The 122,916-nt window shown below is 35.0% G+C and overlaps 8 protein-coding genes, 1 long non-coding RNA gene and 2 other non-coding genes across 18 annotated transcripts in view; 8 read left to right on the forward strand and 3 right to left on the reverse strand.

Moving 5' to 3' along the window:
* The window catches only part of LOC115988607, a 1,822-nt gene extending 889 nt beyond the window's left edge, over positions 1 to 933 (forward strand). The window contains exon 4 of the mRNA XM_031112208.1: positions 490 to 933. Coding sequence (XP_030968068.1) covers positions 490 to 729 — 240 coding nt within the window. The 3' untranslated portion in view covers positions 730 to 933. The remainder of the gene's footprint in view (positions 1 to 489) is intronic.
* Positions 934 to 1,037: 104 nt separating this feature from the next.
* Positions 1,038 to 1,109, reverse strand: TRNAP-AGG. Its single transcript has one exon. It is a non-coding gene; the product is annotated as a tRNA-Pro (tRNA).
* A 12,629-nt stretch (positions 1,110 to 13,738) lies between these two features.
* Positions 13,739 to 23,249, forward strand: LOC115988676 (MLO-like protein 3). Its single transcript, XM_031112309.1, has 15 exons — positions 13,739 to 13,956; positions 14,116 to 14,173; positions 14,266 to 14,555; positions 14,753 to 14,869; positions 17,133 to 17,193; positions 18,980 to 19,068; positions 19,185 to 19,259; positions 20,209 to 20,297; positions 21,552 to 21,601; positions 21,704 to 21,744; positions 21,830 to 22,003; positions 22,117 to 22,152; positions 22,253 to 22,320; positions 22,626 to 22,686; positions 22,776 to 23,249. The coding sequence occupies exons 1-15, from the start codon at positions 13,828 to 13,830 to the stop codon at positions 23,121 to 23,123; spliced, it is 1,686 nt and encodes a 561-aa protein (XP_030968169.1). The 5' UTR covers positions 13,739 to 13,827; the 3' UTR covers positions 23,124 to 23,249.
* A 14,891-nt stretch (positions 23,250 to 38,140) lies between these two features.
* Positions 38,141 to 45,702, forward strand: LOC115983785 (auxin response factor 4). 2 transcript variants are annotated; one of them, XM_031106564.1, is made up of 12 exons: positions 38,141 to 39,155; positions 39,297 to 39,353; positions 39,600 to 39,785; positions 39,893 to 39,977; positions 40,052 to 40,142; positions 40,543 to 40,707; positions 42,713 to 42,832; positions 42,932 to 43,007; positions 43,477 to 43,639; positions 43,755 to 44,497; positions 44,582 to 44,772; positions 45,359 to 45,702. In XM_031106564.1, the coding sequence occupies exons 1-12, from the start codon at positions 38,811 to 38,813 to the stop codon at positions 45,540 to 45,542; spliced, it is 2,406 nt and encodes an 801-aa protein (XP_030962424.1). In that variant the 5' UTR covers positions 38,141 to 38,810; the 3' UTR covers positions 45,543 to 45,702. The 2 variants fall into 2 exon arrangements, with proteins under 2 accessions (XP_030962424.1, XP_030962430.1); XM_031106570.1 differs by having other exon boundaries at positions 38,218 to 39,155; positions 43,758 to 44,497.
* Positions 45,703 to 47,361: 1,659 nt separating this feature from the next.
* LOC115983801 (isovaleryl-CoA dehydrogenase, mitochondrial) lies at positions 47,362 to 55,807 on the reverse strand. The gene is made up of 15 exons (XM_031106589.1): positions 55,517 to 55,807; positions 54,218 to 54,301; positions 54,071 to 54,128; positions 53,475 to 53,599; positions 53,348 to 53,392; positions 52,611 to 52,659; positions 52,389 to 52,498; positions 51,205 to 51,281; positions 50,499 to 50,549; positions 50,337 to 50,401; positions 49,672 to 49,826; positions 49,530 to 49,570; positions 49,387 to 49,441; positions 48,410 to 48,466; positions 47,362 to 47,833 (listed from the first exon to the last, which is right to left on the reverse strand). The coding sequence occupies exons 1-15, from the start codon at positions 55,613 to 55,615 to the stop codon at positions 47,687 to 47,689; spliced, it is 1,218 nt and encodes a 405-aa protein (XP_030962449.1). The 5' UTR covers positions 55,616 to 55,807; the 3' UTR covers positions 47,362 to 47,686.
* A 3,037-nt stretch (positions 55,808 to 58,844) lies between these two features.
* On the forward strand, positions 58,845 to 64,570 carry LOC115983797 (transmembrane protein 209). Its single transcript, XM_031106576.1, has 7 exons — positions 58,845 to 59,225; positions 60,668 to 60,723; positions 60,820 to 61,733; positions 62,541 to 62,739; positions 62,829 to 63,014; positions 63,170 to 63,546; positions 64,128 to 64,570. Exons 1-7 carry the CDS (start codon positions 59,044 to 59,046, stop codon positions 64,266 to 64,268), a joined length of 2,055 nt encoding a protein of 684 aa, XP_030962436.1. The 5' UTR covers positions 58,845 to 59,043; the 3' UTR covers positions 64,269 to 64,570.
* Positions 64,571 to 65,436: 866 nt separating this feature from the next.
* Positions 65,437 to 65,509, forward strand: TRNAK-CUU. Its single transcript has one exon. It is a non-coding gene; the product is annotated as a tRNA-Lys (tRNA).
* Positions 65,510 to 67,880: 2,371 nt separating this feature from the next.
* On the forward strand, positions 67,881 to 72,977 carry LOC115983802 (general transcription factor IIH subunit 2). 2 transcript variants are annotated; one of them, XM_031106604.1, is made up of 5 exons: positions 67,881 to 68,180; positions 69,598 to 69,942; positions 70,485 to 70,946; positions 71,244 to 71,619; positions 72,230 to 72,977. In XM_031106604.1, exons 2-5 carry the CDS (start codon positions 69,658 to 69,660, stop codon positions 72,376 to 72,378), a joined length of 1,272 nt encoding a protein of 423 aa, XP_030962464.1. In that variant the 5' UTR covers positions 67,881 to 68,180; positions 69,598 to 69,657; the 3' UTR covers positions 72,379 to 72,977. The 2 variants fall into 2 exon arrangements, with proteins under 2 accessions (XP_030962464.1, XP_030962475.1); XM_031106615.1 differs by having other exon boundaries at positions 69,612 to 69,942.
* Positions 72,978 to 77,352: 4,375 nt separating this feature from the next.
* LOC115983805 (E3 SUMO-protein ligase SIZ1) lies at positions 77,353 to 96,595 on the reverse strand. 5 transcript variants are annotated; one of them, XM_031106647.1, is made up of 18 exons: positions 96,461 to 96,595; positions 96,126 to 96,253; positions 94,358 to 94,438; positions 92,869 to 92,911; positions 91,811 to 91,886; positions 88,152 to 88,314; positions 87,850 to 87,980; positions 85,210 to 85,278; positions 84,918 to 85,005; positions 84,738 to 84,813; positions 84,568 to 84,641; positions 84,221 to 84,328; positions 81,682 to 81,843; positions 79,995 to 80,099; positions 79,828 to 79,908; positions 78,561 to 79,734; positions 77,703 to 78,092; positions 77,353 to 77,622 (listed from the first exon to the last, which is right to left on the reverse strand). In XM_031106647.1, exons 2-17 carry the CDS (start codon positions 96,147 to 96,149, stop codon positions 77,953 to 77,955), a joined length of 2,595 nt encoding a protein of 864 aa, XP_030962507.1. In that variant the 5' UTR covers positions 96,150 to 96,253; positions 96,461 to 96,595; the 3' UTR covers positions 77,353 to 77,622; positions 77,703 to 77,952. The 5 variants fall into 5 exon arrangements, with proteins under 5 accessions (XP_030962507.1, XP_030962504.1, XP_030962498.1 ...); XM_031106644.1 differs by having other exon boundaries at positions 96,416 to 96,595; XM_031106638.1 differs by having other exon boundaries at positions 96,126 to 96,175; positions 96,461 to 96,541.
* A 4,388-nt stretch (positions 96,596 to 100,983) lies between these two features.
* Positions 100,984 to 102,754, forward strand: LOC115988766. 2 transcript variants are annotated; one of them, XR_004091653.1, is made up of 3 exons: positions 100,984 to 101,181; positions 101,798 to 101,849; positions 102,342 to 102,754. It is a non-coding gene; the product is annotated as an uncharacterized LOC115988766 (long non-coding RNA). The 2 variants fall into 2 exon arrangements; XR_004091662.1 differs by having other exon boundaries at positions 102,345 to 102,754.
* Positions 102,755 to 109,039: 6,285 nt separating this feature from the next.
* LOC115951036 lies at positions 109,040 to 110,046 on the forward strand. The gene is made up of 2 exons (XM_031068352.1): positions 109,040 to 109,525; positions 109,603 to 110,046. The coding sequence occupies exons 1-2, from the start codon at positions 109,040 to 109,042 to the stop codon at positions 110,044 to 110,046; spliced, it is 930 nt and encodes a 309-aa protein (XP_030924212.1).
* The last annotated feature ends 12,870 nt before the right edge of the window (positions 110,047 to 122,916 follow it).

Raw genomic sequence — 122,916 nt, forward strand, 5'->3', positions numbered from 1 at the left:
GTTTGGTGTTTCACTTTTTCTTTTAAAATTTTGTTTTGTCTTTGCAAGCTTATGCTTTTTTATAATTTTAGTTGCCAATTTTCCATGTTATATTGTAAGAAAACAATAAATCTGGAATGTAAGAATGTTCAGGTAATCAACCGTTTAAAAAGTCCGAAAATTTAAAATTTAAAACTAAGAATGTAATGTAAGCCTAATTAGAATATTTTCAGTCCCATTTGGATAGTTTTGATAGTATTGAATAGGCCTATTTCAGGATCTCACGTACTTGATACATTATCATTTCTCTTAGTGTGAGATACACAGTAAGAAATAATAGAGGATACATATATCCGATACATGAAACAATTAATTATTATTTGCAAACTGATTGAACATTGCAATAATCAATTTGTTATCATTGCGCAATAATCAATTTGTTATCATTGCTTGACAAGAAGTACTTGTATATATATGTATAGCTGTTAATTTTTGGCTTGTAAATGATAGCCTATTAGGAGCCTCCGTGTTGAGCTGAAGCGGTATTTGGTACGACACGGGTATCTATCTGAGCAGACAGAGTGGAGAGAAGTCTCTGTTAGCTATGGATTATTGAAGGATAGAAGCAACACAGGAGAGGTGGATTCAGGTGTTGAACAATCTGGTACATGGGAACCCACTGGTAATGAGCTCGATCAAGAACAGACCAAGGAACATTTTGTTGAGGAGACTGAAAGTAAAACAAATTGACTGGTAATGTTTATAGAATCTGGAAATTTAAGGTTTTGGCATGTGTAATAGTAAATGCTTTTGGACTGACCTGTCTCGGTTCAGTTTCTGTATTGTATTTGTATCAAATATTTTATCAGGCAATTTGCATTTGGATTGGTATTCCAACCTTTTTTAATTAGACAGCAATATGACAACAATAAGTAGCAAGATAGAAATTTTCCTCGTGTATGATCTTCATTTATCTTCTTTTCTTGGTTAACAATTAGCAGCAAATTTATAGCCATAACAGATTAAGGAAAAAATAAAAAAAAAAAAGGTAAAATTTGGGGGCATTCCGAGAATTGAACTCGGGACCTCTCGCACCCTAAGCGAGAATCATACCACTAGACCAAATGCCCGTTACGTTTACTATTCAAAAATTGTTAAATAATGATACATTTGTATTTCGGGGAGTTGGAACCTCCTTGCGAACCCTTTCTCTCTTCAGGTGAACAACTTGCCGTGGTTTAGAGATGGTAACAGGGAAGAGTAAAAAATGAAGGTGTTTCAAACCTGCAGTCACTTCTTTAGGCACATCCTAACCATCATTTAGAAATCAAAGTTGCTGTAAAAGAAAAAAGAATACACAAAGAACTGTATCATGGAGATTAATGCAACTATGTATATAAGAGCATCTTCAATGACATTTAACTTTTATATATTTACTTTTTCAAATATACTTTCCAATAGATTCTCTATATTTTTCTCCATTTCATTTAAATATTATTTCTTTATTTTTTTATTTTTTTTTAACAATTACACATCTTCCAACATTTTTTTATTTAATATTGATTATTATAATAGGAAAAAAAAATTTTGAAGAATGAATAGTAAAAGCTATAGTGTTCTTTATTTGTAGAAAAGCATTGTAGCAAAATTAATCTAAAAAATGGAGATGGAGAATCTGTTGGAGTGTGAACAGTAGTATTTTTGCTCCAAAAAATAGATATAGAGCATCTATTGGAGATGCCCTAAGCATTTTGTTTGGAGTCTTGGTTGAGGGAAGAAACGATGGCCCTTGGCTATGAAAGGCTAATCGTGGTGGATGGTGGTCATTGGAGTATCAACAAAAAGGTGTTGAATCATTATTTGGATTTTGTAAAAAATAAAATTAAAAAAAAAAAAAAAAAAAAAAAAAAAACCTTTTTACTCTATTGGAGATGCTCTAAGCACTTTGTTTGGAGTCTTGGTTGAGGGAAGAAACAATGGCCCTTGGCTATGAAAGGCTTTAAATCGTGGTGGATGGTGATCATTGGAGTATCAACAAAAAGGTTTTGAATCATTATTTGGATTTTGTAAAAAATAAAATTTTAAAAAAAAAACTTTTTAAAAATAATTAAAAATTGTTAAGGATTATGGGGTAAAACAATGGAATAAACACAAAATTGAAAGGTTTAGAGGCACAAATTAATTGTTGTCTTCTTTTTCTTTTTCTTTTTCTTTTTCTTTTTTTATATAGGATAATTGTTGTCTTTAAAACAATATTAGCAATTTGACACCACAAAAAGTTATGCTGTCTATTTTACCACCCTACTTTACAAAACACCCAACATCAGTGGTTTTATTTTAGCATTCAACACAATAAAATAATATATCTATTACAATAAACAACCACCACAACCACCACCACCAACACAATAAAATAATAAGCAATGTAGTTCAAGAACAAAAAAATATGACTTTTGCTCCACGGATGCATAAGCCTTTTGTTCCACTTTTGTTATATTTAGTTGCTAAATTTAGCATTTTACCTATTTGCCTCTACCAATACTAATGCGTAAGATACAACTAAGTTAGAATTCTACTTGAATAATTCTGTGACCAGGCAATAATGGGGGAAAATGCCTCTTTTCCATTGTTTTTGGGGCAAAATCCGGCAGAAACAACACTTAAGGTAATTGTCTCACTCAAGCGGTTATCAAGTGAACATCAAACAAACACTCACCCAAGCTCGCTTGTACTCTCACTTGTCCTTGCTCAAGCAAGCTCATTGAAGTCCCAATACTTCAATTTTGCATGCCAATTATTGTATTCGATTTCCAGAATACATTTTGTGTTGCATGCTCAAGTGAGTCTATTCTTGCTCAAGCGAGCCACTGAAACTAGCATTGGCAGTATAAGAATTTTTGTTGAAATTTGGAGTGAGGCGGAGAAGAGAGAGAAATAAATGGTAGAAACATAATTATCGTAGTTTGATTTTAGAGATAAACATCTAGAACAAAAATGTTGGCGTGAGTGTGTGTGTTTCAACTTTCAAACACTTAAGCATTTTGCTTTGTGTCCCACATTGGTTAGGAGTGAGCTACCCTTGATGTTTATAACCAATCTTCCTTAAGTGACATCATAAGTAAGCAGACCAGATGATGGACTTGGGTTGTTACTATCACTCTTAGGCTTTATTATTTTTCCTTCCCTTTCCAAGCCATTTAGGTTTAGCCCATTGGCATTTAATGAGCTGTCCGTTAGGCACCAAATATGCACAATGACTGTCGGAGGTCTAGCCTATTAGAGCACTTCATTTTACACATTTTGACCAAAAAACATCCATATCAATGGGTGTAAAATTATGCATAAATGCACAAGAGTTACAATAACCATGTACATTTTGACCAAAAAAACACCCACATCAGTGGGTGTAAAATTGTTCATAAATGCACAAGAGCTACAGTAATCATGCACATTTTGACCAAAAAAACACCCACATCAGTGGGTGTAAAATTGTTCATAAATGCACAAGAGTTACAGTAACTGTGCAAATATTTTACTAATTTTTTCTCTCTCCTTCATCTCACTCTCTCATTTTCAGCTTCTCACTCTCACCTCTCTCTCTTTTTATCTCTGGTCCCTTACACTCACTTACCGATCAGTCCAGCAAGCCGCCACCAATGAATGATCAGTGCAGCAAGCCACCACCGACTAGTTTTGGATTTTCTGTTTGATCTTTTGTTTGATCAGTTTTGGATCACTCACCGTATGAATCACTCACCGATACGACCTTTTGTGTGATCACCTCTCTTTGTTTAATTTTTTGTTTGATCTTTTTAATTCTTTGTTTGATCAGTGGGTTTTAGGGTGATGGTGGCTGATGTTGATGCATGATGATGGTGGCTAGGTGGGTTGATGATGGTGGCTGGTTGAGTTGATGGTGGGTGTGGATTGATCGTTGATGATGGGTGTAGATGAATATTTTATTTGAATAAGAAATGTGTCATAAGTAAGTCAACCCGCATAACCTGTAATAGACACGTTTAATACACTAATTTATTTGTGTTAACCCGAAATGACCCACTTAACACAACCCATTTAACTCGTATAACAAATAAATATTTATTTCATTTTAGATTTGTCAAATACCATTTATATTCGACATATATTTTAAATTTAAAAAGAAAAGTGAGTAATTACAAAAACTTACAAGGGATATAATTAGAAATTGAAACTTTACAAACCCTAGATCTCTAAACCCTACAAACCCTAGATCTCTAAACCCTACAAACTCTAAATCTCTAAACCTTCTTATAAATATCTTCTTCTTTTTCTTTTTTCTTTTTTAATTTCAGTCGTACTACTCACTCTATTATCTTATAGTTTCACGCCCAATTCTCAAACTCAAAGTCTCAAACCAGTTATTACTCTCTCTCTCTCTCTCTCTCTCTCTCTCTCATGTTTATTTTTTCTACATAATACTTTTGTTCTATAAACTTTGAACCCATGTGCCGTTATTAATATATGAGATATATTAATTATTGATTTAGGTTGCGTTTGTTTTGTCTGAAAATGATTTCAGGAAATCATTTTACACCAGCTTATGTGTTTGGTAAGCACTGAAAACTGGGTCAAACGGAAATCAATTTCCGCGTTGACCGTAAAATAACCCTCCCAAGCCGGAAATGGATTTCAATTTCTATTTTACCTTCAAATGAATTCCAAGACTCAGAGACGAAAAGAAAGAGAGGGAGAGAGCAAGAAGAGAGAGCACAAGTGGATCGCCTAGCCAAGCTTCGACACCAATCACCGATCCCTCATCACCGCCCAGCCAAGATCCGGGATAAACACCCATCACCGATCCCTCATCTCAGCCCACCCCTCCCTCATCACCGATCCACAAACACCCAAAACCCACCTCTCCGATCGCTAGCCATGCACCGACGAGTACAGGTTGAGCTTCGCTCTTGACAATCGATCGCAGGCTGTGCTCCAACGTCACCACCATCTAGATCGGAGCCTTGCATCTCGTTCTCGTTGTCACCACCCAAGACTGATCTCGTCGCCACCGCTAAAGACCAATCTCTCTTTCCCAATCTATCTCTCTTTCCCTCAATCTTTCAATCTTTCTCTCTTTGATCTTTGATTTTTTTGTTGTTGTTGTGGTGGTGTGGGTGGTGGTGTTTTGGTGGTTTTTGTGTTGTGTGGTGGTGGATTTTCTGTGGGTGTTGATGTGTGGGTGGTGGTGGATTTTCTGATATAAAATTTGTTTGGAAGCTGAGAAAATAGCTAAGAAAATATGAAAAATTTGTAGGAAAATAGCATTTTCAGAATATTACCAAACACTGGAAATCGTTTTTCGGACTATTTTCCATTGCACACCCAAACGCCTGGATTTTAATTTCCTTATGGGAATTCATTTTCCCCTACATTCATTTTACACTCGGAATTCGATTTACATCGAACCAAACGCAGCCTAAGGCCACGGTTGTTGCTTTTTTCTTGTGCCATGTGTTTTTTTTTTTTTTTTGGTGTTTGTATTAGTGTTGGACACTATTTGCATATCTTGCAAGTGGATTTATTAAGTGGGTTTATAAACTAGATCTAATAGGAAATGCTTTTAAAGATTACAACAATGTGGATTGAATACTTGAAGTATATGCATTGCTTTTGGGATGTAAAAAAAATTATTTCTAGATGGATGTTGATGGGATAGCAAAAATTACCATCTCTAGTTCGTCCATAGGGGTTGTCCGTGAGCCAAAGGCCAAACATTCAGGAAGGTTGTCTATGGACAAAGGAGTCGTCCATAGGCAAAGCGCATGGACTACCACCTAACAATTAGGAAATTCTCAAGAATGGATTTACTCACATGTCTTGAGGATTCAAACCACGGTTCATCGTCACAAATTCCTCACAAATGCTTAACTTCCCTCAGCAGTTGTAACTTCTATAGCCGTTGAGGAAGTTATGTCAGAATTCACTAATTTCCACAAATCTTGGGGAAGTTAGTGAATCAATAACTACTCCAAGGTTCTCTATATAAAGACCGGTCAGTATCAAATCAAGGCAAGTTTTTTCCTAACATTACTCCCCAAAAGTTGGAACTTGATTTTCGAGAGAGAAACTTAGTCATCTCAGAGGACTTGGCCGGTTCACCCCGGTCGCCTTTTTGATAGTGTATTCATCCTTGCAGGCCTTCGCAACAACCATTAGCCCATCGAAGCCGAAGCATTCAGCCTACTAATTCTATGCAACATCAGATGTTATATTTAATATTATACAGGTTAAAATGGGTTGTGTTACATTCATGTTAACCCAACACGACTCGTTTATTAAGCATGTCAAATGGGTTGGGTCAGGTCAACCTGCCTTATTAACAGGTTGGGTTAGGGTTGAAGGATCATGGTACGATTATTAAATAGGTCGGGTTAGGGTTGAACCATTTAGTCAAATACCTCTACCTCGACACAACACAAACCCGATACGCTAACCCGAATTGACACCCCTAGCCATGATGAGTACTCCTCAATAATTTTGAATTCACGACAAGTAAAACGTCAACAAAGTCCGATCTTATGGTTTAATTACTTTGAATAACTTGATTAAGACATCTAAACCTCCACAAGAGGTTTTGTCGTTTTAAAATACGCTATCTCTCAGCTTTCCACTTATGGTAGATTCTTGAAAAATTGCTATAGAAATTTAGCATAAATGTTTTGTAGGGAATTAACCCGAAATTCCCAAACTTGTGAGAAAAAAAAAATAGAGAAAACACACGCCAAAAAAAAAAAATCACACACACAAGACAGTATTTACGTAATTCAGCAATTTACCTACGTCTACGAAGTTGTAAGGATTTCACTATTATCAAGGAAAAATACAAGTGCGGCAGTACAATTTTTTCTCTCTCAAAAACTACAACAACAAACTCTAATCACCAAAACAACGTTTTCTACATCCTGCGCATAGGATTCACAATGTGCTACAAAACGGATCAAAAAAATTTCGAGGACTAAGCCTCAAAAAATCTCCCATTAAAAACCACGCAACATTATTTCGGGTCATCAACCGGATCAAACACAACTAGGCTCCACAAAACCCAATATGTTGGCTGCATATATAATATAGAAAAAGTGGAAAACCATCACATATCCTTTCTACCCTAGATAAAGCTTAACCCAGTTGTGTATTGGGAATTTGGAAATGTTTTCCTCACATATGCTACTACAATTCAATATTGGATGGCTAAGCTATGTACACACGAAATGGGGTCAAGATCAAATTGTCCTTCGTAACTTCGTTTTATAAACCAACTATAGAACTATTGTATATAAGACCAAAAGTTTACTGCCTCCAAACCTTGAATAAGTTTCCCAGGTATTTGGATTTGTGGACAATAATTTAGTTATCATCTTGTCTTTCCCCAACTCTTCTAGTCCATCACGTATCGTTTTTCTAGTAAAAAATTACAATATACAAACCTTTTTCCAACACTTCTATCACAATTCACGACCAACGTTTACAGTCTGGCAGAATCACAAGAAATTAGAGTAATGCAATTTGAAAATGGAAGCCATAATAGAATATGTCAATTTGATGCATGGCTACGATGACCCAAGTTAAATCTGGTGGCTAATAATTTTTTTACTCCCATGCATTTTTAGAAACTTCGTTTGGGATTTAAGACGTGCGCTAATGACATCAACTCAGATTAATGGAATTGAATAAACGGAAATTAACCAAGTCAAGAATATCTTTGGGAGATGTGTCATGCATGCAAAATTGAGATACAGAAATATATTTCTTTTTTTCCAATTGGGCATACAAGAAACACATTGACGTGTCTCCAGAATTATAATTATAGTAATAACAACAACCAATAATAATGATGATAATAACTCCCTTAAATGTCTAAGATTATCGTATGGGATAATCTTAGAACAGTGTAGGAGGCAGTAACTTGCATATGTGGTACCAAATAAAAATTTTGATGATTAAGTGTCATATTTCTATGTATTGACATATTAAAAATTAAAACGTATTTTACATTTATTTGAGTCTTAGTTTAGCGTGTTCAAGAAGTACAACTGATGAAGAATAAAAATGAGTCATCATCCAAGCTGCTCATCTAAAGGGATCGTCTACATAATGTCATCGTCCATAGTAATCCATGTTCAACACGTTATTTTAGCTTCCTTTATCATATTTGGAGTTTATCTCCCCAAGTCCACTACTTCCGAATGTGGGAGTGAATTTTCTAAAAATCGCTCTCACTCACCCCACTGAGACAACACGTCTCCTATGAGAAAAGTGGCACAAAACAAGGAGATCCACTCAAGTTCTCCTATATAATAGTGAGACTTCATCAAATCAAATGTTTAAAATTCTAGGACAATTGATGTATATAAACATTATCTATTAAAACATTTAAAAAAAGGGGGGTAATTTTTTTATAATTTAAGGAAATTAATCATAACCTGGGTAAACCCAAAGAGTAAAGAAGTTTATCACAATCTTTTTGAAAGCGAGTTTATCACAATCTTAAACATTGATTTATATAGTAAAAAGTACCAGAAAATTGGAATCAAATTGAATAAAGATGGAGAAAACAATAAAATTGAAAAACTGTGGTCAAAACTCAAAAGTGCTTATCGATCGGTACTCTAACGAATTGGCATCAGCACTCTAGGACAAGTGCATAAGATTTTTCTTTTCTTTTTTCTCTAATCCTTTTTATGTGATTTTTCTAATTTCCCTTAGAGATAAGGTTTAATCATCTAAAAGTCACGTCCTTTAAAAGAAACTCTTAGAAATTTTATCTGGAACTTCAATAGAGGAAGAGACCTCTCTTCCATTACGTCTACTGAAAATTTTGTCAAAGTAACACTCAAAAACATTTTTCAAACCCGTGAAATTCTCAAGAAAAAAACATTCATATCACTGTGATTATATACAAATAATAATTTTAATGGTTAGAAAAATCAAAATATTGTTACATATACTAGCTGTTACAAGGCTCCACCGTAGGTGTTTGGAGCGGTGGTTGACAACGTTTTAGGAGTATCGAAGACAGCCAGTGTAGCAAGCGGTTGCTATTTTTGCACTCCAACAAAAAATCACACCAGTTAATATGTGTGTAGGTTTCAATTTAAAAACTATTTATGAAAAAATGATGCCATCCCTTTTTCTTTTTTCTTTTTTTTTTTAAATCTGATATTAAAACGATGCCATTTTGGACTTGAAAAAAACAAACCTCGAACAACGTCATTTTAACTTGTAAGTCACTAAGCTTTATACGACGTCGTTTCAATTTGAACCATTAATTTAGATTTATATATATAGATCAAACATTCACCGTCTCTTTCTCCATTCAGCCTCCCTGAAACAAGTCTCTCTTTCCATCACTTGCTATCAACTTCCTCTGCCATTCGATGCCATTGTTCTCAGAGTTACCCTCTTTCCTCTCTTCTCTTTGTCACAGCTATTCTTAGGTAGTTTCTAAAGAAGGTTTTTAGGCTCAATACCTACTATGCTCCTCCTTGCAATGCTTTCTACTAGGTTTGCTTGTGTATTCTCCTTGCAATACTTTCTACTAGGTTTGCTTGTGTATTCTGTTTTCAATGGTTTTATTTTATCTTTTAAGGGTTGGATTTTGTTTTTTATTTATTTATTATTATTTGTGATTTGAAATGGGATCTTTTTTAGAGAAATACTGTGAATTTGTTTTTCTTGTTTGGAATAATTGAGTTTTTTAATGATTATGACATGGTTGGGGGGTGTTAATTGCATTGTGTTTAGTTCTTGAGAAAATAAAGAAATAACCGATCTAATTGCACCAAACCAGTACGGTACACCACACCTTGTGTTAACCGATTCTCACCCCTCCACAAGTAAGGTGCGCAATCAAGCATGACGAATAATTGCTCCTATAACTGCAACGTAGAACCCCCTCTACCAAAACCAGCCCCATCGCAAGCCCTAATTAAAAAAAAGTAAAAGGTTAGGGAGTAAAAAAATTATGCAAATATTTTAAACATTAAAAGTCAAAGAAGGTTTTTATGCTCAATACCTACTATGCTCCTCCTGGCAATGCTTTCTACTAGGCTTGCTTGTGTATTCTGTTTTCAATGGTTTTATTTTATCTTTTAAAGGTTGGATTTATTTATTTATTTATTATTATTTGTGATTTGAAATGGGATCTTTTTTAGAGAAATATTGTGATTTTTTTTTTGTGTGTGTGTGTGGAATATTTGAGACTTTTAATGATTATGACATGGTTTGGGGGTGTTAATTGCATTGTGTTTAGTTCTTGAGAAAAAAGAGAAATAACCGATCTAATTGCACCAAACCAGTACGGTACACCATACCTTGTGTTGCCTGATTCTCACCTATCCACAAGTAAGGTGCGTGAACAAGCATGAAGAATAATTGCTCCTATAACTGCAGTGTAGAACCCCTCTACCAAAACCAGCCCCATCACAAGCCCTAATTAAAATAAGGGAAATGCTAACGAGTGCCCTTAGGGCACTAATTAATAATCCATTTAAAGAAAGTTTCTTACGCTAAATAAAAAAAAAAAAAAAGTAATTAATATTTTGACAGTTTTTTTCATTTTCCATAAAAGTGGTATCAAAATTTTCCTAAAATTGATTATTAACTAGTGCCCTAAGGGTACTCGTTAGCATTTTCCTTAAAACAAAGTAAAAGGTTAGGGAGTAAAAAAATTATGAAAATATTTTAAACATTAAAAGTCAAAGTTCACTTTAAAAAAATTAAAATCAAAATACTGACCCAACCATCATTTAATTTATTTTAGTCTTTTATAAAATACTAGTTAGGGCAGCACGTGCTAGCCATGAAAAAAAAAAGTAGTGATTAAGATCAATTCTAAATTTTATTTGTATCACAAAATAAAGATATAAATCATTTGATTTTTAAAATACATAGAGATTTACATTAATCAAAATAGACATTAATTTTAAGAATTTTGATAATTATGTCATAAAAAGTTAATCTCATTCGTATAAGACCGTGACGGATCCCAGTCCAATATTTTATTATTTTATTTTAACCTATAACTTACATCTCAATAGTCGTGAATATATTGTAATAACAACAATATGTCACGACATTTTTTGTTGTGCTAGATCTCGGTATGATATTTTATTATTTTATTTTATTGTATTTTGACTCATAAGGAATTGACACATGCGTCACAACATTTTCACAATATCTCTATGTATACATTGTACTTAATTACAATGTAAATTTATATTGTAGACATAATAAAATTGGCAAATTTTGTACACATTTACAAAATTTGTACAATATTTACCATTTTTTGTGCAAATGTGTATAACATTAACCACTTTTGTGTATTTAATTACAATGTAAAATTGCATTGTAAGTACAATGTGAACTTACATTATAAGTACAAAGTAAACATATAAAGATCTTTAAAAAAAAAAAAAACAAAAACAAAAACAAAAACAAAAAGTGCACCTCACTAATTGAATAAACCCAAAAAAGTCTAATGTTTTTATATATTTAATAGAAATAGATATGCCAACTTACATATATATTTAAAAGGGGAAAAAAAACACAAACCGATAACGGGGAAAAAAAAAAAAACTTTAGGCATAGTAGAAATTAATGTTAAAATATTACAGACTTAGCATTTTTTTTATTTGATCTATAAAAAACTAAGATCTCAATAATTGTGAAAATATTGTGATAACAATACGTGTTGTAACATTTTCTCAAAACATTTATTTTTAGTTGTGGTTGGTCACAATCTCATATTTTATTATTTTATTTCGACTTGTAAAAAATTGACACGTCAATAATTGTAAAAATATTGTGAAATTTATTGTGTCAGTATAACAATATATATATATATATATATATATATACCAGCTTACATAAATATTTAAAAGAAAAAAAAAAAAACACTTTAGGCACTGTATCTACCGTGCCAATTGAATAAACCAAAAGCACTGCACAATAAGTGCTGTAACATTTTCTCAAAACATTTATTTTTAGTTGTGGTTGGTCACAGCCTCATATTTTATTATTTTATTTCGACTCGTAAGAAATTGACACGTCAATAATTGTGAAAATATTGTGAAATTTTTTATGTTAGTATAACAATATATATATATATATATCAGCTTACATAAATATCTAAAAAATAAAAATAAAAATAAAAAAACCAATTACTAAAAAAAAAAGAAAAAAAAAAAACTCAGTTGAATAAAGTAAAAGCACTGCACAATAAGTGTTGTAACATTTTTTCAAAATATTTATTTTTAATTGTGGTTGGTTACAATATATATACCAGGTTACATAAATATTTAAAAGAAAAAGAAAAAGAGAAGAAAAGAAGGAAAAAAAAAAAAAAAAAAAGGCACTGTAGCTACAGTGCTAGTTAACTAAACCAAAAGCATTGTAAATACAGTGCATACACGCATTGGCGATAAAACAAAAGCACTGCACAATAAGTATTGTAACATTTTCTCAAAACATTTATTTTTAGTTGTAGTTCGTCACAGTCTCATATTTCATTATTTTATTTTGACTTGTAAAAAATTCACATGTCAATAATTGTGAAATTTATTGTGTCAGTATAACAATATATATATATATCAACTTACATAAATATTTAAAAGAAAAAAAAAACACACACACACACCGATTAATGTAGCTTTTACACATTTATCTAACAAGTGTCACAACATTTTCACAAAACATTTACTTTCAATTGGGGTTGGTCACAGTTTCATATTTTATTATTTTATTTTAACTTATAAGAAATTGACACCTCAATAATTATAAAAATATTGTGAAATTTGTTATGTTAGAATAACAATATATATAAAAAAAAAATAAAAAATAAAAAAAAATAAAAAAACAAACAAACAAACAAACGGAAGACCAAAAAAAAAAAAGTGGCTCGCCAAAACTGCACTGTAAATGAACAGTGCAATACGTTATGTGAACAGTGGCTAAACACTGTCGCGATATAGCGGCTTTTTATATGGTTAATAGATGGGCGTGAAGAATCAGCTCGACAGATGTCATGTATGTGGCCAAATACTACTCTACTTTCTCTGTCTGCCACCCTTTCCCAAAGGAGAGGAAAACTTCTTGTACACCCCTATAGTAACGTGTATGGGCGGAGCTTTTTCTGTGAAATTTTTATTAAGATTTTGGTTGAAGTGATGTTGGGATACTAGTATAAAAAATTTTATTATGTATTAATACGTTATTAATCACAAAAAATAATTTAATCATTTATTATGTTATTTAAGTGATATTAACCAAATTCTTGACACATTAATTTATAAATTGTGAAATAAATTTTATAGTAGCTCTAATATTTTCTTTTGTATGATAAATTTATAACTATTAAGAGTTTTGTAGTTAATCTTATGTTTCTAATGGAAACATTGAGTAATCAAATTTTGGTCATCGCAGCATGGCCTTGGCCGCCCCACGTACACGCTGACATGCCCAAATAACCTTATTTTGAGCATGTTGGCATAGCCGTCCGTTACTATCTATGAGCTATATTTAAAATTAAAAATAAAATATATAGTCCCCAACTGCTAACCTCAGTTGATTCAAACTTCTATAGAAGGTAAGACCTCCCCCTAAGGCAGGTTGTACATCAAGATGGCCAAAGTCAAAGCAGCATTGAAGGGTTAAACGCTAAACACCTCTTCAAACTTTCATTCTAGACTTCTTTGGTCTTTGGTAGTGTTATATATTTTCATTCACAAATTCCAGTGTCTAGTCTTTATTGATTTCTCATCCCAGCTGATACTCATCAACAAGCTCTCACGAAGAAACGTAGAGAAGAAATTAAACATGGCTTCCGAGGGAGAAAGCACTTCTCCATCTCTACAAGACACACCTGTTTGGGCTTTGGCAATCGTTTGCTTTATCTTCATCTACCTCTCGATCTTTATCGAGTACTTGATCCATCTTCTTTCCAATGTAAGTAAACCAAAATTAACTATTGATTTACACAAGGGAATAGTACATAACATGGTCTGCAATTTGATTGATGAACTTTCTTGCTTTTAAGTTCATAAATGCTAAGTCAAAGGTTGTTGATTACTTGATTATTAACTATGGTTTAATTTATTGGTGCAGTTGCTCAAAAGACACCGAAAGACTTCTTTGTTTGAAGCTGTGGAGAAGCTTAAATCAGGTAGGTTTCTAAATTATACAATTTAATCAGTCTGTGTATAAGTGTCCGATTGATTTATTTATATACTTGGTTTTATTTTGGTGTTGTTGCAGTGTTGATGTTCTTGGGGTTCATGTCTCTTATATTAGCCGTAACTCAAAGATACATTGCCAAAATCTGCATACCCATCAATCTTGCAAACTCAATGCTTCCTTGCCGTAAAAGTGCATCAATAGAAACTACTAAAGCAGTGGGATTTTCTCACATAGGGATTGGCACATTTGAACATTCATTGCAGGCAAAAGATGCTTTTGGGGATATTCCATGGCTAGAAAGAAGATTGGCAGAAGCTGATACTACTACTAGTACTAGCACTAGCAATTCTGATTATTGTGGTTCTCAAGTATGTTCTATCAATCTTAATTATTTATGACATTTTTCATAATTATTGAAATAATTTTATTCTGATTCGTGCATAATAAAATTGGTGTCACCTATGATATTTTTCTAATGGCAATATATCATGTTAGTAATTATGAAAATATGGTGTGTAACATTACTTTTTTTTTTTTTTCATTATTAATTGTGATTGGTTTGCAGGGAAAGACATCTTTTATATCCCAAGAAGGGATCCTTCAGCTCAATAATTTCATCTTTGTGTTAGCGATCATGCAGATTGTCTATAGTTTTCTGACCATGGCTTTAGGAAGGGCCAAGGTATGCCTACTCTTTTGCAATTTAATTTTGAGGCAAATTGCATGTTTACTTTTGAATATTTTAGTGAAAGTTGTTATCAATTATAAGCAATCCTTTATTAGAAATAAGAAATTAGTTTTATTTGGTCATTATCTTTGTAGAAAAGATGTATGCACAAGAAATACAATTAGTATTTTTTTTCATTAGGAATAACAATCCTTTAAATTTTTGCTATTAATTTCCTTTTTGAGCAATCTTTGGTGGAAATCTCAACCTCAAACCCAGTTAATTTGAATACAAGATCTTAGAGTTTTTTTAAATAAAAAAATAATTAAGTGTAAAACAGCTGCCCCCCTCGTTGGCTCTAATTATATGCAAGTCAATGCACGCAATACATAATGGACTACGGTAAATTTGCAAAGGCAAAATATTAGGTATAAAATATTAAATTTGTTCTTGTACTCAGGTCACAGATAAAATAAAGATCAGTTGAAACAATTGAAGGAGAGAATAGTTGAAATCGTACTGGCCGTTTTTGTGAGCATTAGATGAATTTGGACAAAATATTCAAGGATGGCATCCTTATTTGTTATTCTAATTAAGATTTCAGTAGTGCATCATAATATATGCTACATTTCAGAGATTTAAGAAGAGTTTGTAAACATCATTATAATCTATACAAAACTGAAGTTGTTTTACTTTATAAAATTGTGCCACGTCAACTTTTGAGAGTTTATCATTTTAGTTTACACATCATTATACCATTATTTTTTTAATTAAATTTATATTATATTCTATCTATATTCAAACCTCCCATTAGAATTTTTAATATATATAATTCTATATAAAAACACAATCATAATGAATGCATAATACTAAAATATAAAATTCCATATACAAACTTAATTGTAAAAAATCTCTATTTAAAAATAAACACGTATGATCAAATTTCATATTTAGACTAAGGGTGGTAATCTGTGTTCGCGGATCGAGTTCGTATTGTGTTAACCCATGAGTATTTAGCTATATAGGTTGATATGAACCCGACCTATTTAGTGAACGTGTCAAGAATTTTCAATTCTAAAACAACCTATTTATTAGAAAAGTTGACCCAACACGACACGTTTAACCTGTTTAATAATTTGTTTGATTAATAAGTCATACCTGACCTGAATAACTTGTTATCAATTATCATATATCTAAAATTAAAATGCAATTATAACCATATATATATATATATATAGTAATAAACACATAATTACAACCATAAATTAAGCAATAATAACAAAAGCTAATACTTTTATAAGCTAAATGAGTCAAACAGGTTCATATGTTAAACATAAACACAACCTGTTTATTAAACAGGTTAGTCGTGTTGACCCGAATGAAAAATATAGGGCACAATTTTGTTGAGTTAAAGTCAATTTATGAAATAATTTTTTTTTCTTAAGAACTTTATTGTATTTACTCTTTAGCTTGGCCCCCTTGGAAAATATTGATGGCTTTGCCACTGAACGTCACTTATCTTTTCAGGTATAAAATTCCATTGAAGGTTGAAAAATGACATAATTTCTTAGACTATCACACAAAAAAGTCATAAAAAATTAATATAATATTATTAAAGTCCCACACTCAATAACTTTCCTATACATAGTATAAGTTAGCGACTAGTTATGAATTGTAATACACTTTAATAATGGGAGAAAATGATTTGTATTCGGACCACAAATTTAAAGTAGTTGCATACTTGCTATATTCAAAATGCATACTTGCATGTGTTTTTCACTTTTTCTTTATATATAATTGGACTTTTTCTTCACATACCTAAACTTTCTTTTAATTTAAAAATAAATAAAAAATTGTGAGTAAACTCTTTAAAGCACTATGCACAGTTGCCTACAAAAAGGCTACACAACAACTTTTAGCCACAGTTAATGGTGTACGTTTGGTCATAAATTCATTTGTCAAAACAAAATAACCAAGGTGACACCATTTTTTTCCTCAAAAAAAAAGGTGACACCATTTCCATTTTTTAATTTATAAGTTTATTCTAAAATAAAGTTATCTTTATTATCTCACTAAGAAAAATAACATTATATAACTCATTGATATAAATATTTTTTACCAGCAATACACACTCTCTCTCTCAAAATTAACTTCAATAATTAAGAAGCTTGATATAAAACCTAGATGTAAATAGTTTTTTGTTTTCCTTTTCTTTTTTTTTCTTTTTTTTCTTTTTGGTCCTCTAATTTGGCCATTGGAATTGGAGGAATGTTAATAGATGAGGCGCTGGGAAGCTTGGGAGAAAGAAACTCAGACAGTTGAATACCGAGTAGCAAATGGTGAGATTATGTTACAGTATTCTACCCATTTTGAGAGAATTTTTTCCTTTTAGCCACTTTGATTTTCTAGCACATCAATGAAAAAGGACTTAAAAATATATTAAATTTCTTTTTAATCGAAAATTGAGAAAGAAAGAATATCATCCACAAATATTAAAAAAAAATCATAATTACAACGTGTCTTCTACTTCTTACTTCTTAGCTTCCTCTTTAACTTGGTTCATACTTTCGCTGGTCTGCTCCATTTTCATAATTGTAGACTTGTACGTAGTCTTTAATTCGTAAAAAAAAGTTTAATGTGTTAGGCAGTTAGCTACTACGTAGAATGGTTTCTCAAAAAAAAAAAAACTACTACGTAGAATACTAAAAATATAAATAAAATTGTAGTCAATGAATTTTAAATAATGCAACTTGGAAATGCTCAGATTATTTTTTGTTGCTGAAACGGTTGGGTTTTCTTCCATTTCCCATTGTTTTTTTCTTCTAGGTAGAATACTCTGAGTATGTAATTAATCAAACATGACTTTTGTTTATAAACGTACAAGCTTTCAATTATATATGCTTTGTGGACAACAGGAAAATCCTTCATATATAAAAATAAAAATTAATGATAATATAAAAAAAAATCCTAATATTTTAATTTTATATATATATATATATATATAATTTAAAAAAAAAAATAAACACTCACCTCTTTGATATAAGTCAAATTCACTTGTGCTGATATATTAATAAATATACTAGAATTACACTACCCAATTATAAGTCAATAACTATCTTCTTAATAGAACATTTTCTTCTGCTGCAGCCATGTTCTATTGTGCAGAAATCTACAAAAATTTGACATAGAAAATTAGAAACGTTTTGCATACGCACCTAAAAAAAGGTCAGGAAACTAATAACCTTGTGGACCAACAGGTCCTGCATTAGTTCTCAGCATAAACATTTTGCATACGCACATTAAGTCAAATTTTTAAGTCCTAACATTTTGCTAAGTCAAATTTTTAAGTCCTAACATATCAAAGACCTCGAAAACTCCAACTTCTGAAAGACCTAAAAAGACAAAAATTATTTTTATCTAGAAATGGAGATCTATATTAATATTAAAATATAATGAAATATATACTTATATACACAAAAATAGTTCAGCACATTATAAAAATAAAAATAAAAAACAAAGAGTATAGTCATTTTTGTCCCAAAGTAGATCAAAATACATTGAGTCTAGACGAGGCCATTGCTATAACCCAGAATCCTTTCAGGACAGATTTCCATGTTTTTGAAGAGTCATGTTGTTTGGTCAAATGAAGAAAATAATTCGTGTAAAAATTAAGATAAATAGCATGATTGCCCAACCCTAGCCCATAAAGAATGTGGATATTGCCACAAATTCTGCCATGCTAATTAAATCGATGGCAATGATGGTCGCAAATGCCATCACAGTCATTGTGAGATTTTTTTGTGGTCATAAAAGAACCTCAATGAAAAATAAAATGTTTGAAAAAAATTTACTAGGTTAGTAAAAATGTCAGATCTTATTTGCAATTTTTATTTTCTGATGACATATTTTTAAACTCAGCATATGCTTGGTATTCTCCTTTTTTTTTGCTTTTATCCCATGCCAGTATAAGAATATGAATCATCATGCATGTCCACTATTTATCATTATTTCAATATGGCTAAATAAAGATTATTTGAGGGTTCACATTCTTTTACTATATACATGCAAGCTGATTCCACCATTTTTATTTATTTTATTTTTTTCACATCATGACTCTTTATTTAGATCCCGATCGATTTAGATTTACAAGACAAACAACCTTTGGGCGCCGACATATGAGTTCTTTTACAAGAATATCATTCCTTCTTTGGATTGTGAGTTCATTTTCTTTTCATAATTGTGATATACTTCCATTGTTGTCCTTCCCTCATGAATTTACACACGTAGCTCTAACAGTGTAATTTTTGTATATAAATTTGAATTGAACCAGAAATGCTTCTTCCGTCAATTCTTCAATTCAGTAGCCAGAGTTGACTACCTCACTCTACGCCATGGTTTTATCTCGGTTAGTTTCTCCTTCTATCTTTCTGAATTACAGTTTTCATCCTAGATACTCATTATTTAGGACTATAAATTAACTAAGTCGTTCATAAACAGTTTGTAATTTGTTCGATAAAAAACTCATTCATGTTTATTTGTTAATAAACAAGCCAAGTTTAATTGAACCTTGATTTTAGACTTGTTTGATAAATGACTCAAGCTCAAGCTAAAAAAATTATTTATGAACAAAGGGTCCAATAAAAAACAAGTCAGGTTTAGGTTCGTGGACATAGTAATAACTAATAAGCTTGATATGAACTTGGTAATAAGTTTATCATAGACTTGAAAAATAAACTCATATCTTACTAATCATTTAATTAATTGGAAGCTAGGACCACTCATTCAAAACAAAAGAACTTGATAATGTATTTGTGTTAGATCTCGAGTTCAAAAACTCAATATAAATCTTGAATTTGAGTTCAAGCTAGGCTTGACTAATGAATTAAGCCAAGCCAAGTTTAGTGTTTTGTACCTTTTGACGAGCTCAAGCTTAAGCATTGATTATATAGACTTGGTTTAAGCTTAAGTCAAATTTGAACATTCAATACTTAACAAAACTCGGCTCATTTATAGCCCTAATTATTATATTATATAATTCACAATTCTCAAAATCATGTTAAGATTATTTAGAATTGTGTAATTTCTTTACCAAGCTGCAATAAACAAAAGTGTCTTCAAGATGTTAGAATTTATAATAATAAAAAATTAGTAAACACAATATTTTAAACTACCTAGAAATTGGAATGTACTATTTTCAATTTCTGCCTTTTTCTTTCTTTATTTTTGGATGAATGAGATTCAATGTGTACACAATATACAAGAGCTTAGCTGCTTATGTCATTATTTTTATTTATTTATTTTTGGATAAAAAGCTAAGATGACACTAATATGGCTCTCTTCCACTGATTTTGTAGGCCCATTTGGCAGCAAATAACAACTACAATTTCCAAAAGTATATACAACGATCGCTGGAGGATGATTTCAAAGTTGTAGTGGGCATCAGGTTTTGAATTTATACACCCACTATAAAATTCGTTTGCCCAATTGATGATTGATATTCATCTTCCACTTTATATCAATAACTTTTTTTTTCCCTGCTTGCCAAGTCTAACAAATTTTTGTGAGTTTTAGCTAGTTGAATTAGTTATAAGGTGTTTTGTCATCAAATAAGAAATCTCGGATTCAAAACTCTGTTTATACCAAAACCAATTAATATTTTTATCCTGCTGATAAAAAAAAAAACCAAACGTATCTAAAAAATATAATAATAATAAGAATAAAAAAGTCCAGCAAACTTTGATATGCATGCTCAATAGACCCATCAAACCCCATTTAGTCCAAATCCAAAATAATGGGGCGATCCGCAGTAGGTAAATAAATTGTAGTTAGTTTGGGCTACTTTTCCATCCTAAATGGGATCCGTGGGCCTTGCTAGTTCACATCAAAATGAAGGATGGCCTGAAAGGGCCAACATGTAAGCATTGCTATGATATAAATCAGTTTGTATAATAGAAAAAGGAAATAAGACTATAGATATTTTATTTAATATAAATCAGTTTGTATAATAATAAAAAGAAATGAAGGGTATTCTTCAAACCATGACTTAGAGCATTCACATCTAATTATACATAATTTTTATATTTTGGACTAACAAAAAGTTTTCGTGTCTACTTTAGATAACAACTTTCACAACACACCTTACATTCCGTGTCTCATTTGCAATTATTTTAAAAAAATTTAGGTAAAATGTAGAACGAGTATGGATCAGTTGCAAACTGATCCCCTTGTATTATCAATTTTGTATTATTCCTCCTAAGATTTAAGAATTGTTCAAATTGACTCCTCTATCTCTAATTATTCATTCCATGTTATCCTTTTTGTATTTTTATTTATGCATTTTCATTTCGGTTGTTTAAGCTGAATTTTTATTTGTTTTTCGAATCAAACAAAACTTATATTTATTTTGTACTAAATAAATTTCATCTCCTATATTATTAGAGTAATACTACATACACAAAAAATTTAATAACATTTTTCATACATGTTGAGTTGGCACGTTTTTATTGGTTCCCATTCAAACCTACTATTGATTTCATTTTTTTACCGACCGCTCACAATCTGCCACATCAACCAAGTGTCAAATTTTTTGTCAAAATATTTATGTTTCTAGACTTTCTCATACTATTAACTATGCTTTTACTTTTCGATATCTATATTATCAAACTTAATTAACATATTTTTTAAACTATGTGAACAGCCCTGTAATGTGGTTTATCGTCGTCATTTTCATACTTGTGGATGTGTACGGTGAGCAAAGAGTTCTTGATTACTTTATATTTCTTTTTATCATATTATGTTCCATCTTTATAGTCAAATAACTTAATAAATTATATTCATAAATTAAAACAGGTTCGCATTTCTACCTCTGGGTATCATTTATCCCATTAATTGTAAGTATATTCAAAACTTGTAATGCAGTTTCTTATAGTTGTGACATCTTACAATGTTTTAACAGCCGATTTTCATGCATTGTAGACAGTGCTAACTCTTGGAACCAAACTCGAAGTAATTGTAGCGAAAATGGCTATTGAACTCAAAAATCAGACTCATGTAATCAAAGGAGCACCTATGGTGCAACCCAATGACAATCTCTTCTGGTTCAATCACCCAAAATTTGTCCTAACCCTTTTACATTTTACTTTGTTTATGGTAATATATTCCTCCTCATACTTAAATCAAAAAATGATAATTAATCTTCTTACTCTAGGTAAAATTGCTAAAATGAACTGACTGACTGTTATAATTTATCCTTCTTTTTCCAGAATGCATTTGAGATGTCTTTCTTTGCTTGGGTCACGGTACGGCTTCCTTTTGATCTTATTCTATTTGCATTGTATAAATATATAGTCAAGTAATTGTGCACTCATTTAACAAGTTCATCTTTCTTTTACTTTTCAGTTACAATATGGAATAAAGTCTTGCTACCATGAAAGCCTTGAAATTCTCATTATCCGGATGGTATTAGCGTACGTGAATTTCTTTCCCTCTTCTTTATTTTCCCATCACCACCATCCAAGAAATTTCTAAATACCATATTTCCAATTTTTCAATATCTTGTCCATATATTAACGAAGTAATAATTTCTTTATTTTCTTATCACCACCATCTAAGAAATTTCTAAGTACCATATTTCCAACGTAAAAATGATATTGCTCTAATTATAATGTGTCATGCCAACAATTTTAGTGTAAGATTTGTTGCGTGCCTAGCCTTATTGATTTAAATTTGTTCACTGAAATTAAGTTGTTTATTTTTTGAATTCTATCTCTAGGGTGATAGTTCAGGTCTTGTGCGGCTACATTATTCTTCCCCTCTATGCTCTTGTAACCCAGGTATTTATATGTGCATCTACATGTATGAATTCATGCATGCACATTCTTATTAGCTTATATATAAACTGGGCTATATATTGTTTGCACAGATGGGATCACAATTCAAAAGCGCGGCGCTAGAAGATCAAACAGTGCATGTTATAAAGAAATGGTATGCTGAATCGAGGGACAAGAAGAAACGAAAACAAGATCTTTCACAATATGGTCCAGATTATTTGTCTACTCCATCAAGCAGCAACAGAACCTTTGGTTCCCCCGATTTGTCTTCTCATCATCACATTCACCGGGTGCTAACATTCTCTGAGAATGTCACCCATGTTTCTAGCGAACTTGAAATTGTTGAAGAACATCAAGAAATTCACCAAGCCACAGACATGGATAGTTCAAATAATATGGCGCAAATAGAACTGACAGAGGTCACTAAAACTCAAAATTAGAGTTTAAAGAATGAAAGCCAACAAGATCAAGATGATTGCCTATTTAGAGGGTTGGGAGCGGGCTTTTTTGACCAAGTTCAGTTTATGTATGTACTAGCTCATCTGTTAATTATAAATATCCATAAAATAGCGTTGTATACTTAAAAATTTGAAAGTTGGTTACTGTTGTGCAAGAGGGCCTTCCATACAAGATTAATTGTGAAAAGTATTATTAGCTTTTATAAAAATAAAAAATAAAAAAATCTTTAACCAAATGAACAAGAGAATCTGATTAAAAAATTAAAAAACCTGTGTGGGACTGGGATTCCACACAAGTTAAGTTGTAAAAATTACTGCAAATTTTAGAAAGATCACTAAATAAATAATAGGAATGAAGAAAATCTAAATGAAACTCTTTTATGAGATAAAAATGAAAAATCGTTGGCTTTATTGCTCCATATATTCAACCTCAGTGGTTGACAATGCTACAATGGAGTGTAGAGTTTACCTCCAATGGCTCCAACTCACTAATGCTTTTGCAAATGTAAACAAGTAGCCTATAATATAACGACACTTATCTTGATCATTAACATAGTCTAAGTCAACATAATTAACCAACTGTGTATCTTCAATCTTCTCTCAAGTCTTAAACCCAATTCATCAATTCCCAAAATGTATCTCAAGATTCATTTACCAAATTGCCAATGATCTTTCCCTGGATCATGTGTATATCGACTAATCATGCTGATAGCATGTGAAATGTCAGGTCAAGTACTTTTCATGAGTAATTTTTAAGTACTCTCAGAGTATAGAGAATAGTGCTCTTTCCTCTCACATTCATGGTGAGATCCGCTCGTTAAATTCATGATGGGGTCCATCATGAATGTGAGAGGAAGGAGCACCATTTCTCCATACTCCGGGAGTACCTAAGAATTTTCCCAAATATATATAAATCTACCGATCAAACTCGCATGGGGGACATGAGTCATGCGCTTTTGCTCCTCATTAGTGCACGAGAATAACAAATAATTAAGCTTAAATTTAGGGGTACAAATATAGGCTTAGTCTTCCATACAAAAAACCACTCCTTCATGTGTGCTTTGATAGAGGGGATTAAAAAAGTAAGGAGAATAGAGAATTGTATCTTTCCTTTATTTTGGGAGGAGAAGATAAATGAAAGAAACATCATACCACTATTATATAAGAAACTACTTTTATTTTTATTTTTATAGTACTTAAGTTTTATTACAATAATATATTGTATTAACAAATGAATATTAGAATTACATCGGGGAGAATATTGAAATTGTGCTTCCTTTCTCTATTTTCCTTCCTCTTTTCTCTCTAACTTAGGTGGATTAAATTTCCTAGGCCCAGATGGAAAATGTTGCTCATCCTTACTTTCCATTCTAGTTTTCATCCGTACCAAATGGATGAAAATCTCAATCTGCCCCACCCCCACTTTTTTTTTAAGAAAAATATTATGTCCACAATATTTTCATAACAATAAATCATAAGTAGCAAGTTTTTACAAGTTATTATTGGTGGCAAAAATGTAATTTCAATTGTAGCCATGTAGGTTTAAATTAAAACTAATAACAACTTACCACTTATAATTTGTTGTAAAAAAGTTGTGGACATAAAAAAAAATTTTAATCCTCTCCAAAATCCCAAACTAAACTCATGGAGTCGAGCTAGCCTAAGCACTGCATCTATCAATCATATATGGTAGCATCAGCCAATTAACTAAAGCACGGCTATAGACATTAAAAAAACTCATAATTTAATTTCACAACTTTCAAAGGTGATAAGTTGTAGTTGGTTTTACACACACACACACAAAAAAATTGTAGTCGGTTCAAAATTACTTTTACATAATTCTGTCATTTACACAAATTTTTATGGATCATGCTAACGAGTACCTTTAAAGTATTGGTTAATAATCCAGTTAAAAAAAGTTTTTATGAGAAAAGAAAAAAAAAATAATTAATATTTGACAATTTTTTTCATTTTCCATAAAAGTGATGTCAAAACTTTCCTAAAATGGATTGTTAACTAATACCCTAAGAATACTTGTTAGCATTTCCCAATTTTTATTAGGGTGGTACTTATTATACATGCTCAAATTATACATAAATCATGACTTGAAGTCACAATTTTCAAGTTGGTAACTGATTTTAAATCACGATTGATGTGCAATTTAAATGTGTATGAAAGTGTATATAATAAGGTATGTGAACTAATTTTTACCCTTTTTATTTTATATATATATATATATATATCAATCATAACATACCTCCTTAACATTTTTTTTTTTTTAAATTATAGAGTTTATTGCGTTTTTAGACTTGCTGCATTATCTCTCAAAAAAAAAAAAAAAAGACTTGCCGCATTATCTATCAGTCAATTTGGGCCGCGTAATCATTCAAATGAGTGGTGCTCCCTATAGACTAACTAACACTTTTTTTTTTACACTTTTTTCCGTAGACTAATCCAAGATTCCATTTGTCGCTTCTGTCTAACTTTAAATCAAAATCAGTGATAGACATGCGCACAAAAAAAAAAAAAATTGCAAAAGAGATGTAGACGTAACGTTTTTCATATAAATTAAACCCAAATTTAAATTAACCAAGACAAGTTGCAAGACAATTTGGGGGAACACTCACACACAATGTGCTCCCTAACTTACATACCACGTGTACATCAAAAAAATATGGTAAACACAAAACGACATGACCATTGAATGACGATGCCATATGCAAACATCATGTTGCCCAAACTTGATCACCATATTATGCATATATCCGATCGATGAAATCAAGGTTTTAGTTCTCGAAAGAAACATGTTAACATCTTTAAAAATCGATTCTAAAAAAAAAAAAAAAAAAAAAAATCTGCATATATCTCGATGTCAGTAGTAATAAAATTTGTGGATTCCAGTTAACTCAATTGGTAAATTTCTAATGGTTGAAGAAAAGATCTCGGGTTCAATTTCCATTTACTAAAATTGTTGAAAATTTTTAAAATTTACTGATTGATTGAAAAAATTCGGAAAAAAAATAAAGGAAAATATCAGATTGAGTTATGAGGAGAATCAAGGTTTCTATACTATCTCCCCTCCTCGCTTATTGTAATAAAAATAAAATTAAAAAAAAATATAAAGCAAAACAAAACAAACTTGCATGTTAGAATTTTGGAAAGTTTAACCTTAGACATAAGACACAATTTGATGAGGCCACGTTTTTCAAACCAGGCCCAGTTTATATCAAACACCAATAATTCGTGAATGGATCTTATCATGTCCAAGTTCGACAAAACAAAAATTAAAGCTGGAGCCCACTTCTTAACAAGTATCACAAACATATTGGCCCAGTATTGCAAGAGCATAGCTAAATCCTGCTGCCAAACTTGACAAAAAACCGAAAGTCTTCAACTCAGTGCACTTGTTGGCCCACTACAGCCCAAAAACTGTGGATATGGATATACAGAATCATTTTCAAATTTTCCATTTTTTTTATTAAAAAAAAAAAAATTTGCCTCAAACGACATGAAAGAAAAGGAAATATATATAGGAATTATATATTTCCACCAAATAAATAATAAGTATTTTTTTTATTTTTGGCATTAACTATGTTTTTTTTTTAAATCACTTGCTTCCTTTTGCCAAGTTCATGGGATTTAGAACATCAGTTTCATAATGGGTTCCGGCTAACTCAACTGATAAAATTTCTGATGGTTGAATAAGAGATCTTAGATTCAATCTCCACTTACACCAAAAACTGATTGGTGTCTTGGTCTGATGATAAAGAACTATCATCAAAAAAGGACGTCATAGGTTAAAACTCTCTTCCAAAAAAAAAAAAAAATTCTGCTTTATAAGACAAAAACATATATTGTTATCACAAGCCCCTTAGATCTTGGTTCGAGTGGGTGCGAAGTTATGCCTTGTTAGGTTTCCCTTTTACATAAAAACAAAAATCATTTTGAGACCCTACCAAATTGTTGTTATAAGATTATTACGAGTTTATGATTATGACCCTATTGACATACCACGATGAAATTTAGTATTTATCAATTGTCAGATATCCCAAAAGTGTTATTATTATTATGGGTCTAATAGTTGAGGTTGATATTACAACTGCCCCTTTGGCAAGTTGCTAAGAGATGTAATTTATATAAAATTATCACTCTCAAATTATCTATAAAAAAACATAGCCACATGATAGGGTTCAGAGTTTCCTGTGTGTTAGGAATTCAGGGCATCAATTTTTTGGACTTGTAAGTTTTAAGGGGGCAGGCACATTTATTTTGGAGCTTCTAGGTTCCATGTAAGGGAAACAAAAGAATGGTTGGGAATAACCATGATTGAAATTGGTTTCCTGCAACGCAATATTCATTCCAACAATGACTTTGCTAGTTTTTCCTCGCTAGAATGCAAACTGGCCCTCAAAAACAACACCCCCACCAAAAAAAAAATCCTTAAGAGCCTTTTAGAGCTTCCGCATCAATAGATGCAAAGTCTTGCAAAATATAAAAAACACTTCATTTTATATATTTTGACCCAAAAAATACCCACATCAATGAGTGTAAAATTGTGCATAAATGCACAAGTGTTAGGGTTTAAGAGCTACAATAACCATGCATATATGCACGGTTACTGTAACTTTTATATTTAATATTTTACTATTTTTTTCTCTCTCCACCTAACTCCTCTTTTTCTCTTTGGTCTAACTCTCACCTCACGCTCTCTTTTCCTCCACTGATCTTTGTTGCTCTCTCAAGTCTCGCCACAGCAGTGCCACCACCAATCACTTCACTCGCCATTGCTCACGCCGATCGCCACTGCTTTTGCCGATCGCCATTGCTATCTTTTTTCTTTGTTTGATGGTTTTGGGATTTTGATTAATGGGTTTTGATGGTCCGCTGCTCTCTTGAGTCTCGCCACAGTCGTACCACCGTCGATCACCTCACTCGCCGTTGCTCACGCCAATTACCGCTGCCTCGCCGATCGCCGCTACTCTCACCAATCGTTGTTGCTGTCTTTTTTCTTTGTTTGATGGTTTTGATCTGTGGTTTTGATGATTTTGATTAGTAGGTTTTAATGATTTTGATTAGTGGTTTTGGGATTTGATGGGTGGGTTAATGATGGAGGCTGGCTTGATGATGGTGGTTAGATGGGTTGATGATCGTCGTTGCTCTCTTTTTTCTTTGTTTGATCATTGATGGTGGCTGGGTATTGAGTTAAGAATTAATATTTTATTGAATAAATGTGTAGAATAAACAAATTGATGTGGGTGTTTTGTAAAAGTGGGTGTGTAAAAAAAATAAAAATAAAAATAAAAACTTTTTTTTTTTGGCAAAATTGACAAAAATTAGGCAACTACTAATGCAGATGCTCTTAGAGTGGTTTCTCTGGAGTATGGAATTAAGTTGCATAATTAATTATACACAGGGTTTGATTGGATTATTAACATGTGTATATCCTTTCGGCTTAAAGCCCACTTTTCTTGTTTTATGCAATACACATACTTGTACTGCATTTATATGTCTTTTATATAAATACGCTCTTGTACAATTTAATTCTTGATAAATACAATTCAATCAGTATTTCTAACATGAACTAACAATTTGGATTACACCCCAGCCTAATAAACTACTTGAATCCACCGTAAAAAATTAACAAAATTATACCCAAAAAAAAAAATGAGAGAAACTATTTAGAGGCCGAAGGCCAAAAAAATGTAAAATAGAGTATATTGTTTACAAAAATGCTCTTACCATACGCGTGTTTCGGTTAGTGCTCGAGACCCTCAAGACTCAGGAGGCTTGAATCAGTTGGGCCGAAATTGGGCTTTAAGATTTGTATCCCCAAAAAAAAAAAAAAAAAAAAAATTGAAAACAAAATGCAAAAATAAAACAGTTCTCTACCACCAAGTTATTGCTCCAAATTTATTTTTACTTAAATGTTACCGAAAGCAGTTGAACCTCTTTTCATCTCCAAAATTGGACCTCAGTTAACCCCTTATATTTTCCCCCTTTTTTATAATGGTGTTGTACAATTTTTGAGAAGAGAATATATGAGTTTTGAGTTAATTAAGGAATATTTTGAGCCGTGAGACATGGATCGGGTATGGGTCCCTCTCACTCAACCCTTTCCTTATCATAATTTAGCGATAATGAAAGCACTAGAAGCATATCTTAGCCCCAAACCACAAGATCTTTTATCTATAATAATGTTTCTGAGTAAAGTATTGTCCTTAAAAAAAAAAATAATGAAATGAATGTGTGTGACCCTCATTCTCATTTTTTTTATTTGGTTGTTGTCAAATTAAAACTTTGTTAAAAGCACTTTGTTATGCCTAAGATACTCCAATTGCAAGTTGGTAATCATGGGGATACCATTTGTCCCAAAAATAGGACCCACGGGGTCTATTTTCGGAATTACAGTGGGTATATAGGCTCCTTTTTTAGGCACATAAGCCAAACGAGTTTAGCTTTATTAAGCTAAGCTACTCCAAGCCTAGTTATATGGGATCGTACATGCAACCTTTAGGGTTAATTTTATATGCACATATAATACAACAAGTTAACAACTAATAGTAATAAACTTTGGTGTCACATTATCTAAACCAAAATGAATGGAGTATATTATAAGATTAGTAAATTTACTAAAAGATTTGCAACAAAAGCACACACATTATTATTATTATTATTATTAGAAAAGAATATTATCTCTCACCAACTTTGGACAAGTGTGTGCCAACCAACACTTTTGTGCATGCATGAGTAGCTAGTAGGCTAGTAGGGTCATCGTCGTATAAAGCCTTGGGCTTAGGGAGACATGGACATATGAGAAAGGGTACGATGAATGCGGGCGATTAGAAATTAAAGAAGAAAGATAAACAAACAAAAACAACGTACCAGACAAACACAAATTTTGATTAAAGAAAAACAAAGAATTAGAGAAAGAGAAAGAGAGAGAGAGAGTAAAATTGAGTTGTGTTTGTCGAGCAGTGATTGGGAGCTGCAGAAAGTAGCCGGCATGAGTCTCGAGGGACTTCTCTTTTTTATCTCTCTGTCTTTCTCTCTGCTTCACACGCTGTGACTATAGCAGTGGCTTTTTTTAATGGATACACAGAAAGAAACACACAGTTTCTCTCTCTCTCTCTCTCTCTCTTTCTTTTTCTTTTTTATTTTTATTTTTTTGGGGTGAGAAGTAGTAAACACATTTTTCATTTTTTTTGGGATAAACCCTGTGAGAGAAGACACTTGTATTGGCCTTTAATAAAAGTGAGGTTAATTATATTCAGCGACAAATGTTGGTGTGACATTTCAGTATCTGTGTCATAATGTTAACTAGCTTTCCTTTTGAAAAAAGAAAAGAAGAACTCAATCCCCACGTGCACTCAGCAAAGCGTGGACGCTCACTTATTCCCTCACTCCTCATCAGTATGGTGAAAAATAAGCAACTTTACGTATCCACCATTCTCTTGTAAGTTTCTCACCAAAGAAAGAAATGATTCTCTTAGACAAGTGACTAATATCTAGGTAATGAAACTATTATTCATTTAATTTTTTTTTTTTTTTTAAGTGAGTGTCTAAATGGATTGATTAGGTTGAGTTTTTCATTACAATCAATCAGCTATTGTTTGTTTGTTTTTGTTAATTCTCAATATAGTGGAACTTGCTTGAATCTTTCTTAACGAGTGCATTCGAATGCCCGTTAGCATATTTTATTAAAAATATTAGACTTTTATTAACGCATGTCAAAGTACACCATAGAATGGGCAAAAATTGAGTTCAGTGCACTAGATCCATTAATGATGAACGAAACTCAAGATTGTTTAACAAGAAAATGTACAAATCTTGAACATATAATCTTTTTTTGGTGATAACCTTGAACTCAATTTGTGTTTGAAATAAAATTTAATAAATTAGTCTAAATTTTTAATACTCAACGCAGCTCAACTCATTTACAACCTTAATTTTAAGTTAAGATTCAAATATGTGACATTCCAATAGAAGCCAAGGTAAACTAAAGTTAAAGGTTAGGAAAAAGTGATAAAAAGTAAGGGTAATCTTTTTCCCACTAACCCTCCCTCTTTTTAAGCTGAAATTAAACTGGGAAACCAAAATGTGAAGCTTGAAAATTTTCCCATCATTTTTTCAAAAGCAATACTAAAAAAAAATTATTTAAATGTTTTATTAGAAAAATTAATGTCAATAATAATAAGAATATTGATAATTTTAGGTTCACTATATTTTAATTAGTTTCATTAATCTTTGTGAATTAGAGGTTAAAATTAAAAATGGAGAACACATTAATTGATTAATTTTTTTTTAAGGAATTACTTCCTTAAGAAATTGCTTTCAAACACAATTTATTCTCAAACTTATATTTTCACTTTTTCTTTCATATTTTAGTCTCTCCTTAAAAATTTCAAGAGTCTTATATCTTAATGATATTTCCTATTTTTCTTTATAAAAAAAATTCAAAATTCAAGTATTCCACCTCCATTATTAATTTATTATAACTATAAAATTATTATTTTTTAGATATTCCTAGAAATAGGAAAATAATTTCTATTAAACAATAATATTCACAAGAGTATATTATCAATAAAAACTACCACCTTTAGCAATTATAAAAATTGTTGTCACTCTAGAATTATGGTTGTTAGTTGTTGCTGATAACAAGAGCAATCAGACACCGAATGTCAATATGTGTAACCCAATTTTCCGAACTAGATACTTCAACAATCATTTTCAAAGTCATATTCATTTACACTACTTCCAAACACAAAGAGCAAGAGGATGTATAGCAAAATATCAAAATTCCATGTGGCCATGTTGGGAGGGTGACTATCGATTATTGTAAATACGATTGCACGGTAACAAAGTGAGACAAGTATATTAAAAAAAAAAAAAAAAAAGGTGATATAAGAGGGAAGAATAATATGACATATAGGAAGTGGATTTTTAAACTTCAATACCAATACTCCTTATCAGAAATTTTTTTTAAAAAAAATTAAGGTTAAAAAAAAGTATAATAAAAACTAAAAATTAGTTATAGGTTCCAGTTAACTCAACTGATAAAATTTCTGATGGTTGAATAAATGATCTAGAGTTCAATTCTCATCTATATCAAAAACCAATTGATGTCTTACTTAGTATGCTGATAAAGAGTGTAATCATCATAAACGAACGTTATAAAATATGAATATCTTTCGTTCCAAAAGGTCATCCAACTTACACTTAAAAAAACTCATTTATGTTCACCTAGAAATCTTCTTCACTCCCCATGTAAGATGATTTTTTGTGTCAAAAGCAATAACTTTTTCCAATAATGCCTATTTAGAGGCTCCAAATTTTTTTTTTTTAACATTTTCTTCTTTTGGCCGGGAATTCCAATTCCCAAGTTTGAAATAGACCAGAATAAAATGGGATTTTTTGTTAATAGAATACACTATACTCTACCCTTTTTTAAAGCAAGTATACTCCACTTTATGTATAACAAAATTATAAATTGGTATATCAAGAAAATGAAGTAACCATGACAACTCCATTCATCTCTTATATGTTATGATTTCGACTTTTTTAGTAATATATATATATATATATATATATAATTCTTAGTAATGAAGCTGTGGCTGCCATTTTTTTGTCCATTGCATTTGTCGCCGAATTAAGGGTGTCATGTTGCCATCAATATGTATTTGCCACTCATGGCCATGGGCTAAAATTATCCTTTCACTGTAGGCTCTTATTATGAGTTTGTTATATGATAATGGCGTACCAATCCATCATCGAACATGAAAGAAAGGGCCATTTCAGCTGTTAATTAAACTTATAACATCTTGAAAAGAAAAAAAATGATAATGACTTATCATCTTAATTATATTAATTAAAACGGAGCTACTTGTAGATTTTGACTTCCAATACTCTCTACATTTAGTCCATGCCAAAATGGTTCAAAAAGAGGTCACTAATCACAATTACAATATCTTTATGGTAATTTGATAGTTAAGAGAGAAATGATTTAAGCCCTAATTGTCTTTATTGGAAACACCAAGAAATATTAATTGAACTACAATGCTCTTAGTGCAACAATATTAGTACAAGAGCCCGAAAAGACACAAATATTAGAATTCATAAAATAGATAAATTATTGCAGCACTATAGTTTACAGTTCATAGTTCACTAGTCCAATGATTTCACAAAATAAAACAAAATTGAAAGAAATAGTTTTGACAATAATAGAATAATAACTAGCATCTCAAATTTTATCTTGAAAGACATAATCATAGTAGGATTACTACATAGGCAGATAGTGTTTGTTTTTTTCTTAATTTTTTAAAAATAGTTTTGAAAAATATGAGAATGTGTTACAGGAAACAATTAACACTACAAGCATATTACATAAATTTTATACAAAAAATTATCTTGACTAAAAACAAATAAAATAAATGAGTTACTATAATTTATTTAACTGTTTTACATAAATTTTATTTCCTGAAAACAAGAAGAAAAAGGTTATTAATAACAAGAACACAAATTATGGGTTTTGAATAAAGAATGTTACCCTCAAGGTCATTGTCAAATACAATGATAGATAGATTGTTAGTAGGTGATGGACCTAGTGGAGGGAGCGAAGAGATTGACATATCAATTATTGGTGTTACGTATATATCAATTATTGGTGTTACGTATTTGCATTTTACTGTAGGACGCTGTATAAATCACACTAGGCATTAACTATTAAGAAATTTATATTATACAAAATCTAATAAAAAGATAACTTGAATTTATCAATGTCGTAAAAAAATATACCCCAATACATGAAGTGCTACAATTTATTTCTATTAACAAAGGCAAAAAGAATAGAAAAGTATCACGCATGATAATATTTAAGCATTTAGGTGAACATCGTTATGCCTTTTACATATTTTTTGGGGGAGATTTGCATCACTGCTCTAAAGAGAGATAACATTTGATATTCTAAAAATGTGAAGAATGAGAATAACCAACCCAAACAAGAAAGTGAAATTTGAAAAAAGGTTGTATTTATTATACACACATTATTTTACAAAGTTTTACACACAATCCAAAAAAACTGAATTCACAGTTTTTGGTGGTGTGTAAAACTTTGTAAAATGCTAACGTCACAAAAAGTTATATAATTTTTATCATAACTAGCTACGTGATAAGTTGTGAATAGTGGATACGTGAACCCTATGAACTCACAAATTTTTATTCACCACTCACAACTCGGCACGACAAGTTGTAACAAAAATTGAAAAACTTTTTGCGATAGTAATCTTTCTCAAAACAGTTTGCACATAACAAGTATTTCTCTTAAACAAAAAAACAAAAAACAAAAACAAGAACAAAAGTTGACCTGCGGATCAACCCAACCCAAAAGACCTTAGCAATTGCCAGCAATTGCCAATTGACAAGTAACAACAAAGAATAAATAGACTGCCCATATTTTCCTTGCTCCCCCGCTATAACAGTTGATTGAGGTAAAAGCCTTGTTTTTTAATGAAGGACTGCCCGTGCATAGCAAATGTCAGTACGAAACATACATTTCAGAATTCATGTAGAGAAAAAGAGGCAAGGATTGTTTAGTAAATTAGAGGATACTACAGAGAGAGAGAGAGAGAGAGAGAGGAGAGTAATCTGTGATGTGGTGGGGGGGCCTGGGGGCTATGCAGTGCAGCAGCGCCAAAGGTGCAGGTTACTGTTGTATTGTCGAGCGATGTTACAGACACAACAGTTTTCTCAACAAATTTTACAAAATGTTGAATTGGAACTTTGTATGTTTTTATTAATGTCCACCATTGATACTACTTTAGTATTCATCGTCAACAACTTGCAGCCTCACGTTACTGTAAAATTTGTCATGAGTGAATTTTGTTGTACCTCTAGGCTTATTTCTGTAATGTCACTATTGCATGTCTCTCTCTCCCACAGTTTGCGTTTGTCACCCATAAACTTTTCCAATCCACTCGCCCATCCTTCTTTCATGGAGACCCAGGGCCCCAGCAACAGGATGGTTTCGGCTTTTTCTATGTATCCTTCTTTTTGGGTACAATTATAACACTCAAAACAGGAAAATGTTGACACCACAAAATTTTATACAATTTTAGCCATAACTCGTCGCGTGGAGATCAATTGTGAGTAAGTCCATGTGACTCCACACGTTTACCATTCACAACTCGTCACATGGTGAGTTGTGACCAAATTTTTGTAAAATTATGTGATCCTAGCATTGCCCCTCAAAACAGCTACATAATTCTTTGTTTTTTTTTTTTTTTTTGGTAAAATAATAATCCTCAACCTAGCCCATAAATTGGCTGCTTTGTTATGCTTTACTATTTATGTCATATGAAGAACCTTAACTTTTCCTTTTCAAGAGCTATAAGGAAGTAGCAATAAATCTATATGTTATTGTGTTTAGTTGTGCTGTGCTCATTAGTCATTATAATTAATTAGTCGGGCTCTATATGTAGTCTTTTTGGATACAATTATAACCCCTCAATCCAGCTGCATATTTTTTTCCTAGGACAATAATAAACCTTAAACTAGCCCATAAGCTATTCATATAATGTTTTCATGTAAAGTTTGAAAACTTATAGATAATTGTTTTCACGTAAATACCAATCAAAAGCATAATTCACGTTACCAACAGTTTCGCAAGACCACACACTGACACAAAATCATGAATCATCCTTTTCTGTTCATAATTAAAACTTTAAAATGTATTATTGAAGCAAAAGGTTGTGTAGACTAAGACCCTGCCTTCTACCACTTTTTGCATGCGAGAGCATATACTGTAAAATTGATGAATCTCATTTTATACATGTTGCATACTGTAAATTATTAAACACTTTTTTTAATAAAAAATTATTAAATACTTTTAGAGTAATATTTCTTCCTCTCTTGTCATAAATTTAATTAAGAGAATCCATTATTATGTCACCGTAGTACTAGCGAGTGAGCATTACTCATGGAGTATTGAATAATTAGTTGATATTTATTATAGTTGCAACTCGAACAATTATAATATTTTTTTTGAGAAATATAAAAAATTATTTAATATACTTTTAAAGCAATACTTACTCCTCTTACATAAATAGTGAATCTCATCATAAATTTAATTAGTAAAACCTATTACATAAGATGAATGAGTATTACTCCAAAGCACTAAACAATTCAAACCATTACAATAACCATTGGTTATTCATTAAAATGTTTATAATTTAAGGAAAGAAAATTTTTCTCTTTAACCAAAATCTGAATTTTATTTTTTTTATAGGAAAATGCTAGAATTACAAACATTTTTTATTTTTTTTTACAATTGCTGATGTGGTGAGTAATTATTGGTTTTATATATACAATAGGATTTGGTTTTTTTTGGTAAAACACATGTATTTATTTATGTAATGTATTATAAACCCGATTTAAAACACTAGTATAACTATTACTGTTTACTAAAAAAAAAATTAAATAAATTTTTCTACCTTCTTGTTACCTATTACTCCCTCCGTCCCCAATTGTTTGACCTGTAATCCATTTTAGGATGTCCAAAAATTATGTCCTGTTTGAAAAGTCAAATACCATTAATTTATTAACATTCCCTTTATGCCCTTAATTTATTTGTGGGAGCTTTTTTTTAATTTTAAAAAAATTTAAAACCGAAATTTTGAAATCCACTATACATGTCATCTTTGTTCAAATTATAAAAAAAAAAAATTAATAATTTTTTGATAAATTTGTTTAAGGGTAATTTAGGAAATTTTTAACTTTTTTTAAAGAGATAAGACATTTAATGATATTTCCCTAAATAATTGAATTTTTCTAACTAGGTCAAACAATTTGAGACAAAGAGAATATTAATTTTTTAAAATAAAAAACTAGTGTCTCATCATAAAGTAATCCAACATTCATAAGTGTTTGAAATTTGTTTTATCATAAGGTACTTTATGATAAAACAAATTTCAAACATTTATGAATGTTGGATTACTTTTGAATTTTGTATTTATGTAAAACAAAAAATAAAGGGGAACAAAAGTTTCTTTTTTAATCTATATTTAAAAATTCTACTAACTTTTGTAAAATTAATTGATGAATCATAGTATACATCTTTAAATTTCTTCTGCATAGACATAGCAATGAAGCATTGCTGAAGGATTAATATATTTATATATATTTTTTCTGTTGGCTGAACAAAAACACAATTTAAAAAGGCGCTTGAGTTGCACTCCCTTATTACGTCGAGTAGAAACAGTATCTCCAGAAAAATATAAAGAACAAAGAGTGATGAGACTTGAGATATAGGAAGGGTGGGACTGCTGAGAGCTCTGTGAGTCACTGAGTCCTAACAACTAACAACACGCCCACGATAGTTGCTGCCAAAAAGTCTCCAGGGTCCCAACTTTCACATTGACAACTCTCTCCATTTCTCTTTTGTATTCGTATTGATGAACCACTGTGGCACTGTCTGGTCTGATATTTCAATTCTCAAGCCTCCAGTGAATACAACACAACTGAAAAAAGATTACCCATTAACAACAGGACCATTTTCTGCTGGACCATTTACAACTTTTTCCTCATTACCTTATATGCACCCTTTCATATATGTTAAGCGAATAAAAACATGGATGTCCGTCGAAAACATCAGAAATTGTCAGTTGACTTAAAAGGGTTTTTATTTTTTTGTAAAACGATGCCCCATAATATAGATTAAACACGAATCATTCTGTTACAAAAATAGCTTGAATTTATTGATTTTATTGTTGCTAAATGCAAAAATATTACCCTTTCTAAAAAAAAAAATGTCAAGGCAATAAATAATGTGATTTTTTTATATAGGTAAACAAAAGAGGTTATAAATGTGCTTAGCTTTAAAAGAGTTGCTTTATTTTCTTTTCATGAGGATGGCTAGCCTAATGGTAGCTTGTTATTATTATAATTGGGGAAATATCTTTTTTGTGTTGTACACTTTGAAGTATTGAATGAAAACCCCCCTTTTGTCTGGGTGGAGGGCCTCACCAACACAGTGATAGAAATTATGAATAAATAAAATAAAATAAAAAGAGAGAGAGAAAAAGATAAAGCAAAGGAGAGAGAGGGGTGGGGGGAGAGTGTGGGTTCTGTACTGTCTTAGCCTGTCCCCCCCACCCAACACAGTCTCTCTCTCTTGAAACAGTCTCAAGTCCAAAAGCCACTACTCTCACATTGGCTTTTTTTGCCTTTTGCTTCTGTGCTTCCTATGCAATTGTCTATGTCTGCTGCTTCTGCTCCCTCTTCTCAGTACCTGCAAATGGGGGAGGAATCATACTTTGAATTTCTTGTTATTATTTGATACCCACTTCTTTTCTTATCATCTTTTAGCTCTTTGGCTTGGTATCCTTCCAAACATGACTTTCTTGTTGTTTTCTGTTCATATGCTTCCACTCCTCTCCTGTTTTAGCATTGTGGGTACCCCTTAAAAATAAAATTAAAAATATGAATTCCTTGTTTTGATTTGACCCCATTTCCCAATTTCTTATTAGTTTTGGTTTTGTGCTATGACCACTTGACTACTCTCATCCCCTCCTTTTTTTTCCTTATTTTTTATTTTTTATTTTTCATATTCTGGTGGTGTTGGGTTGGCTATTTGGTTTTACTTGTATTGAGCCACACAAGAACCAACTCTGGGTATTCATGGAAATTGATCTGAACCATGCAGTGAGTGAGGTGGAGAAGAATGCATATTGTAATGGGAATTGTGGCAAGGTTGGCTGTGTCTGTTGTCTGTCCTCTTCTACTTCTTCATGTTCTTCAAATTCATCTTCACCTCCCAATGTGTCTTCTTCCATTTATTTGGAGCTCTGGCATGCTTGTGCTGGCCCTCTCACCTCTCTGCCCAAGAAAGGAAATGTGGTTGTCTACTTCCCTCAAGGTCACTTAGAACAAGCTGCCTCAGCCTCTCCTTTCTCACCCATGGAGATGCCAACCTTTGATCTCCAACCACAGATCTTCTGCAGTGTTGTAAATGTCCAACTCTTAGTGAGTTCTGAATTTTTTTGCCTTTTTAAGTTTTGATTGAATTGTGTGTGCTTTCTTCTTTGTAAAGTTCCTCCAATTTAGCTCACACACAATTTCATATTCTTTTTACTTAGTTATAATGTTTGTTCTCTCTTGAAACAGGCAAACAAGGAGAATGATGAGGTCTACACACAGGTTACTTTGCTTCCCCGTCCAGAGGTATGATTCTATTGCTGCTTGGTTTTTAGCAAATATTAGTATTTTATGTCAATAGAAGAAAAAAAATATCAATGTTCTAGTGACTTCTTAGATTCTGGTCGCTTTGAAATTAAATTCTCTGTTACAGTACTCCTTTGTTCTAGGAGGGTAAAAAAAATGTCACATACAGTGCACAAAGCTCCCACTTTTATGGGGTTTGGGATTGGTGATATTTTGATGATGATGCCAATTTTGTTTGTTTTGTAGTTGGTGGGAAAGAATTCAGAGGGAAAAGAGGTTGAGGAGTTAGGGGTGGATGAGGAAGGGGGTGGAGGATCACCCACAAAGTCTACTCCCCACATGTTCTGCAAAACACTCACTGCTTCTGATACCAGCACTCATGGAGGCTTCTCTGTTCCTCGTAGAGCTGCTGAAGACTGTTTCCCTCCTTTGGTGTGACTTTGAAGATATTATATTCTCTCCTTTTCTAAATAGATAATTTAACTGAGTCACTCTGATTAAATTGATTTGTAAAATTGATTGGATTTCCTTTATTGTAGGATTATAAGCAGCAGAGGCCCTCTCAAGAGCTTGTTGCAAAAGACCTGCATGGCGTGGGATGGACGTTTCGACATATTTATAGAGGTAATGCTGATAGAACTCTGTTGAGGTTTAATTGACAGAAACATTGATTGAGTGTGATTTTTATTTCTTTTCAGGTCAGCCAAGGCGGCATCTGCTCACTACAGGATGGAGTCTTTTCGTAAGCCAAAAGAATCTTGTTTCAGGGGATGCTGTGCTCTTTCTAAGGTATATATGCTTATCAAAATTCTAGTGGCATTTGGTCACCACATGGTTCTCAGTACATTTCCTTTCTCATAGGAATGAAGGCATATTTTATTTCACCTTTTCTTAATGAAGAGTATCTATTATACCATAAAATAAAATAAAATAAATCTACATATCTCAAAATGTCAGAATTTTTTTTTTAAGGACATATCAGAATTTTTCTATTCATGTAGAGAAATAGACAAATTTCATTTGCTACCTAATTGAACTAAACAAGTAACAGACATTTAGGGGGCAAAATTTTCAATGCCATGCCTTCAAAGTAACATGTTCCATTTGGTGTCCACGTGTGCCCCAATGTGTCCACCATCTAGTTATATTAATGTCTTCAAAGTTCAAACATTTATGATGATCTTTCTAGGGGTGAAAATGGAGAGCTAAGGTTAGGAATTAGAAGAGCTGTTCGACCAAGAAATGGTCTTCCTGATTCAATTATTGGCAATGAGAATTCTTATCCGAAAGTGCTTTCACTAGTGGCCAATGCAATATCCACGAAGAGCAAATTCCATGTTTTCTACAGTCCAAGGTATTACCTACTGGCCATCATCTGCTTATTTTATCTAAGAAAACGTACCTTATAAACTATTGTTAAAATTGTTGTGTCTTCCATAATATGTTTCCTATCAACTTAATTGACAGTCTTGTTTCTCAGGTAACTTTGGTAGTTGATATCAATAGTAAATATGATTGCAGTGGATTTTTTTTCTTACTTAAATCTTCTCTAGCTAAGAATTTAATCTGTTAATTTAGGTCATGTATGTTTTATGTTTCATTGAAGCTTTTGAATTAAGGCCTGAGTTAAGGCTTGTGTGGTTACTAAGATGATGATAGCCAGTAGAGGAAGTCTTAACAAACCAGATGACTGAATTCTTGAGTATGCTAGTGTATTTTATATTCACCTCATGATCTAAAGGGCAAGATTTAACAAGGGCAATGAAACATAAGTGCGGATTATAAGCGAGGCCAATTTGAAAATATGTGCTAGAAAGAAATAAAGAAACTGAGAAAGAAAAGGGAAACTGAAGCATGTTCTTTGTTCCTTGTTAAAGCAAAATAACACAAGCACTAGCAACAGAGTGCTGCCAAGAGAATATAACTTATCTTAGTAGGGTGAGAGACACTTAATGCTTTGAATGAAAGCAACTTAATTGAGATTGTAGAATATGGCTACAAATCACACGTCTTGCCTCCATGAATGTGCGGGCAATTCGTTTATACATTGGTAGTTCATGGATGTTCGACATTTATGATAAGATGTATGAGTGTACATGAATTGTGGGTGGAATTATAAGAAACTATACAAATGTGAGTAGTCCTATATGTTTTTTGCAAAGTCTGCTGATGGGTTTGGGAGCTTCCATCTTTGTTCTATGGATCCAACCATGTCAGTTTTCTAGGAATCCTCCAATAACACCTCTCAGGGGCTTCTCTCTATATTACGTTAAATGTGCACAATGATCAAAGGATGACTTGCATTCTCCCACCCTAAACTATAAGGTCAATTACAATGTCCTCTTTAAACTTCAAATCTCGGCAACCAACCTTCTAGATTATGGGGTCAAGTTGCAATGTCCCTCTGCCTTTAAAGTTTCTCTAATTTCCATTTACCTTCAAATTCACACACTTATCACATTTCACATGATCATGTGGTTTTTTTAAAAATATTTTTATCAAATGATAAGCATGTTAAAATTTAGGTTAATATGACTCAAATTGAAAGGACTCTACTAGTGGGGGCATTACAACTAATCGCATAGTTTAGGGGTTGATTGTTCGAATTTAACTTTTTGAGGGAACATTGCAAATGATCCTATTGTTTAGGATGTGAAAGAGCTTAACCACAATAGTATGATAACCAGGCCCTCAGCATTGGGCAGGTTGCCCCTTGGTTGTGTTATCAAACAGCTCCAAAAGAGTCGAATATGCTGTTTGTTGTAGACCATGACGTTGATGTGAGGGCGGAAGAGCATTTGAGTGTGGAATCATGGAAATGCTCAACTTTAGGAGGTTTAAAAGGTTTCAATCATGTAGGAAGCTGGAAAGATCTGTGCTTCCAAAAATTTTATATAATTTTTAATATATATAACACATTGAGAATAGAAATCTAGAATTTGTATTACAATATATAAAATTTAAAATATTAGTATATCTAATTTACATATATTAGAGATAAAGAATGAGAAATTAGTCATTGAATAGGAATTCTAAATACCTCTCCATGTGACCTTTATATCAAGCTATAGTTTCCCCTTTTTTCCCTCTCTTTCCCTCCCACTCCCCCCCCCCCCCCCCAACACTTGAACTCATTATGATAACTCTTGTTTTATTTTCTATTTGGGCATTTTGAAGTCTTCCCAAATTGAAAAGCTTTAATCATGTGATGTGAAGTAATAGCACTTACTTGCATATATATTGAAAAGGTGTCTGTTTGTTGTCTTACTGATTTTTAGAAACTTTTAAGCATACTTGGTAAAGCATATGCTTGGAGAGAAATAACTTTGTAACATGTTCTGTTCAATGCTGAACTGCAGGGCAAGTCATGCAGATTTTGTCATACCCTACCAAAAATATGTCAAAAGCATCACCAATCCAGTGACAATTGGGACAAGATTCAAAATGAGATTTGAAATGGATGATTCACCAGAAAGAAGGTCTTCTTTGATTTCATTTGATTACATGACATGAACAATATTTTTGCCTCATGATGATTCTCTTCTCAGGATATAACATCCGATTCTGCTTCCTCACAGGTGTAGTGGTGTAGTCACTGGAATAAGTGACATGGATCCCTACAGGTGGCCTAACTCAAAATGGAGATGTTTGATGGTGAGCTTTGTTGTTTCTCTTCAAATATTATCAACTATAGTGAATGTACTTAAGTTTGAGATACCATTGAATTTTACTCAGATGATCTTTTATAGTTCATTTTCTTGATGTAAGTTAGCAGAAAGTCCCCCACCCCCAAACAAACAAAAAAGTGCTAATAAACACCTTCACATAGAAATTTGACATCATGATTTAATCACCATTCTGGAATCTAGTAATTACCTAGGGAACCACTCTTTACGTGCAGATTATTGTGTCCATCCAAATGAATTTTTGGTCTAAAATTGAATTAAATATGGCTATGGCAGGCCCTTCAATGAATACTGTCTTAATGACATTTAAACGCATATGATGAATACACTACACATGTATCTTTTTTGTGTCACGAAATTCATATTAAAAAACAGGAGTTCTCTAATGAACATGACATGTCCATTTTAGCATTAATGTCTTCTATAACACACAATAGGTAAGGTGGGACGAGGATATAGCAAGTGATCATCGTGATCGAGTTTCACCATGGGAGATTGATCCTTCTGTTTCCCTCCCACCCTTGAGCATTCAGTCTTCCCCAAGGCTTAAAAAACTGAGGACAGGTCTGCAGCCAGCCCCACCTGACAACCCTGTAACTGGTACAAATCTTTCCAATGAGCTAGTAAAATTAGCACTTAGTTATTTGAATTTTCCTTCAGAAAAAAAAAAAAGTTATTTGTATTTTCCATTGAGATAGTCTGATTTTTCTTGCAGCAGGAGGGGGTGGGTTTTTGGACTTTGAGGAGTCTGTAAGATCCTCTAAGGTCTTGCAAGGTCAAGAAAATATAGGTTTCATATCACCCTTCTATGGATGTGATACTGTAAACCGTCCACTGGATTTTGAGATGCGATCCCCTGCACGTCAAAATCGAGCATCAACTGGGATAGAAAAGTCTAATATTAGTGAGTTTTTGACGGCTCATCCCACCACCTACACAGGCTTTGTGGAATCTGATAGATTTCCAAAGGTCTTGCAAGGTCAAGAAATATGCCCACTGAGATCACTGACAAGAAAATCTGAATTTAATTTAGATGCTTGGAGAAAACCCAGTCCTGGTTGCAATTCTTTCAACATGTATCAAGCATCCAAACCCAGTTTCTATCCACTGGAATCAGAGAGCCTTCAAAGCATGTATTTTCATTATAAAGACATTTATAAAGCTGGCTCAGATCCCAGAATGCACTCTTATGCAAATAACTTAACAAGAGAGAATGTCTCATTCAACCCATCTTCTATTCAGACAGGGGTTATAACAAATGAATTTGGAAAGCCAAATCTACCAAATGAGCATAGGCCAGCAACACACGTGCCTGCTCCTCCCACTTTAGGGACAAATATAAGAAATCCAAAAGATGAAAATTTTAATGGAATTGTGACTGGCTGTAAACTTTTTGGGTTTTCTTTGACTGGGGAAACTCCAAATTCACAAGTTTCTGGTAAGAGGAGTTGCACTAAGGTAAGCTACAATACAAGCAACTTTGGATAGTTACTAGCCTTTTTTACTTCCTTTGCCCACTTATGTTACGTAATATGAGTGAAGGTTCACAAGCAAGGCAGCTTAGTAGGAAGGGCCATTGATCTCTCAAGGCTAAATGGATACGGTGACCTCCTGAGTGAACTAGAACGGCTGTTTAGCATGGAAGGCCTTCTACAAGATCCTGATAAAGGATGGCGGATTTTGTACACTGACAGTGAGAATGATGTAATGGTCGTTGGGGATGACCCATGGCAGTAAGTGTCTCTTGTTAGAAATAACTTTCTGCTATTTGTTATACCTAATAACCAGTTTATTGTGTGATGGTAATCAAATTAAACAGATTTATACACCTGGGCACATTTTTGTTGTAAGAAAAAAAAAATGTGAGAGAGAGAGAGAGAGGTTTGATCTCTCCTCTTACCCCTGAAAATAATTGTAGTAGTAGTAATAAATGAAAATGAATACTATTATTATTATTGGTAATAACAACAGTGTTCAATGGCCGTGGCTGAATAAGTTGAGATTAATAAGTTCTCACATTATGGTAGAGTACATTTCAGAGAGACGCATATAGGGAAAAAAATTTTAAATACAAGAAAGATGGCATCCGGTGAAGCTATTTTGTTTTTCAGTTGATTCATATAGTAGTAAAATTATATGATTAAAACATGTAAAAATAAAAACGAAAGAAGCAGTGGAAGGAAACTGGAGATAATGAACTTTACAACGCAAACTGATGGCACTATGAACCTTGTTTATTGTGGTTCTTTTGGAAAATCTAAGGTATAGATTGTGACTCATTCATGATTTTTGTGGTTGGTTTTTATTTTCTGGTGGCAGCGAGTTCTGTAATGTAGTGTCCAAGATTCATATATATACCCAAGAAGAAGTGGAGAAGATGACCATTGGAATGATCAGCGACGATACTCAGAGCTGTTTGGAACAAGCACCAGTTGTAATGGAAGCCTCAAAGTCTTCATCCGTAGGCCAGCCAGATTCTTCTCCCACAGTAATTAGGGTTTAAGGATTATTGTTGTATTAATAAGTATTATTATATGTTTGATCTGTTTGTGTGTGCTACTTATAAACACCTGCTTCTGGCTACCTATCTCCTTTCTGGTGAATTCTAAGTTCAGTGGTTGCTATTATTAATGAAGATATTGAACAATAAATTTGCATGCCTATGCCACAGGGAAGTCCTAAGTTCATTGAACTCTTTCAAACGTTTGGTTTATTCTCATACATACAGAATGTTAGGCAGCCCCGTGGCTGATGCTTTGTTACATATATTAAGGCAGATTGATGTATTTTACCAACAATTTCTTTAACTTTCTAACCACCTCCTTTGGTACTCTTAAATAAAGAGCCTTTTTTTATTGGTCAAAATTGTTGGTGATTCATTGATGGCTTTACTCTTTTGAACTCTTCTGATAAATTCTCCCTGTAAAAATTTTCATATTTTCTTCTTTATTTTTTCTTTGGGTTTTTTATTGTCAATTTTTTGCTTAGTCCGTCCTTTTGACCTAATGTGTTCTTTCTCTTTTTTTTTTTTTTTTTTTTTTTTTTGGTTTATGTTTCTGTTTTTGTTTTATTAATGGATGGTTCAATGTAAACCCAAAAATGACACTTTTCCCTGGGGGAGGCTTCAGGGTTAAAAGAAGAGTCAAGGTCAAACTAATGTGCTCGAATGTGGAAGATTTGAAGCTTCACAGATATGGTCCAAACGCATTATTTTCACAAAGACGCCGAGGAATTTTCTATATAATGACAAAAAGATTGGGAACCAAATGTCTAAATCCAACAAAAAGACCAAGTACAAATGTCTCATAAGTTTTCAGGGACATATGTTCCTTGATTGCCGTTACGATCCATTCTTTAGGGTTGGAGGCAATGTGTAAAGATCTCTTCATCAAGAGACTGAAATCAATTCAGTAGGGATACAATTTGATTTTTTTTTTTTTTAAGGATACAATTTGATTGGAACAGTTTTAGCTTGCCACCAACCAAAGGAAGTCAATACGGTACTAACATTGGCAATATTTTTTAAACACATACAAAATATGTTTTACACCACACAATATTTTTTTATTAAATGCTAATTTTAACCAAGTCCGCCATTGAATTACATTGTTTTCATATATTCTCTAATTTTGCAAAATTTTAAGATGATTAAAGATCAATAACTGTGTCAATCAAATATTTAAAATTCAAGATTTTGTGGTTTAAAATTATGCATCAAAAATAGGTTTAAGGATCCAATGGTAAACAAAGTTTGATTGGCGTGAAATTTGATATGCATGTTAAAAATATTAAGAACATATAATACAATAGTGAGATTTTCAGATTATTATTCCAATAAAAAGTTATTAGATGGTGTAACATTACTATATATATATATATATATATGGTGTTACTTAACCCCAAAACTATACATTAGTATCAACCAGTATTAAAATATTTTGTTCCCCTAGACAAACCAAAATAGCCTCCAATACAAAATTGACTCCCTTGCCACCAACTACAAGCTTACTTATGTTTCTCCCAGACCTTGATAAAAAATAAAAATAAGGTCAAATAACAAATTATATCCTTTAACTTAAACATATTTTTAATTCAATTCTTTAAATTTCATTTTTTAAATTCCATTCCTTTAACTATATCTTTTTTCTCTCTTTTTTTTGTCCTTCCATCTAGTTCCGTCCAATCTCACAACAAGTTTTATAATATTATTTACTTTCCCAAATCAACGCCATTTTGGTTGACGCCAGTTTGTTTGACATAAAGGTACAAATTAGACAGCCACAAAGGATTACATTGTAAACGACTGCAAGTTGAAGGACTGCTAAATTGAAACTTAACATACTAAATTGAAATCATATCTAAGTTAAAGATAATGAATATAAATTAGTTTCAACTCCAGCATCTTTGTTTTTAATGAGACATGGCAAAGCTAGTTTGAAGTTCATGCCTTAAATTTATCTTATTCAACCAGTGAACCAGAGAATATTCATCTTCATCTAGACTTTTCTTTTCTTGACGCAAAATTTTATATTTACTGTAAAGAATCTCAAACTGCTTGGGCTGCATGTATGATTCTCCTGGAAGGAACAAGTGACACTGGAGGATGCTTCAGTCCAGCAACTTAAAAAAGAACGCACAACTTCTCTCCTACTGTTCCTTAAAGAGTTCACGACCTATAATCATTCGTCTGATCTCACTAGTCCCTGCCCCAATTTCATACAATTTGGCATCTCGAAGCAGACGACCAGTTATATACTCGTTTACATATCCATTACCACCTAAACATTGTATAGCCTGCAATATTGAATATAAGCAAACTTTTTTTTTTAATTGGTAACACACCCAGTGGGTCTTAAACCCACAACTTCAATCTCTATCCCATTATTATGAAAGAAGTGTCATTTAAGCTATAACTCATTGGCAATATAAGCATACTATTTTGCAGGAATTGTACTTGTATGCATGTAGTCTATTCAATGAATGAAATCTCTATTGCTGCTGTAATGCTACTGGTCACAGGTCAAGATAAGGAGGGGCTCTGTTGGATTGGTTGTACAGATTTCTTAGTGGGGGAAAAATAATAAATTTGCATGAATTCTTATGTGTTACAGGCTTCAGCTAGGGCATTCAAGCAATATGGCCCTACACGAATCAAAGGGGTAGAACAGGACCAACTACAGATCTTCAGTATTTGTTGAGTTTATTTTACTGAGGATCCCTGCTCATGTTAGCATAGACAAATTCTTCTTTGGGAAGGAAGAAAAATCCCCAAGGATCAAGGATTAAGATATGCATCAAGTGAATAAATGCAACCATTATATAAGCATAACAAGAATAAATAAGAACAGAAGTTGTGCAATGAACTTTCACCTGTAAAGCAACTTGGGTGGCTCTTTCAGCTGCACAAAGTATTACTCCAGCACAATCCTGAAAATTTGTGTTCCGGTTAGTTTATGATTCAGTTTGCATCTTATGCTGCCATATGAGAACCTTATAATTTTTCTCTTTCATGAATGAAAAAAAATATATGTGACAGCATTGCCATTGCTCCATAATCATTCATAGAAGCAATAGAAAACAGCAAAACAGAAATTATAACAATATCAAATTGGAGGCAATTCCAAGGGGTGGAGCAGGGGGGGCATCATTCCATGGCAACTTTGCAGTGTTTCTTCAAACTTGATCAAAATCCATTTACAACAAACATATGAATGGAAAATCAATAGATGACAATATGCAACCATATCAATATATAGACACACTTCAATAGCCTCCCTCACATGCTAGCCTGCCCAATAACTTTGAAATGAATGTGGGCTTTGCAAGTACAAAAGAACACAAGGGTTGAGCTTAAAAGAAAAAGGAGTACTAATACAATCCTGGAGAACAGATTATTCTTCATGATTAAGCTTTTAGAAAATGGGCCAATAATGTATAACATCACCACACACTAGCTTTCATATTGATGTAGACTAATAGAAATCATAAGTAAAACAAAGAACAGCCAGTATTTGCAGTCAAAACTTGTCTGCCTTCTTTAATTGTCAATCCAAGGTTAATCCTAAAAGCATTTTTTTTTTTTTTTTTTTTTTTTTTGTGGGTGGCTAATAGCCAAAAAAAAAAATGAGACATTTATTATAGCTTTGATGATTGGAGTGGATTTCAAAAGCTCCAACATTCACCAGCAAAATTCATTTCATTATGGACCCAACTTTACAATATGAATTTGCAATGAACAGGAACATGCTGGCTAGAAATTCAAATATTGTTAGATGCATTAAAATCTGAAGAATTATACTTGGACCCAAGAAAGTAAAGAGAAGGAAATATCAAAATTTAAAAGGCACCTTAGGATTAGTTTTTCCACTGTCACAGTCTCTTGCAACAGAATACACATAGGACCTGAAAAAAAAATGATATAGTTAATTTCTGCCACATGAAAGATTAATGACTGTAAATAACAGTGCATCATAAAATCAGAATCCCATGCCTGGAGGACTGTAAAGAAGTATACATGTCGGCAATTTTACCCTGCAATTGTAGGCCAATAATCAACATAAGGGTTAGGATTCACGCACTGAAACAACTACACAACATCAGAATAATCAGTTGTGTCAATAATAATCATGAACCTGTATAAATTGAAATTCCCCAATTGGACGACCAAACTGCTCACGCTGTCGAACATAAGGTAGAACAACATCAAGACATGCCTGCATGATACCTAGAGGCCCAGCTGCCAGTACAAGCCGCTCCAAATCAAGCCCTGACATCATGACATAGACTCCTGAAATCAAAGGCAAACATCTTATTAGAGATAAGACTTGGGTAAAGTAAGATAGACTGTCATCATAAATTGCTACAACAAGAACTAGAAACATTTCGGTTACACTATTAACGTGACATAATAACAAGACCATTGGCGATTATAATTCACTTTAACAAGAAATTATGATTTTTGGGGGGGAGGGGGGACTATACTTTTTCGGTAAAACTATTAATGTGACATAATAACAAGACTATTGGTGATAGTAATTCACTTTAACAAGAAGTTCTGATTTTCCCACGGGGGGGGGGGGGGGTGTGGAGTTTAGACAACTGCAACTTTGATTAGCAGTTCCAAATCAAACCAAAATTACGAGTAATTAGGTTCCCAAAGTTTCAAGAGCAATTGGGTTCCTAAATTTATAAGAGTATCCTAAGCATGTGCAACTTGTTGGAACTCACATTAGGCATCCAACATAATTAAAGAGATTTCCTTCCAGTAACAAAATTATGAGATTATGGAATGCAAGACCTTTTCCTTCCTGTCCAAGAACATTTTCTTCAGGAACAAAGCAATTTTCAAAGACAAGCTCACATCTGCTCAGACCATTCCATTGTTAGTAGAAGATAGGGAAAGCAGAGTCAGAATTGGACTTCAACAAAGATATTACATTTAAAGAAAAGTAGAACGTACGTATCACTTCCGCGCATCCCAAGTTTGTCTAATTTCTGGGCAGTACTGAATCTGCAGTCACCAAAAGAACTAACATTTACAAAAACATCATGGATTCAAGATGTTCCTGTTTCAACCTCCTAAGGTAATTTTAATTTTAATTTTTTTTAAATATTCCTATTGTTACTTTATTTTGCTTTTAATCATTTCAAGCAATCTTCATTTTTATTCACATTGGGTGTCAATGAAAAGAAACCATTCCCCCTTGTTCAGTAGTATCTATTTAAGAAAATTAACATATTCTCAAGATGAATGCCTACCTCCAGAAAACATGTTTATTCTCAATATATATATGTGTGTGTGTGTGTGTGTGTGGTATCTTTCCAGAACCCTCCTTACTTCCTTTATCAATCAAATCATCATGCAGTTGGCGTAGCCACAGTGCATTGCTCATCTAAACTTGAGGTGGGAGTCACAATCATGTTTTAAACAGTTTTGATCATGTGTATAAAAGTCCCAACGTTTGAATTATTGTCTGGCTCATACTAATGCTATTTGTAACCAGTGCACATGCCATCTATGAAGCCCCATTACCAAAGTTCCCCTCTTGGACTGGCTATAGCCTAACATTAGATAATTGCTCAATTATATTTCCCAATGACATCTAATAAAAATTTTGACTTGCACATGTGAAAAGATAACACTAAATCAACTCTAGTGCAAGTACCCGGGCATTCCCTTTTCGATGATGAATGCTGTGATTCCTTTTGAGCCGGCTGTTGTGTCTGTTTTTGCATAAACAACCTGTCCCAGTTCTACAAATCAGTTGTAAGAAACACATGAATATAAGAAAAGTAATACAGTCTAAAAAGCCAAATTGATAGTTGTATAAGCTATTAAATTCTGTTATCATCCACAATTTTGACCATGCAATAAGGCAAAACAAAATGCCTTTTGAGGACAAGAGTTGACTCTTTTCCCTTCAATTTTAATTCAAATAGATTCAAGAAAATTGTAGTTAGAACCTAGATGATGTATGATTATCTATCCACAAACGAAGACAGGTGATTCACTTGCATGCATAAGAATATGGCCCAGAAGCAAATATAATTGGTTAACACTAAAAAACAGGAAAATTTTCTAGCTTTTTTTTTTTGGGTTAACATTCAAGGGGTGCCTTTATCTGTTCAATTGATTAAACCATCTATTTTCAACCTTGGAGTCATTCTCACTGAAAGAAGGGGATTTTGTCCCTACTGTCAATTATTTAGAGAAGATGATCATACAATCATACAAATAGAATGCAGTCAATAGAACCCAAAGAAAAATTTAAAAATAAAATAGGAAGCCAACTTCATATTAATTATTGATACACTGTACGCTAAAGAAGCTTCTTAGCATTGAGTTCTGAACATTGAAACATTAACCTCACAAGATGGTGGACCTAACATGAACATTACCAGAGAGAAACTAATCACAAGTCACAACACTACAGCGTATCTATCATGGAGCAAAAGGTTGCATCTATTTGAATCTCAAATATTAACGCCAAGCCTAAACTTGTATGCCACTAAGTGGCATCCCTCAGTATATGCTACAGTCCACTGGTGAGGACGTAGAGAGTTGACCACTAGACACAGAAAGTAATGGCTATTCTGTGGCAGAATACTCTCTACAGAGAACTATAGAAAATCTGAAATCCTCTCATGTTCATGAGAAAAGAAATTGAAAGTATAAATTTCAAGATCACACTGTATGTTGGCAAACATGTACCTCATACATAGTAAACTGACATTTATTTTGCCAACATATAGTGAATGGTTTTGCCACTAGATACATTATACAATTAACTAATAATGTGCGATGATAATAACATGCATAACCAGAGGAAAACAATTATAACAAGAATACCAATGTTTGAGCAGCTGGGCCATTGGTGCACCACATCTTGTTCCCATTTATAATATAACCCCCATCTACCCGATCAGCCTTGCATTTCATACTAACAACATCAGATCCAGCTGAGAAAAAAAAAAAGACAAATCAGTCAAACTATGAAAAGAAAAGTTACATAGGCCTCAACAACATCTATAAACATAAGACAAAAATGGAGTAATAGTGTAAATAAGTTACCATTAGGTTCACTCATTGCAAGAGCTCCTACATGCTCCCCACTGATAAGCTTCAAAAAAAGAGATTCACAAGGTTAGCAAAAAGAAGTAAACGACAACAGAGCAAATTCATCTAAATATACGAAGTTGAAGATGGAAGGGGGGGAAAGTGGTGTCGTGCATTAGAAGAGAGCAAGTAACATTCAATTCAATTCAATTTACCTGGAGGTTCTTCCCCTTTTTTCATCACAGTTTAATTCACTCAAATTACCATGATTGGTCAAATTATGACCTTATTATGGATTATATGAGGCATGGAAAGTTTTCATATAAAAAGCCGTTGGCGTTGGCAAACCGGTGGAGATCAATTTATTTAGTTCATTAAAGTATTCGACCATCTCTTTCAACAGATTCATCAAAAACTTTTTTTTTTTATGAGCCATTATTTTTTATTGGCAAGTTGCACAAGTACCCCATGGGTTCTAAACCCACAAGCTCACCTGAGACCTCCATCCATTCTTGTGGGAGAAAGAAGTGACATTTGAGGTAAAACTCATTTGCTTGATGAGCCATACTTGAACCAACATAATTTGCTATACTATCCATTGCTATGTTATCATAGATCTTCTTATACTTTACTTGCTAGAGCCGTTATCTGAATAAGTAGTATTAGTAACCTAGACCAAGTATTTGTCATATGAATAAGCCATGGCTGTAAATAATGGGAATAAATAATTTGGAAATAGATCAATAAAGAACCTTTGGCAAGTATTTCTGTTTCTGGGCAGTGTTTCCATTCCTCACCTACAAAAAGGAAGGAAAAGGGCGTTAAGAATAAGTAATATCTAAATATTATTACAAACTGAAAAATAGTTCTCTTTATTACCAATTGATTAATGCAAAGGTTAGAATGGGCACCATAGGAGAGGCCAACAGACCCAGAAGCACGACTTATTTCTTCCATCGCTATACAGTGATACAAGTAACCTAGACCTAGTCCTCCATATTCCTCTACAAGAGAACCAAGAGTTAACTACTGCAAATTCTGGAAACAGGGTGGAACATGATGACAATACATAAAAAATCAACTAAATTGCGGAACCAATTCTTTGTAGTGGGACCAGACTTAGTTCAAGTAACTTAATGAAGAAAACTTATTTTGGAAATAGAACCACTTGGTTCAATTAATCCATATTTTGGAAATAGCGACACTTAGTTTAATTAACTTAATGAAGAAAACTTATTTTGGAAATAGAACCACTTGGTTCAATTAATCCATATTTTGAAAATAGAAATGCTTAGTTCAATTAATCCATAATCTTAAACAATAAGAAATAACACAGCCCAAGAGGAGGAAAAAAATTGGTTGCAGATGAATATGGAGATCTTCCATCAAAACATACCACAAACCATAACACAAGGCAGTGAAAACACTTATAGAAGGTGGATTAACCAAATTCTTCTATACATTTAAAACTCTACCTGGTGCTGTAATTCCATGGAGATTGAATTCACCCATGAGTTTCCATAAGTTAATCCCCTGAAATAAGAAAACGAAATACATTCATACCTTAACTACAGGATAAGTAGAGTTTATAAAAACACGAAAAAAGTATAACTTGTACATACCTGTGGGAAAGAATTCGTTTGATCTATTTTTGATGCATGAGGGGCAATGTTCCCTTGAGCAAATTGAGCGACACTTTCTTTGAACTATAAAAATTGCATAGAAATATGTCAAAATGCTATAGGCATTATAGAACCTACTTAGCAAGTAACATATGCTCTTTTTTTCTTTTTTGTTTCTTATAGGTAGAAGCATATGCTCTTTGAAGAAAGCTTTTCTAAAAAATAGCTAAAAAAAGATTCTTAAGTTAGATCAAATTCTTCAACAGCTTCTTGTGTTACAAGGAGAAGCTTAGCAAAAACAAACACATAAGTGCCTCTTCTTTCATATCAACATGAAACTAAGTCAAAATGTTTTTTACAATTTTTATTGACAGTTAATCGAAAACCAAAACAGAAGTTTGAGGAGCTCACTGACAAAAACAAAATCAGTCCCTACTTTCTTCTTTTGCAAAAAAAGCATCTCTTTTGCAGTTATTCAATCTTTTACCTAAAATAGAATATGTAAAGTAAAGTGAAGTAAAGCGCAGAGCGCAAGCACACACCTAATTGAAGTAAAGTGCATATTTGAATCAAATATAGTAGTATCTTATAACCCCTAATAGAAATATTCATGACATATAATAAAAATAAAAACTTTTTAAAAAAAAAATCGATATCTTTCCTATTTGCAATTGTATAATGTTTGTAAGTTCAAATTTTACTTTTAAGTTATTTCAATTTCTTAAAAATTTTATATAGTAAACTGAAAACGATTATCAATGAACAGTATTCTAATAAACTAGTCATAGAAAGTTTAAACATAACATTTTATATTATTCTCTTGTACTTTACAAAAATACACAACCATTATAGTTATTATCAAAACATCAAATTAAATCAACATATATCTAAAAGGCTTTTGACATGTGAACAAAGAAACTGCTTTTGTAAATTGTAATACAACACCTCGAGATTAGCGTATGTATAATAAATCAACGGTCCATGTCATTTCCTTCAAAGATTAATCAATTTGTTAGATTAACAACACACTGATTTGAAATCAACAAAACGTAGCACTATCATTATTACCTAATACTAATCAAACAAATTAGATTCATAACACAATTTCCCAAACAAATCACAAACACGCACGCACGCACACACAAAAATAAACCAGAAATAGACCTTATATTCACCAAGAATTTCAAAGGCAATCCCATCCTTTTATGAGCTGAAACTTTGGAACGCACAAACATAAACAAAAACACACATACATACATACATACATGCATACATAGATTGAGAGAGTGAGAGAGAGACCTGTATCTGAGTATCATCGAAGAGTAGGGCGGTAGAAAAGTGTCTCTTCCTTGTGAAAATACTGGCACATACAGACCTCGCTGCAATAAACCTTTGCATCGCTACGCTATCTAATTTTTGGTTTTGGAGTTCAAAAGAGAAAGAAAATTACAAGGAAAAGCAAATAGATTAATTGAAAGAAGCGGAAGAAGAAAGAAGAAAGATACAGAGTAAGGAATCGCTATAGCAGTATAATTTCTTTTCTTTTTTCTTTTTTTTGATAGAACAGTATAATTTTTTTTTTTTTTTTGATAAGACACAAACATACATAAAACACGCCAGCTGGTAGCGAGTATAAATTTAAATATAGCTTGTCCGTACTCTGTCGTCCAAATATGGTAGTTTAGATTATCTAAGGGTGTCTATAAAGTACAGCCGAGCTCATATGAAACCTCTGAGATCGTTTCAATTTCAAAGCCTTTATATGGTTATATTATTGGTTAAAACTTAAAGCTAATGATGTGATTTATATAGGCGGTCTAGATTTTTTATTTTATGTGACAAGTTGCTATAATTTGAGAGATGTTTCTTTAAGTTCACTGGACTTGGCACAGGTGATAATTACTAAAGAGGAGTGGAGTAAGTGACTAAACTAGTGTATAGCGTATACGAGTGAAACTCACCGGTTTTTCCTGGTTCATGCCTGCGTCGGTCCTTGATTAGGCTTACATGTGCTAGTGAGTCAATAATCCTATCCTATCTAATTCCTATCCTAGTCTTCCTTTTTTTTATTTTAAATACCGTACAACTTTTTTAATGAATAAATTATTCAATTCTAAACTATAGGATCCACTTTGTGATGATTTTCAATTTTCATTACTCCAACTCAGTTTTTTGAGTTTTAAGTTATGAAAACTGAAAATAAAAATTTAACCAAACAATAAAACTAGGTATGGAACTCACGAAAAGTGAGTAATAAGTTATGAAAACCAAGTGATAAGTAGTGAAAACTCCTTAAACCAAACATGGCCTTGTTGTTTATATCATATGATTCATATCCTCCTCTCTATCACAAGAATAAAAGAGAATACAATTTGCATAATTAGCCCCAAAAAAAATTACAATTTGCATAACGCATCCCACTCTAGTGATTGTAGCAATTTTTTTTTTTTTTTTACTTCTTTCTTAAGATTTTTATTTATATCATAATGTGTGAGTCAGATTTTCTGAGGTTGATAAATTCATAAAAATTATGACCATCACAATTAATTTTGTTATATACGAGTGCTGAATTTACAATGGGAGAGATAAAAGAATAAAATCAAAATGCGAAATAATTTTATAAGAGCGAAGGATAGGACCATCGATATGTATTAAAAAATTTTGAATTGGCGAGGATACACAATATCATGGATAAATCAAGATTTTCAGACCCGGACCGTTCATTGAACCGTAAAAGGGAGAGGTTCAAGGTTTTTGAGGTCGAACCGAGGTTGAACTAGAGTCGAACCGTGATGACATCATAATGAATTTAATAATTAATTAAAGCCTAAATATAGATATTAAATTTATAAAACTAGCAAAATTGACAATATATCTATATATGTGAGGGAAATTTAATGATTTTCAAGCATATATTTAATAATTAAATAAGAAAGTTAATAAAATAAAATAATAACTATGAAAACATTAAAATTTATGAATAAATTTTGAATATCTTTAAAGGAATTTAATTATAAATTTTTTTTATTCCTGGTAAGAGATGGATAATTTAATTAAGTAGAATAAAATTGTAAAAAAAAAAAAAAAAATTGCTAAGGGTTGGACCGCACGGTTCTCACCGGTTCGTGCGGTCCAACCCCGGTTTTCACGGTTCACAGAATTAACAAAAAACCCGGTTCTTTAGGCTTAAAAAACCGGTTTTCATCCCGATTCTCGGTTTTCACGGTCCGACCTCCCGGTCCAATCCGGTTCTGAAAACTATGGGATAAATGAATATAATGTTGCTCTCTCTCTCTCTTTCTCTCTCTCTCTCTCTCTCTCTCTCTCTCTCAAAAACAAAAAATTATATAATAATAGAATATTGTATGGGGTAAAAATTCGAGGCCCAAAAGATGATTGGGCTTGGATCGAGGCCCACTACAATTAATTTGTAAATATGAGTTTACAGACCAACACTTGGACTCTTAAATGATAGATTATGTTCAAAAAGAAAGTAAAGATAGAAAGATTGGGTTTAAATAGGTTTATTAAGGGTAAAAAGTTAAATTTATCTTCCTCGGAATGGCTGATGAGCCTTTTACACTTAATGAATTACAAAGATAAGTATTATTTTTTTTTTCTAATATTGGGGATTATGTTCAAAAAGAAAGTAAAGACGGAAAGATTGGGTTTAAACAGGTTTATTAAGGGTAAAAAGTTAAATTTATCTTCCTTGGAATGATTGATGAGCCTTTTACACTTGAAGGATTACAAAGATAAGTATTATTATTTTTTCTAATATTGGGGATCTCTTCTCTTTTATAGGGCTCATGCTCTGATCCTAACCTTCAACATGGAGGGTAGTTGATTCTCTTTAAGGATATTTTTCTCATCCTTTCTTTTGAGGCCATGTTGAGTAGATTACAGGCCGTGTTGGCATTGTTTAAGTGTTATTCAGCTACTAATGTGGTTGACATGGTTGGTGCAGTGTATTCAATGCGGAGGTAATAGATACTTTTTTGGGAAGTTTCCCTCCATCCTTATCCACTATGGCCACTGTTATCTTCCTCGAATTGTATGCCCCAGCCATATGTAGTTTTCATCTTGATTTGCTTGTTGGAGCACCTTCCTCAAACCAAGTCTCTTTGGCAAGAAGCCTCTTTCTAAGTCCATTTGGGCCTATATGGGTTATATAGAACTATTTAGGCTTTCTAAAGGTTATAACTTTTTGAATTATTACTTATATTTTTTAACTTATTCGGTCATTATTCAGCCTTTATAAGTGAACAATCGTTTCACACGGGGTGTAACTTGATGATAGGAGTTTTATCCTAGCACCCAAAGAGAAACGGTTCGAGCGATAATCTTAATAAGGCCCATGTGGTACACATAGTATTATCCATTGTCGTCAGGTGGCGTAAGCTCAATAAGCCCACACCGGAAACCCTCTTTTTTTTTCTTTTTCTTTTTTATACAGCCAAAAAAAAAAAGTGAACAGTCGTCCCTTCAAAATTTTGGTAAAAAAAGAAAAGAAAAAAGAAGTGACGAGTACCCGTTGGTCCAAAAAGTCGCCTTAATATCTCGAAATACCGCCTTAGAAAAGTTGTTAGGCATTCGTTAGTTAGCGACAATTTATTATATTTATCGATTTGAGCTACTCCTCATCACTCCCACCAAGTTTGAAACTTTTGAATTGAAACACACACTCCGAACTCCCAGCGGAGACGGTGACTGAAAACCATGATTCCATAAAACACACAGAGTCTCAGTGAGACCACTCTCTGTCTCTTTCTCTAATTGTCTCCGCCTCTCTCTTTTCTGTTCCAAACAAACCCTAGAATCAGACCATGGAATCTAGAGAGAAAAAGGGGTCGGCTCCACCGAAGCCTTCCAAATTCTCGGTGTACCAGAACGCAGCCCTCTCCGCTGCCCTCACCGCCAAAAGCTTAGAGCCTCCCAAATACACCCTCCTCTGCATCTTCTGTCTCTCCTCCGCCTCCGCTTTCGCTCTTCTCACCGTTCTTTCTCGGTACTATTTCTTCTTTCTCTAATTTCACTTTCAATTTAGTTTGTTTTTCAAATTTTTTTAAGCTTCCCCTAGTTTGAAACTTGTTTTTTTTAGTTTAAAATTAGCGCTTGTAATTTTGGAAGTACTTTTTATTTTTCCTGCTTTTCTGAGCTAGTTAATGTTGTGTTTTTAGTTGTGAGAACTATAAGGGGTTTTGGTTTTAAGTTTCTCTATGGTTTTAATCTTGCATTGTCAAGATGAATTGATGGGATAATTTTTGTAAATTTTGGAACTTGATTTGGTTGCTTTTTGGTGTTATTTACTTTTGGAGCTAAAATTTAGTAATTTACATGAATTGTTGTTGCTTTGAGGAGCAAGAAAGTGTTTCAAAGGGTCAATGCTATAGGGTTTTTGTGACTTTGTTTCCAAACCCTTTGAATGTGCTCCATATGGTTAATGATAGAATGTGGGAAAAGGAGAGGAAAGGAAAGTAAAAGTTTTGAGTCATGAGTATCTCACTACCTCGTTATTTGGGACCTAGCGAAACAAAAACCTCTGCTCAATTGAGTCAAAATTTAACCTTGGACAAAAGCCAAAGAGGGAAAGAAAACAAAATAAACCTAGGAATCAACATCTAGGCTTGATTGGAATCTGCACCAAGCTATCGGAGTAAAAATTCCAACAAAAATTATCGTTGCCCAACGAAACTGTAAAACACTACTGAACCCTGAATTCTTAGATTTCCAAAATTATTATGCTAGTAGGAGAAGGAAACAATTATAAGCAAGAAAAGGACTCAAGTCCTAAACAAAGTAGGAAAAGAAAACAAGACATTAATTAACTAGACCTTAGGCCCAACTGGTAGCAGCTCCATCCATGAGGCTACTGATTGGGCCATCTTCTTATTGCATCTACATTCATAAGTTTGCATAATTGAAGGTATGTATCTTGTGTCCGCACTAACTAGGCTTGGCACAGTTGAGTTATTCACTTTTAAGGAACAAAAAAAATGGTAAAGAATGAGTCTGAATTCCATATCTTGTTGTTCTCTTCAATTTCTTAAAACTCATGATACAAGGGTAGAGGGTGAGATCATAGGTTCAATCCAATGTGGTTGCGTGAGTTATTTACTTTTTTTTTTTTTTTTTTAAAGAAACGAAAAGAAAGCTTTGGTTTTTTTATTGGAAGAAAAGAAAGCTTAGCACCCAATAGAAGGCTTCCTTTTGTTTGGTCTCTAGAGTAAATTAAAGGATAAGCTATTTGAACTTGGCTAACTATGTGCTGAAATTATTTGAGATTTTCTTTTATAAGCAACATAGATTCAAGGGTTTATTATATTTTATTTTCTCATCAACCAAACAAAAATTCCATACTAGAATAATGTATTTTAAGATCTTAATTATGTCCATGGGTTTTGCTTTTGAAATTCATGTCGCTAATTATCTTCAATTGACTTTTTGAAGGGAAAATGGGTTCATTGATGATTTGAAGTTCATAAGTCTTCCCCAAGAAACAGCATGTAAGTTTTAAAAAAGAAAAAAAAAAAATTCCTTAGATTAGTATACTGACTGCTCTAATTGCTATATCTATATTGAAAATCTTGTTTTTGTCTCAGATTTGTTTGCCAAGGCAATACAGACTATAGTGGGCTTAGTCTTTTTTGGAACCATCTTTGCCCTCTTTAAAGCCATCTCTCTGTGTAGAGAAAGAAATATTGCTGCTGTGCCTGTTTTATCTTCCAATAAAGGAAATAAGGATCAAACATCTCTTTCAAACCGTCAACTAGAACTTTTGGGAATAAAACCAAAGGTTAAACAAGTTGCTTCTGATTCTTCGAAGAAACCTCCCAAGTCTAGATCTCACTTGACACCTTCTTCAGATGTCCTTGTTCCACTTCATCAGCCAATTACCAGCCCAAATCGTTCATCGAGAACCAGTGCAGATAGATCAAACTCCAGTGGGGGAAATAGGATCCGTGCTGTCAGCACCCCATCCAAATCACCAAGTTCCTCCTCTTCTTTATATCTTGTCCCCGGTTCTGTTTCACAATTGCCTTCAGTTCAAAATTCGCCTGGGGTGGATTCAGTGGTCTCATCTCCTTGGTCAAATAAGCGAACTTCCTCTGGAAAAGAGATAACATCAGAAGAACAGCTTGAACAGTTTTTGGCAGAAGTAGATGAGAAAATAACAGAATCAGCAGGGCAACTGGCTACTCCACCCCCAACCATTAGTGGTTTTGGCATAGCCAGTCCGAATACAGTTGCCAGTTCAGCTAATACCTCTGGAACTACGAGGAGTACTCCGTTAAGGTCTGTGAGGATGTCTCCAGGTTCCCAGAAGTTTAGCACTCCCCCCAAGAAAGGAGAGGGTGACCTTCCTGCTCCTATGTCCATGGAAGAGTCCATTGAAGCTTTTGAACATTTGGGCATCTATCCTCAAATTGAGCAATGGCGTGACCACATCAGACAATGGTTTTCTTCGGTTTTGCTTAATCCTCTACTTAAAAAGATCGAAATGAGTCATATTCAGGTCAATCATCACCTCCTTCTCTCATCCTTTTATTTTTATTTCTTTGGCTACTTTGTATTCTGTAAAAAAGTATGATGATCTCAATATATACTCATGGCATGTTGTGTTTAATTAATTTTTAACTTGATTACAGTTTGTTTATGGTAAAAATGTGGGATTTGGGATTTATTCTTCCCAAATTGAAATTCTAGACTTTCTTAAGTGATTTAATTGAAAGGTGGAAGTATTAATTGCTGGGCTTTTATTGGGGATTCCTACTCAAGTTTAGAGAAAAATGAAAAAGCATATGTTTATCAATATAATACTACAGTACATAATTTGGAAAACCCACATTATATTCAGAAATAAATCAGCATGATATGAATACTTTTCAACTTTGCTTGGTAATGGTTTCTCATATAAGTTTAAAACTTGACGTAATTTGGAATTGACTTGAAAAAACTGAGAAAAATTAGAAAAGAGTTTGATCCTTTGAATGATAGTGATGCAATTTCCTAAAACCTAACACTCCTCTCCCCTGGGCTCACATCCCTTCCTCTTCTTATTGGGTTATGGTAAAACAGAGGGAAACAGATTGCAAGCATATGTTTAGTTAAAAGTTTGCTAGCATCAAGCATCTTAAAGATTAATGTTCCTTTTTTAATAATATTAACACATGCTTAAGGACATATGAAGGTCCCTAGTCATGTTGCATGAAAGATTTTTCTGGATACTGCAAAGAGCTGAAATCAAATGAGATAATCAGTAGAATAAATTCCTCTTCAATGTCTTTCTATTGATACTTGTCTAAAATTCTTGTATTTGTAGGTAATGCAAGCAGCTGCTAGACTAGGTATTTCAATTACAATCAGTCAAGTCGGAAGTGATTTACCAACTACTGGAACTCCAACTACTGTTTCTCCAATTGATAGGTCCAAGGAGTGGCAACCAGCATTTACTCTAGATGAAGATGGAATTCTTCATCAGTTACGTGCTACTCTTGTGCAGGCTATTGATTCTTCCACATGTAAGCTGCCCCACCATCAATTATTTGATATAGGTTTATTTTGAAATTACTGGATTTGTTTTGTTTACAGTCCTTTTCATCATATGCAGCCAAGTTGCCTCTAGCCAACCTGCAACAATCCCCACAACAGAATCCCTTGATCCCTATTATGCAGGAGTGCGTTGATGCTATTACTGAACACCAGAGGCTTCATGCTTTGGTGAAAGGAGAGTGGGTTAAAGGTTTGCTACCTCAAAGCAGTGTTCGAGCAGATTATACTGTACAACGGATCCGAGGTAATTGGAATCTTGATTTTTTCACCATATGCTTATTGCCTTTCTCAGGTCAACCATAGACTTCTGAATTAGAGTATGCTAATCTAGATTATCTTATCACAACTGTTTTGTCTATGTAATCTAACCTTAGATTACCTGCATGTGAAATTTCTCAGAGCTCGCTGAAGGAACCTGCTTGAAAAATTATGAGTATCTTGGAAGTGGGGAGGTATACGACAAAAAGAACAAGAAGTGGACTCTTGAGCTTCCAACTGATTCTCACTTGCTTTTGTATTTATTCTGTGCTTTCCTAGAGCACCCAAAGTGGATGCTACATGTGGATCCTACATCTTATGTTGGAGCCCAGTCTATCAAGAATCCATTGTTCTTGGGAGTTCTGCCTCCAAAAGAAAGGTTTCCTGACAAATATGTTGCAGTTGTATCTGGTGTACCTTCTTTTTTTCATCCAGGAGCTTCTATACTGATTATTGGAAGGCAAAGCCCCCCAATCTTTGCCTTATACTGGGATAAAAAGCTTCAATTTTCACTTCAGGTTGGTATTCAATAAGATCTATTTTCTGATTACATTGAATATGTCTTGCACTGTTATTTTGTAATGAAGAGGTCTCATTGTGCTAGCCTAAAAATTTGTAGGGTTCAGGGCAAGTACATTACATATCTAATAAGATTTGTTTTCCCATTACATTGAATACTTATTGTTGGGGCACGATTGAATTTTTTTCCCCCCATATAAGCCATGTTTGACATCTTGTGTGTGTTTTACCTGTTTGGTCCAGTCTTGATAGCTTTATTGGATGGGTCAAGCTTCTAAAGTTACTAGGCGCCTTTAGTGTGGTAGATCTAGGCATTGGCATCCATCCATGCAAGAAACATTCTTATTAGCTATTTTTTTTTCTTAGTCATTCATTAGAGCAAAGCAGTGTCTGTCTTGACATTTCTCTGTCCCCTATGTTTGTCAGTGTGCACACGTTTGCACGTGTGAATATACTTAACGTGTTGGTGCTAGTTAGTCATTTACGCATAGTAGTGTCTACGTCTTAATAAACTTTGACATTTCACTGTCCTCTCATAATGTATTAGTTGAATAACAACAATTATGTTATTTATTTTCAGGGAAGAACAGCACTTTGGGATTCCATCTTGCTTTTGTGCCACAGGATTAAGGTTGGATATGGAGGGATAGTTCGAGGTATGCATCTTGGTTCTTCAGCCCTGAGCATCCTTCCAGTTCTGACTTTGGAGACTGAAGACTGAGTACTTGTTAGGGCTGCTGCATCTTGCTCGTAATAGGCTTATTGCTGCTGACATCAGCTGCAAAGGACTCGTGAATATGAGCTCAGACTGCACTTTTCCATTGCTAACTTACTTGACTGACTGAAGCCTATCTGGGATGAGACCGCTGTTTGACACACCCTATTCAAGTCCATTGATGATTGATTCTGGGTTCCAGGGTTTCTGGCCATTTTGTATTCTTTAGATGAGAGAGCTTTTGGCAAAAATGTAGGGATAATTTATAATTTATTGGCTTGTACTGTTCTGCAGAAATCTTCACTTAATTTCCCATTGTCCAGACTTGTTACATGCAATCATACAACAAAGTCCCTGATCATATGCTAAACACCCTGTTTGAATAACTCACAATAGCTAGGGTGCCTTTCATCATAACTTCAACGAAGAATGACTTAATGGGAAACAAACCCGAATTTCTGTACGTATGATTCAATCGTTGGTTGCTCGTTAGTCATTATCAGGGTAATTCTGAAAGCAGTCAAAAAGAAAATACCTTCCCCTCTAAAACCAAAAATATATTGATCTGAGATTTAGTTTGAAGGGATTTAGTCGGGGTTTAGTGACTCCAAAGGTGCAAATTTGTTAAAGAGTTTTAAAGCTATCTGACACCATAGGTAACTTCATTTTTTTTTTCATTGCTATCTGTAGGGTTTCTTAGGAGTGTAGGAACCTAAGGAACTTTAAAATTTTCGATTACCACCTCAAATATACTCATGATTTTGGACTAAGACTGCGAAAGAGGGACATCTAGGTGATGAGGCCCAAGCTGGAACAAAACATGTGCTCTCTCATGGAAGATGAAATTCACCATAATGCTACAAAAACTAGAAAGTAGAAACCTCCAAAAATTAAAATTTTGAAGTTGCATCTGTTGATATGTTTAAAAAAATAAAAAATTACAACCACGCACCTTTAACGCGATGGTTACTTTACAAGTATTAACTACTTGTGGGGTGTAGGAGGTAAGAACTGGGATTTAAGTCTTTATGAGAGAGTTTTACATACATATACACTTAGATTAGGTTAGAGTACAATTTCTACCTTGTATAAAAAAAAAAATGCAGTTTGGAAGATTCTGCATTTTCTGTAACAAATTAGAATAAGTTTTATAATTACAATCAGCTAACAAGTAGCCCGTCTAGCTCAGTTGGTAGAGCGCAAGGCTCTTAACCTTGTGGTCGTGGGTTCGAGCCCCACGGTGGGCGCGAAAAAATCATTTTTATTACATGTCCCATCCACGGTTCACCTAAGTTCTAGCATTTTCCTTAGCTTGAAATATGTTGTTCCCCTTGGGAGCATATCACCTGCGGGATGCGGCTATAGACCTTTTGTATCAGACAATGACCAAGTTTATAAAAATTTTCATAATTTGTAAAAAGAGTACTCAATACAATAGATTTATGTTGCTAAGGAAACCACAAATGATAACCAAAAATTACAATCTTAAAATTAGAGTACTCAATACAATAGATTTATGTTGCTAAGGAAACCACAAATGATAACCAAAAATTACAATCTTAAAATTGACATTGTCCCCAGCAGGATCTGGATAAAACTTCTATGTTATTCTCTTGTTTTGGGTTCAACTCCTAGTTTCTTTGATGTAATTCTCTTGGAGCAAACCATTGTTTATGGCACTCCCTTGTAACCCGTTGGGGTTTTTTGTTTGCAATAAAAGTTTTATTGATATCATTAATATATATATATATATATGTGTGTGTGTGTTATATTTTGCCTTGTTCTCCTCTTTTTGAAGAGAATGAGGTATTTATAGGCAAAACAAACTTGTTCCCTAAGAAGGGTGAGATGGTGGTGATGACCATTGTCAAATCGTTCATGTTGTCGTTAGATTAGTGGAGGGGTTTTAGGCCTGATCTTATTTCCCCCATTGTTCAGGTAGGTTTTGCATTTTAATGCTAGGTAGTTGTCAGTAGTTGGTAGTAATAAATGCAATGGCGACAACTTCCTTCCCTTTTAAGTTATCATTTCTCGACTCAAATGGTTTACTACTCGACATGGCAACTTTCTTCATCAAAAGGTATTAAGGCCAATTGAGGAACCTCAAGACTTGAGGGTTGTAAGAGATCATGAGCCTTAATTTTTCCGAGACATGTTGTTGGAAGCTTGGTTTGGTTTATCCCTAGAGATCCCAAGGGAAGAAACTCACCAAGGATCACCCCCTCGAGCACCCTCAAAATGGGCTTGTTCAAGGCCATCGACAATGGGTCTAATTAGGGGAAAATTAATTACGATTAATTTTACATTGTTATTATTCATAAATGTATTGTTTTAAGTTAGATTTCTTTCTCAAGAGTGGCACATATGGTATTTTCAATGGATATATCAAGGGTTAAAATCCCCTAACCTATCCATGAAATATCTGAAAAGTTATACTAATTCTTTTAAAAGAAATTGGTATTTGCAAAAGGACAAAACTTAGAAATAATATGTTAACAGCGATTCCTTAGTTACCCATTTTAAAAATCCAACATTTTTGTTCTCTTCTCTCTATGTCCCCCTCCGCAAGGAAAACCCAATAATGCATAAGTGCCCAGGTTGCCTTATGTGCTCTTGTAGCCTTCCATGCTCAGTTACAAAGGGATCTCTCCCTCTCTGGTACCTTTTTTTCTCTTGAATTTACAAACCCTTTCAATTAAAACACTCATTATCTATACTGGTAGATTATCATATGCTTGAGAAAATTTTATTTTGAAGCTCTCTCATTATTAATGCTCTTTTTAATCTTCCTTGTTTTGAGTTCTATTAGATTATCACTCTTGTTTTCTTAATGGGTTTTTAACAGGAAAAAATGGTAAATCTCGTTTAAAACACTCATTATCTATACTGGTAGATTATCATATGCTTGAGAAAATTTTATTTTGAAGCTCTCTCATTATTAATGCTCTTTTTAATCTTCCTTGTTTTGAGTTCCATTAGATTATCACTCTCGTTTTCATAATGGGTTTTTAACAGGAAAAAATGGTAAATCTCGTTTGCTTAGTTAGTAACTAGACAGGTGGCTAATTTTTAAAATAACTAGCTAACAACATTGTTATTCAGAAGCTGAAAACTTCTCTTGATGTGTTCTCAAAATACTTGAATTGAAAATTGTGAATATATATATATATATAAAAAGCATGATTCAAATACTCTTAACTAAAAAACTCTTCTATCAAACACATTTTTCTGGCCTCCAATTTTTAGTATTTAAACGCCAAAAGCTATTTTTTGAGCACACATTCCAAACAAAACCTAAGCATATGTATCTAAGGGTATATTTTGCCAAATAGCTGAATTTTTTTTAAATATTTAGGAAAAAAAAGTACCGAGTGAAACTTAGTTATGTAACATGTTTTTTAGAACTCGAGGATGACAAATTCGAGTTCCAAGTGAAATTCGAGTTTACCAAGCTCAAGTTCCAAGCATTATGACAATTTGATCAAACATAATGCTTGAAACTCGAGTTCCAAAAAATGTATTACATAACTAGATAAGTTTGATTAAGTATTATCTTGCAAATTTTCTCAAAAATTCTGCTATTTATCAAAATTTGCCTGTATCTAAGTTTTGGCCTCCGTAAAAAAGTACTTGGAATTGCAAGTCTGTCTCTCGTAGTCTCTCTCATCATTCAAGTAAAAACTCTCTCTCTCTCACTCACTCAATAAGCAAGTACTTTACTCAGTCTCTCTAAGCAACGGACGCATTCTTGTCTTGAGATTACAAAAAACCCACCACCCCTTCTCTTCTCTTCTCTCTCCATTCAATCTGATCACAGCACCGTCGCGACGCTGCGCCTTTCCACCGCCTCGACTCGGCATCCCAAGCCGCCTCGGCCGCCGCAAAAAAAAAAAAACCCGTTTGCCAATTGAGAAAACCGTAAGCCCCATTCATTGTGTTCAATCTATTCTATGATTTGTTGGTTTGAATTTCGTCTCTATTAGATTATTGATCAACTAAATATATGAACAGGACCACCTTGTTTCGTATTAGACCATGTTTGTATCTGGGTGTATGCATAGCTTTAATCAATCTCTAAGACATTGTGTTTATGTTTAATTGTTTAGTATTAATCTTATATTTCTAGCAACAGATCCTGAAAACTTCGTCGATTATTGTGAAAAAAAAGAACATCAAGGTTTGATTTTTGCCATGTTAGTCATGTTGCGAAGGTTGAAACTGATGTTGGTGTGTTGGAATCTATATCAGAGGGCTTGAGTTGTTGGGAGTGAATAGTGAATAAGCTATAACATTGAGATTTTCCCTATTTAACCTATTGACCCAAATTGATAGATTGAAATAAAAAATGCAACTTCAGGTTCAGTCTTTATCTTTGGGTACCTTGGATTATTGGGTGTGTGTTAATTTAGTAAATGTTTGTGTTGTTGTTTTTGAGTTCTTAGACCCGGGTAAACACGTGGGATAAGCATTTGAGCTTCTTTGAGGAGAGACTTTGAAGGGCCTAAGCTTTGGAGAGAGTTTTCTTGAATTGATATCGTATTGGATGGAGATGTTTTGCTTATTGGGCATAGTTTGAACCTTCACGATGTTGTTTTTTGTTTGTTTGCTTCTGCTGGTGGTGGGCTCGTCTCATTAATGTTTGATTCCTTAGAAAACTGAAGTAAAAAGAATTGAAGTTCCATAGTTCTCTGTAATGATGTCTTTTTGTCAATGATAGTGTGGCTTAATTTGGGTTTTTTTTTTCCCCTTGATTTGTGCATAAAATTTTATGTTGATTTTTATTATATAAGAATATGATGAGTTGGGTTTTTTTATGGATTTTTTTTTGCTAAATGGATTGGATGTGGATTTGGTTTAGCAATTTGTTCTTCTTTGAATTCAGAGTTTGTTGTTGTTCTTTTTTCTCTCTCCCTCTCTCTCTTTTAATTTTAAAATTATATACCTATTGGCAACTAGTGATTTTCATAACATTTTATGTTATTTTATCTTTGGTTTTTTTTTTTTTTTTTTTTTTTTTTTTAATTTAAATTTTGTGTTCTGAAGAGCCTGTATACAATCAATGTGGTCAGGACATAGAACCCAAAAAATTTACACTGTCCATTAAGAAAATTTCTAATTTAACAGAATCAGGGGACATTGCTCAATTTATTTTAAAGTCGAGAGGGCATTGAGATGGACCCAATAGTTTAGGGAGGAAAGTTAAATTAACCCAAAGTTTTTATCTTAATGGATATCTAATTGTTAATCTTCAGTAAATATAATAATATTTGAGGACTCTTTTGATTGTTTGAGTGAAAATATTTCTGAAGTAATTTCTGTCCTAACACATCAACAGAATTTATCTTGCAGCTTGGTCTCAATCTGAGAACCCATTGCTTCCTTGGCTTAGGGAAACATGAACAATGGAAATGGAAGACGATTGAATGGGGAGACAGAGGAAGATGATGACGACGAAGGAAGTGAGGGAGACCTTGATGCTTGGGAGAGGACTTATGCGGATGAGAGGTCATGGGAGTCTCTGCAAGAAGATGAGTCTGGGCTTCTCCGCCCCGTGGATAACAAGACCCTTTACCATGCACAGTATCGCCGGCGCATTCGCTCTCTCTCCTCCCAGGCAACTACTTCTCGGATCCAGAAGGGTCTCATTCGCTATCTCTACATTGTTGTTGACCTCTCAAGGGTATTGGAATCATCACTTGATACCTGTCTTGTAGTAGTTCCTTTTTGAATTTTATGCAAATGGTTTGTTAATATGATCTGCTTGAACAACGCACTACTATATGCTGGATTGAGAAATCAAAATATTGCATCTTTGTGGTGAGTGTTGAATTGTAAATTGTAAGATTTGCTTAATTGGCATTTCTTCTGCCATGCCTAATGACTGTATCTAGGTAATACAACATACAAAAGACTTTACATGTTTCTGACACTCTAAATTTTTTTCTTGAAAGTGCGTTTGGTAAAATATGTTTAACCTACAACTAATTTAGCATCTAGGAAAAATATGTTTTTACATGGGTTATTGTGGCATGCCCAACATATAAAGAACTGGATAAAGCACCAGAAATCTGGCTTCTAATTGGAAATTACCTTCTATCAATAATGACTAGGGTAGATTTGACAGCATGGATTTAAAAGTTTTGGCAATTCTTTGGATTGATTAATTTGCATTGTTTATTTTATTTTTTATTTTTTTCATTTGCCTTCTCTCTATACGTGTAGGCAGCTGCAGAGATGGATTATCGACCAAGCCGAATGGCTGTGGTTGCAAAACATGTTGAGGCTTTTATTAGGGAGTTCTTTGACCAGAATCCTCTTAGTCAGCTTGGTCTTGTGACTATAAAAGATGGAATTGCTCATTGCTTAACAGATCTTGGTGGCAGTCCTGAGTCCCATGTTAAAGCTTTGATGGGTAAACTGGAGTGCTCCGGTGAATCCTCCCTACAGAATGCCCTGGATCTTGTTCATGGGTATCTAAATCAGATTCCATCATATGGTCATCGAGAAGTTCTCATCTTATATTCTGCTCTTAGTACTTGTGATCCAGGAGATATATTGGAGACTATCCAGAAATGCAAGAAGTCAAAAATGAGGTGTTCAGTCATTGGTCTCTCTGCAGAAATTTTTATATGCAAACATCTCTGCCAAGAAACTGGTGGCTCGTACTCTGTTGCCATGGATGAGGTGAGGTCCACTAACTAGTGGGTGCTTAGAGACTATATTGTAACTAAAACAATTAAATTTTTGTCTCCAGGCATTTGAGCACAAAATGGCATTCTAAATGAAGCACTAATTGTTGTAATCATTAAAATGATAACTTAGAAGAAACAAAAATCTGATATTCATTTAAATCCACCTGAGTCTAATAGAAATTCAAGAAAGTGAAGTTGCTATGAGGATAATGGTTTGGAGTGCTGCCTACTACATTTTAATCATTCAAAGTTTGTTTTACAAACTATTTTTTTCCTTTTTTTTTTGCAGTCCCACTTCAAAGAGTTAATACTGGAACATGCTCCCCCACCTCCAGCCATAGCAGAATTTGCCATTGCTAATTTGATAAAGATGGGTTTCCCACAAAGAGCAGCAGAGAGTTCTATAGCAATTTGTTCGTGTCACAAGGAGGCTAAGGTTGGAGGGGGTTACACTTGTCCAAGATGCAAAGCACGTGTATGTGAATTACCTACTGAATGTCGTATATGTGGGTTGACACTTATTTCTTCACCCCATTTGGCAAGGTCATATCATCATCTCTTTCCGATAGTACCATTTGATGAGGTGTCTTCATCAGTTCTGAATGATCCACATAACAGATTACCAAGATCTTGTTTTGGCTGCCAACAAAGTCTTCCAAATCCTGGTAAGCAGTTGCATAGGATGAATAAGAATTTTTTTTTCAATGCATCTATTACATGGGCAATCCACAGTTTGGCCTGCCAACTGATCTTTTATGATAATGCTGAAATTGCATTTGGTAGTAGGAGTATATATATATAGCTGAATCATGTTATACTCTTTTTGGATTTCAATTTTATTAAAGTAATGCATAGGGATAGAAGAAAATGGGGCTAGACTGTGGTCTCTTGAAGATATATTTTTCAAAATAAATGATATATATGTTTCTTGAATGACCTGGTAAGTCTAGAAAATCTGGTCTCTTTAGGCTTGGTGCTACAAAATGGGCAGCAAGGTCAGGCAAGTGGCGTTATAGAACTAGAACTAAGACAGGATGACGGCTTATGAGAACAATATTGTACTATGATGTAAATGAGAGAAAAAAAGGGCTGATACAAATATAATCTAAGCTACTGAAATCTTAGAAGAGTCAGATACAGCATTGAAGTTCTAAGAATCCCTTGATTCTTTTCTTTTCTAATGATTTTGTAAGTACTATATTTGTGTCCATGTGAGATATGTCCTAGCCTTTCCTGCTGATTCTTTTTTTCCCCTTTTAAATGATTTTGTCACAGGAAACAAACCTAGCCTTCGTGTCGCTTGCCCAAAATGCAAACAGCACTTCTGCCTCGATTGTGACATCTATATTCATGAGAGCTTGCATAATTGCCCCGGTTGTGAGAGCTTCAGGCATTCGAAGACCCCCATTGCTACTGAAGAATGATGATTCCTGTGACTTAATAATACCCCCCACCCCATCCCCCACAAAAGTTGCTAAAAGAAGTTGTGTTTCAATACTGGTTCTCAAGCCAAAACTCTTTTTTTCTTTTTTTGGGAAGAGGGGGAGGGGGTTTGTAAGTTCTCTAAGCCACCCACACAGACAGTAGCTTGCATAATTGTTTTTGGTTGTGAGAGCTTCAGGGCTTCGAAGTCTCCCCTCCCCCCCCAATTGCTAGTGAAGAATGATGGTTCCTGTGACTTTTTAATCTCAACACCCAGGTGCCAAAAGAAGTGATTCAATACTGGTTCTCAAGCCAGCAGTTTTTTTTTCTTGGGGGTTTGGGGGGTTGTAAGTTCTCTAAGCTACACAGACAATAAAGTTTATGCTGTCAGAACCATCCAGATTACCAGTCCATTTGGGCACACTCGTATGGCCTTGATTTAACCTTTGAAGAGGGATGCAGTAATGCTTGTTAGGTGAAAAAGAGAGAGTGAAGAGAGTTGGTCATTTTTCCATATGAATTGTGGTACATTTTTTTAATGGAAAAAAGTTTATATATATTATTGATAAGTTCTTAGTGAAGAGATTTTTCAGCCTTGAAATGCAGCTTTGCCTTTGATGTCTCCCAAGAATTGAATGAGGCTTGGTAGTAATCCTTCATGATTTGTGGTAGGGGATACGAATATGATGGCTTTCTTTACTATCTGTAGAAATATTTTCTTTTAAAACTCCATAGATGACCCTTTATAATTTTATATGTTTAATGTGTAGATGAAACTCGATATTCTAAGTTTTCATAGCTTGTTTTAAAGATGTTGGTATGTTGATGCCCCCATTTTAAGCATTGGTTTGATTTCATTAGATACCCTGTGTTTCCTCTTCTATAAAAAAGGAAATGACCTATCTTGGGTTAGAGAAGAGGAATGTTTGGAATGCCCAGGGAAGTGTGTTTGCAGTGACCATGAGGGACTTGTGCAATCCAATGAATTTGTGTGCTCTCTCTTTTCTTGTTGCTGAAGGTTTTGTAATTAATTCAAGTTAAAAATGTTATGTGAAATGTGAATATTAAGATGGTTGAGGGCTGCCACTCTAGAGAGGAGCTATGCTTGGGAAGCCTCCACATCTTTTATCAACATCTCATTGTCATGCAAATGTGGTCCATATTTTTAGAACTACTCTGGGAAAAAAGGTATCTAATCTTATTAGGGTATTAGAATGTTCATTGTTAGTTGTATATAGGATTTCTCAAATTACTGTGCCATTTATACTATTTTTTTTTTTTTTTAATTGTGCTATTGAATTACACGATTAAAAATATTTTAAAGTACAAGACTGAAGACTTTTATGGAAGACCATGTCCTACATGTTATAAGTAATAGAAGATAAATAGTAACGATGATGTTTAATGGCAAAGTGTTTTTCAAGAGGTTATTTTGCAACAAATTAAAAATGATGTATTCTGGCAGAGGAACAAATGTTATTAATTCCCTCTATAATAGGCTATTTTGTAGTGAAAACATTTTTGTATTGAAGGAGGGTTGGAATGGTTTGTAAACTTTGTATTGCCTCCCCTCTGTTGGTCGTGTGTTGCAGGCACTGCTGGGTGTGTGTTCTTCACTGTTTATATCTTCCATTTATTTGAATTTACAATATTATTATTGAACTTTGGAATGTAAGCTTGGAGCTATCTAGAATTGAAGGTTACAAGAAGATGAGAGACAGAAGAAGAATAAAGGCTACAAGAGATTTTATGGAGAAATATGGTGGTGCATCTTCTTTTATGGAGAAATATACTACTTTATAAAAGTTAAAACATTTTCGAAACACTCTCTTTTTAGTTTCCATTGTCATTGATTGTCTTGTTGACTTCTTTATCTTTGTCTTTAATTTTCTTGTGATCCTAAAAGTCATTATTGGCTTTTTGAATCACTTTTAAATTTGAATGACGCACACATTTGTATTTTGATTTTGCTTTTTTATGCATTAGTCTGAACTATTTTGGATGAATGCTTTGTTTTTGTTAAGAAGTGCATACTTTAGCTTTTAGACTTTACCAGATTCCTTTTGTTTTTATCTTGAGAATGAATTATCTTTATACATATTTATATGAAAATTTTGATAATTATATAGAAGACACTCTTGTTTAAAAAAATGTGCGTACTTTTAGATTCTAAACATTTTGAATAATTCAAATATAAGTTGAATAATATTTATAAAAATGATTAGTTAACTTAAATCTTTGCGCAATTCATAGGCAAGATTCCACACTCGCATGCTATTGCTTTGGAATGGTGACAGATGGCATTACAAATCAAAACTACTTAATCAACAAACTCAAGATTATTCCCCCCTAAAACTCCTGTCTCCATGGCATGAACAGGACTTTCGTCTTTGGCAGCATCATCCAAGATAACACTATCATGGCACACGAGATCATCCATATGATGGGAAAGAAGCAAGGGAAGATAAGCTGGTTATCATTATTAGTTTAAGGTGCTTGGTGTTTGATTTGCTCTTAACTCAAAACTCAAAATCATCTGAAATCATCACTCAAACCCATATCCTATATCTCAAAACTCTATCTCTACTATGTGCCCGTTTGTTTGCACTTTGCTCTGGCAAAAGCGCTTTTTGAAACCAAAAAAAAAAAAAAAATATTTTCATTTGGTAAGGTTTTAAAAGCAGCTGTGTTTTAAAATGTGAAGAAAGTTCATTTTAACACAAGACAGCTCTTCAAAGCCTTTTGTAAAAGCCAATGCGCGTTTCATAAATATTACCGTTGGAAGTTGCGTTCAATTACCAAATTGCCCCAATATTTATTTAGAACCCAATTTTACCCTTTGATAAATCAAAATATATATAACACTTCTCTGGAGCCCACCTCACGCCAGATTCCTCTCATCTCTCTGCTCAGCTACAAAACAAGACTTTCTGTGCTGCTACAAAGCTCCTCTCACAACTTCTTGTTTAGTTCCAAATCTCAGCTGCCTCTCACTCTTTAACTCAAAATTTTGACAAGTTGGTGGAAGAGAAAGTAATCAAATGGAAGAAATTTATTTTAGGTTTATAGAGGTGGGTGAGATAAGTAAAGGAGGTTGTCGGAGTTGTAATGGCTGAGAAGAGAAAAAGCACAGATAAAGTTGGGTGCCTGTAGTTAAGAGAGTTATGTGAAGGTTGGAGGTAATACCAAGGAAGAAAGAGAGAGCAACGGTATTGACTTCAAATTAGACAAGTCACTAACTTGAGCCCCACAAAGTTGCATCTAATTACAATAACACCACTCAAACTCATATCTTAGAATTTGAAAGCTACCTAAACATTGAACTCCGTTTCCTGAGTTTTATCCATAACTCAAAAACTAAACCAAACAACTCAAAATTCAGTGGGGCCCACGTTTTTTGAGTTTTGGGTGATGAGTTATATGAGTCATATAACTGAAAACTCATCAAATCAAACACCTAGGATTTTCAAAAGCTAGATCCGTTGGATTGAACAATGTACATTTATCTATACTTTCTCAATCCTAATTTATGAGGCACCAAAGGCTTCTTTAAATCAAAGTATCAAACCGTGGCTTAAAACAAAGGCGATCTTATCTTGCCTTTTGTTATTCATCTTGGCAGCTGATGCCTTGTCAAGATTGTTGATAAACAAGGAGTAAAAAGGGGGAATTAAAGGGTATTCAAGTTGCTAGCGGCAATCCTACAGTATCACTCTTGATGCTTGTGGAGGACAATCTTACTACTCGAGCTGCGGAAAATGATCTTCAAGCTATAATTGAGTGCCTTAATCAATATGAGGCCTGGTTTGGTTTATCTTTCAACAAATACAAATCCTCTATTTTCTTTAGCATAAATGTTATCAACCATCACCTATAGCATATAGGCAACGTGCATTCATTGGATCAAAACAGTGATCCCAAAGTTGCCTACCTTGGCAAAAAAAAAAAAAAAAATGCTTGTTTCATTCATGGAAAGCAGTTCTATCACAGGTAGCTCAAGCCACTGGTGAAATAAGTGTTGTCAGCAATCCGTAGCTAGTTTATGCCATCTTTGGGCTCACCCAAACTGTGTCTGCGATTCACTTGATAGAATCTTTTGAGATTTCTTCTGAGGTAATGGTAGACACTGTTATCTTTAAGCTTCATCTGGGTTTTGTAAGAGCCTCTAAATATGTGGGAGGCATTGGCATGAGATGATTTTTGATGTTGACAAGGCTCTCTGGCTAACTTGGCTGGTTTAAGCTATAAAAAAAAGAAAAAAAGAAAAGAAAAAAAAGATAAGGAGTGCGTGATAATTGTACAAGCCAAGTGCCTCAGATAGCACTCACTCACCTACTGGTTTTGATTGTTTCCCCTTGCAATCTACGCAACAGAGTGACAAATCCTATTGAAACCAATTAGAAGCTTGGGAATCAAGTCAAAGGAAAGAAGAATCCTGTAGATTATGGTTACAAGCTAATGGAGGAGTGTGGAAATATAGTTTTGACAATCCCATTAGCTCAGATTGTGTCACTCTGGAAGCAATGTCAATGCTTCTGGGAAAACTGTTCATGCTTGGAAGAACCTTCCTTCAGTATCCCCCCATTTAGGCTGAAACTAACACAAGCCCTAATGGCAGTTTAAAAAGCAGCCTCTTTGAAGCTTTCCTATTAGTTTTTAAGGTGACTCCTTGGGGGTGATTGAAGCTATTCAAACTCGTGTGCCCAACTCTCACTGGTATATCTCTAATAAAATCCAAGACAGTCTATGTTTTAAGTATTTTGCTGTCTGAAGTTGTGTTCATGTAAATCCTGGTTAAAATTTTATTGCCTGTGACCAGGCAGCCTCTTCCCTGGCACAAGGGCACTTACCCATCTCTCTTATCCCTTCCTGCGGAAAGGATCATTGTATTTATTTTTGTTGTTAACAAAATATTTTATCAAAAACAGAATAAAAATTAAAAACAAGAAGAAGAAGCTGGATTGAGAAAAGCGACACTCCGTGGAACACCCATCTGATGATTTCTTATTTCTATAAATAACTGAATCTGAATGAACATTTACAGCCTATTTGCTCTCATCATAAAACAGAGACAAGATGACAGATATATGTATTCTTAAGGGGTTTCCCCCTTCTACATCCAAAGGTTTTAAACCAAAGGATTTAATTCCTACTGTTCAAAATAAAATGACAATCTGCTATACAATTTACCAGCACTGGACCTGCAGATCTTCAATGAGAATTTAGCAGAAATGCACGAAATAAACCTGTTAAAACAACAGTTATTATAAACACAACTTACAAGTATAAATGACAACTGGAAATGACATACAAACCAGTAACTTACCAACTTCAGAAAACAAATCTGCAGGTGCCAGGAGAGATTTTTCAATAGGTAATAACAGTTTTCTTGTGTTGTTTGCCGTAGATGCCTTGTACCAAATTCAAAACTTCCATTCCATTCCATGTGCACCAAAATGTCTCAACTTTGTTTGACTACTAATACAGAACTTGAGTTTATGCGGATCATAAGATCACTGTAAGATATGTTTTCTAAGCCTAGAAAAAATTCAATCTATTAAAAAGGTCCAGTTTCTCTATTCAGAGTCGGAGTCAATAGAAAGATAAAACCGCGGCTTAGAACGTTTTTGGCGAGGAAACGAGAAAGGGCTATCTTCTGATCTTTGTCTACTAGACTTGTCAGATTTAACATCATTCATACCAAGAAGCAAAGAAGCTGCACCAGGAAGAAAAGAACAATCAGCCCTACAATTCTGAAGAGATTAAACAGAAAACTTGCAGAAGGCCAGGTTTCAGTGTCTCCAAAATCAAATTACTGAAACAGTGCATTCACATGCTGATGCCGCACATCAAGATTCATGAGTGGATCATTCCCTGGAACTTCCAGGCTAAAATATGGCACCACACACATGCAAATAAATAAATGAAGGAATATAAAAACCCATCTTGTCTCTAGATTCCAAAACTGGCTTCAAATCCTGAGAAAAATGTCTGGTAGAAACTTTCCGAAACTACTAGAATAATCTGTTACTATTCAAAATTCCAAGTGACGGCAATGGTGTCAAACAAAAGCATAAACACTCGTATAAAAGATCAAGCATGAAGCATTATCCAAACTGCCTATCAGGATATTGTCTCTGAAATTATAAGAGCTATAGCAATTCAAAGTCGAAAGGGAACAAACCAGTATCAGCCAAAGAATCCAAGGCACCATCTCCAGGTGGAATTTGCTGTCTCGAATTCAATCCATTTGGAGCTGCAGACTCGCCATTACTGCCACTGGCACCACCCCCAAGCCTAAGAGAAATCCAATCCTCAGTACGAACACCATTTGATACATCAGCCTGATCTCTCATATCAGTCTCTACTGATGCAGCTGAAGGCCTTGTGGGAAGAAATATTTGCAGCGAGGGATCATCCGCAGCAAACGCAAAGGGATTATCGACTAAACCATCATTAATGTCAGTATCAGCACGACCAACCGAAGAATCTGGGACTAGGTTAGAAGGTCCCATCGCAGTCTCTGGAGTCAATGTATAGCCATTCATAGAGGTGGAACAATTCATAGAACCATGGTGTAAATTGACTAGGCTATCTGGCACATCCTCAGAACTAAATAGCTGAAAACCTGGTCCTGCATGAGTTCCAGGCTGTAATGGCCAGAGGGGCGGCATCCCAAATTCATCATCATTGGCATTAAAAAGACTCATACATCCACCAGTTCCAAGAGGATCTTCTGGATATGTTTCAGAAATTCCAGGAAAAGTCATCCCACCAGCATCAGTTCGGTTCTTCTTATAGATGGTTTCAGAAGATGCTAAAATGTCATCCTCTCCCTCCGAGTCACTGAGAACAATAACTTTTGCAGGGGAGTTTCGCCCGAATCCAAATGCTGAATCAACATTCAGAGACATGGAATCCATCTCAATCACATTGTTGTTAGAGATGTCAAAATTCACTTCAGGATCCTGATTTACACTTGGATCTTCACTTCCTGTGGCACTGCTGCTCATTGGAATAACTTTCTGTTCATGGTTTCCAAATCTCTCTTGTAATCTATTATCAGAAGACGTATTCACATCTTCAGGTTTGCTGACTTCCCATAAGCCATTACAATTCTTCCTTATTCCGAGTTTCAAACCAGTATGACCTTCTGAAATACCTTCCCGTTTAATCTGCTTCATCCCTTCCATTTTTGATATAACTTCCATATCAGAAACACAAAGAGTACCATCAGGAGAATGCCACCGTGCAAGATCCCCCAGATCCCTCCGCTCAGTTTCATTTTTAGTCTTTACACGCCAAGAACCATCAGGCTTCACCTCAATTTCCGTTGCATCTTCTCCACAACCCCTCATCTGAAACACAATAACAGAATAAATTGTGTCAACACATCTCACCAACAATCCTATGACAACTCTAAACTCAAGAAAGAACAGAAAATGTATTACCAGAGATGCAACACGATTGAAATAAGGGTCAATAATGATATTCTCCAATGCATAGTTCTTGAGACAAATGGGGCATTGCCACTGCAACCACAATCCAATGCTTCATTTAAAAAATTCACTACAAAAGGACCACCCAAAAAAGCTTAGCATTATGTATTGAAGCTTACCTTTCTAGAACGTTGATTTAATTCCACAAAAACCTCAAGATCAAAACAACCCATGTGAACACAAGGTTTGAATCTTCCTGCGACCTTCATTCTTGAACCACTCATCTACATATTAGAGTAACAAATAAACATTTTTTTTTATAAGTAATAAAGATTTATAAATATCAAGGCAAGAGACACCCGAGTACACAAGGAGTATATAGGGGTATACAATCAAATACAGAAATAACATAAATAAACATAAACATAGCAAATCAGAACAATTGCAGAAACCTTGGCAATAACCATTCACTTCTAGGTCAATGTAGTAAAGAAAATACAACCCAATACAGGTTTAATAGTAATCAAAATATGTAGAATTATGTTCAAGTGTTTTGTATCACGAATCCTGCAGTATATTTATGCGCTACAAAATTACCCCAAATCTGTAAAAGCCACCAAGGCATATGCCAGAGAAAGCACACATCTGCACCACATGAGGATAATAGCACCACCAAGACCATACAAGGTCAAATGATAAGACCAACAAACCACAAATGTGATTCACAACATACAGGGGTTACAATAAAACAATATAAAAAATTATGGAAAGGAAGTCAAGGGAATAAGGCTAGTTTATTGACTGGTCAAACCAGATGGTAACTGCAGATATATGATCACGATAATGTGCATTTGCAGAGAATTTGAAGCAAAGAAAATGTGGAAGGGGGAAGAAGGGGAAGCTTCCACTCTAACCAATAATCATCATATTCTACTCAATTATTTACTCATTCATTTTAGTCACATATCAAAACAATAAACAAAATGAACAAATCACATGATTTTAAGTGTGCTAGTGAGATGGCATTCAGGCATACTACCACCTTGCACTTGAGTGATTATGTCTCTTCAAATTTCAACATTAAACTTTGTCAACTCCTGTACCACTACCAGTATATTAAGCATGAAGCAAAAAGTAATAAGTAATATTACATACAGAAACTAGACATTAATTTTAACCATCCTAGGTTTTTTTACCACAAGAAATCCTAGTATACCTTTTTCATAGAGATGATAATAAAAAACGAATACACAGAGAACATGGTAGCAGCCTTTCCAGGTTTCAAGGTAATGACTATAACTCTTATAATTATTAATTACAGAATATAAACAGCAATCCATTAATTTGCCCAACCAGTTGGATTGCTTCTTTTCAGAAACTTTCACAAGAACATTTCAAAATACTTTACAAGTAATGCAGTAAGATAAAGACATCCCATATTCTGCTTGTTAAGCTTTTCACTAAACAGAAAAGAGAAAAGGTGTAATTCAAGAACTAACAACATACTAAATGCTTCCTGAGTTGTTAAATTAGCTTCTTTACACACGCAAGTTTTAGCCCCCAGGGCAGGGGGAATGGAAGATTCAAACTAGTGACCTGCTTAAAGAGGCATGATTCCCAACCGACTGTGCTACCCCTTCAGGTTGAGTAGTTAAAATTAACTTAAAAGCAGACAGATTACCAGTTTTATAAAAGAAAGACAGGTAAATGAAAAATATATATATATATATATATTTATATACATCAAGATTAATTATGTTTCCAGTGTGAAGTAAACTACCTTTTTTTTTTTAAGTACGTAGTGCATAACTACATGCCTAAATTAAAGAAAATATTTGTAATTCACAAATTTTGAAGTGGACTTACAGGACAACGTAGATTGACGCCAAAATAATCTGCAACAACTTCTATATCACTGTCACTATCAGCATTATCTGTAGCAGTTCCACCACCGATACAACGACAAACACGAGAAAGAGCGTCTTCGAGACGCTCACCATCAGACTCTTTGGGAATTAAGTTGAGGATCTGGATGTCAAGGAAAAATCAACACCTCAGATGATAACCAAGGAATTGGTGGGTCAATTAACAGTGACACGAAGGTTAGCAATAACTCTTGAGCTCTTAATGTGAGTTATTTTAATCTCTTTTTTTTCTTTGAATTAAGACCCAAATTTACCCACCTGGTTTTATCAATTTAAAAATTCAACAGAATGTAAAACTTACAGCTAAATTATTCAGACATCAATTCGGCCAAACATGTCATGAAAATTATTTAGTGTACATATTCATTATGATAAAATACTAAAGTCAAAATTTATATCAAATAAAACCATTCAAAGTATATCCCAAAACTACAAGTGCCATTCCTCAGGCATTATAGTGTTGCAATTAACTTGATCCATGGGCACAAGTTACAAAAGAATAACATAACAATACAACAATGAAGACATAGACAAACTAATCACAACAAAATAACACCAGCACTAGTTCCAGTCTCCCAGAGCACTAACCAGGTAAGAGATAATCATAAGCCAAAGGCTACACACCCTAAATGTGAATCATTGATTCAAAGTTTGGTAATGCCAAATTAAGAAGCACGTCGTGTCTGCCACACCGAGAACATGGCTGGGGCAGTTGTGACATCTTCCCAGAACGGCCATGCAAAAGTTGACAGAAAAAAAGAGGTTAAAATCTGAGCCACAATCAAGAGAGAAAACGCTTCCGCTCTCTTTCTTGTGTCCCAGATCAGATTAAACTATCTCTTGTCTTCTCTCTCTCCCTCTCATGATCTGCTCTAGTGCTCATTATCTGAACTCCAATGACTCAAATTGGTGGTTATCAGCACTACTGGAAGTACAATTGCTTGCTCTTTCTCTCTCTTGGCTAAATATGGTAGCATTTTGACCCTTTTTCTCTCAGCCATGAAAAAGCATTTGTGTTAGGATTTTTCTTTTTCCCCTTTTATGTGCAACTTTGGGGAATGACACTAAGTTTGGGGCTTTGGGCCTCTCTCTGGCTCTCTGCAGGTTTGCTTTTTTCTTTTTCTTTTTTTACGATATTGTTAAAACTTAAAAAATAGTCAAATTTGTTTGATTAAGTTTGCATTGGTAAACAGGGCAGTAGAAGAGTTGATTGCATTTTTTTTCAATTAAGGTTTGTTTGGATACCGCTTATTGTTGAAAACTGAAAACACTATAGCAAAATAAATTTTAAATGTGTGAATAGTTCCATGGGACCTAGTTTAAAAGAAAAATGTGCTGAAATCCGTACTTGTGGGTCCCATGAACAGTGCACGGGACCCACAGAAAAAACGCAGATGCACATTTTCAGTGGAATCCAAACCCAGCCTTATTGTTTTTAGTAGAGCACTTAATCACTTTTTAAAAAAAATTATTTCTGTTGGTTGAAATATTTTTATAGTTATTTTTTAAACATAAAATATATTAATTACACCTAAAATACATATTAATCAATTAATTAATTGCCATGTTCCCACTGTGTCATGTCATATTTTTCCAATAATTTGTGTTTTGTGTCGTGCTTCTTAGATGCTAAGAGCAACAGTAACTATTCTACAAACATCTACAGCTACCAGAATTAAATGACAAAAAAAAAAATGATTGTCTTGCCTTTTTCTTTCTTATAAGTAATTTTCTCACTTCAATTTGCATCAATTAGTACCCGCATGATCAAATGCTTGGTAATATAAATGTTGGATTGAAATGAGAAATAAAGAAGAAAGCAAGCAAACCAGAATTTCACCAATCCTATTGTAAATAATATGTAATAAAACCCCATGTCATGTCCTATTTTTTAAAGAATTGCCATGTCTTAATGGTGTTTTTCTGTGCTTCTAAAATGCCAAAAGTATCAGTAATTATTCAAAAAATACTTATAGCTACAAGAATTGAAAAACAAACAAAATGATTGTCTTGCCTTTTCCTTTTTTAAGTAAATTTTCTCACTTTAATTTGCATCAATTGGTTCCCACATGATCAAATGCTCGCTAATATAAAAAAGCTGATTATAGCAAGAAATGGAGAAGAAAGCAAGCAAACGTCTGATGATGAATAAAAAGGTATTCCAACCCCTTTCCCCCCTCATCAAACACTAACAAACCAGATGCTTGATAAAGATTAATGATCAATGCATCATATATGTGATTCCTAAATCAAAAGAAGTAGGCATCACAGTTTACTTTCATTTCAAGACAAAGGGCCATGAAGTTTCCCAGCACATTGTTCCATTTAAAAATCCATCTTTGAAGTTCCATAAAAACAGCATTTTAGAGGACAGCATAGCAGTTTCCCTTCCCATTACCAAAAGGCATAACTAAAGAAACTACAACTTTTGTAACTAAGAAAACTATTCCAAGTTGAATTCAAGCAAAAATCAGAGCTACCTGCTGAACACTGCGGCGCTTTACAATTCGAACACCTACGCAGAAAATGCGAGCATCACATCCTGTTAAGCAAATCTTATTAATTCCGTCTTTCGTATATGGTGTGATCTGAGAAAACAAAAGTAAACTAATAAACTAAATGAATAACTTAGAATTTATTAATAAATAAATAAAACCAATAATTGTATGAAATATGTAGAAATAGTGATTTGATAAGCAATCACACACAGAAATCTGGCATATAAAAATAAATAAATGGGTGCACACACAAATATCAAGTTGGACCATAATAAAGACATTGGTAAATACAAGAAAAGGTTTGTATTTAAGCAGGGGAAGAAACTCACAATTGGACCATCATCACGACCACTAGCCCCAAGCAGTTGGGAGCCAGGTCTATTAATCGTACGAACAGGCATACCTGTAAGTTATATAAGACATGAGCAAAAGTTTTGCTTTAGACACAGCCTAAAAGCATGATCATACAAAAGCATATCATTTGCCTTAATCGCCATACCATTAACCTGCAGATCTGCATACTGTGGCCACTGCATCCTAAATGGAACTTTGTCATTCAGGAGCATACACCAGGCCTAAAAAACAATATCAATATGCACAAATCAACAAATCTACAACTGAATCAGTTGTAAGTTCACTATAAATCATTCTATACACTAATTGCAAGATACTAACCGACCTGAACATCATATTCTTGTTTCGACAGTAAGTCCTTGTCCGCCCTTGTGAGTTGAAATGTTTTCTCCATACCTTGCACAGGGTTCGTACTGGACAAGACAAAATGTTTATAAAAAAACCCACATATAAAAATCAAGTTTTTAGATCAATAATTGACCAAACACATTTACTCTCTCTCTCTCTCACAAAACAGTTAAATGAAAATTTCCACTCTACTTACAAACCATTAATAAGAGGAAGGATAAAAAGTGAGATCCATTGTCAGCATAAAGGAAAAAACACGACAAACTCACCCATCAGTTGGAATACTAGTTGTAATCAACTTCACAGGATATAAAGGATGTGCCATCGTAACCCAAAATCTGTACAGAAATAAACAAATCACAAATATACAAAACTAGAGCTCCCAAAAGTTCATAAAAAGTAAGTTATATAACACGGAGGAAGAGGGGCAAATATATAAATATATATATATATATGCACCATAACAACTTATAGCATGATTAGGAGATGGCTCCTCAATCAAATGAATTATACCAAAAAGAAAAATATAAAACCAGATAAAAGCTTCAAAATAACAGAAATCCTCAAAGGTTGCAGATACATTTTTGACACATTATGCTGTAGTCGACAGTAAGTACAAACAAGGTCAGGAATCGCTGTACCTAAAAATAAAATCTCAAGCCTAGTATGAAGTATCTCAACAGCTCCACTTCTAAATCATGCCATTTTCAAAATTAATACCCTATTCCTAATTTAACATTTTCTTCATACAATTTGTTAACTAAAATGTGGTGCGGACACGAGGTACAAGCCCCCAATTATACGCACATATAGGAGGAAGAGCAAAAAGAAGACGGCCCAACATGTGGCCTTATGGATAAGGTCTATTAGTTATTGGGCTTAAGATTAAGCAAGCCCGAGCATTTAATAATTAGGGTTTCTTTATGCATTTTTATTGTTAGCTATTTAGAAACTTTTTCTGATTATTGTAAAACAGCTTTTGGAGAATTATTAAAAACGTGTGTTTTCTTTTCACTGGTGCCAACTCCAGTTTTGCTTGGTGCTAACTCCAAGCAACCCTTAGGTGCTGACTCCTAGGGTTTATCTTTTTGTTCTATTGTAAGTGTGGTTGTCCTACGTCAAAATGTCATCATATCTTCTTCATCCATAGCATATACCTATTTAACATTTTTGTTAATTTACACAATAGAAGAACTTCGCATTATGTGTAATTAAATGATAGGTACTAAGTTCCCTGCTTCCAACTATCTTTTCCTAATATCAAGTAGGGAATCAAGCCAATGACAGATGTCATAAACAAAAATCATTCCAACCCCAAAGGCATGTATAAAATTTAAACAAATCTATCATTTTTAGCATGCAGCTAACGTGAGTGGAGACAAGTACACATACAGCCAAGTCAACTTCATTTTACTAAAGTAAAGAAAAAGCCAGGAGCACAAGAAGAAAAGATGGTGGCAACAAGACATCATATAAATATTTTATCATTTCGACTAACTTTAAATTCAAATAACTCCACATCATTTTAAGGCCACCTACAGGAATCAAACTTGCCAGTCAGCTTTAACTAGAGTAATGTTATCTAGTGAATCATCAGTCATTTTCAACATCTTCTTCAATCATGCATAACAGCACCTAAAGCCATCATATAAACTCAATTTCACTTGTGCACTTCGTCCATCGCACTGAAATATTTTAAACAATATTTGGATGGCCTAATTTATTTATTAACTGTAAAATCTGGTCCAAAGGTTTTTTCCCCCTTTGATAAAGTACTATCTGGTCCAGAAATTCATGACCTCTTCCTCATAAACCTTTGGCTTCAACCAAAAAACCAAGAGAGTTACTGCATCAGAGCATCCCTATTGAACCAATGTCTCATCCAGTTTTTAGGTCCACACAAGAAAGTTTGATTTTGTTATATCTCCAAAAATATCGAAAGTTTTAATTTTAGAGTAACTTCACAAATCAAATAGAAATTGTCCTGAGAATCATTTAAAACATGTCTCTATGTTCTTAATATGTATGCCAAATTTCATGACAATTGGATGTTATTTACCATTCAATCCATAAACTCATTTTTATGTATAATTTTAATATAGAAAGACTAGAAATTTAAACATTTTATAAATGAGATAGCTATTGATTTCTAATCATGTTGAAACTTTGAAAGCATGTAGGTTATAAGAAAAAACATGCACTCCAACAGTGTATTTTACAAAATTAGAATGGTGTAACATTGCTTCAAGTTTCACCAAGTGTAACTTGAACCATTGCACTACATGTCTTTAAGTTCTTAATACGCATGCCCGATTTCATGCCAATTGGATGTCATTTACTATTCCATCTATAAACTCTTTTTTACATATATTTTGAATATAAAGAGACTTGAAATATAAACAATTTATAGACAAGATAGCCATTGATCTCTGATCATCTTGAAATTTTGCAAGTTGGGGTTTATAAAAAGAACATGTAATCAAACGGTGGATTGATCAAAAATTCGCATCCAATAAAAAAATATTAACTAGTGTAACATTAATTAAAGTTACACTAGGTATAACTTGAACCAATCCTTTAAATTTTTTTTTATCAGTAATGCAAATTCTTATTGATATCAAAAAATAGTCACCCAACTTTACCGGGAGTATATAGATGGGGACCAAACAATCAATCACACAATCCTACATATACAGATGAGACTCCTCAAAAATTACACCCCAAAAGAAAGCAGATAAAGAACCCCTTCCAACAACAAAAGCAAAAAAGGCCCAAAAAAGTGAGGCTAAAAGACTGCCAACAGGTACAGTACCAAACCAAAATAGCCATACCAAAAAACTTAATAAACAAAACAGTAATGGCATGCCCACATGCAATTCAGAAAACAAAATAGAACATGAGATACGTACGGGTCAGCTCGACTGAGTCGACAGATTTCACAATAAAATTTGTCGGGGACTGGGGGGCTGCCTTCCATAGGTTTTTCTGGAATTATAACACAACCGATATGTTGCCACACGTTGCACCTAGAATCCTCACACTGCAAAGTAAAACAGCGACACAATGCATTGCCAATCAATTGAATGTCTTAGAAGCAATTACAACTTATGTGATTACCAATATATCAGAATGAATGGCACTGCACATCCATAGAATTAATTACAATCCAAGTGTCTAGAGAGAGAGAAAAAGCATCAACTATTAACTATACCTTAATTATTGACTCTATATCCAATGAATTCCCACAAAGACATCGAACCTTTGTCTCTGGTTGGAAGTGTTCGTCAATTTCCCCTTTAACTTTCACATTACTACTATCTGACACGCCTGGTGCCTTTGATGCTAAATCAGTAGCCCCAGATACCTGCATTTTTCTGGGAATACAAAAGATGCATGTATGTCAAAGAGGGGAAAGAGGCCAAAGAAAGGAGTTAAAGCATGCTATTTGAGCAGACCAGGTATTATTAGCCATAGAAGTACAACTAAATACTAAGTAGAGGTATTAGAAAGCCAATATGTAGCATTACCATCAACTAGGAAGCACGGACACGTATACGGGTATGGGTACCAATACAGGTACAACACGGCAATTTTTGAAAAATTAGGACACAGGTACAGCGGGGATAAGTATATTAATTAATTATATATATAAATATTTTTTTTCAAAGCTTATAAAATTTTTTCATAAAAAAATATTATTTGTTTTTAAATAATTACTAGTCAGGGCAACACATGTCAATTTTAGATTTTATTTGTATCACAAAATAAAAATAAAAATCATTCGATTTTTAAAATACATAGAGATTAACATTAATCAAAAGAGACATTAATTTTAAGAATTTTGATAATTATGTCATAAAAAGTTAATCTCATTCGTATAAGACTGTGATAGATCCTAGTCCAATATTTTATTATTTTATTTTGACCTATAACTTACACCTCAATAGTTGTGAATATATTGTAATAACAACAAAATGTCACGACATTTTTAGTTGTGCTAGATCTCGGAATAATATTTTATTATTTTATTTTGACCCATAAGGAATTGACACATGCATCACAACATTTTCATAATATCTCTATGTATATATTGTACTTAATTACAATGTAAATTTATATTGTAAGCACAAAAAAATTGGCAAATTTTGTACACATTTACAATATTTACCATTTTTTGTGCAAATGTGTATAATATTAACCACTTTTGTGTATTTACAATGTAAACTTGCATTGCAAGTACAAAGTAAACATATCTTAAAAAAAAAAAAAACAAAAACAAAGCTCAAACCAACTGGCATACTTGAAGGGAAAAAAAAAGTGCACCTCACTAATTGAATAAACCAAAAAAAATACTATTCATGAGCCTTTGGCTCTTTTTATATAGTTAATAGGTATGTCAACTTACATAAATATTAAAAAAAAAAAAAACACAAACAAACTTTAGGTATTGTAGAAATTAATGTTAAAATGTTGTGGATTTAGCATTTTTTTTATTTGATCTAAAAGAAACTAAGATTTTATTTGATCTAAAAGAAACTAAGATCTCAACAATTGTGAAAATATTGTGATAACAATAAGTGTTGTAACATTTTCTCAAAACATTTATTTTTAGTTGTGGTTGGTCACAATCTCATATTTTATTATTTTATTTCGACTTATAAGAAATTGACACGTCAATAATTGTGAAAATATTGTGAAATTTGTTTTATCAGTATAACAATATATATACCAGCTTACATAAATATTTAAAAGAAAAAAAAAATTTAGGCACTTTAGCTACCGTGCCAGTTGAATAAACCAAAAGAACTGCACAATAAGTGTTGTAACATTTTCTCAAAACATTTATTTTTAGTTGTGGTTGGTCACAATCTCATATTTTATTATTTTATTTCGACTTGTAAGAAATTGACACGTCAATAATTGTGAAATTTGTTGTGTCAATATAACAATATATATACCAGCTTACATAAATATTTAAAAGAAAAAAAAAACACAAACAGATTACTTTAGAAAAATAAATAAATAAATAACTTTAGGCACTATAGCTACCGTGCCAGTTGAATAAACCAAAAGAACTGCACAATAAGTGTTGTAACATTTTCTCCAAACATTTATTTTTAGTTGTGATTAGTCACAGTCTCATATTTTATTATTTTATTTCGACTTGTAAGAAATTGACACGTCAATAATTGTGAAATTTGTTGTGTCAGTATAACAATATATATATATATATACCAGTTTACAAAAATATTTAAAAAAAATAAAAAAATAAAAAACCGATTACTGAAGAAAAAAAAAACTGTAGTTACTATTCAAAACTTGGAAAAAAAATGGCTCACGAAACCAAAGCACTGTAGCGCATTCGCAAACGTTAATAATTATGAAAATATTGTGAAATTTACTGTGTCAGTATAACAATATATATATATATATATATATACCCGCTTACATAAATAAATAAATTAAAAAAAAAAAAAAAAAAAAAAAAAAAAAAAAAAGGTAGCTATTGTAGCTACAGTGCCAGTAGTTACTGTTCAAAACTTGGAAAAAAAAAAAAAAAAGGCTTACGAAACCAAAGCACTGTAGCTAGAGTGATTTAGCGCATTTGCGCTTATATATAAATATATATATATAAATAGATACAGAAGAAAAGTTCTTTTAGAAGCATATTAAAGCCTAGCCAATTATATCATATATACATGTGTCTACTGTCTACCTAGATAATGAAATCGAATTGTAAAAAGTTAACTACCTGCCTTGATAGGCAGTGGACTTTAACTCATAAAAGAGAGAAATTTGAAAAGAAGCACCTATTTAGACATCTTTTGTTCACGTGGATGGCTGGAGATAAAATAGCTTTTCATGTGTAACAATGTGAGGCAAACAAAACAATAAAAAGGTACACACAAACAAAATAAGGAAAAAGGGCAAAGGGGGAATACTGTAAAAGAGAAAATTAGATCTAACAGCTGAAGAAGAAGAAGAAGAAGAAGGTACACTGCTCGATCTCAGAAACTCATCAGGTTCGACACTCATTGTCCAGAGCTCAAGTCTCAACAATCAAGCTCAAAGCTGCTGCATCTTTCACTCTCTCTGTCTCTCACGTTTAGTTTAGTTTAGTTTTTTTTTTTTTTTTTTTTTTTGGAATTTGATGGAATGATTTGGTATGTAAGATTCACATTGATTTTGTTTCAAATATTTTTAAGGGCTGAGCTAATCTTTTGGTAAAATTTGCTGATTGGGCTAAGTTTTCTTTAACTTTTTATTATTGATTTTGTTGTTGAGTTAATATTTTTGGGCTATCTAATTTGTTTTTTGAATTTTAGATCAGTAATTTTTTATGGGCCTTTTCTTTTCTTTTTTTGAGTCTTTTCTTTGGTTTGAAGGGGCAAGTTTAATTTTATTGAGTCAAATTGCTAAAAATTAGGTTACCATATATATACTAATGATTTTTTTTTCAAAATTTAGGGAAGGCCATTGCCCCCCCCAAGCCAATGAATGGCTCCGTCCCTGTCAGCGTGGGAGGAAGAGGAGAAGAAGATCGACATGAGAGGAGGAAGAAGAAGAAGATCGGCGGGGGAGATCGGCGTGAGAGGAAGAAGTGGGAGGACATTGGCATGAGAGGTAGTGTGTTTCAGCTATTTTAATTTTGGGCACAGGCCATGTTCCAACCGTGTACCTGCCATGTCCTGCCATTTTTCAACAAAACAAATGGCTGGGACATGCATGCAGCCATGTCCAACGCGTTTCCCGTGTCCTATACATGTTGGACACAGGCACAGCAGCCCAAATGCTGTGTCCGTGCTTTCCAGACCATCAATAACATTGCCAATCAAATAATGGAAGAAATACATTATACAGAAGGCAAACCTGTATGTGTCATCCACTAGTTTTGCCACTCGTTCCTTATCAACAGCATTTCTCTTGGGCCACATTTTGCTGTGTCCTGTTACATTTGGGAATAATAAAACTAAAGTACAAAATCTGAAGTAAAAAGCACTCACAAGAGCTAACAAGATTACCAAATATTCCTAAGCATTACAGATAGACAGCTATATTCAACTCCCTCACCACCAAGCAAAATGACACATCCACATTAATTGAAAAGAATGGTAAAAAAATAACTTGAATATATGGCATCAATGGAAAAGAATAACTAAGTTTGTTCAAAGAATTAACAGATGCTTAAAATACAAACAAATACTTCCTCGGCCCTACTTTGTTTGTCCAATTTAGAAAAGCTAACTTTTATAGAGAAAATTATTTAATGTATAAATTTTCAAAATCGCCCCTAAAACTTTGAAGAATTTTTTTACTGGAGAGTTACACACACACTCAATGGGTCTTTTTAACCCACAACCCCAGCCAGTCACCCTCCATCCCATTATTATGGGAGGAGGAAGTGAGTTGAGCTATAGCTCATTGGCTATAAACTTCCAAAAATTAAACCTTAATAAATCAAGGGGTACATTGGGGATTTAGTAAATTAATGGCTGTTAACTTATAAAACTGGACACATTTTGGGACAGCCAAAAATGGACTATGGGACAAACAAAATGGGATAGGGGGAGTACTAAGTCCAAAAAAAAGGTTAGCCTTTACATGTAATAAGATCCTTTGAGAAATCACAACTCCTTGACTACAAACTATTCTTTCAAATAAGATTTGAATTCAACATCTTGAGATTCTATGATACTAGAATCATAGGGCTTATCAGTTTCCATGTTGGTAAGAAGATTCCATTATGGAGAGCAGGACCTACTCTAATACCACAGGCAGCTACCCGTGAAAGAGGAGGAGAGAAAAAGGTGGGGGAGGGGGGGGGGGGGGAGTGACACAACTAGGAAAATAACATGAAATTTAAAGTAGCAACTCTGCTCAATTTAAACATTTGAATTCGCAAAGAAATAATGGAAGAAGGCTTTTACCTTGTTCATCAGAGAGGATGGCTAAAATCCGATCAACAAGATCCTACATCCAATATTCATAAACAATTCAAGTATTTCATTCCATATAATTTAGAAATATAAAAGATAGTGTATAAAAAATTCATTGCGATACACAGGCTCATAAATGGATAAATAATGAATCAGCCAAATTTGGGCTAAATTTTTTGCGGGTTTTATTTCATCTCTGCAGAAAGTCCAGCTAGTCATACCCACTTGAATACAAAAATGAAAGGAGATTACACAGATGATGGAATCTATTCATCTTGACCTTTGCAAAACTCAAGCAATCCAAGCTCAGATTGGCAGTGCAAATGCCATAACGGGGAACAATGAGAAAGAGACAAATTCCAAATAAAGCAAGCATACTATGAGGTGCAAAAAGGTACTATTAAAAATCATTGATAACTGGGTACTGCAGCCAGAAGCATCACCTTAATAAATTGTGACAAAATTTAAACAGAGAGAAAGGGAAAAAAGAACAGTGAAATCAAATAGCCAACAGCCCACAACCCGACCCAGAAACCCGACGGACCCAAAAACCCAACAGCCCACCAGGCTAATGGGCTGTCCGACCCGTTGTTATTGAGGCCCATGAGTAGCCTACTAGCCCAGTGGGTCAGGCCATGTGCTAGTTTTTATGCCCATGGGTACCCGGTGGGCTAGCCCAGTAGCCCAACCCATTGCCTAGCCCATTGGCCCAGCCCAATAACTCATAATTCATAACAAAAATATATAGGAAGTGTATGAAGGATTGATCTTGAGATATTATAGAGGAATTTCTTAAGAGAACTCCCTCAACCACTAAGGTACTCAAAATAATTGTGCTAACCTTAGTTTACTAAATATATATTTTTCTAGTAGTCTAGCAAATTTGAATTAACCATTTGACCTTTTTTTTTTATTAAAGATAAAAATAAAAAACTATTTAAAGCCTTAATAAAAAAAATTTTAAAATAGGTTCCATCAACAAAACAAAAAATTAAATAGATTTGACTATAAAAAAAAATTGTAATTAAGTATTAAATTCTTTAATTCTTTCCTTTAAAAAATAGATTGATTATTCCCTTACAAAAAATTGATTCTTTCCTTATAAAAATAATAAAATAATATGCTAACACAAACCCATGGGTAGCCCATTAGGCCCAACCCAATAGCCCAACTCGCTAAAGACTAAATGGGCATTGCCCATGGGGAGGGTCATGGGCTGAGGTTTTCTCTTTCGGCCCAACCCGACCCGGCCCATTAACTAATTAATAGCCCATTATGCCTAGCCCATTGTGCCCATGGGCTAAGTGAAATCCTCAACAAAGGAATGCATATATATAGCAATTACAAGCTACAGAATGTGAAAGCACAGTTAGATGAGATCCAACACTCCAGGCAGCTTCATTTTTCATTTTACACAGCCATATTTGCACTTAAGATAATGATGACAGTAGCAACAAAAGCAATAATTCTGGCATCTCACCTGCTTCTTCCCTTGCTTTGAAAGACCTAATTGAGTGAGGACATCCTTGAGCTCTTTTATTCGGAAATAAGCTAATTTATCCTACAAGCAGAAACAGGAACTTGACATAAAAATACTCAAATAGATAAATGCCAACCAACAATCTTAAAAATACAGGATCAAGAAAGTTTAACTGAAAACTAAAAAAATTACATGCTCCTTCCTTTCCAGATTTAAGGTTGAGTATATTTAAAGCTCCATATAGTGAAATCTCAACAAATTCCAGATCTAATCAGTTTCCAGATATCTTCTTTCCTAATCTGCGTTTATGTGCTTTGAAAAGTATGCACTTTGATTTAAAAGATATAAATCCATAAAGAATACAGATAATCACCTCCACAAATTGCTCATTAAGGGTGCCAGGTATGAGAAGGGGAGAACGAGATTAACCTGGCACCAACCTATATTCTATACACATCAAATCACCTTCTTTGGTGAGCAATACAGCAATAACAACCAAGCCTTCATCTCATAATTTTTGAAGTCAGCTATGGATCCTCGAGAGACTAGTCAGGGTTTAAGCACATTTATTTTGTTCCGTCATTCTATTCATATCTCCTTTAGTGAACAGCATAGTAAACAAATAGATAAAAACATTTATATCAATTTATCGACTCAAACGACATTTCCCGATGTTTGCTTATAGCTTGAAACAAGAACACGAAGTAAACAAGCTCCTTTCTTTTTACGGATACTTCAATACACAGCTCACTCCAGTCTCCCCACCATTTAATCATGGGGGAGGAGACGCCATTTAGTCCAACAACAACTACCATGAAGTATCCTATAGTTAACAACAAACGAGTTTATACAAATTCAAAATTGGAATTCATCAAAAAAAAGTAATAACGCTGCATGTATTGCTTGGGACACATCTTGAAATGAATGGAGGTTGCAGCAGTCGCATAGAAAACATACACAAGCTGTGCAACAATTTTACCTCAAAAGTAACGGTTGAGCTTACTTTCTTTCCGTACCTAGCAGCATCCACTTTATAGTAACCAACTAGCAATACTAACATACGACAGGTTAAGGGCTATATGTGGCCACATGAAGAAGCATCACAACCGTTCATGGAAGGGACTAAAGCCTCCTTCAACTGTGGTGAGTTTCAATCTGAATGAGGTCCTTAAGGATGACGATAAGTGAAATTTGAGTTGATGGTCATACTGTCTTTTCGTTCACAATAATGCGATTTCGCTTGTTTTAATTTTTTTAGAATGCTGTGTGGTTATCATAAGGAGAATAATGTTTACATTCCATAAAGAGGATGTATCAGTTTTTTTCTTCCTTTCTTCTTTTAGCATGATGCATGTATTAGTTTCTTATTTAAAGTTTATGATTATCTTAAATATCCTACAATTCATTCATCCACTCTCAAATGAAAAATAATAATTGATTGAAAAGTTTATGGATACGAAATGAGTTACCAAATAGTATTCAGGAAAAAAAAAATTATAAAAAACATGAGATGAGAGAAACTATATCAATATCCAAACCAAGCACAACAATACCGTGGCATTAACTAGTCAGCTGAATTCAACACATCATGTAAGCCGCACGATCGCGCGGCGTAAATTCCATCTCAACAGTAATCATATTAACAAACGGTATGATTTTACAAACTAACACAAACATAAACAAACGGTAAAATTTAAAAGTTCAAACTAAACACAGTGGAAAAAAAAATAAAATAATTAAAATTAAAAACAGAAAAGTAGCTAAATACCTTGCAACTAGCTACCAAATCCATTTTTCTTAACCCCAAAAAATTAAAGCCTGTAGTCGAAACAAACGGATTACCAGTCAGCAAACCAACAAAACCGACCTCATAGTGCTCCGAAAACAACAATCGATCTAATAAAAAAAAAATCAAAATTATACACACAAAAAAAAAAAAAAAAATCAATCGATTTTATATATATATATTAAAAAAAAAAAAAACTAATCAAAGGAAATTTAGAAATCGAAAATCAAAACCCTAAGTGAAAAAATTTTGAGAATCGATTGAAATCTTACGAAGAAATTGAGGGCCGATTGGAAATAAGGATTTAGGAAACTCACGCCGACTTTTTTTTTTTTTTTTTTCTCTTTCTTCCCAATCGTACTCTCTCTGACCTGTTTGCGTTTTGCGTATCGCGTTTCTTTTTTGACCAATGACCCAACCAGAAAACCAAATCCCCCAATTTCTTTCTACAAAGTTCGGACCTATCGACGATTATCCAATCCGGTTTTTTTCATGAGGACAAGTCCGGGTTCGGCTTCGGTGCGCTCACGTGTAAAGATTATGTGGCACGCGCTTTTGCTCCAAGGAATTATCGGGTGCGGGATAGGGGTGTTTTTCTCTCCGTGGTCTTAGGCTGTTTGGTTTTGCCACGTTGGCAATCTAGATGAGAAAGAGGAATCAAACGGCTCGGAAGATTTTGCATTTTTTTTATTTTTTCTTTGACCTCTTTATTCGTGGGAATCGAATTAAGTACTTTAATTAATGTGGGGTTATAATGTTAGGTATTGACGTGGCGTGATCATAGGGGTGGAGTGAAAGTCCACCACGAGTGGGTCCCACAGAAAAAAAGGTGTGAATTTCAAAGCAACACAAACAAGAGAAGATGGACTGCAAGTTGCAAATGCGTCCCCCCTAGACACGCACGCAGTGAGACACGAACCACTTTTCATAGAGTCGCCTTTTTTATTTTTCTTTTTTTTTTTTTTCTTTTTTCTTTTTTCTTTTTTGAGTTGATAGGCCACAGTCGGCACGCTACGCTGGCATTTGTCCATTTTTTTGTTTTTATCCCAATAATGGATAATTTTAAAAAAAAACTTTGGAAGGTTTTTTTTTTTTTTTTTTTTTTTTCATCTATCTCCATCGGGTCATCCTTAAAATCCTCACTGGATATACCCATATAGTCTGCATCCTCCTCCTGGTTTGGATTAATAGGTTCTTCCTCTGAGTCTTGGATGGTGAGTTTCTTAAAATCATGAAACATGATTTGCTTCTCCAACAATGCACATCTATCGCGAGGATTGTCTTCTTCATCTGTGTATGGGGTTAATGACCCAAATTTAGAATGTGGAAATCCATACAATGAATTATTTCTCTCGGAATAAATCAAATCATCATCCTCAACAATTCTTATTTCCATGCCAGTATGCTCCCAGTCTTCATTGTGTGTTGAAACTTCTTCACTATTAAAGAAATCATGATCTTCATCCTCTGTTAAACAACATTCTTCAAAGAAATAATGTTCATCATCTTCCCCTTCATAATCTTCATATTCACAATAATGGGTATAAGATAGGAGTGGCAAAATCAACCCAAACGTATTTGCCCACCCAAATCCACCCACTTAAATGAGACCCAAATCCACCCAATTTTTAATCGGGTTAAATGGGTATTAACCTAATTAACATTAATGTTTATTGGGTTTTAATTGGATATCCAATTAGACCCAATTATGATTCAACTATCATTTCTACAAATCATTAAACTCTAAAATGCCCCAAAACTACTAAAATTACCAAAATACTCCCTCAACCTAAAAAATTACCAAAATAACACCTAAACCTAAAAATGACCGAAATACCCCCTGAAACCCAAAAAATGACCAAAATACCCCCCAAAACTTAAAAATTACAAAAATACCCCAAAACCTAAAAATTATCAAAATACCCCCCAAAACCCAAAAAATGATCAAAATACCCCCAAACCCCAAAAAAAATGACCAAAATACTCTCGAAACCTAAAAATTACCAAAATACCCCCAAAACCTAAAAAATTACCAAAATACCCCCAAAACCTAAAAATTACCAAAATGACCAAAATACCCCCGAAACGCAAAAAATGACCAAAATACCCCCCAAAACCTAAAAATTACCAAAAATACCCCCAAAACCTAAAAATGACCAAAATACCTCCCAAAACCCAAAAAATTACCAAAATACCCCCGAAACCTAAAAATTACCAAAATTCCCCTGAAATCTAAAAAATTGGCAAAATAACCCCAAAGCCTAAAAAATGACCAAAATAACCCCAAAACCTAAAAAATAACCAAAATACCCCCGAAACCTAGAAAATGGGCAAAATAACCTCAAAGCCTAAAAAATGACCAAAATAATCCCAAAACCTAAAAAATGACCAAAATACCCCTGAAACCTAAAAAATGACAAAAATACCCTCGAAACCTAAAAAATGGCCAAAATAATCCCGAAGCCTAAAAATTGATCAAAATAATCTAGAAACCTAAAAATGACCAAAATACCCCCCCTAAAACTATAAATGACCAAAATACCCCCTAAACCTAAAAAATTACCAGAATACCCATGAAACCTAAAAAATGACCAAAACACCCTTAAACCTATAAAGTGACGAAAATATCCCTAAACCTTTGAAATGACCCAAATAAACCCAAAACCTCTAAAATGGCCACAAACAACTTGAAACCTCTAAAATTACCAACAATACCCTAAAACCCCTAAAATGACCAAAATACCTCTAAACCTATAAAACGACCAAAATACCCCTCAAAATATCTAAAATGACCAACATACCACTAATTCTATAAGATGAACAAAATACACCCGAAGCCTCTAAAATTAACAAAATAGGGGTTTGGGGTATTTTGGATGTTTCGAGGGTATTTTCATTAAATTAAAGGTTCTAAGAGTATTTCAGTCATTTTGTAGGTTTTGAGGGAATGTCACTAATTTTTTAGGTTTTAGGGGTGTTTCGTTATCTTTTAGATTTTGGGGCCATTTTTTGTAATTTTCTAAGTTTTGGAGGTCGTTTAATAACTTTTTAGGTTTTGGGGATATTTCAATCATTCTTTAGGTTTCCGAGTTATCTTAGTCATTTTTAGGTTTAAGGGGTATTTTGGTCATTTTTTATGTTTAGGGAGTATTTTGGTCATTTTTTAGTTTTAGGAGGGATTTGGGTAATTTTTTAGGTTTAGGGTGTATTTTTATCAACTTATAGGTTTAAGGGGCATTTTTGTCATTTTATAGATTTCGGGGTATTTTGGTCATTTTTTAGGTTTCAAGGATATTTTGGTCATTTTAAGGTTTAGGGGTTATTTTGGTCATATTTAGGTTTCAAGGGTACTTTGGTCATTTTTTAGGTTTCAGGGAATATTTCAGTTAATTTTTGGGTTTTGAGGGTATTTCGATCATTTTTTAGGTTTCGAGGATATTTTGATCATTTTTTGGTTTCTAGGTTGTTTTGGTCAATTTTTAGGCTTCGGGGTTATTTTGGCCATTTTTAAAGTTTCGGGGGTATTTTGGTCATTTTTAGGTTTTGGCGTTGTTTTGGTTAATTTTTAGGCTTCGATATTATTTTAGTAATTTTTTAGGTTTTGGGGGGTATTTTGGACATTTTTTGGGTTATAGGGGTATTTTGGTTATTTTTTATGTTTCAGGGGGTATTTTGGTAATTTTTTTTGGTTTCGAGCGTATTTTGGTCATTTTATGGGTTTTAGAGTATTTTGGTAATTTTTAGGTTTCAAGAGTATTTTGGTCATTTTTTGGATTCCTGGGGGTATTTTGTCATTTTGTAGGTTTTGTGATTATTTTGGTAATTTTTAGGTTTCAGGGGTATTTTGATCATTTTTTAGATTTTAGGGGTATTTTGGTCATTTTGTAAGTTTCGTGATTATTTTGGTAATTTTTAGGTTTTGGGGGTATTTTGGTCATTTTTTAGGTTTTAGGAGTATTTTGGTCATTCTTTGGGTTTTGGGGGGTATTTTGGTCATTTTTTGGATTTCAGGAGTATTTTGGTAATTTTTTGGGTTTTGGGTGTATTTTGGTCATTTTTTAGGTTTCAGGGGTATTTTGGTAATTTTTAGGTTTCGGGGTATGTTGGTCATTTTTTGGGTTCGGGGGTATTTTGGTAATTTTTTGGGTTTCAGGAGTATTTTGGTCATTTTTTGGGTTTCAGGGGTATTTTGATCATTTTTTAGGTTTCAAGAGTATTTTGGTCATTTTTTGGGTTTCAGGGGTATTTTTGTCATTTTTTAGGTTTCAAGAGTATTTTGGTCATTTTTTGTGTTTCGGGGGTATTTTGGTAATTTTTAGGTTTCAAGAGTATTTTGGTCATTTTTTGGGTTTTGGGAGTATTTTGGTAATTTTAAATTTGGGGGTATTTTGGTCATTTTTGAAAATTTTAGAGTACTTTGGTAATTTTCACTTTAGTGGCATTTTGGTAATTTTGATAATTGGGTGGGTTGGAGTTTACCCATAATAATTGGGTTGGGTTGGATTTGGGTTAGAAACAATTACTTAAATGGGTTTTAATGGATAAATAGGTTTTATATACCCAACCCAATTATGTCCACCCAAATCCACCCATTTGCCACCCCTAGTATAAGGGTTAGTGTTTTCCGGAAGCCATGAATAAGATGTAGGAACATCGAGGAATGTATTTAGCTCTCCTTCATCAGGAGTAATCTCATTCTCATAAACCATATGAATCTCATCGAGAGTGTAACGTCCCGTCAATTAAAAAAAAAAAAAGTCAAGGTCAAATTTTTGTTTCCCATATGCCAAGCCCCACCTAACCCAACCACCCACCACTCCTTTTTCACTTATCTCTTACTTTCTTTGACCGGCTCCTCACTTCCTCACTTCTCTTTTCTTTCTTTTTCTTCTTGTTCATTTTTGGTGCAACACTCCTCTTCACTCCTTCAAACTCTCTTGCCGGCACCTCCATATCACCATTTCCATCATCATTTTTCCGGCAAGATCACCGGAAAATTCTTGGGAACCCATAAATACCTTCACATCCTTTTTTTGAGGTAAAAATTTCTCATCTTTTTGGTGGGTTTTGCACTTTTGCTTGAGGTTATTTTTATCTAAACTTTAATAATGATACCCATGTGATTTATAAGCATTGGAAGTGATATTTATGTGTTTTTATATATGAGTTTTGTATTGGTGGAATTATTTGATGAGTGGGTATATATTTTGTACTATTGATAACTACTTAAGGTTTATGTATGGTGGTAAAATTTAGGGGTTTTAAGTTACAACATGTGATGGTTGGTGAATTTAATTTTTCCATTGCCATTGGATTTATTTGGAGTTAGTTGAAGTTCTAAATTTTTTATCTTTGAGAATATTTTGATTTTGATTTTGATTTTGCTTTCATGGGTCTCTTAATGATGTAGTGTAAATTTTATGGAAGCTAGTCATAATGTTGGAGATGATATTAAATGGGTTAACTTTATAAATTGGAGTTTATGCATTGTGAATCAATTTGTTGAGAAACTATGGAAGTGGAATATATTATTATTGATGAGGTTAAATACTAGGCTTGTCTAATTAAGTGATTATTTGGCAATTCCTAAATTGTGGGTAAATGCAATTTCAAGCTATATACTTATTGTGACAGGTTCACTTGATATTGTTTAGGTTCTAACTAATCTTCTTGGAACTTGGAGAATTAAGATTTTGTGGTTGCGAGGTAAGTAGCTTTTTAATAGTTTTTTTTGGAAAATAACCATGTTTTATAAATGTTGTTTTTTGGTTAAACACATTTTGGAAAATTATATATGGATATATGTTTTCTTAAAAGTATTGTGTTGTGACCCTATTATATATTATTTCATATGAAAAGTACATCATATTTGGTATTACATTTGGGAAAATGCATGAATTGTTGATATGGAAAAGTGAACATCTTTTATTTAATTTTTGATAAGGAAATCTTGGATGTTATGGTATATTAGAAAATTTAAAGATGCTTATCTTGTCTTGTTATGTGGGAAATTGTTAGAAAATCTTTTGACAAGAATGAAGTTGAAAACCTTACAAACCTTGTGGAAGTTATATTTTTTTTAAGGTTTTTCTGAAACTACCTAGATATGAACTATGTGTTTCGAAGTAATGTAACCTGTGAGTTGTTTTAACACCATGCCATGTGTGATTTCCTGGTGATCACCCGATTTGGTTTCAGTAGTCTTTGTGACAACGGAATCAAATCCAGGTTAGTGCCCTTTCACTTTGGATGACACGTTCTTCCCTGCTGTCCATGGGGGGAAGATGTTCCTTGATTGTGTGTGGGTGAGGCTGCTACCCATGGGGCTAAGAGACCACATGCAAGAGAGGTCCTATTTGACGCGCTCTCTTTGCTGCCCATGGGAGGAGAGAAAAACCTTAAGGGTATGGGTGAGGCTGCTGTCCATGGGGCCAAGAGTCTGCATACCAGAGAGGACAATATCATGCCAGTTATGAATAAGTGGATCCCCTGATCGATCTATGTGGTAATTTGGTATATTTGTGATAATTTACTTTACGATAGATATTATGGTTTTGGAAATTATATTGTTAGTACTCACAGATTATAGTATATAGTTTCAAGGTATTTACTTTGAGAAATTTTGTATTTCATTATTAAATCATTCTTGTCAGATTATTATTATTGAAGATGAAACTTGCATTTCCCCTACCCCCATTAAATATGCTACTTACTGGACTCTGTCTCATTCCATTATTTTATAAATTTTTCAGAGTAGACAACAATCTTTTGAGATAGTTTTTTGGTGGCTTATAGTAGTAGACTAACTACTGATGGAGGCTGGACTTTTGTAATGGAGATATTAGATGTTGTACATCTTAGAGTAGGCTTGACTCATTCTTTTGTGTATTATAGTGGTTGTGACTTTATTCCCACTAATGGGACAAGCTATTGATATGTAATTATTGATTCAGACCTCTGTTCTTTTGTGGCCATTGGCCTCGTAATTATTGCTTACAGCTCTGAGAGTATATTTAATGGAATTATTATGATAATTCTTGATATTAGTACTTGATATAATTTTTGTGGATTGGATTGTCAAAAAGGAAAAAGAATAAAAAATTTACAGGTACTTTGAGACGTCTTTCTCGTACTTTGGACCCTTAGGGGTTTGGGGCGTGACAAAGAGTGGTTCTCCCTATCTCTCCAATGTTTACAAGTTCGAAGTCTAAGTCTCCCTATGACCAAGCATCATCTTCCATGAGAAATTGATCTATGTCAATTCCTCCCACAAGCTCTTCAAGATCTTTATAATCGTTCTAAAAGACTTCCCAATTATTCATTACAGTCATGGGAGTCCAAATCAGTGGTACTTCATCACCCTCATTTCCTTCCCCCATGTTGAAAACAATGTCACCCAATAAAGTTGCCATAGCATTGGGATCTAGATGTGAGGCCCAATCTTCTATCTTCTTCTCTTTTGCTTTAGGTGCCTCAATTTTACAGTCTGCAAAGATTTCTATCCTAGGAAGCTTTTGTTGCAGTCCTTTGATCATACTAAGGTTTTGGAAACATCGAGTAAAGTTGGACCTCCCCTTCCTTGACAAACTTTTCATTAAGAGTAGGAATGTATGGCTTCAAAGTAGGAGGCTCATATGATAATCCTTTCACCTTTGCTTTAGAATGGGCTATTTTCTTCAATCCTTCTTCTAATAAATCTTCATCATTGGGCTTGTATCCTAACCCAAATGGCGGTATAGTAGTAACATAGCTAGTGAAATTAGGTAGGCCCTGATTATTCCTTCCTAGGCCCAAACCTGGGAAATAATCCATCTTCCTCATCATGGATACCACTTTGTCATTGTTATATGGATCAAAATCCATAGGAAAGCATTCTTCTATATTTTCTTCTAACCATGATATGGCTTGAACTTCTTCAATGTCAAATCCAGACAAAGCTAGGTCTTCTTCTACTTGGATTCCATGCACTGGACCCTAAGTATCAAACTTATCCACATGTATGGTAATGATTGACTCTTCGTATGGGAATCTAACTTTCTGATATAATGAGGAGGGTACTGCTTTTGCAGTGTGGATCCATGGCTGGCCCAACAACAAGTTGAAACAAGCTGAGATGTCCAAAACTTGAAAATGCACTTTCTGAATTGTAGGGCCAATCGTTATCTCAAGTGTAACATTCCCCAGTACTTCTCTTCGAGTATTGTCGTAGGCCCTCACATATTGATTGGATGGCCCAAAATCCTCCATATTTAGGCCTAAGCAACTTGCGGTCCTTAGGGGGCAAACATTTAATACACTACCATCATCAACCAGTACCATTGGCACCCTCTTGCCATGGGTGTCAATTGTAATGTGAAGGGGGTTATATGAATACCCTTTATCTGAAATATCCTTATCAGAAAAAGAAATAATGGGCTCAGTCCTTATTACTCCAATCATGGCATTAAGGGCTTCAGGAGTTATGGTAGTTGGAACTTGGATCTTGTTTAGGAGGTTCAACAAAGCTTGACGATGATGATAAGAGGCAGTGAGTAAACCCCATAGAGAAATATTAGCTTGAGTCTTCTGTAGCTGCTTGAGGACAAGATCATCTTCTAGTTGTAACTGGGTGGGCCTAAATGGCCTGTTCAGTGCTTCCACGGGATCATCTGCTTCCAAGTAAGATGGCTTAAAATGTCTACCACCTTGAGTAAGGTGAGCTATTCCAATGGCTTTGTAAAGGTTGGGCTTTTTATGGGGAGTATGGGTTTGTCTTTCTGGGAATGTGGGCTTTTGTGAAGTGAGTCTGAAGAATAAGCTGGGCTCTTTTTGTGGGGAAGTGGCCTTTTCAGGGAAAGAGATTGATTCTTTTGGTGAGGAGTTTGGTGAGGCTTGATTTGATAATGTGGGCTTTTCTTGTTCATTCCAGATATCAATTCTAGGTTTAGGAAGTGGTAGTTCCTTGATCATAAGTTCTTCAAGGTGTTGCAACTTGGGATGTCTTGGATCATGGCTGATAGCTCCTCTTGTGTCTTGCTTTCTTCTTCAATTAAGCAATTAATCTTTGGACCTTGCCCAACAGCATGATTAAGGAGTGGGTTTGTGATGATATTGGGTTGAGCTGGTGGAGATATAATCTCTTAATCAATCAAATCTTGGATAGAGTTCTTGAGCGCATAGCATTGATCAGTAGCATGACCTGGTGTCTGATGAAATGCACACCTCTTGCTATTATCGAACCACTTTGGCAAGGGATTTGGTATCGGCTTTGGATCAAGAGGTTTGAGGAGATCCTTCTCTCTAAGTTTCTCAAAAACTTTACTAAGCGGCATATGCAATTCATGGTATTGCCTCCTAGGCCTTCCTTGTGGAGCTTGGGCCAATGGGGGTGAAGCTACTAACTGAAAAGGGGACTGTTTGCTTATGGCAGGTATCTCTGGCACTTTTGAGCTTGATGGACCAAAAGACCTCTTGGGCCTTGTTACTTCTTCTCCCTTAAGAGTGCCAGTGTTAATAGCGTCTTCAATCTGAGTCCCAGCAGCAATCAAGGCCTTGAAACTAGGGAAATACTGGGCAAAAAGATATTTGTTGTAGGTTGGGAGGAGATTCTTCACAACCAAGTTCAACTACTCCTCCTCGTTAGGCCTAACAGTCATTTAGGCTGCCTTAGCCCTCGACCTTATGATGAATGCAGAAAAAGACTCCTTAGAGTCTTGCTTGGTTGTCTCAAGGTCTCTTCGAATAACATCCACTTTAGTATTGTACTTGTACTGTTTATAAAACTCACGACCAATATCTTCCCAATTACGAGTTCGAGAATCATCCAAATTTAGGAACCAATGCAAAGTAGCCCCCGTGAGTGTGTTTTGAAACATCTGGGCCATTAGCTCTTCACTAGCCCCTAAGGGTTGCAATGCCCTCATATACATTTTCAGATGGGCTTTTGGGCAACCCGTGCCATCAAACTTGTCCAATGTTGGCATTTTAAACTTTGGTGGGGCCCTTGCTTGAGGAAAGAGCGAAAGTGTATGCAGATCCATAGCTTCTTCAACCTTTCTAGATCTCAGAAGGAGTTTTTCCATTTGGTCCATTCGTTCAATCATCTTCTTCTTATTTTTAGTCAACCCCAAGCCATGGCTTTCTTCAGAATTCAGCGATTCATTCAGGGCATTAGAAGGTTCATGAGAGTTCTTGTTCCCTATCTGTTGGATCAATGTTTGGATGTCTTTTTGGAGTTAGGCTTGTCCAGGTACCATGATGTTGAGTAATTCTTGAGTGGTGGGAGGTGGTTGTTCATGATCATTCATGTTTCGATCCTTATGGTTGTTGTTCTCGTGGGCCATTTCTGAGGTGAATGAATTTGGTGAAGAAATGATTATGTCTTCTTAAGTTAAACTGGTAAGGGAACTTTGGAATGGACTTGTAGGAGGATTAGGAAATAAGGTTTGAGAAGGGCTTGGAGAAGTATATAGGGAATTATAGTGGAAGAGTGGATTTGAGAATTGTAGGTGTGGGCTTGTGTTTGGGCTTGTGGGTTCAAGAATTACTATAGGACTGGAACCTTGGTTTGAATTTGTTGAATCCAAACTTCTCTATATTGAACTTCCTTATGCTGAGATTTCTTGAGTTGGGCTTTCAACTGTTCTCTTGGACCATGATAATCTTTTCAATCGACCTTCACCATCTCTAGACCAAGTTCTTTCCTATACCCAAAAGTTGGAGAAATTTTTCAGTTTCTTATTATTAAGTTCGAGCCTTATTGGGAACAAACAATGGCCAAACACATGCATAGGATGTAATGCATTTTATGGGATTGTCCTCAAGATTAGTTCTATGGCTTCTTACATGAAGGTAAAAGGTAGGCTAATAGGTTCCCCAAAAGCTAGGACGTTGTACCTCCCAACTTGTGACGTATGAATGCCGCATTGTCCAAACGGTAGAGTTTTTCCTTTACGAAATGCAAGAAAAATCAAGCGAGTCTTAGGCGATGGGGTGGTAGGTTCACCACTAGGTACACGAATCCAAGAAGACCGCGATCCATGGCTACAACTATTGTGGTTTCCATGCAACATACACAATTCATATCCAATTCCAATTATGCAAATGATGGTATAACAAAAAAATATGACATATTATTAAAAGTAATAAACAAACAAATGACACGGTTGGCCACCATAACCTAAACTAGAGTCTAGCCTTCAACATCTCCAGTGGAGTCGCCACTGTAAAATGTACTCCCCCTTAGATTGAGGGTTTTACATGGAGTCGCCACTTATTTAATTTAAAAGGAAAAATAAGAAAACTTTCAATAAAAAATACTTTTGTTGTATTAATGTTTTACGGCACTGTGATACCCAGGCCCAGCTGGGCCTTAGATCCTAACTCAACAGTGTGGCCCATGGCATCAACCTCTTTCTTCCTAAGGCCCTAACCCGAGCCCATAAAAGTCACTACCCCAAGCCTCGTATCGCCCGAAAGCCTGAGGAGTGGATAATTTCAATTAGCACGCACCCTCTTCCACCGCCTGGGCATTGCTCAGCAAACCACATCCTAAGCAAGTAAAAAGGTGTTCGGGGACACCATCTCTTGTATGCCGGGCAATGCCTTGCTGAATATCGCTGCTGAGCATATCTACTGAAATGGGAACCATTTCCAAAACCACTCTTACCACACCCCACTCCCACCTAAACACCCACTTACAATTAACGACATTGGACCTCCTATTGCACTAACATTTGAGGTAATCATAGTCTCTCCACTAATTATTAGGCTATAAATATGAGAAGCTAAGGATGAAAATGGGTTGGATGGTTGAGAGAAGAAACGGAGAGTAAAGGGAGCAATAGAAAAGAGGTTGTAGTGAGAGAAGAGGAATTCTTAAGAGAGGTTATTGTGTTAGGTCTCTATGCTAGGAACAACCCAAAGTAGGAAATCCAAAGCCCATATCACAAATAGATTGTGAGCCCAAGTGAGGACCAAGTTGCTAACCTCATTTTTGGCGCGCACAATTAGCGCTGTTTGTGGGGATCTCCTACAAAGCTATGGTTCAAACGAGACCCATGCTCAGGAAAATGTCTGAAAGACCTTCGGGAGGCAACGCAGAAAGTGGTTCTATGGGGTCTTCTTAGGGATCCACTTGGCAGGAACAAAGGCATAAGAGGCGTGAAGATAGGGATCGCGAACCAGAGGAAGAACGGTTCAGCCTTGGAGAGGGGTCGCACCAAACTCACCGAACAGTATCAGGTGCTTCGGGGCACGGGCAATTCGACGAAAGAGATGAGGAGCTAAAGCAGCTACGCAGACTGGTGAGAGATCTAGAGTTGGAGGCGAGAGGTAGGCACTAAAGAAGGGATCGAGATGACTGAGAAAGGAGAGCTGATAGTGGGGGAAATTGATATGGGGCGGGGTCCAATCAGTCCGATTCCCGTTGACATCGAGACCGTTCGTGTTCACGGGAGTCCCGTCGACACAGGGACCGTTCCCATTCCCAAGAGTCACGTCGACACAGGGACCGTTCACTCTCACGCGAGTATGCCGACCGGGATTTAGACTCTCCAGAAGAGCGATGGCCCCACAATGCCGCTATGGATGCTATGAGTCACGCCTTACGCAGAGCCACTCGATTGCCGTTCTCGGTTGAAATTGAACGAGCCCTAATGCAGAGCAAATTCATGCGGCCACTATTTAACTTCTACAATGGGAAAATTGACCAGGTAAAGCACGTCAGTCATTATATCCATATGATGTCTCTACACACACGCAACGACGCGCTGATGTGCAAGGTATTTCCCTTAAGCCTCGGGCCCACGGCCTTGAGATGGTTTAATGGGTTGTGAAAAGGTTCTGTTCACAGCTTTGCAAAGCTGATTCAGGAATTAGGTGCCCGATTTGTAATGTGTAGCTGGGTGCCATAGCCGATGGAAGCGTTACTATTTATGAAGACAAGGGTCAGTGAAACCCTTCGCAGTTATGCCAGTCAGTATTGGGAGCTTTACAATGAGATTGGAGGGGGTAACGAGAAGATTGCAGCAAGCACTTTTAGGATGGGGCTGCCTGAGGATACCGAACTACGAGAATCATTGACGAAGAGGCCTCCCGAGGATATGAGGCAACTCATGAGGCGCATTGAAGAGTATAAACACCTTGAGGATGATCGACTACAAAGCAAGGGCAAGACTCTGTTGGTAAATCGTCCTCGGCAGGGGCTTTTTCCACTAAAACCCCGAAAGGATTTGAGAATACAAGAGCCTGAAGTACAAATAGGGGAGGTGAACGTGGCATTCAAGGAACCAAGGCACAAGATCGTAGACCAGATTAAGAATGAGTCATACTTTAGATGGCCGAACAAGATGGGGGAGACCCATCCCAGAGGAATCAGAACTTATACTGTACCTACCACAGAGGTAAGGGGCATTCCACCGAGTAGTGCTGGGTGTTGAAAGATCATCTAGGGTAGTTGGTGAAAGCAGGGTATTTGAAGGAGTTCGTGGTAGATTCCGGGAACCGGGGTACTGGGCAAGGAGCCCAGCAAAGAGGAATTCCTCTCCTACCCCCACTGGGAGTGATTAAAGTCATCCATGCCGCGCCGAGAAGTACGACGGTGACAAGAAAGGGGGTATTGACTATTAAACCTGTAGAAAATTACTCAGATGAGCAGCCCCAAGAAAACAAAATGAAATTTACTTGGGAACCCCTTACTTTCGATTATGACGACCTAGAGGGAACAATCCAACCACATGATGATGCGTTGGTGGTGACGGCTCAAATAAATGGATTCCTAGTAAAGAGGGTGATAATAGATCAGGGGAGTGGAGCAGACGTGATGTACCCCAACCTGTTCAAGGGACTTGGGTTGAAAAATGAGGACCTCTCAAAGTATGATACGCCTTTGGTCGAGTTTGATGGCAAGGTGGTGATTCCCTAGGGGCAAATTTCCCTCCCTGTGAATATGGAAGGTAAGAAGGTAGTTGTAACGTTTATAGTGGTAGCCTTGTTTTCTCCTTATACAGCGATTTTAGGAAGGCCGTGGATTCATGCAATGGGGGCTGTTCCATCAACCCTGCATGTTAAGGTTAAGTTCCGCACCGAACGAGGTGTTGCCGTGGTGAAAGGAAGCCAGCAAGTGGCTAGACAATGCCTAGTCGCAGCAGTTAATTGGAAGAATGAACGGGCCGACTAGGAGGAAACCATCAGGGAAGCGACTTTATAGCAATTACAGGAGCCCCGAGGAGAAAAGGGGGCTACTGGTGCCGAGGAACTGATTAAGGTTAAAATATTATCGGATGTTGACAGATAATAGGGTAGGGGTGTTGTTGTTTCTCATTCAAAATATAGATGTCTGTGCTTGGAATCCGTATGAGGTGCCCGGGGTGGATCCCGAACTCATAGTCCATAGGCTTAATGTAGACCCGTCGTTTCCTCCCAAGAAGCAGAAGCCAAGGAGATCAGCAAGGAGCACGTTAAAATGGAGGTTAACAGGTTAAAGGAGGCTAGGGTGATAAAGGAAGTCTTCTTTCCGGAGTGGTTGGCGAATACCGTGGTAGTCAGGAAAAAGAATGGCAAATGGAGGGTTTGTGTAGATTTCACGGATTTGAACCGAGCATGCCTAAAGGAACTGTTCCCTATACCCAAGATCGATCAATTGGTGGATGCTACCTATAGGAACCCAAGGATGAGTTTCGTGGACGCCTTTCAGGGCTATCATCCGATCACCTTAGCTGCCGAGGACTAGGAGAAGACAGCATTCATCTCTCCTGATGCCAACTACCACTATACCGTGATGCCTTTCGGATTAAAGAATGCTAAAGCAATGTATTAGCGGATGATGATGAGGATGTTTCGGGACAAAATTGGGCATATGGTTGAAGTCTACATTGATGACTTAGTAGTAAAAAGCAAGCAAGAAGTACAGCACATTGAGGATCTTCAGGGGGTGTTTGAAGTACTTCTGCAACATAAGTTGCACCTTAATGCGAAGAAGTGCGCTTTTGGGGTATTTGATCACTTGCCGGGGAATCGAAGTCAATCCCGACCAGATCAAGGCCGTGAAGCGTCTCAAGTCGCTGAGTAATCCAAATGAGACCAAGTATTGACCGAAATGCTAGCCGCCATTAGTAGGTTCATTTCTAAATTTGCTAATTGTTGCCGCCCATTCTACCAACTCTTAAGGAAGTGGAGAGGATTTTAGTGGGACGAGGAGTGTGAAAAAGTTTTCCAGAACTTAAAGGAGTACTTAACGCAGACACCTATGTTGACAACCCCGGAACCTGGGGAGGACTTATTCATGTACCTTTCAGTGTCCGATCAAGCTGTAAGCGCCGTGCTTCTGAGGGACCAAGAAGTGCAACAGCCTGTGTATTATATCAACAAAACCTTGGTCGATGTCGAGATGAGGTATCTACCTTTGGAAAGGCTGGTGTTGGCACTAGTTCATGCCACAAGAAAGCTATCCCATTACTTCTAGGCTCATACCGTATACGTATTAACTGAATACCCCTTACAGTCATTATTGAAAAGATCTGACTTCACGGGACGGATAGCTAAATGAGGGACCCAGCTCGGAGCCTTTGACATAAGGTATAAGCCGAGGAGTTCGGTAAAGGGGCAGATGTTGTCTAATTTTGTGGCGGAATTTTCTCCTAGGAACAAAAGGGAAATGGTCTGTCATGTGGAAAGCCGTCCATGGAGGGTGTTTGTGGACGGTGCATCAAGCGCCATGGGGGCTGGTGTCGGGGTCGTCATAATTACTTCGGAAGGAATTCAGTTGGAGCATTCTTTTAGGTTGGGGTTTAGGGCCTCTAATAATGAGGTAGAGTATGAGGCCTTACTTGCCAAATTGAGAACTGTTTTAGGCATGGGTGCCCAGGACATAGAGATTTATTTAGATTCACGGCTAGTGGTTAACTAGGTAGAGGGCAGTTTTGAAGCCCGGGATTCCTAAATGAGAGAGTACTTACAAGCGGTAAAGCAGCTTATGGGTAAGTTTTGTACGGCGAAGGTGAACCAAGTGGCCCGGGGGCAAAAGAGACATGCTGATTCTCTGGCTACGCTAGCTTTAGTAATGACCGAGGATGTTTCTCGATTAATAAAAGTGGAGCTCATAACAGAACCGAGCATTGGTACTGAGATTGATGATGGTGTCGCCGGGGTTGGTGTTACAGTGATTTCAACAACTGTGTCGTGTTGGATGAATTCAATCATTGACTTCTTAGCCAAAGTTCATATCTCGGATGACGAAAAAGAGGCTAACAGGGTTCACCAAACAGCCTCTCGGTACTGGCTGTCGGCGGATAGGAAGCTATATCGAAGGTCCTTCGGAAGGCCGTACCTTTTGTGCTTACACCCCGGGAAAATAAATGAACTCTTAGCCGAGCTACATAATGATGTGTGCAGTAGTCATGTGGGTGGACGCTCATTAGCCCACCGAGCAATGACTCGGGGATTTTGGTGACCGCAAATGCAGAAGGATGCTGCCGAATATGTACGTAAGTGGAGCGATGCCAAAAGCATGCCCTATTGATCCACCAGCTAGCGGGACATCTGAATCCGATCAACAGTCATTGGCCTTGTGGACAATAGGGGCTAGATATTCTCGGCCCATTTCCATGGGCAACGGGCCATCAAAGGTTTGTTTTGGTGGTTGTTGATTACTTTACCAAGTGAGCGGAGGCAGAAGCGTTAGCCAACATTCGGGACGTGGATGTTAAGAAGTTCGTGTGGAAGAATATAGTCACTAGATTTGGGGTGCCGGACTCTCTTATATCCGACAATGGGTTGCAGTTTGACAGCAGGGTCTTCCGCGAGTTTTGCAATGATCTCGGCATCAAGAACAGATACTTTACCCCGGCATATCCTCAAAGCAATGGACAAGCCGAAGTCATTAACAAAACAATTGTGAATGGGTTGAGGAAGAGGTTGGATGGTGCGAAGGGTAAGTGGGCCGAGGAACTGCCCAGTGTGTTATGGGCATATCGAACAACACCCAGAAGATCCACAAGAGAAACTCCATTTTCTTTAACGTACGGGGTAGAAACTGTGATACCGGCCAAAGTAAATCTATGCAGTGCACAAGTCAAAGGATTTAATCCCGTTCGAAATGAAGGAATGATGGTGGAGCGTTTGGATCTGCTGGAGGAATACCGGGAAGCGGCAACCATAAGGCTCATCGAGTATCAGTAGGAGCTCGCTCGGCGTTATAACCAGGATGTCAAGACGAGGGAATTCGGTACTGGGAACTTGGTGCTACGGAAAGTAGTAGGGCATATGCAAGATACGATTACTGGGAAACTGGCCCCTACTTGGGAGGGGCCTTGTAGAGTAACTGCTATCGCGGGCGCGGGAATGTACTACTTGGAGGAACTAGATGAGAAGCCACTTCCCCTGCTTTGGAACGTCCACAATTTAAGGAAGTTTTATCACTAATCAGTTGTACACAGAAGTGTAGAGTCAACGTAAACTTGTACATATACTTTAACTAATGTGAAGTTGATGTTTATCCATACAGATGCATTCAATTCCATTAACGTTAATCCATCAACCCCGGCCAACAAAAATAGGAAAGCTAAGAAGACTTAGGCCGTTTGTTCAAAACTAAGGACAGAAACCTAATTCTCGGTTCGACCATTGTCACTAAGCAGGTGGAAACCTTACTAAAAATTAAGGACAGAAGCCTGATTCTCGGTTCGACCATTGTCACCAAGCAGGTGGAAACCTTATTAAAAACTAAGGACAAAAACCTGATTCTCGGTTCAATCATTGTCATCGAGCAGGTGGAAACCTTACTAAAAACTAAGGACAGAAGCCTGATTCTCGGTTCGACCATCGTCACCGAATAGGTGGAAACCTTACTAAAAACTAAGGACAGAAGTCTGATTCTCGGTTCGACCATCGTCACCGAGTAGGTAGAAACCTTACTAAAAATTAAGTACAAAAGCCTGCTTCTCGGTTCGATCATTGCCACCAGGCAGGTGGAAACCTTATTAAAAGTTAGGACATAAGTCTGTTTCTCGGTTTGATCCTAACAACTGAGGTTGTGAGAACCCCACACGAATATTTCCTAAGGGTTGAAAACTGTCTAGAAACGGGGACCAATATCTCAGTTGTCCATGCCCTATACTCTTCCCTAGAAGGTAGGAATAGTGGCGCCTGTTAAATAGGGTTTCCATTGCTGAGGAAATAATTTATTCCCCTCTCCAGACCTGTCCCGAACATCATGCATGCCCAGAAATCATCTCTCTTGAGCATTTAGATAATACAATCACGAAAAGTAAAAGGATATACCAAAGGAACTAACATAACATTAAACGTTCACAAACATGATTAAAGTTAAAGTTCGGCAATTAAGCTTTAATCAAATATAGCCATAATCAAATATAGCCAACACGTTAAAACTAAATTAATGTCTGATCACTAAAACCTAGTGACTACAAAATACTTAACCCAGCAAAAATAATTATTCAGTTATCACAACCTGGTGATATAGGCAAATTTACCGAAGAAAATAAATTACTTAAATAACGAGAAAATAAAGGTAAGTAGAAGGAGTCCAATTCAAGGATTATACTGAAGGGTCTGTAGGTTGCGTCTGGGTGGCGGTCTTAGGTGGCTGCTGATTCGTCATAAAGGACTGAAGCTGGAGGTCTTCGTCAGGCTGGTCGCCAACACTGGGGTTACTGGAGACTTCCACGTCAACCAGCTCCACGTGGGAGTCAATTTGCTCCACTAGCTCCCTCATGCTTGTCGTCTACTCTTCATCAATTAGCCTGGGGTGATTCTACACGGCTTGGGTAGTGCTCGGGAAGGGGATCTGGCCAAGATTCCTTAGAGGGGAGTCCTCAAGGACCTCCAAGGCCTGTAGAGTCGCCAACCAACCCTCCTCGAAACCTAGCTTCTTAACTTCCAGGATGACAGGCTCGGTAGAGTTCTCAACGTCAGCAAATCCCTCGTTATACCATTTGTTCTCACAGGCCTCTAAAGCTACTTTCATGTCAGCCAACTCCCACTCCCGTGCAGTATCCAAACTCGCCGCCTCCGCTAGTTTTTGTTCTTCCACCCCCAGCTTAACCTCCAGCTCCGAGGATCTTTTTTCTGCTGCCACCCTGGCTTCCTCGGACGCGGCAGCCTTCTTCTTCGCGGTTGCATGAGCCTTTTCTTTATCTTTCACGATCACCACAGCCACGTCTTTAAGGGCCTTCTCCCGACCAACATCCTCGGCCAGATCCTTTAGCCGCCCGTCAAGTATATGAGCTAGTTGAGAGGCCTGATAATGCAACAATGATAAGTACGAAAACAAAAAGAATGCTCGTAGAAGTTAGTGGTAAACTGAAAAACAATAGATTACCACAATCGTATACCATTGAAACCTCCTTCCTATAGACTCGTCTGTGCCCTCTTTAAAAGTGTTCACATCCTCGGGTAAAAGGAGGCCATGCACTAAACTTTGCGCGACACGACCTCCTTCACCTTTATCCCATACACGCACACTCACGGTCGCAGAAAGGGGCTTGCCGTCTAGCTGAAATGTGGGTCGCCACTTCGGCGTCACTTGGGAGGTGGACGCCACATTCGTCCCGATCTGAGCCAGTGGTTCCTGGATTACAATGCCTCTTGATGGTTGGGAAGAAGTCCTGGAAGGCGCTTTATCTGAGTTGATGGGGGTTTGCTTGGAAGTGCGTTGCCTCTTCCAGGTTCGTCTGGAAGGAGGAGGAGGAGGAGGAGGAGGGGGAGTTTGACCACGGTCTTGAGGTGGTTGCTGCTGCGCGGTTGGCCGAGCGCCAGGCACAAAATGGCTAACTGTCATTGTCCTTTACTTCACCATGTCTTCACCTCAATTGGATTCGGTACTAAAGCCAATATGTTCGGCTTTTTCTTCCTCGGTTCCCTAAACAGATGCTTCAGGTTCGGCGGGTTCCTCGGGTTCAATAGGGGCCTCAGGTTGAACGAGGGCTTCAGGCTACACAGACACGTGTGCTTGTTCACGGCGGCGTTGAGACACGCGTTCAGCTGACTCGCCACGTATGGGTGTAAGTTCGTTCGAACATGTGTACCGCGGACCAAGGTCACAAGCTTCGCCTACTATAAGCCTCGGGGGAAAGAAATTTGTGTGCCATACGTCGATGTATGAAAGGAGGGGATTGTCAACTAGCAAAGCCTGGCTGAACACTTACCAAGTAGAGTACACGGGATCAACGCCGAGGATTAAATGAAATGCTCGGAGTTGTCCATCCCAATGTACAAAAATTTTTGACCTAAGCACAAAATTTAGGTCCCGAACGTGCACTACTATATGATCCTTCTTGAACCTTTTGCTCTCTACACGGAAACAGCATAAGAATTGATTACTAATTACTTGATCAACTCAAAATTGACAGATTAATAGAATCAAATTAAGAAAATATATACGGGACCGACCAACATCGCACAGTGAGAACGCATAGGGGAGTTCCTCGGCAAGCTAGTTACCGCTCACCCATACAAACTCTCCAACTGAGTTCTTATTTAAGTCAGGCAGGCATGAAATAAGTTGTACCCTCATGTCTCTAGTTTTTAAGTAGTAGTCTAAATCGATATTGCCACGCAAACTATACATGTAATTAATGTCATGGTAGTCCAGGTGAAAGCCGAACAACTGGTTCAACCTACTGACGCAACTCACTACTCGATAAAAGTTAGGGGGGAATTAGTCGGGACACAGACCGTAAAATCTAAGTGTACCTATGACGAGGGGGTTAACAAGGAACCTAATCCCACCCTTAAGAATTGCCATTAAGGGAAAGAAAACTGTATTTACACCACGGTGCCTTTGGATGTTGATATCACCCTCGTGATAGTAGGCAATATCAACATCCTTAAGGACGTTATAAGCAGCCCTAAAGGTAGCCAAAGAGGCTTCTAAGGAAAGGAGATGAGAATAGCCCATTTTCTAAGGTAAGATTCCTAGAACTACGATTACGATAGAACAGAAAGAAATAAAACAAATAGAAGGAAAGGGAAAAGGGACTTACTGAAGGCTCTAAAGAAGAAGGATGTTCTGGGCTAGAAGACGAATGCACAAAGTGTATGCTCGGCAGAGTGAAAGTTTGGAAAACGGAGAATGCAAAAGTGAAGGAAAGACTCAGAAATGGCTATTTATAGAGGTCGAAGGGGGAAATAAATGACATACAATAATTGAAGAGTGGGAAACCCTATGAATCCTTATCATAACTGCTACACGCGTGCTACCTCGGTTCACGAACCGTCAGACAATGATGATGGCTGAACCAACCGACAGACATAGCGCCTTTTGAGGGCGCATTAATGAGTTTTTCAACCGTCCAATATCCACCCGTTAAGCTTCTCAGATAGTTATTGCCTCTTGGGTTCCTTGATTCGTTCTTGAGAGTTGGACACGAATCAAGGGGGGCTAATGTACAGCACTGTGATACCCAGGCCCAGCTGGGCCTTGGATCCTGACTCAACAGTATGGCCCATGGCATGAACCTCTTTCTTCCTAAGGCCCCAACTCGAGCTCACAAAAGTCACTACCCCAGGCCTCATATAGCCCGAAAGCCTGAGGAGTGGATAATTACAATTAGCACGTATCTTTTTCCGCTGCCTGGGCATTGCTCGGCAAACCACATCCCGAGTAAGTAGAAAGGCACTCGGGGACACCATCTCTTGTATGCCAGGCAATGCCTTGCTGAATATCGCTGCCGAGCATATCTACTAAAGTAGGAACCATTTCCAAAGCCACTCTCACCACACCCCACTCCCACCTAAACACCCACTTACAATTAACGACATTGGACCTCCTATTGCACTATCATTGGAGGTAATCATAGTTTCTCCACTAATTATTAGGCTATAAATATGAGAAGCTAAGGATGAAAAGGGGTTGGATGGTTGAGAGAAGAAACAGAGAGTAGAGGGAGTAATAGAAAAGAGGTTGTAGTAAGAGAAGAGGAATTCTTAAGGAAGGTTATTGTGTTAGGTCTCTGTTCAAGGAACTACCCAAAGTAAGAAATCCAAAACCCATATCACAAATAGATTGTGAGCCCAAGTGAGGACTGGCTTGCCAACCTCATTTTTGGCGCGCACAAATGTATATGACAATTTACATCAAATTTTGTAACAAAAATTTTGCAATGCTTTTTTGTCTTAGATACAATCTAAGAAAAGTAAATTATATTACTTTATTTCCTAGTTACATTCTAAAAAATGTAAAATTACATATACAAGAGTATAGTCTAGAACCCTTGATCTTGGTTCGGAGGCTAATTTACAAGATGGGAAGGGATTAAGCACTCATCTCGCCCGGTAAAACCGATCTCCTAGGTTAAGGTGACCAATATCATGTCATGTCAAACAAATACAAATAATATGTCATATAAACATGTTAATTTGCAGGAATTGTAAACAAATTTGTGTTAGGGGAATTAGACATAAAAAGAAACAAAAAGTGAAACTTGTTAGATAACAAATTGAATGTAAAGAAAGCATTAAGGTAATGGCATGTTCATCTAAGAAATCAATGTAAACAAAGAATCCCTAGCCTAGACATGTTCATCTAAGCATGTGAAGAAAAAACAAAGTTGTCATGTTATTTTTCATCAACATAATTGCAAAGAGAAACAAATAAAAATAAAACATTTGAGCATATTTGATCATCCAAGCAATTATGAAAAGAAGTAAAGGAAAATCCCTAGACATGTTTATCTAGAGAAAGTCAAAATACTTTGACATGTTTGTTCAAGCATTTAAAAAAGTAAAACAACTATCTAGACATGTTCATCTAAGTATTGAAGAGAAAGTTGTGTTTTAGCCTAGAAGTGCTTATCTAAGCATTCAAGAGAAAATTGTATATTAGCCTAAAAGTGTTCATCTAAGCATGTAAAATGAATATCAATGAGACATATAGGCATGTTCATTCAAGCATATCATGAAAGAAACAAATAACAACTTGTTAAGCATTTATTCAAGCATGTATAGAAAGTTAAGAACATAATTAACTACTTACCAACATAGAGCATAAATTAAAAAGGGGAAGTGATCACTTAAAGGGCTAGGGAGAAAGTAAGGAAGTACTAAACTACAACCAAAGTAAGAACAATGGTTGCACAACAGCTTTTCTTTTTCTGCTTTCTCACTAACTCTCCAGAGGGAATTCGGGGTTTAGAAAATGGAAGAGGTCTTCTCTATTTATAGGGGGAGGGATGACTTAGCTTTAAAGCTAAGTTATTAGCTTTATTCTGAAGCTAAGGGAGGAGATAACCTGTTTAAATGAGCTGGAACGAATTTGGTGTTGATCCCCATTTGAATTTTGAAAGGAAGTTGAAGATGATGCTGCACCCACTTTGTATTTTGGCTCTAACTTTCTGTTCAAAATTCCAATTGATTCAAGATTAGTGTTTTTTCAAAGGAAATTCAATTATATACAACTTTTTCAGAAATAGAGAAAACCAAAATTCAACGTTTTCTAGGCCAAAAATGCGTTTCAAATTGCTGCTGAAAATAGTAACCTCTTTTGAGCATTTTTGAAAATTTTCATAGGATATATCTGTTTCTCTATCCAATTTATTTTTCAAAAAACTTTATTCTGAAGATAAGGGAAGGGATAAGCCTATTAGATAAGCTTGAACAGATTTGATGTTGATCCCCATTTGAAATTTTGAAAGAAAATTGAAGATGATGCCGAATTTGTGTTATCTTCTGCACCTGTTTCGTATATTGGCCATAACTTTCTGCGCAGAATTCCAATTGATTCGGAATTAATTTTTTTTGAAAGGAAATTCAATTCTCTACAACTTTTATAGAAATGGAGAAAACCAAATTTCAACGTTTTCTATGCCAAAAATGCAATTCAAGTTGTTGCTGAAGATAATGACGTTTTTTTGAGCATTTTTCTGTTTTTTTTGAATTTTTCATGGATCATATCTTTTTTTATCTTCAAAAATTTTTCAAAAGAGCAGATAAGATGGCATAAGGGAAAACATTTTTTTATTATTTCTTAAAAGAATGAAATAAAATGAAATCTAATAAAAAATCACACTTAATTAATTTTAAATTAATTATTGTGAGAACCAATCAAAATTAAGTGTTTAAAATAGGATGTGATCGGGCCTATCGTGTAGGTGAGCCATGATCATTGAAAATTGTTTGTATGATAACTTTTGATCAGGCAGTCCGATCAAAACCTATGACATACCATTATGATCATTAGAGCATCAAGATTTGTTTTGTATCACAAATCTGAAGATCTATCGGTTGGTTAAATGCAAATTGTAAAATGGGGTGTCTACAGTGTTGTATCGTAACGGGCTTTTAAAGTGCTGCGTCGTAACGGACTTTAAAGGTGCCATATCGTAACGGGTTTTAGAGGTGCCGTATTATAATGGGCTTTTAGAGTGTCATGTCATAATTGACTTTAGAGGTGCCATATCGTAACGGGTTTTAGAGGTGCCGTGTAGCAACAGGCTTTAAAGTGTCGTGTAGCAACGAGTTTTGTAAGAGTGTCATGTAGCAACGGGTTTTGTAAGAGTGCCGTGTAACAACGGGTTTTGTAAGAGTGCCGTGTAACAACGGGCTTTAAAGGTGTCGTATCGTAACGGGCTTTTAGAGTGTTATGTCGTAACGGGCTTTAGAGGTGCCGTATTGTAACGGGTTTTAGAGGTGTCGTGTAGCAACGGGCTTTATAAAGGTGTTGTGTAACAACGGGCTTTGTAAGAGTGTCGTGTAGCAACAGGCTTTAGAGGGTTTTGTTGGGCTTTTTGGTTTTTGCCCACAAGGTAAATGAGTTTGGGCTTTTTATAGAGATGGTATAATTTTGTGGCTCAATATGGTAGTAGTATGGTGAATATTTGTGTGGGTCCTAAATAATTTATGGGGCTTGTATAGAGAGTATTTGTGGGAGTTATTTGAGTATTTTGTATTTGGTGAGTGAGTAAATAAGGATTTGAGATGTAATAATCCATCCAGCTGAAAAAGTTTTTTCTACTAAGGGCTTTTTTTATTGAACTGCTGGGGAAGAAAATAGACTGTTCAGCAAAATGAGGGCTTTCTATTGATGAGGCTTGCTACTGCGGAAGTGATGGATAACAATGAATATGTTTAGCAGCATAAGGGTTTGCTGCTGATCAAGCCATCAGTTGTTGGACTGCTAGATAATAATAAATCTGTCCAGCTGTATGGGGGTTTGTTGATAAAGCCCTCTAATGTTGAACTACTGGGTAATAGTGCAGCCAAAGAAGGGTAATTTGTCGCTGAGGTCCTTTGCTGCTAGAAAGATAAACATGTCCAACAGTAAAAAAGGTTGCTGTCAATTAAACCCTTTCTTATTGGACTGCTGGATAATAATAGATCTACCCAGTTGTATGAGGGTTTGCTGATAAAGCCCTTTAATGTTGAACTGTTGGGTAATAGTGCAGCCAAAGAAGGGTATCTGTCGCTGAGGCCCTTTACTACTGGAGAGATGAACATGTCCAACGGTAAAAAATGTTGCCGTCGACTAGACCCTTTTTTATTGGATTGCTAGATAATAATAGATCTGCCCAGCTGTATAAGGGTTTGCTGATAAAGCTCTCTGATGTTGAATTGCTGGGTAATAATGCAGCCAAAGAAGGGTAATCTACTGCTGAGGCCCTTTGCTACTGGAGAGATGAACATGTCCAGCAGTAAAAAGGGTTGCTGTTGATTAGACCCTTTCTTGTTGGACTGTTGGATAATAATAGATCTGCCCAGCTATATAAGGGTTTGCTAATAAAGCCTTCTAATGTTGAACTGCTGGGTAATAGTGCAGTCAAAGAAAGGTAATCTGTTGCTGAGGCCCTTTGCTGCTGGAGAAATGAACATGTCTAGTGGTAAAAAGGGTTGTTGTTGATTAAATCCTCTCTTACCTGAAGTAATGATACACATTTCCAGCGAAATGAGAGTTTTTTTGCAGATAAGGCTCTCTCTTGCTGAAAAGATGAATATGCCCAGTGGTAAGAGAAGTTTCTACTGCTGAGTCCATCTGTCACTGGAATGATAGATAATAACGAAGGACCCCCAGCGGTAAGAAGGGTTTCTGCTGCTAGGGCCTTCTGTAATTGGAATGACTGATAGTAGCAAAGATCTCCAGCGGTAAGAGGGATTTCTGCTGTTGAGACCCTCTGTGACTGAAATAATGGATAATAGTGAATATCTCCAGCTGTAAGAGGGTTTTCTGCTGCTGAGGCCCTTTGTGACTAGAATGATGGATAATAGTGAATATCTCCAGCAATAAGAGGGTTTTTTGTTGTTGGGGCCCTTTGTGGCTGGAATAACAAATAATAGGGAAGATTTCCTGCGGTAAGAAGGTTTTTTACTATTGAGACCCTCTGTGGCTGGAATGATGCAAAACCTTCTTTTATGGGGTCAATAAACTCAAAATAAGCATGTTGCAAGCCTAGGAGCAGGTCAAATGGTAGAGAGACATGTGGAATAGCATCTCCTTGAATAAATATGAGGTAATATTGTAATGACTCAGCGCCATGAGTCACTAGATCAAGAGATTTTGAGTATTGGGAGTCAAGTTCTCCTATATGACATGTGATTCTAGACTTTGGAGGCATGACATGACAATATATGTAACTCCCCAGTGGAGTCGCCAAATGTTTGGGGACCTTTTTCGGTTGCCCAACTACGTGTGATCCGTTGGAGGGATGACATTATTAGGCCCGGGTTGTTTTTTGGGGAGTTGCCTCCGGAACTCAACATTAGGCCACGTGGTCCAATGGCTACCGGCGTATTTTTAAGTCTACAAAACCATTAAAGTCAAAGTTTAAGAATCATGATAATGGTT

The sequence above is a fragment of the Quercus lobata genome, chromosome 1 (assembly GCF_001633185.2).
Source record: "Quercus lobata isolate SW786 chromosome 1, ValleyOak3.0 Primary Assembly, whole genome shotgun sequence".
Classification (NCBI taxonomy): domain Eukaryota; kingdom Viridiplantae; phylum Streptophyta; class Magnoliopsida; order Fagales; family Fagaceae; genus Quercus; species Quercus lobata.

What these genes read in the sequence shown, in the direction of transcription:
- LOC115988676 (XM_031112309.1), top strand. Translation starts at nt 13,828, where the DNA reads ATGGCTTCCGAGGGAGAAAGCACTTCTCCATCTCTACAAGACACACCT. An exon ending in CATACTTGTGGATGTGTACG is followed by an intron (nt 21,602 to 21,703) that starts GTGAGCAAAGAG and finishes AAATTAAAACAG; the next exon opens with GTTCGCATTTCTACCTCTGG. An exon ending in CTTTCTTTGCTTGGGTCACG is followed by an intron (nt 22,153 to 22,252) that starts GTACGGCTTCCT and finishes TTTACTTTTCAG; the next exon opens with TTACAATATGGAATAAAGTC.
- LOC115983785 (XM_031106564.1), top strand. Translation starts at nt 38,811, where the DNA reads ATGGAAATTGATCTGAACCATGCAGTGAGTGAGGTGGAGAAGAATGCA. An exon ending in GATGCTGTGCTCTTTCTAAG is followed by an intron (nt 40,143 to 40,542) that starts GTATATATGCTT and finishes TGATCTTTCTAG; the next exon opens with GGGTGAAAATGGAGAGCTAA. An exon ending in ACCTGACAACCCTGTAACTG is followed by an intron (nt 43,640 to 43,754) that starts GTACAAATCTTT and finishes TTTTTCTTGCAG; the next exon opens with CAGGAGGGGGTGGGTTTTTG.
- LOC115983801 (XM_031106589.1), bottom strand. Translation starts at nt 55,615, where the DNA reads ATGCAAAGGTTTATTGCAGCGAGGTCTGTATGTGCCAGTATTTTCACA. An exon ending in CCATGGAATTACAGCACCAG is followed by an intron (nt 53,600 to 54,070) that starts GTAGAGTTTTAA and finishes GTTCTCTTGTAG; the next exon opens with AGGAATATGGAGGACTAGGT. An exon ending in ACCTTTGCATTAATCAATTG is followed by an intron (nt 53,393 to 53,474) that starts GTAATAAAGAGA and finishes TCCTTTTTGTAG; the next exon opens with GTGAGGAATGGAAACACTGC.
- LOC115983797 (XM_031106576.1), top strand. Translation starts at nt 59,044, where the DNA reads ATGGAATCTAGAGAGAAAAAGGGGTCGGCTCCACCGAAGCCTTCCAAA. An exon ending in TCGAAATGAGTCATATTCAG is followed by an intron (nt 61,734 to 62,540) that starts GTCAATCATCAC and finishes TTGTATTTGTAG; the next exon opens with GTAATGCAAGCAGCTGCTAG. An exon ending in GGCTATTGATTCTTCCACAT is followed by an intron (nt 62,740 to 62,828) that starts GTAAGCTGCCCC and finishes CATCATATGCAG; the next exon opens with CCAAGTTGCCTCTAGCCAAC.
- LOC115983802 (XM_031106604.1), top strand. Translation starts at nt 69,658, where the DNA reads ATGAACAATGGAAATGGAAGACGATTGAATGGGGAGACAGAGGAAGAT. An exon ending in TTGTTGTTGACCTCTCAAGG is followed by an intron (nt 69,943 to 70,484) that starts GTATTGGAATCA and finishes CTATACGTGTAG; the next exon opens with GCAGCTGCAGAGATGGATTA. An exon ending in ACAAAGTCTTCCAAATCCTG is followed by an intron (nt 71,620 to 72,229) that starts GTAAGCAGTTGC and finishes ATTTTGTCACAG; the next exon opens with GAAACAAACCTAGCCTTCGT.
- LOC115983805 (XM_031106630.1), bottom strand. Translation starts at nt 95,417, where the DNA reads ATGTTAGTATTGCTAGTTGGTTACTATAAAGTGGATGCTGCTAGGTAC. An exon ending in ATATAGAGTCAATAATTAAG is followed by an intron (nt 87,981 to 88,151) that starts GTATAGTTAATA and finishes TTTACTTTGCAG; the next exon opens with TGTGAGGATTCTAGGTGCAA. An exon ending in GCGTCAATCTACGTTGTCCT is followed by an intron (nt 80,100 to 81,681) that starts GTAAGTCCACTT and finishes TCTAATATGTAG; the next exon opens with ATGAGTGGTTCAAGAATGAA.
- LOC115951036 (XM_031068352.1), top strand. Translation starts at nt 109,040, where the DNA reads ATGGAAGCGTTACTATTTATGAAGACAAGGGTCAGTGAAACCCTTCGC. An exon ending in ATACTGTACCTACCACAGAG is followed by an intron (nt 109,526 to 109,602) that starts GTAAGGGGCATT and finishes GGGTATTTGAAG; the next exon opens with GAGTTCGTGGTAGATTCCGG.